A 110648-nucleotide genomic window follows, 5' to 3' on the forward strand; every position below is an offset into this window, starting at 1 on the left:
ATGGCAGTCCGGGTAGCGTGGCGGTCTGTTCCGTTGCCTACCAACACGGAGATCGCCGGTTCGAATCCCGTTACCTCCGGCTTGGTCGGGTGCCCCTACAGACATAATTAGCCGTGTCTGCGGGTGGGAAACCGGATGTGGGTATGTGCTACGCCCCCTGGCGAAACGCCTCACTGTCAGGTGAAAAGAAGCGGCTGGCGACTGACCCCCAACATGTATCAGAGGAGGCATGCGGTAGTCTGCAGCCCTCCCTGGATTGGCAGAGGGGGCGGAGCAGCGACCGGGACGGCTCGGAAGAGTGGGGTAATTGGTCGGACACAATTGGGGAGAAAAAAAAAAACCCAAAACAAAGAGAAAAAAAACACTTTTAATGAGATGTCTGTAACAGCAGGCTTAACCGTGTAATATTTACGACATTTCTGACAAATAACCAACTGTAATAAATAGAACAAGGTAGCGCGATTATAAAAACAGCAGCACACATTTCAGTAAACGAACAATTTAAATGAAAATAAATGAATGGGCTTAGGGAATAAAATGAAATGTAATAAATGGAACAAGATAGGTAGCGCAATTAGCGCAGTTACAATAACAGCAGCACAGCACACATCTTAATAAGCAATTTATTTCCAAACATTCAAATTAAAGAAAATAAAAAGCTACTCACTTGTAATTTGGCATGGCGAAGGCGTCTGCCGCTTCTTCTCCAGTCTGTTGTGTAATGTCGACTCCCATATGGCTCACCTCTTACTTTGATTTCCAATATGAAGGCACAAAGTTCCCCACTCCTGAACTCGGTGACAGGTGACAGCCATGTAGTACGCCTCCATACTCACCGGCCGAGGTCCAAATGTCCATTGTGAAACTTAAGGCAGTGGAGTTTTCAACAAGAGTTCAAATGTGGTCTCGCACATGGCTGTACTTCAGAGACAGGGTGTGTGAAATACTGGAGCATTTGGGTACTGTGTAGTCGGGCTCCATCTTCCATCCATCCATTGTCTTAACCGCTTATCCTGCTCTCAGGGTCGCTGGAGCCTATTCCAGCAGCCATTGGGCGGCAGGCGGGGAGACACCCTGGACAGGGCACGCACACACACACACACACACACACACACACACACACACACACACACACACACACACACACACACACACACACACACACATATTCATTGGGACAATTTAGTACCGCCAATTCACCTGACTTACGTCTTTGGACTGTGGGAGGAAACCGGAGCCCCCGGAGGAAACCCACGCAGACATGGGGAGAACATGCAAACTCCACACAGAGGACGACCCGGGATGACCCCCAAGGTTGAACTACCCCGGGGATCGAACCCAGGACCTTCTTTAATTTTCTGAAGTCTTCGACTACGTTAATGGGTCTCGTATCCATAGCGATGAACTCTACTATGGCATCTGTTATGTCTCTTCTCCCGTTCTTGGTTGTTGGAACTGTAAGGTCTGCTGTGTAGTTTTGGGTGTGGTTGAGGATGTTGACGGCTGCAGTGCCCGGGGATCCACCTGTTAACAAGTTATTATTGGGCTTTTTTAGGCCAATAAATGCCTTCAGTCAAGTCAAATTTATTTGTACAGCCCAATATCACAAATTACACATTTGCCTCAGGGGGCTTTACAGCTTTTTAGCCCTAGATGTTCCCGCATTACTCCTTTTGTTTTATTTTAACTATTTAGATCATTTGCAGCTATTTTCCGAGCAAAGTTAAGTGCATGTTTTTCATCATGTGTGACGTTACTGTTTAAACGGCGGATAAAAGCAGCTTGATAATGGCGACTGGAAAACAGACATGAGCTAAGCTAAGTTTGCTAGCTAGTATAGTCTCGGTTTTTTTGTTGTTGTTTACACCGTATAAGAATAGCCTACTACTTACAGCATTCAGGCGAGTTATCATGCTCGTTGTGCCACTGTGGTAGCCCAGTTGTTTCAAATTGCATATTTGGCACACTGCCTTGTCATCGCTCGATTTGGAGTGTCACCACACAGCTGAGGTCTTCAGCGTTTTGTCTTTCCTTTAATGGCAAAGGTGAACTGAAGAGTGACGTCACCGCTGTGAGTGAGAGGGGTGTCAGGCGCCGCAGCTGAGACGGTATATATTTCCGCATTTTAACAGTGCAATTAAAAAGTATAAATATGGTACGAGAATGACAGCCTGTCCAGGGTGTCTCCCCGCCTGCCACCCAATGACTGCTGGGATATGCTCCAGCATCCCCGCGACCCTGAGAGCAGGATAAGGCGGTTTGGATCATGGATGGATGGATGGATGGAAATATAGTACGAGAATGGGCTGACAAATGTATTTTGCAGTTCGCCTTTATTGATAGCCTACATTTAGGGGGGGGGGGACGAATATCCGAATCCCAAAGTACCTACCCAACAAACGAATACCTGAACAGTCGGATTTTGGGGGTCCAGCCTTAATGCAAAGAAATGCAGAGCTATGCAGACAGAGAGTGAACAGTGGTCAAGGTTTGGCTATGGTGAGTGGGCTTCCTTATGTGTGGTTCCAGCAGACTACATAGGTAAACCACGCTGGGCCTACTGAACCTGTACCTCTCCCAGAGATCCTCATCAGGGAAGCCCAGTGGATAACAACTGTGTCTGAAGACCCCTGGGGCTGGGGGTGTAGACGCTCTGTGTAGAATCTGAGCACCCTCATCCACAGGATTGTTAAGGAATAGACACGCAATAGTTGGTTGTAACTGGTCTCAGGATGCACTGCTTATGTAGCCTAGGGCCTAGGCCGATGTCAATTAACCTGTCGACCTTTCAAGACAGTGAATGTGGTAAGACGTGATTTTCTTGTTTATTTTTATTAATACATTCTTTGACACTAAAGTAAACATGTAAATTCAAGTCTGAACTTACATGACCCAGACACGGACATGACAAAAGTGATGTGAGTGCAAAGAGACACTTGATGGAGCTGTCTTCTGGGATTCTTTCTCCGCCTGTTAGAGATTCTTTGAAACACAGCTAAATCAAGCTTGACAGTTAGCCCGCTACGGAGCAGGCTAGTTCAGCGGTATAAGCTCACCTTGCTTAGTGATGGAATCAAGCTCTCACTTAAATTAGCAAGACATCAAAATAAGCCTGAATTTTCCTTTATCTGCCTTGATGGAATCCCCCCCCCCCCCTGTCCTTTCAACAACAACAGCAACATGAAAAAAAATGCAATGCTTCTCTTAGACTGTGCACACTTCCCATTATCCATGACTTCTCAGTTGCACTCACTGGGTAGTTTATCGCTGGTTACTCCAGGCTGGTCATTCCTACAAGCTGAACCAGGGAATAGCACAGCAATGCGGTCGACTGTTGATAATATTGGACATTTTGGGTACTAATTTTTAATATGCACTCCCAAATATGATGTTTAGATCAGTGGATTAAATTGGATTTGTTGAAACGTCTGATGCTAATCTTCAGCTGCACCGTAAAATGCTGCTGTAAAGCTGTGTGCAGCGGTGGGTCCACACCCAAAATCTCCACAATGACACCGATGAGTAAAATGATATAATTGATATGCACATTGAACTATGAAAGTAAGACCTATGCTGGAAAAACAAAAACAAAACAAACAAAACAAAAAACAGAATTTTCTTTTAAGCCTCCATGTGGAGGAGCTCAAGCAGGAGTCGTGACAACTTTCTCTTTCGGCTACACAACGTGCACCATTTATTCCTTCCCCATTACAACAAAAATCCGCGCAGTGGAAGTGTGTCACTGTAAACCCAAACCGAGGAAACAGCAGCTGTAAACTAACGTTCCTACTAGTTCAATAAGGGGAATTATGTAGCCCCATAACCACTACACACGTCCCCCCAGAATTCGCCTTAATACGGAAAGTCAGTGTGGCGAGGGGGGCGGATCTCTCTGCCCCAACGGCTCCGCTGAACAGGAGCTGGGGGCTGGTTAAACGCAGGCAAAGCAGCAGAGTCCTCACAGCTGGACCAGGGAAAGGGAGGGGCCCGGGAAGCAGGTGGCGGCTCGCCGGGGGAGGGGGGCAGAGCCGGGGGGCGCCCCCGCCGTGGGGGCAGGGCAAGACCAACAGGGCGGTCTAAGTCCAGGTGAGCAGGCTTGAGGCAGTCCACAGAAACCCGCTCCAGCCTGCTGCCAACCTCCACCACAAAGTGCTTATCTCCAGTGTCCCGTACCCGAAATGGGCCGTCGTAGGGTGGCTGCAGGGGACCGCGGTGCGCGTCGTGACGGATGAAAACATACTCCGCCGACCACAGCTCCGTGGGGACATAGGACTGACAGCCGCCATGCTGAGAAGTGGGGACCGGTGCAAAAGCCCTGGCTTCCTCCTGCAGCGCAGTCCGTTGGCATCTGGCGGACCAGGGAGCTGTGGCGGTGGGAAGGAAATCCCCCGGGACCTGAAGTGGCTGTCCGTAGACCAGTTCGGCGGATGAGGACTGGAGGTCCTCCTTGGGAGCCGTCCTGAGCCCAAGCATGACCCAAGGCAGTTTGTCGACCCAGCGGTCGTCCTTGAGGGTAGCCCGCAATGTGGCCTTCATCGAGCGATGGAACCTCTCGACCAATCCATTCGCCTGAGGGTGATATGCTGTGGTGCAATGGAGCCTCACCCCTAAACCCGCGGCGATCTCCTCCCAGAGCGCTGACGTGAATTGCGGCCCTCTGTCCGAGGAGAGGTCAGATGGGGTGCCAAAGCAGGCGACCCAGGTTCCGATGAACGCTTGGGCAACCTCAGGCACTGTCGTGGACGAAAGCGGGACGGCGTCTGGCCATCGCGTGGTCCTGTCGACCATGGTGAGCAGGTATGTGAAACCACGGGAGGGGGGTAGGGGGCCTACCAGGTCCACATTCACGTGGTCGAACCTCCTCTCAGGTACCGTGAAAGGTATCAGGGGCGCTTAAACGTGCCGGAGTACTTTGGAGCGTTGGCACTCCACACAGGTGTCAGCCCAGTCCCTCACATCCTTTTTGAGTCCATGCCAGACAAACTTTGCCGCCACCAACCTCTGTGAAGGCTTTCTGCCAGGACGAGACAGCCCATGGACTGCGTCGAAGACCCGTCGCCTCCAAGCAGTCGGAACGACTGGTCGGGGCTGACCCGTAGAGACGTCGCACAGGAGCGTGGCGCCGGCGTCGTCGAAAGCCACATCCTCCAACTGCAGCCCTGTGTCGGCGGTCCTGCATGCCTGCACTCCTGGGTCGGCGGCCTGGTCAGCCGCCATCTGGCTGTAGTCGAGTCCCAAATGGGCGGCACCAGCGATGGCCCGGGAGAGACAGTCAGCGACCGGGTTGGACTTCCCAGCGACCTGACTCACATTGGTGGTAAACTCTGAGATGTAGGCCAACTGTCGCTGCTGGCGGGCTGACCACGGCTCTGCCACCTTGGCCATCGCGAACACCAGCGGTTTGTGATCGACGAAAGCCGTGAACTGACGGCCCTCCAGTAGGAAACGGAAGTGCCTAACAGCGAGGAAAAGGCCAAGCAGCTCACGATCAAAGGTGCTGTATTTGCGCTCTCTCAGGTTCAACTGCCGGCTGAAGAAGGCAAGCGGCTGCCACGCACCGCTCACCCACTGCTCGTAAACCGCGCCGACAGTGTAGTCCGAAGCATCTGTCGTGATGGCAATGGGCGCTCCAGACACAGGGTGTGCCAGCATCACCGCGTCAGCCAGGGCGGCCTTCACATCCTTAAAAGCCGTGTCCCTCTCTGCAGACCAGTCCACGGTTTGTTTGGGGTCTGTGCCCTTCAGAGCCTCATATAGGGGGCGGAGGAGATCGACAGCCCGGGGGATAAACCGGTGGTAGAAAGACACCATGCCAATGAACTCCCGGAGGGACTGGGCCGTGTCTGGGCGTGGAAAGTCTGCGATGGCCTCCACCTTAGATGGAAGGGGGGCCGCCCCATCCTTGGTGACCCGGTGGCCCAGGAAGTCAATGGTGCTCAGACCAAACTGGCATTTGGCCGGGTTAACTATCAACCCGTGCAGGCTGAATCTCTCGAAAAGGGCTCCGAGGTGGGACAAGTGCTCGGACACGGAGGTGCTAGCGACCAGAATGTCATCCAGGTACACAAAGAGGAAAGGCAGGTCCCGCAACACTGAGTCCATGAGGCGTTGGAAGGACTGCGCGGTGTTCTTAAGCCCAAACGGCATGCGCAGGAACTCGAACAGTCCGAACGGAGCTGTCACAGCCGTTTTGGGGACATCAGCGGGATGGTATCCGTGGTATCCACGGACGAGGTCCACCTTGGAAAAGATCACTTTCCCAGCCAGGTGGGCGGAGAAATCTTGGATATGAGGGACCGGGTAGCGGTCCGGTGTTGTTGCATCATTGAGCCGACGGTAGTCACCACATGGACGCCACCCACCGCCAGGCTTAGGCACTATGTGGAGGGGTGAAGCCCACGGGCTGCTGGAGCGACGGATGATGCCGAGGCGCTCCATGTTCTCAAACTCCGCCTTGGCGACAGAGAGCTTGGTCGGGTCGAGGCGTCGAGCTCGGGCGTGCACTGGCGGGCCGGTGGTGACGATGTGGTGCTCAACCCCATGTTTGGTCATAGATGACGAGAATGAGTGAGGTCAGGGAACTCGGAGAGAAGATGGAGAAACACGTCCTCATTGGAGAGCATGCTGGACAGCCTGACGGAGCCTGTATCGCTGAGTGCACATGCGTGTGAAGCGAAGGTGACGGCGTCAATCAGGCGTCGATTCCTGGCGTCCACCAGCAGCCCATGAGCACAAAGAAAATCTGCACCGAGGAGGGGAAATGCCACGTCGGCGGTGACAAAATCCCAGCTGAACCGCTGTCCGTTAAAACACATGTCAGTGTGCCTCGTGTCGTACGTACGGATAGAGCTGCCGTTAGCAGCTTCCATGGGAGGGCCGTGAGCGCCCGACAGGGCGTCCACACTCCTCTACGCCCGTGTCGCATAGGAAACGCCGCCCCGAGATGGAGTCTCGCAGGAAAAGTAGCCTGTTGTCCTCCACGCCGACGCCCATGGCCACTAGTGAGCGCCGGCCTTGGCGTTTCCCGACGAGCTGAAATTGCACGGGAAGGTGCACTTTTTCGCCTTGGCCCCGAACTTTGCATGGTAAAAGCACAGGCCGGGCTCCTGTCGCCGACCGGGGGTTGCCGCAGCGACCACCATGGAGTCACCAGGTGGTGGCGTGTGGGGGTGGGCAGGGGTGAGCGCGGACGCGCAGTGCTGCTGTTGGCTGGCCAGGAAGAACTTGTCAGCTTCTTCAGCTAGCTTGCGGCAATCGGTAATGCTGGTGTTAGCCAAAGCGGTCCGCACCTGAGCAGGCAGTTGTCGCAGAAATAGTTGTACAAAGAGGAAATCCGGTGTGTGCGCCGGTCCCAGCAGATTCAGCATTTTGTCCATGAGCTCGGATGGCTTGCTGTCACCCAAGCCTTGCAGAGAAAAGAGACGGTGGGCCCTCTCGGCGTCGGAAAGTCCAAAAATCTTCAAGAGGTGATCTTTGAGCCCCTTGTATTTGTCTGCCGCCGGAGGATTTGTAAGGAGACTCACCACTCTAGTTGCAGTCGAACACCCGAGCGCCGATACCACGTAGTAGTATTTAGTAGCATCATCCGTTATTTTGCGGATTGCAAACTGCGCTTCCGCCTGGGCGTACCATGTCGTTGCTGATGACTCCCAGAACTCTGGCAATTTGAGAGAAACCGCGTTGATTTCGTCAACCATGTTCGTTCGAAAGATTGTCTCTGATAACTACCAAGAGACAAACGTCGGGGTCACCAGTGTGGAGGAGCTCAAGCAGGAGTCGTGACAACTTTCTCTTTCGGCTACACAACGTGCACCATTTATTCCTTCCACCATTACAACAAAAAACCCGCGCAGCGGAAGTGTGTCACTGTAAACCCGAACCGAGGAAACAGCAGCTGTAAACTAACGTTCCTACTAGCTCAATAAGGGGATTTATGTAGCCCCATAACCACTACATCCATCCCCTTTTTAGCCGCAGTAGAATGTGAAAAATGCAATAATCCAAGAAAAATATGCAACAAAATGCATTTATTTAAACCCCCCATGTGTTACAAAAGCTGAAGGCATGAGTATACGTCCATGAGTAAACGTTCAAACAATTCAAATTCAGACATTCAGAGATGTGGAAACCTTCACATCTAATCTCTTCACATCACTTGTTTGTTGCACTTCAACATGGCAATTCAGGAGAAATGCTGCAATATTAAAACTGTCATGGCTTAGTATCCGGATTTTGCAGTGTGTCAGCCCCCCCTCCCACCCGTAACTGCTACTGCTACTTTTTATTGTGGCAGGAATGAGGAAAAACACAGGAGACCAAGGCGAGTTTGATGTTTATTCCTCAACTCCAAAAACCAACTGCAGCAGGAACAACGCTGCCCCGGCGAGCCCGGGAACGTAAACCACGCCCCCAGCTCACAGTCCTGCTGGGTGAGAGGCATAGCCCCTAGTGTCCGCCACACAGCCCCCCCCCCCCGAACACCCAGAAGGGACTCCTGGAAAGAAACTTAGTGTCTCACTGGAGGCTTAAGCAGCCTGCCATAACGGCTGCGCCGTCCCTCAGCCGAAACAGTAGGTGAAACACAGTCCAAAGCCGGCTGAGAAGCAGAACGCTGAACCCGTGAAGACACTGCCGGGGTCCTGGAAGGAGGACGACCCCGACGGGGAACCTGGGCCGGAAACACAACTTCGCCTGCCACCCTGTGCGCCGGTTTAAGCCTATCAAGCGTGACACGCTCCCTACGCCCACCCATATCTAGTACAAAACCCTTAGGACCCGTCTCAATGGACCATCGTATGGGAGTTGGAGGGGTGAGCGGTGAGCATCATGCCGTACAAAAACAAAACGAGCCGACATGAGCTCCGCAGGCACGAACGACCACAGAAAACAGTGGTGAACGGGGCCTGGAACCCGAGTACTGTCGGAGAAAAAAGGATAAACGGCCGGACGGGGTCGAGGAGCGGAACTCCCAGGCAAAAATTCCCCAGGGACGCGGAGCGGCTGACCGAGCACCAGCTCAGCGGGTGACGCGTCGAGGTCCTCCTTAGGAGCCGAACGCAACCCGAGCATAACCCAAGGTAAACGATCCACCCAGTTACCATCCGAGAGCGCAGCGCGCAGCGCTGCCTTGAGCAACCGGTGAAAACGTTCACACAACCCGTTAGCCTGAGGGTGATACGCGGTAGTGCGGTGTACCTGCACACCCAAGGATCGCGCAAGTGCCGACCAGAGCTCTGACACGAACTGGGGGCCCCTGTCTGAGGTGATATCTGACGGAGTGCCGAAACGGGCGACCCAGGAGGAAAGAAAAGCGCGTGCAACATCCGAGGATGTTGTGGAGGATAGAGGGACAGCCTCTGGCCACCTGGTGGTCCGATCTACCATTGTGAGCAGGTGCGTAAAACCCTGTGAAGAAGGTAGAGGGCCCACCAGGTCCACATGCACGTGGTCGAAATGTCTGGCCGGGATCGGAAACGGCTCGAGGGGCGATTTAGTGTGCTGGTGGACCTTAGCGCGCTGGCACGCTACACATGCAGCTGCCCACCCCTTGACGTCCTTGCGGAGGCCAGGCCAAACGAACTTGGAACCGACCAACTTCACCGATGCCCGAATTCCAGGGTGCGAGAGGGAGTGAATCGAATCGAAAACTCGACGGCGCCAGGCCACTGGAACAACGGGGCGGGGACGGCCGTTGGACACATCGCAGAGGAGGGCAAGACTGCCTTCCTGCATCACAGCGTCCTCTAGCTTGAGACCGGTACGCGTTGACCTAAGGGCAAGGACGTCCGGGTCACTGGGCTGGTCGGCAGCCATAGCGGAGAAATCCACACCGAGGTGCACAGGACACACAAGCACACGCGACAGACAATCAGCAACAGGGTTGGATTTCCCGGCCACATGCTGAATGTCCGTTGTGAACTCGGAGATCGCCGCTAGGTGGCGCTGTTGACGAGCAGACCACGGCTCAGTCACCTTGGACATGGCAAAAGTCAGCGGCTTATGAGCCACATAAGCCGTGAATGGGCGACCCTCCAGCAGGAAGCGGAAATGCCGGGTTGCAAGGTGCAGTGCCAGCAACTCCCGGTCAAAAACGCTGTGCTTGCGCTCGCTATCTCGCAGTTTGCGGCTAAAAAATGCGAGTGGCTGCCACGCATTCGCCACACGCTGTTCAACCACAGCCCCCACGGCTATGTCAGACGCATCGGTTGTTAAAGCTATGGACGCCGTGGGTGTGGGATGGGCGAGGAGGGCAGCGTTAGCCAGGGCGCACTTAGCTCCGTCAAAGGCCTGGACCTGTTCGGGAGTCCAGTCGACAGGGTCGTTAGCCTTATTAAGCCGCAGGGCTTCGTAAAGTGGCTGAAGGAGGTGGGCAGCGCGAGGGAGGAAACGGTTATAGAAATTCACCATTCCCAATAATTCCTGCAATGCCTTAACAGAGACCGGGCGGGGAAATTCCGCCGCCGCTTGCACCTTAGAAGGCAACGGGACCGCGCCTTGCGGCGAAATGCGGTGACCCAAGAAGTCAATCACCGGCAGTCCAAACTGACACTTGGCCGGGTTGACTATCAGGCCGTGTTCGTCCAGACGACGGAAAACCTGTTTCAGGTGCGCCAGGTGCTCGTCAGCTGACGGACTGGCCACTAATATGTCGTCGAGATAAATGAACACGAAATCAAGGTCACGCAACACCGAGTCCATCAACCTCTGAAAGGTTTGCGCTGCCCCCTTCAAGCCAAAAGGCATGTGCATGAATTCGAAAAGCCCAAACGGGGTGATCACTGCGGTCTTGGGCACGTCCTCTGCGCGCACGGGAACCTGATGATAGCCGCGCACCAGGTCCACCTTAGAGAAAATAGTGGTACCTGCCAGGCGTATGGAGAAGTCCTGTATGTGTGGGATGGGATAGCGGTCATTGGCGGTGACGTTGTTCAGGCGGCGAAAATCGCCGCAAGGCCGCCACGACCCATCGGCCTTGGGCACCATGTGAAGCGGCGAGGCCCACGGGCTGTTGGAACGCCTCACTATACCCAGACGCTCCATGATGGCGAACTCCTCCTTAGCTGTAGCCAATTTTACCGCGTCGAGGCGCCGCGCGCGCGCAAAAACTGGCGATCCCAGAGTGGGAATGAAATGTTCTACCCCGTGTTTAGTAACCGCGATGGAAAAGGCAGGTGTAGTCACCGATGGAAAATCCGCCAGCAAACGCTGAAAAACATCCCCTAATGCTAAAAAGTTAGCGTGTGTTAACGGCCCGGCTCCCCTTGTCTCGCACGGAACAGTGGCGAAAGACACAGCATCAATTAAACGGCGGTTTAAAACATCAACCAGCAGACCATTAGCACACAGAAAATCCGCGCCGATAATAGGAACAGTAATGGCGGCGACTACAAAGTCCCACTCAAAATGGCGCCCGTGGAAGCAAACAGTCACCAACCTTGTGCCAAACGTCGCAATGGACGAACCGTTAGCTGCACTTAACTGTGGGCCGCCGCCTTCGGCCGACCTGTCTGTCTTAGCAGGAGGGAGTAGGCTCTTTTGCGAGCCTGAGTCCACCAGAAACCGTCTTCCTGACATCGTGTCCTTAATGAAGAGCAGCTCACTACGTCCACCAGCACCCACAGCTGCTACTGGGCGCTGCCCTGGAGGTTCCCGCCGTCTCAAACGTGCACGGAGGGACGCAGCGCCTCGCCTTGCCGCCGAACCGCTGGTGGAAGAAACAGAGGCCTCTCCCGCGCCGTCTCCGGGCAGTCACTCCAGCCACCACTGCCGGGTCCGCGTCCTCCGACGTCGGCTGCAGAGGCTCCGATGCCACACTCTGCACAGAGAACCGTCTGGTAGCCAGCAGCACCCGATCGGTCTCCTCAGCCAAACCTCGGCAGTCACCAGCGGCCAGACACGGGGAGTTAGCCAAAGCCGCGCGCACAGGAGACGGGAGCTGGCGCAGGAAAACGTGCGGGAAAAGGAACCCACCTTCGTCTGAGCCTAGCAGCGACAGCATATTGTCCATGAGATCCACAGCCGTCCCGTCGCCCAAACCGGATAGGGAAAGGATTATATCTGCCCTCTCTGCGGTAGTTAGGCTGTACCTCCGGAGCAGAAGATGTTTGAGGGCGACGTATTTATCGTGTTGCGGAGGGGCGCGCAACAGCTGCATGGCCCGGCGTGTGGACTGCTGGTCCAGCGCAGCGACGACCAGATAGTATCTGGAGTCTTCCGCGGAGATTCCACGCAGGTGGAACAGCGCCTCGACATGCTGGAACCACGAGGCCGGGTCGCTCTGCCAGAACTCTGGGAGCTTCACAGCCGCGGCGAGAACGGCCGGCTGTGAGAGTCGGGGCGGCGTGGCCGAAGTGGATTCACACACATCTTCTGCTCCAAACATGTTCGATTCGGGGTCACCAATGTGGCAGGAATGAGGAAAAACACAGGAGACCAAGGCGAGTTTGATGTTTATTCCTCAACTCCAAAAACCAACAGCAGCAGGAACAAGCCTGCACCGACGAGCCCGGGAACGTAAACCACGCCCCCAGCTCACAGTCCTGCTGGGTGAGAGGCATAGCCCCTAGTGTCCGCCACATTATTATCTTTACTAAGTTCTTCTCACTATGTTATTATAATTTCTATTATAATGCTAGTAACAGTAATTGTAGTACTACTACTGATAATAAAATATATATCTAAATCACTGCTAGGGCACTTTTACCCAGCATTTGCGACCTGATTTAATAAAACGAACCACAATGATCCTATATTATCAATTCAAACCTGGTATTGGCACCCTTAGATGAAAAAGCAACCACGTGTTTGAAACCACTGTAAATTAGCAATGTAAAAATGATAAAGTTATGGCGAGGCGAGGTTGCAATTTTGCAAAAGTGAAAGCCTCGCCACTGCATATATCGCACAGGTTGGGGGAAGCGAGCCCAGCGTTTGGCTGAGGCAGGCGGAAAGAGAGTCGCGCTGGTCTGGATGAGAGGAGATAAAAGCCTGGCTGTCTCCTAAGACTGCTAAAGGTTAAAAATGGCTTAATTTTACAGCTGTTGGGGGGGGGGCTAAACTTTCTCCTTTTTTTCATAAAAATCCTCAAAAAAAACAAAAAACAAATCCTGCTGAGTTATCCATAAAGATCACAGCAGAGAGCAGTCCCCGGTGCTGCGGTTGTTATTGTCCCTTCCGAGACGGAACGGTGTCATGATCCAAATGGGTTTCGTCACCGATGCATCATGTGCCCCCACGTGCGTGGCTGAGGCGATCGCTCAGACAGCAGTAATAGGATCTATTATAGCGTAATTACTTAGGCCAGTGTTAAAAGTCTAGCAGTTAAACCAACATTTCGCCACTTACATAGGTAACACATCAATTATTCTCACCATAACCTAATAAGATGATAAACGAGTCGTGTATCCCGACCGGAAGCAGCCATTTTGCATGGCGCTGTGTACGCGTAGACATGTTCACCGTCACTAACAACGCCATGAATTATACATTTCTCCCGGGACGGAGCGTATTATGGGATCTGAGAGGCAATATGAGCAAATCTCCTTTTTTATTCATGCCAGTCCTGTTTAATGAATCACTCGGAGATTGCTCTCACTGTTGCCATTAATCAGATCTCCTCCGCTGCTGATTGAAGAGCGCAATATGAAAAGGAATACCAATGAGTGGAGGATTGCGGATAGGTTGAGAAATGACAGAAGAACACAGCCGTACAGAGGAGTCTTAAAGCAACCCTCATCCCGTCTTCACTGCGTTTGAAGTCCATTATAATTTGATTGCGATCATCCGTGATACAGTAGACCGACAATCAAATCACGGCGCCACACAAGGGGACTGTGACAGTCTGATTTTACGCCAATACCTCAGACTGTTTATCACACTGACATCGATATTCTCACGGCTGCTTAATGCAGTTAAAGACCCATAGTCAAATCTGTTGCGTTCACTGGACAGAAGTTTAAAAATTTACCCCCCGCACTGGCTTGAACAAACGTCATGTCCAGTAATTTAGCTTCCGGGTAGCGTGGTGGTCTGTTCCATTGCCTACCAACACGGGGATCGTCGGTTCGAATCCCCGCGTTACCTCCGGCTTGGTCGGGCGTCCCTACAGACATAATTGGCCGTGGGAAGCCGGATGTGGGTATGTGTCTTGGTCGCTGCACTAGCGCCTCCTCTGGTCGGTTGGGGTACCTGTTCGGGGGGGGGGGTAGCGTGATCCTCCCACGCGCTACTTCCCCCTGGCGAAACTCCTCACTGTCAGGTGAAAAGAAGCGGCTGGTGACTCCACATGTATCGGAGGAGACATGTGGTAGTCTGCGGCCCTCCCCGGATCGGCAGAGGGGGTGGAGCAGCGACGGGGACAACTCGGAAGAGAGGAGTAATTGGCCGGATACAATTGGGGAGAAAAAAAAGGGGGGGTCTATTATGCAGTTTCTGCAAATGGAATAAGGTTTCAACAGGAGACATTTGATTTTGTGCAATTTATTTTTCTCTTTGTACTTCTCTGGTTTTGTTTGTGCTTTCTCGCTGAAGTTGTACACCAGGACAAGCTAAAGCCCCTAACATGGTACCATTTCTGTTGTTTCACTGTTTCTATGTTAAACCTACCAAGGTGAGCACAATTAGTATGCAATCAAGTGGGGAACCAGACATCCTGCTACTGGGCGCCAATGAGCAGTAGAAAAGAAATACATAGAGAATTACAGTCTCCGCTTTAACATTGCAGCCGCCAGTGGGTCTGCACTTCACAACAACGCCATGATATTAAGATGGTTATGTACTACGTTAGGATATGATTCAGTTTCATTACTAACTTGATGGACCAAGATGAATTGGACGGGGGATTATCTGCGGGGTATGCAGCCTTATTTTGCATTGGACTGATAGCCCTGTATCCAACTTTAATCCTTTATCCAAGGACACACACACGCGCACACGCACACGCACACACACACAAACACACACACACACGTAACCCATCCTTCAATGCCTGCCTACACACACCTCCCGGTCTGGACCGTACAGCATGGCCATCACACAGAGCATTCCATCTTACTGCCACTCACATCTGCTGCCCTTTCTCATTAGCACACCCTCCTAGTTTTCTCTCGCTAGTTTCCTTTCTCTCCTTTACCTCCCCTTCAGCCCAAGCCTACTTTCTCTCTCTCTCTCTCTCTCTCTCTCTCTCTCTCTCTCTCTCTCTCTCTCTCTCTCTCTCTCTCTCTCTCTCTCTCTCTCTCTCTCTCTCTCTCTCTCTCTCTCTCTCTCTCTCTCTCTCTCTCTCTCTCTCTCTCCTCCCACCCTCCCCCATCATTCACCCCCCTCCCTTTTCTTCCTACCCTGCGGAATATCTTTCCATGCCAAGACAAATGAACAGGATTCCTGGAGCGGTGGGTGGCGGCGCGGAGGTGGGGTGACATGCTCCTCTTTTACCTGTTTGACGTCTGGTCCTCCACGGTGCACCAGCCACCATGCTCACAATTTGAAAAAGCCAGACAAAGGTCTCAATACACTCCACGGTTGAAACCAGGAAGGGAATTTCACCAGTTTTACGTAAGGTGAGTACTAGACAGTGGATAGTGTTTCTTCACCTCTCTCTGAACCTGTGAAAATGGAGTTAGAAAATAGCCATTCCTACTGGAGCTCTTTCTGTTTGCGGGCAGTTTGGTGTAGTCTCTGCAGACCGTCTCCCCTCTGCCGCTTTCACAGGGGATAAATGACAAACCGTGTCAGGCTGCTGAAGCAAAGAGGATAATTAGGATTCACCAAACCCAGTTTGCCCTCAAAAGGAAATCACTTCCCTGATGCTAAGGGGCTACAGAGGCACAGATCATTTTACATATCAGTACCTAGCAACTGGCAGATGGAGTCAACTTACTGCTGGCTGCCAAGGCGGATAGGACACTGCAGGACTGCAAAATGAGCTGTGATGATTCCCCTGCTGAGGCCAACAAGAGAGGCACACCTCATTAAGATGCATAGCATCCTCAAATGCGGAGCCACACTTTTACAGCTCTAACTTGCCCCTTGTCAAAATGTTCACATTGCCAGTGAAAACACTCATTATTGGGTGCCAGTAGCAAAAAAAATGATCATGAAGGGATGGTTGATCATCGCAATGGCGAGTTTGGAAACGATTGTTATGAAGGCGATATGGACCCAATTACTGCACAATGATCAGCTAATCCCCGTGTTACTGTAACATGCTGAAACGCTTCAACATACATGATCGCTTACATAGGAACACTGCAAAACAACATGCCCCAAAAAATAAATAAATAAATAAACATTTTAAATGCATTGCTCTACCGAGTGCCAGTTCTTTAAAGAAGCCGACAACATGCTGCTGTTGATATCTGTGTAGCAGGAAAGAAACACTGGGAATCCTGCCCATTGTCTCTTCATAGCACTGCAACTTGGCGGTGTGTGTGTTGAGAGACGGACCATTAAAACTCCACCTGTTGTGAAATCAGAAACACGCATTCATCATAACCCTCTAACTGACATATACAATACACATTGCACTCAAACAATCTAGGGCAGCGGTGGCTAACCATGTGCCATGGAGAGCCGTGTGTATGCAGGTTTTCATTCCAGTCAGACTCCACACCAGGTGTTTGCACTGATACATTCTCCCTCCTTGGTTGAAGGGTTGCTAATCGGTGAAATCACCTGGTGTGGAGTCTGGCTGGAATGAAAACCTGCGTACACATGGCTCTCCATGCCACATGGTTAGCCACCCATGATCTAGGGGAACAGAGGCATTACTAACCTCTCTCCGGCCCTGGAGGAAACACCTGGAGTAACTAATGACCTCTTATTTGTTATGTGTGTGGGTCCGTGGCAAACAGGGTGTCAGTGCTGAGACTGCATCTCCTTACAGCACATTCCCCTGTACCATACCGTCCCCTCCCATCTCCTCTGTGGTTTAAAATCAAGCAATCCTCTCTCACCCCCGTCCTTCTGTGTCTCTGCCCAGTCTAACCTTCCAGTTTGCTAACTCACAACGTGACCTAGCCGTCTTTTTTTTTACCCCCCCCCCTTCTTCTCCCTAATTGCATCCGGCCAATTATCCCACTCTTTCGAGCAATCCCGGTCGCAGCTCCACCCCCTCTGCTGATCGGGGGGGGGGGCTGCAGACTACCACATGCCTCCTCTGATACATGTGGAGTCACCAGCCGCTTCTTTTCACCTGACAGTGAGGAATTTCACCAGGGGGACATAGTGCATGGGAGGATCACGCTATTCCCCCCTGAACAGGCCCCCCGACCGACCAGAGGAGGCGCTAGTGCAGCGACCGGGACACATACCCACATCTGGCTTCCCACCCGCAGACACGGTCAATTGTGTCTGTAGGGACGCCCGACCAAGCCGGAGGTAACATGGGGATTTGAACCGGTGGTCCCCGTGTTGGTAGGCAACGGAATAGACCACTATGCTACTCGGATGCCCAACCTAGCTGTCTCTTATCCTCCTCCTCCTCATTTGTGTCCCCTCACCACATTCCCAATCCTGTTCATAAGCTCACTCTGCGAATTGTTTCCACTGACGCCATCCTTGTTTAGTGTTTCAAAACAAGGGATACACTATAGAAGGACGGGGTGGAATGAGGAAGGTGTGTATGTGTGTGTGTGTGTGTGTGTGTGTGTGTGATTCTAGTAAGCTGAATATCTAAAACAAAGGAGGCAGTGAGAACAGTCACAAGAGCGAGGAGAATGAGGAGAGAGGCGACAGAAACGGGGGCCATGGGGAGAGCAGGAGAGGAGACGGGGAGAGAGGCAGAGGCTCGTGGGACGAACCACCAGGGCTGCACAGAGGAGCTTAATTTCCCAACACCATCTGTTACCAGTCCCCGGGTTGAAAGCTCCACTTATGTCAAAACCTCCCACAACCACACCAGCGGAGCTGACAGGGAACCAAGTGAGTTTTCCTGTCTGTCCCCACACTTATTATTCCCTCCCTCCGACCAAGCAAGTGCTTCTTCACACGGTCCACCCGCCCACTCCCATCCTCGACGGCGTGCAGGCCGAGATAAATGAACGGGCCTGCTATTTTCTGGGTCACAGACAATTTAAGTATGTGCTGAAAATCTATTCATAGCCGCGTGGCCTTCACACCGTCTGATACAGCGATACCTTCACTTAATCAAACAGAAAAGGTTGTTGATGCTGCATATTTTTATGCGTGTTTTATTTCCAAAAATTGCTGATCATGGTTCAGCTTGTTAACAGGCTTTTTTTGGATAACAATTCTTCTGATTTCTACTGCGCTGGAGTCACAGTTATCATGATTGGCCGTTTAGTGTTGAATCCTGGCTGGCAAGTATTGTTCAGACAAGCACGGAGGATGCTGATTATGTAAATCTACTAGTAAATGAGAGAGAATTGCTAATATGCATAAGTGGACCGACCCCCCACCCACCACCACCACCACCATATGTACCACCCCAGTCGTTCTTAGTGGGGCAGGTCGAAATTACTCTGGAGTGGCGGAGACTTGACTGGCCTATATTCAAGAGTTTGTCTCTGTGTCAAACCCCTGGACTCAAGACTAGAAACGCATTTTGTCTGAATAAAGATTCCCAGCGATTGAATGAAACAGGTCTGGTAAGTAGCTGCTCTGTACTCTTGCAACATGCATGGAAAAAAGAAAGAAGCAAAGGTCAGTGGCCCTCTCACTTCTGTGCTGGAGTGCCTATCAAAGAAGGCCTGCGTTATACTCGTAAGTCATAATTAACGGAACGTGCTCTGACCTAAAATATTCCTACGCCAATGCTCTTCTCCTTACCGATAGAAAAGTAGTACGTTTGTAATTTAGACAAAGAGCTGCTGAGTGCACGAGGGCGCACCCGTTATTGTGGCTGCCCTTCCTCTCCTCCACAAAGAAATGTGGTAGAATGAGGAAGAAGGTGGGGAGGAGGGGGGGGGTTTGATGTGCTACCCTGAGGACAGATCATTCTCCGGCATTTTAATCACTTCATTTACACTCTCTTTCTCTGGGTATTTCTATGCAAATTATCTGCAAAGGTCACAGTGGGGAAAGAAGGGAGATCTATTCTGCGCCAAATGGTTGTTTATACAACAAGGAAAAGGTGCCCTAATACTGACTCCTCCGTCTTCACGTTAGTATAATTTAGAGTCATGACTAGGTGCTGGTTTTGTTGGGGGAGGGGGGAGGGGATTATATTGGGGAAGAATACCAATTGTCAGAGGGGCTACTCTGGAACATGTGGTGCGGACATCCTATTAAATTCTATCCAGTGCTTATTTCAGTAACACAGGCTTAAGACAGGGAGTCCTCATGTGGCCCCTTGTAACATTACAGGGAAAGGGTCTTGTGATTTGGCTCAACGCTCCTCCACTACAGAAAAGAACTACAGCACTTAAATGGCGTCCTCGTGTGGCCACTTGTACTACTCAGGGTTCCCACCGTTTTTGTTTTCGTCCCCCCCAAGAAAATCGTTGATCGTTTTCATGACCTTTGCTTGGATATACACATGACAGCCGTGCTCATGTTAAGTCACATTGTTCAGTAAAAGTGGACGCCTCAAAAAACAACAGTCAATTAGAGCTAGCCAATATATTGATATATCAATATTGTGGCGTCAAACTGGGTCTCACCTGGGATTTTGGTCATTGATATAACTTAGTTATTTCCTAGTCTTAAAGATACATTCTGAACTTAATAGGACGTCTTAGTTGTGTGAATTGGTCATCATATCCATTATTTACCAATGATCATTTCTAAAAATAAATAAATAAAAATCATTGTTTAAATGTCTTAACCCCGCTTGGCTACAATGGAGTAGAATTAGGAGGCTTTCACATCAGGGACTCGGGGCTGGATCAGAGTACACAAATTCAATTCGTTGGATTAGTGCGAACACTGTAGGCCCTAGAGGGCCCTGTGATGGCCTGGCGGCCTGTCCAGCGCGTCTCCCCGGCTGCCGCCCACTGACTGCTGGGATAGGCTCCAGCATCCTCGCGACCCTGAGAGCAGGATTAGCGGTTTGGATAATGGATGGATGGAAGCACCAAGTCATCCACAAAAAAATCGATAGATGTATTCAGTAGAAAAAACACGACGTGAAATACAGCTTAACAATACACCAGAAATCGGCCAATTTCAATGGGTAAAAAAATACATTTTTCCACGACCTCAATATTTACAGGACATTTGATCGATTTCATTACTTTTATGTTTCTCATGACTGGAAAACTAATCCATAAATTTCCAGGAAGCGTATAGAAACCGTGTTATTGCAACAATATTTTACACAGGGCAATTTCTTCAGTTCATTTTGTACATGCATTTGTACGGGAGAAAAGTTCAAAAAAGGATTTGCGACAGTAGGTAATAAATACAATAGGATAATTGTCAAGGCAGATACTACAAAAGTGATCAAAATTCAATGGCCTATTTAACTGAAGACATGTTAACGCCTGGTTGGGAGGACGAGATAAGTGAACCTGCAAGACAGTACACATCAGTACATCGTTGAAACACATGCTAAAATCTGCAAAGGCTAATTTTTCAGAGGGCGGGAATCAGGTAAACGTCTATAACCAAATTTAACGAAGACACACTTGTTTAAACCTGCAGTTGCGGAAGTTGTCTCCCCCTTCTGGCAGTGAGAGTAATTACACAACCTGTCGACGAGCGCTTACTTAGTTTAAAAAAAAATCCACAACGTAATAGCTGCATGGCCTACTTCAAATATTTTACAAATGGTTATTCATGCGTTTCCTCAGCGTCGATATTTTTTTTTAACTTTAACCCTTCCTCTGAACGCCGTTTTCTCCCTCTCAGAAACTACTCCGTCGCTACTTCAGCTCTGGGAAAGCATCTATCGTTTTTACATACTTTAGAGCCAACTTCCGTGTGACGAAAGGGTTAGCATGCCTCTGATTGGCAAACGCTAACCTCAACCAATCAGAGGCAGAGCTTGATGGTTAATATTTACCTGGCGGTGACAGGCTTAATGAGCATCGTGTGAACTCGTTTGGCAGGGGCTTGAATGTAACGGCCGTTCATTTAAGTCCCACACTTAACTTTAACGTCTAAATTGACAAAAATTAGCAATGTAATGAACCAATTTGAGTAAAATATGGAAAGGAAAAACTCGGGACTTTAAAGCGAAGAAACCAAAGAAAAGACATTTTCCATTTTTTTTCCAAACTTTTTATTTGAGGACAATATACAAGAACATCTTGAGCACGAAGACCTTCCCTGGTTTTCCAGACTCACTACAGGGAGAAGAGAAGAGCTAAATTAGAACAGCACGTTAACACAATATTTCCCCAAACTAATGGCTATAGAAAGACAGGTAAATTACATTCTAAAGAGGGGAAAGCCACAAACGATGACATAAAATTTGGTTAATTGGACCAAACGAATTTAGGAACGTGCTTTTTAAGAACCTTCACAATTTCAGCAAAAAGTATTTCAGTGTAAAATACACTTGCTGACATACAGTTCGTTACGTCACGCTCATCACATTGTAAAACTAGTAAATGCCACATGCTTCACAACACCACTTCTATTTGTTACCCAAGCTTGTCAAAAGCATTGAGCAAACTCACAAGAATGAGCTGTGCCTAACCAGCACATTTTTAATTCAATCAAAGCCAAGTGCTTACGCCTAATCAAATATTAGACAGGGTGGGCCGAGACTACCAAAGATTACAGCAATCATAGTGGCAAAAGGGGTTTGGGGCCAAAAACGTTGTTAGGGTGGGAGGGGTGCTTGAATCTTGACAGGGAAAGGCCAAAGGAAAAAAAACAGATAAAAGGAGGTAAGACATGCAAAAGTCTTAGTCTAACAGCGTTTGATGTGCAACACAACAGCACACCATGCTTGTTCAGCTTGGATACCTGAAACTGACACCTCATTTCTGCAAATGAAATCCATGGGAAGCAAAATTAAAAAGGCAAAGGATGAAAGAAAAATCATGTTAACTTCCTTACTTTACACTTGGGTGGAATAAAAACCCAGAAGAGACCTCTGAATGGATTGTCATAGATCAACTGCATGACAATGTGTATTGTGACAGGGGGGTTGGGCAAATCAAACTGTGGCAGACACATCACACAATATGGGCATTTAAACAGCCAGCAGGACTGTCTGAAGCAGCCAGTCTATGGTCAGAGATCTATTCTAGGTAACTTAAAATTAGCAATTAGCATGGTGGTACCACAGGGTTCTAAAAACTGTTTTAACATCATTAGTGTTCTAGTCACCACATTAAGATTAATGCTACGAATAGCAACATCCGAGTATTAACTGGTGGGAAAAAATAATCCCATGGGATTGGGGTAGGGTCACTAGCTTGTACTGTCAAACTGGTTTAAGAGTAGGGAGTTAGCGTCATCCATCTATCAGGACTATCACCACTATTATCTCCACACAGCAGTTAGTCTACGTATGCATTATACATTTACCTTCTACAGTTCCAGAACAAAGATTGAAAAGATGATTGGAAAAGATAACAAAAACAATTAAAACAGAAGAGTCATGCAAGAGCAAGACTAATAGGGTAGGAAAATAAGCAAGCGATGAATATTACAACAGAAAGGGTAAACTTTATATGACCTATGAGTTTTTATTCACAAGTACTGAAAACTACTTGTTGAGGAAAAGAAATCCTTGGTGCACATGGCCTCTTATTCGTGGACTGTGAAGGACAGTTAAGTGTACAAAGCCAAGGATAGTGGTCAGTGGCTGATTTCTTGGCATGTCACGTTACCTTTTTGCCAGAAGCACCCACGCTGGCCTTCTTGGTGCCCCGTACTTTCTTCATTCTGTTCTTGCGTTCCTTGCGCTGTTTCCTTGAGGACTTCTTTTTCTCATACAGACCATGCTAAAGGGAGAGACATTTAAAGCATAACATCAGATAATTGAATGAGCACATAAGTAGATGCCGAAAACCCACTATGCACAACTTTTAATACAGTTTAAATTTGAGGGTTTTTTTTACAATTATGGTGATAGGCAGCCTGGAGCCTTATTTTGATTTCAGATAAAAAAGTCAGTAGTGTCAAAGTTGACATTGCCTGAAGTTAACATCCATCACAGCACAACATGTAGGTAAATCTTTCCCCTTGAGTAAATCTGAGGAGCACCTTGTTTGGTACTCATTGGATGAAAAAGTTCATCTAACTACAACCAAAGTTTATCTAACTACAACCAATCATTCTCCTCATGGGCTTATTAGACAGGCTTAGATGGACCGGTAGAACCAATTCAATAGCAGTGGGATTTAAGTACCATCAATTACACAATGTTTTAAAACGACTCGTTTGCATGAGACTATTCACATTTGCCAACGGTCACTGATAATCCCAAATCAATCTCAATTTAAAAATAATCAATTCTGGCAGTGAACAAATCACCATTATGGAAATACTGTTGTACATCTGCTGCCATATTAAGCATCGCTGTATCAAAACATATTCAACTAAGCAGAGATTTCTTAAAATCCAGAAGCAAGCCAATGTACAGCAATAAGCCAAACGGGGCCACTCCCATTCACTTAAATTGTTATCGAAGCCATGGACAGGCATTACTAACTACATTTTGAGACAAGATTTAAATATAATCATGCAAGTTTTTCTGAGATAATTCAGAATGATGATGGGCGTAGAACTGAGAAATTTGATTTTCAGTCCTTTAACATCTCTACTCAGAGTTCATTATCATTGTAATCATCGACCCAATTTAGTTCTTGTCTTCAGATCAGCTGGGCCTCAAGCGCATTTATTTTTAATGTGAAATGATTTACTGCCTTTCTGTCCTCGTCATTTTATTCTACTTGCACATTTGAGATTAAATATATTTCATTGCATAACATTAAAACATGCCATGTCATTTGCAGCAATACATTACATAACTTTTTCACAAGTCTCCTTGGCAGTTAAGGAAAGGTTTGAATTAAGATTTTGCCGCACTTTGCAGAATTGTTAGCAGCAACCTCCAAGAACCCAATTTTCATCCTTAAATCCAACACATTTAGGTGTCATTATTGGCTAAAGATGGCCTCTTAAGTTATAATCATCGACCCTTAAGTGTCAACATACATAAAGCCCATATTGAATTGAAGAAATTTGCAAAAGCAATTAAAGCAAAAATTAACTGATCAAATTTTAAGGCTGTTCAAATCAAATGAGAAAAACAACTCTATGCAATAGCCAAATATACACATTTCAGTTTTGTTCAACTTTTATGGCCATTCAACACAAGTGCATAGAACAATTTAACCAACAGTTACTGTAACATCAACAGCTAAAACCTTGGTTCAGCTATGGGAGAGGAACTGACACAACAGATAACTTCCATTTTAAAATGGGTCTCTGAGTTTTTAAGTGCTCAAAAATCAATGCAATTGATGTATAACCACAGGTGCCCGTAGGTTAAACAAAACGAGTAATCCTTCAGGATTTTAGTTGCAATAATTTCTATGTGAGCCAAAATGGAGGATCATGTCACAATGATTTAAAGATGAAACTGAAATCCTCTTGATAAGGGCAATTCTTTCTCAGTTATTCGAATGCAAGTTCAAAATTCAGCATTGGTTGCACATCATTTAAACAAACCTCTCAAGCTAACTATGCTTCTTTATGTGGGAAATTTAAAACATTATGCAAAAGAACAGGAAAAATCCATGTGCTCAATGCATTACTGTTTTGTTTCGTCCTTTGATTGTGCGTTCTGGCACCCTGGTAGCCGAATAGTTACGGCGCATGCCACATAACTGCAACGTCCCTGGATCAATTCCAACCAGTTACCTTTTGTTTCATGTTGTGCCCATCTCTCTCTCCCGTGTTTCCTGTCTGACACTTCACTATCCTCTATCCAGCAAAGGCAAAAATGCTATTGTTAACTCACCCTGGCCAGTCTGTGCTTGGGCTCATTCTTTTTGGCATAGTCTAAGGAATCATAGACCATGGCAAAGCCTGTTGTCTTGCCACCACCAAACTGGGTCCTGAAGCCAAAGACGAATACCACATCAGGAGTGGTCTTGTACATTTTGGCAAGCTTTTCCCTGATTTCAGTCTTTGGGACTGTGGCCTTGCCTGGATGCAGGACATCAACGACCTGTGAATAAAAACACATACACTGTGACCAGATACTACGAGTTACAATGTGACCTGCATAAAAAAAAACCCAAAAAAACATTGAACGTTTACCATTTGCTTCCTCTGAAGCAGCCGGTTCGTCATGAACTTGCGGGTCCTGACTGTAACTGTGTCATTCTGAGAAGGAAGTAAAAAGCGAGGATAAGTTAGAGGCTTCTTCACCAACTCATAAAAGGTTATCTGCATTTGCCACTGAGAGACTATGGAGCCCTAGCTAGCAGTAAAGAACATAGGAAAGATTTAAACCGTTACTCCCCTGTCAATACACTAGATCGTGGACATTTAAGTTACACCAGCATTTTCACAGCATTGATCAAAGTTAATCCAAACAGACGAATTTCAAAGCTGTACATAAATATTTCCAAGTGCAATTTCACCGTGGGCTTCCCTTGGCCACCACTGCCATTCATGCTAATGTTAGCAACGAAAGCTAGCGTAGTGTAGTAATCGTTAATAGCAGGCTGCACAACCCTCGGAAAATAAAAGCATGTACACTTTCATTTGGGGCAAAGCAGCCTGTTTGGATCGCGTTGCTACCATCAGCTAGAGAACAGCGAAATTAAACTGGACTACACAAACCCTGACTGTAAAAACTCCAAAAACAGTGATGGACGAGTCAGATCATAGCGCTTGGAGGGGCCCATCGAGTTATTTATTAAAGTTGGCCGGTGACAGTTTCTATCACGTCAATATTAGTATCTATCCAAAATTATGACTTATATGAACACTCGGGGTGTATAAAACGTATGACGGTGAAAGGATGGTCTTGATAAACAGTGGATTTTGTTGACAATTTCTACAAGAAAACTCACCATCTTGACGCTAGCCTCGCTCAGGGAAGTCGAAAAGGAGGAAGGACCAGCAGACGTCCAATGAAATGCCCGCACAAAATGAATTGGGTACTTTAGTCTTGCCTGATGTAAAACGATAGCGATGAATGGAAGGATAATCAAACAATAAAGAAAGAAAGAAAGAAAGAAAGAAAGAAAGAGCAAGGTGGATAAAGCGGTATAACGACGAAATAAGAGCAAATTTATAACCCCCCGCCATTATGGAATGTTGATCCCAATTATTCCTCCATCCAGCCATTATCTGTTCGATTAAATTGGTCGTATTCAGTTCCATGTAAAATTAAGATTCGTTGTTAAGCTTTCAATTCAATTATCGACCTTCGATTGGCAAGCACGTTTGGCTTGTATGCAGGTTGGTTAATTGCCTCAGTCGGTACAGCATATTAAAAAATATTAAATACAAAATCAAATTACCTGGATTACTGAGAATGCATAAAGACAAATTTAACCTAAGTACACGGCTTGGTCCATCTATGGCTCATTTTCTGTCACATTTAGGTTGTTATGCATCGTGCGTACAAATGTACGCGCTAGCGGGGTGCGCGCGCACAGACCACACACACACAGATTAAGCAAGCAAACTCAAGAGTTTGAGCTATACTGCTCAAAAAAATAAAGAACACCTAAAAACACAATATAGACCTCGATGAATGAAATATTTCAGCTGAAAATCTTTATTTATTAGACAGAGGAATGTGTTTAGAACAAAATAACCTAAGAATGATCAATGGAAATCAAAATCATTAGCCCATTAAGGTCTGGATTCAGAATCATACTCAAAATCAAAGTGGAAAATGAGAACATTGGCTGATCCAACTTCTGCGGAAATTCTTCAAGACGATTCAAAATGAGGCTCAGTCGTGTGTGAGGCCTCCACGTGCCTGTATGCACTCCCTACAACGTCTGGGCATGCTCCTGATGAGACGACGGATGGTCTCCTGAGGGATCTCCTCCCAGACCTGGATCAGGGCATCGGTCAACTCCTGGACAGTCTGTGGTGCGACATCGCGTTGGCGGATGGTACGAGACATGATGTCTCAGAGGTGCTCGATTGGATTCAGGTCTGGGGAACATGCAGGCCAGTCCGTAGCATCAATGCCCTCGACATACAGGAACTGCTGACACACTCTGGCCACATGAGGACGAGCATTGTCATGCATGAGCAGGAACCCAGGGCCCACTGCACCAGCATATGGTCTGACAATGGGTCTGAGGATCTCATCCCGGTACCTAATGGCAGTCATGGTACCTCTGGCTAGCACGTAGAGGTCTGTGCGGCCCTCCAAGGATATGCCTCCCCAGACCATCACTGACCCACTGCCAAACCGGTCATGCTGGAGGATGTTGCAGGCAGCAGAACGTTCTCCACAGCGTCTCCAGACTCTCTCACGTCTGTCACGTGTTCAGTGTGAACCTGCTCTCATCTGTGAAGAGCACAGGGGGCCAATGGCGAATCTGCCAACCAAGATGTTCTCTGGCAAAGGTCAATCGGGCTGCACGGTGTTGGGCTGTGAGCACAGGCCCCAACTGTGGACGTCGGGCTCTCATTCCATCCTCATGCATTCTGTTTCTCACTGTTTGAGCAGGAACCTGCACATTAGTGGCCTGTTGAAGGTCGTTTTGTAGGGCTCCGGCAGTGCTCCTCCTGTTCCTCCTTGCACAAAGGACCAGATAGCGGTCCTGCTGCGGGGTTGTTGTCCTCCTGCGGCCCCCTCCACGTCTCCTGGCCTGTCTCCTGGTACCTCCTCCATGCTCTGGACACTGTGCTGGGAGACACATCAAATCTTCTTGCCACAGCACGCATTGATGTGCCATCCTGGATGAGCTGCACTACCTGAGCAACTTCTGTAGGTTGCAGATACCGCCTCAGATACCGCCTCGTTTTAGTGGTGAGGGCACTAGCAAAATGAAAAACTAACCAAAGATCGGCCAGAAAAGATGAGGGCAGGCAAATGGTCTGTGGCCACCACCTGCAAATCCATTCCTTTTATAGGGGTTGTCTTGCAAATTGTCTAATTTCCACCTGGTGGAAATTAAACAATTTACCAACAGGTGAAATTGATTCACAAATCAGTGTTGCTTCCTAACTGGACAGGTTGATATCTCAAAAGTGTGATTGACTTGGAGCTACATTGCATTGCTTATGTGTTCCCTTTATTTTTTTGAGCAGTGTAGTTGCATTACCAATCCAGACCTGTCACAGTGGCTCCCAGACGATCCGGCTATCACACGAGAGGATGTCAGGAAAGGGTTTGCGTTCTCATTTAAACTGTGCAGCTTTTTCATGTATACAACTCTCCAACAGCTAAATACTACAAATTACATATTCTCATTAACCATTTCACCATATGCATCATCAGACTTACAGGAATGTTACAGTTGCTTGTTGAAAAACGCACAAAGGAAATTAAAACTATAACAGCATTATCTTATTAAGGAACTTTATTGATCTTGCTGCAACAGTGTCCACTGGCATTGGCGTTTCATTGAAAGCATAGTTAATTAAAAATCAGAATGGAAGGTTACAGTAAATGTGTTTTAAATCTCTCTGCAATATACAATGTTAAGCCCTCGATGTCATACCAAACTGACCTGAAACTAATCTGCAATATTAATTTTGATGTCATCATACAAATATTTATCCAACTCGAAATGTGCAATGCAAGATGTGTGCAAACAAATCCTAAACATGTTAAAACTTAAACATGTCTAGAGTTCATGGCAGAGCAAAAAAAAAAAAACAACAACAAAAAAACACCTCCTTTGACAAATGCAATTTCATTCATTCAATCATTTCAATAAAGCAGTAAAACTAATAGTATGATTTGTAAATGGGTGTCTTATTGTAATTTATTTGCAGAGATCACGCCTGCTATTTGGACTGCAGATTGGACTGTGATCGTAGCAAGAAAAACTAAAAAGAAAATAAATTGTGCAACTTATGGAGCATTGGGAAGTCTTTTAAATCTAAATCACATGCAGCCAGGGGCGGATCTACAGGGTGGCAAGGGGTGGCAGCTGCCACCTCTGGGACACAGTCTTGCCACCCCTGTTGCCACCCCATTTATAAATCAGATAATATGTTTTTAAAGTATATTTTATGTACATGCATGGTGAAGGTCAATGAGACCCGCACCAAACTCATCTCAAACAGAAGTCGCCGATTTAGAATCCCCCTCCCCCTCACAGGCGCGGATCTACAGGGTGGCAAGGGGTGGCAGCTGCCACCTCTGGGACACAGTCTTGCCACCCCTTTGCCACCCCAGGAAAAAATCTCCAGATCCACCACTGCATGCAGCTAATTATGCTATTTGAAATATCACCATTCAAAATAATGACATTATGGACAGCCAACCTGGCTGCTTGAAGGGAAAATGGATAGCAAAATACATGATTTGACAAAAGTTGTTATTTTTCCCAGCTGGTAAACACAGTGTTAACTGTACAATGTTGCACTTAAAAAAATAAACAAAATATCTGTTGAAAAGTATATCTGATGACAAAGACCCTAGTTTTAGTCACTGCATTTTAGCTCAAGTAATGTAAGGCATGGGCAGATATATTTAGCACAAGAGAATAAGGTAAAGTAACAGATTAAGGACACTGGGGGAAGACACGTATTGTAGATTAATGTTATATTATGTACCTAACCCAATGCAAACAACTTTTTCTGGTTCCTTGACAGCTGAAATAAATAAAAAGGCTTGAGTGGGCTTATATCCAAACCATACAGTCTGTGTATAAGACCAATGTGGCAGATGATTTCTGGCTAGTAACCATTTTAAGGAGTTGGCCCTCTTAAACTCTACAATCGCCTGGAAAATATATTCTTTTAAAGCAAGAAAATTCATTACAAATAAGATGTATATAAAACACTTGGATAATTTCAAGGTTTCAAAAGTCTCCAAATAGTTCTTTCAAAATTTAGAAATTCTCACGTTGTACTAAATGTTACATGGTGTGAATACTCAAAAGCACCCACCAGAGGTCTCCAAGAATAAATTCCTTGCCTTGCCTTGTTTTTAGGTTCTTGCCAAAACAACAAACCAGGTAATTCACAGAAGGAACCCTAGATTAAATCTACAGCAAACATTTTTTAAATTTACTTTGCAGGAGAGAAATTTGTAAATGGATCGGGACAGAAAGATTACAGTAGTGACAAAACTGACAAGCTTGACTGGTTATATCTTCAAATGTATTTCTAAACAAAATTTAGGAATCAAGCATTTGCCGTAAACGTATTTATCAAACCCCTCACATAATTACTGTATGATGAAATATTGTTCAATTAACAAACAGTTAAAAATGGCCTATAATTGTCAATTTTTTAATCTTTTACCCCACTGAAAACATGAGAGATATAGGCCTATGTTGGTGATGAAACATAGAATATCGGAATGACATGAACTCTTGAGCTATTCTGAAAGAAACTAAACACGGCATCCCTTTATGTAAAATCGTTTGGAACTAATTAGACTAAAGAAATATCAAAAGATTGTGGAGCTTTTCAAGTAGTTCAAAACCCAAACAAAAATAATTTAAATCATAGAGTGTTAAAGATGGTCTTCAAACACCAAAGACTAATATGAACATCAAACCTTTTGACTGATTCAAAGGCCTGCACTCAAAAGTACAGTTTTCTTAGGCTGAACACAACCTACAGAAGTGTCAGTTTTTCCATGTGCTCTGGTTGGAACCTGACTTACAGAATGATGATCAACGTAAGCTTTGAAATGGGCACTGTCGTGTGTGAATTTGAAAGTTTGCCTAAGTACATTTAGCTCAGGTCCTTTCCTGTGTTGTGTGCTGGTTCTGCATGGCTACTGGTAACCACGGAATCTATTCGAATCAACTTTCTGGCTAGTCCCCAAGGTTGTCCATAACATAGTTTATGATATACTGCATCCCCATGGTTTACACATATCACATCCAGCAGCGAGACAGAGAGCTTAAAGAAGATGGCTGCCATGAGGGCTCACAACATTGGTTTCTACAAGCCAAGCCACTGGAACCTGTATGCCAGATTATTTAACTTCTTCTGGTGTGGTTCCAGTCTGTTAGATGTCCATTTCAAACTGAGCATCATCACCTTGGAGCAGAAAAAGACATAAAAAAATATTGTTAAGACATGTTTGGAATAGGCTTGGTTGGTCCATAATCATACATGTACTATTTTAGAGAAGTTGAAATATTTTCACTTCACTTTATAATTTGTCACTGTACATGAATACAACGAAATTTGTTTTCTGCATTTACCACATCCTATGGTAGGAGCAGTGGGCAGCTGCAGCACCCGGGGACTAACTCCAGTTCTTTTTTTCCTATTTCCTTGGTCAGGGGCACAGGCAGGAGTATTAACCCTCACAAGCATGTCTTTGATGACGGGAGGAAACCGGAGCACCCAGAGGAAACCCACGCAGACACAGGGAGAACATGCAAACTCCACAGAGAAAGGACCAGGGACAGCCTGGGGTTCGAACCCAGGACCTTCTTGCTATGAGGCAACAGCACTAACCACTGGGCCACCGTGCCACCCATTTCATGGAGAGATGGCTCAAAGAAACTACAGGGGTGGTGGGTTTGTAAATATGGGTGACAAGGAATAACTGCTAATGCTAAATCTGCTTCAAAGCAACAAGCATTGCTACTTGAGTAGAACAGTGAGTGCACCATCTTTCCCTATAGGCATTCTTACCAACTCCTGGCTTGCTGTCATGGTTATTGATGTGGTTGTTGGCCACATTCTTCTTGTTCTCATTCAGGACATTTTGGCTGGTCACCCCTGGGATGACAGGGAGGTGGGCAGGGGGGGTCTGGGCAATGGGAGAATTACGCCTGTCCAAAAGGAACTTACGGTCATAGATGATCCGGGTTCCTGTGGCAGGAGAAATATGAATGTCATGTTACTTTACCATCTGAATAAACATCAGATGTTTAAACAGTGCAAAGTTCAAGTTTATTAGGTGTACAATGTAAGTTTACACATACTACCAATAAATGGAGACACACAAATGTTTAATTTGCAGCCAAGTATATGCTGCAAATTAAACCCCTAAAGAAAATCAACATCTACAGCGCTGATGTTTTTTGTTTTTCTTGCCCCTTTGTATCTGTTTAAGTCAGAGAGTACTGCTGGCATCGTGTGTGGCTGCCGTTTCTCCCTCTCTTCGCCCCCCCTTCCCATCCACCCCTGTATGTTTGTGTTATGTTTATTTGTTGTCTTGTTTCACCCTGTTTATTGTAAAGTGACTTTGAGTGTTAGAAAAGCGCTGTATATGATTATTATTATTATTAAGTAAGGGATAATGTGGTGGTAAGTATCTTCCTGTGTACAGTACAAAATGGAAAACTAATGTTGACACACTCACACCACATATAAAGAGAGAGAGGCAGAGAGAGAGAGAGAGAGAGAGAGAGAGAGAGAGAGAGAGAGAGAGAGAGAGAGAGAGAGAGAGAACAACCTAATGACTCAGTGGGTGGTTAAAAACAAGAAACAGTGGTTAAAATGCAATACAATCCACCACATAGTGAATCGAATGATATGTACTATGGGTGCATCCTACTATTACTGACTAGGGCTAGTTGACCCTCCAAAGAGTAACAAGAAATCATTGTATTCATCCTAATTATTTCTCTCTGAGTGCATTATTATATTAGTCATGTTGAAAGTAGCTCGGCAAAACTGGAAAAGCAGTTATTATAAGTAGCTGTTGGGCTGCTTAAATCTTCCAAACATAGATGGAGTGTAATGGGGCATTTACGACACCTTTTTGACAGTTGGTGTAGAGGGGGTAAAATAAATAAAGGATTGGAATTTGATTGGGTTTAATATAGCCAGTCCGAATCAATTAAGAATATGCCACCATTAGCTTGAATCCCCGTGACCCTGAGAGCAGGATAAGCAGTTCAGATAATGGATGGATGGATAGCTCGAATACGGTACCAATATCTCAGACTGGACTGGGACATCGCAAGATATTGCAAATATATTTTACAGACAATTCAATACATAGTGATTTTAAGAATATCACAATATTATAAATACTGCGATTTGTTATTGGAACTTTTAAAGGCTCCATCCCCTCTTATCAACACTATGTAAAAGCTACAGCAATCCAAGGAAATGTTACCCCATGTGTTACAAAAGTTTCAAACATTAGTATCTTTAATGGAGTAAATAGCCAAACACGTAGAAATCTTTACATTTAACCCCTCCGCAGAATCTGTTAATTGTCCCTCAACATTGCAATGCAATGCTGCAATCTCAAAATTGGCTGAACACTGGAAAAAAAAATAAAACACAAGAAAAACAGGCCAAGTGTTGTGAAGGCACACCCTGTACAATATACTGACAATACGGCAGAGCCTTTAACGAGACCTTTATCTTAACGATGAATTTAGTGCAGGCTTTATGACGCTCTAAGTAAACATGCTAAACTGTTCCAAGGAGCGATCGTTTGATCTGCAAGATTATAATTCAAATGGCCTGCAATCCATTGCCGTCAATCAATGCGCTGCACGCAAGCCAATCACGTCGTCGCCTGGGTAGGTGGAGGCGGGGCTATGTATTGTTTTTGTTTTGGATCGATCTCGCAGGACTGTCTGGCAGCCTAGGCCGTACTGACAGCGCTCTGAACAGGTGCTTCGTGATGGCGCAAACACGTCAAAACGCATGTTAGCCCCCCCTCGTTTCATTCAGAAATACGCCAAAGCAGACGCGATAAACACTTACCTCCCGGAGTGGTTGAAAATAAAGTGCCTCCGGGAGTAGTACAATAGTCATGAGGTAGCTGTGTTGTGTCGTTGATCAACACCGTCCTGGTCGGGATGGCCCTGCTTTCGCTAAACTGACGACTGGTCGACATTTCAGCGCCGATCCGAGGGAAAAAAATTAAGCGGTTGAAGTGAGACGAGGTGTCTTTATACCCGACGGACGGTGTATCCCTGGGCCTTCCCCACTCCCTTATTTCTTTTCCCGAAAGCTCTCTCCTTTCGTCCTCCCAGCCGTCAGCACCGTCCCCTCCCTCAGCAAGGCAGGAAGCACAGCTCGCCGAGGGAGGATATGACGTCCATGTGTGGCGGCGTCAAATCAATGTTACAAATTTGCCTCAGGGGGCTTTACAGTAACACAACATCCCGTCCTTAGACCCTCGCATCGGATAAGGAACAACACCCTAAATAAATAATAATTTAAAAAAAACTTTAACATGGAGAAAAAATAGGAAGAAACCTCGGGGAGAGCAACAGAGAGGGATTGCACGGACAACGTGCAATGGGCATTGTGTTTACACAATTCAGGAGGATCACCCGTTCATTCATAGGATTACACACGTGTCAAAGTGTTAATGAAGCGATTCTCTCATCGCCGTGTTATAATTTGCGGTTTTCATCAACCGCAATTCTGGGAAAAACAAACAAACACCAAAAACAAAACACAAGGTTCCCAAAATTATGACCGAAACTGGTGCAATAATATAATCTGGTTGAAAAATACAACAGCGAAATATATAAAAATCTATTTGTTTAAATTTATTTATTTTTTCAAACCTGTGATATTTATTTGGGGCAGGTTTGGCATACAATGCAGGGTTTGCACATTTGTATGACTATGTGTCCGAGACAGAGTTAATCTGCAAGTGGAGTTCAGGTTCTCCACCTGCAAACGCAATCATTGTTAATTATCAAGAACTGCTTACAGTAACTTCGTCCTCTTGGTTTAAATGTCAAGATTTATATAAGGTATGGATTTTGTGGAAAAACTCGTGTTAAAAGCACCGCTCTTTTGGCAAGCCGCTGAAAACATATCACGCGTACACTCCGGATGCGCTCGATTCGGGAATACGCAAGCGCAGTACGGCGCCGTCATCTGCCCCTCACAGAAACAGACCACACCAGAACGAACCTGCAACTAAACATGAGCTTCACAGTCGAAGAGAGGGGGAGTCCTAATACTCTCGGCTATCGCTTGTTTTTAAGTAAGTAGTTAATGAGACGTTAATGAAAAAGGATTGGCTTTGCGTGGTCGTCTAGGGAACGGGTGGGCCACCAGCATTCTCCCACGTGTCACTTTCGATTTAACACTTCCTATGAATAGGCGTTTAAACCCGTTTCTTAATTTAGAAAAGAGTACCTACACAATTTAAAATGAGTTGAGATAATGGGCAACCAGCTGGGTTTTTTCCCGCTGGTAACTTTCTTAACCAGGGTAGTTGTGCCGGTTGTGACCACGTTGCGTTACATGGCTTATTCATGTTGCTTTCCCCCTATATGGACCGTGAATGAGAGGTTCTGTTTTCAGTGAGCAGCAGGCAATTTGATTCTAAAGGAGCTGTGTGTATGAATCACGTTATTCACTGAATGTTGAGGGGACAACGCCCTCTTTGATGTATGAAGGCGCAACCTGGAGGATGACGCAGTAGGCACAACAAGAGATTCCGTGGCCGAGTCGTGTCACGTTTCCCTAGAACACACGAAAACACAGCGGAATCAACTTCTGTCCTCGGTCATGTTTCAGTATGTGAACTATTTGATCTTGATGTCTTACAGAAAACGGCGATGGAAAGTACATCTCTCCATTCCATGACATCCCAATGTGTGCGGATGAGGGCCAGGTAAAACACCTCGTCACCTTTATCCTCTGCTGACACCAGTTACCTTTTGACTCATTTGGTGGATGTTAAGTATCTTGCCGTTGATATTCATCTCAATGTAGATAAAATAACTGACCTCAGTAGAATATGTGGTTAGACTTGTTTTATACTCCCTCATTTGGCAAACAGCTATTCAAAGTGACGTACAAGAGGGTTAACAAATAGCAGATACATTTGAGTAATAACCAGCTGGCATAATAAAGCAATAGTAATCTTATCGTAGCCAAGGGTGCATGTTATATCAAGTACTTTGATGTAAGAGTGTCTTAGAGCATAAGGAGGGAGGGAATAGCGGAATCAAAGTACAAAGTAGATTTTATGTTTCCAGGTATCAGTATAACAGGCATATAACTGTCATAAGAGCATGACATGTCAAGTATAGGTAGAAAAGGGCAAAAGAGAATAGACCGTGATGTTAATAATGCTGTTTGAGTAAGTGCTCAATAGTTGTAGCTGAGACCAAAAGTAGTAGTAGATAATTCATAGTAGCTAATATTACTATTGGTGTCAGCTACTGCTGTAAGACTAGGATTACTACAGAATTACTACAGAGAATTAAATATTTTCTTTTTGAATATATTGATGGCTCCCATTGCAGACAGCAGGGTCATAGTTTGTTTGCCAAAGTAGCCTTTGCTCTTTATCTTTTCGGTGCAAAGTCAGTATTTCATGTGTCAGTACGGGATTATGTATTATCGTTCAGGTACAATTAATAGTATCTGGATCTTTTTCAAATACAAACCCAGCCATTGTCATAAATGGGTATAAAACTATTTTATGGCACAATTGCCTTGACATGACAGCTTATCAAATTTTGTTGTGTTGAAATCTGATTTGAATCAGTTTAATGTCAGTTTTGTCTGTATGGAGTAACAATCTTACAGTTTACTGCTAACATAAGAAATGAATCTCCCTTCTCCCCCAGAACATCTTCCACATGGTAGTTGAAGTACCACGATGGACAAATGCCAAGATGGAGGTATGACTTTAATACGCTCCCCCACCACCACCCATTATGGGCAGACCTGTCCAAATATTGGACTGTTTCAGAGGCTGCTCTTAAGGGCCTTACAGTTGGGAACTGACACAGCAGAAATGTAAAGAATGGTGGCAAATAGAGCTGGTTGATATTGACAAAATCAAATATCAAGGGCGTCCGGATGGCGTTGCGGTCTATTCCATTGCATACCAACATGGGGATCGCTGGTTTGAATCCCCATGTTACGTCCGGCTTGGTCTGGACTCGGGGCGTCCCTAATGACACAACTGGCCCTGTCTGCAGGTGGGAAAAGAGATGCGAGTATGTGTCCTGGTCGCTGCACTAGCACCTCCTCTGGTTGATCGGGGTGCCTGTTCGGGGTGGGAGGTGGGGACTATATAATAATTATCATTACATTTATATAGCGCTTTTCTAGACACCTGAAGCGCTTCACATTGAAGATGGTAACTCACTTCAACCACCACCGATGTGTAGCACTCACCTGGGTGATGCACGGCAGCTATTTTGCACCAGAACATCTACCACACATCAGCTTGAGGTGGAGAGGGAGGAATCATAGAGCTAATTACATGGGGGGGGATAATTAAGTGGCCAGATGGAGAGAGCCAGGTAGGAAATTTTGCCAGCACACCAGGGAACCCCCTGCTCTTTGTGATAAGTGCCATGGGATCTTTAATCACGACAGTGAGTCGGGACCTCGGTTTCACGTCTCATCTGAAGGATGGCATCCTCTACAACACAGTGTCCCCATCACTGCACTGGGGCATTGGGATTTTATATTTGTATTTGAATAGCGTGATCCTCCCACACGCTACGTCCCCCTGGCGAAACTCCTCACTGTCAGGTGAAAAGAAGTGGCTGGCGACTCCACATGTATTGGAGGAGGCATGTGGTAGTCTGCAGCCCTCCCTGGATTGGCAGAGGGGGTGGAGCAGAGACCAGGATGGCTCGGAAGAGTGGAGTAATTGGCCAAGTACAATTGGGGAGAAAAGGGGGGGGGTCTAATATCACAGTATCTTTGATGGAATATCTCTACCAGTAATGTGATGATACTATGCAGATAACTATTAGTGTTTTAATATGACATTTAAGAATATTTTGATAATAATCACTTGTAATATAAATATGAGGACCAAGTGGGCAGAGGCATTCATTGTTCATTTACCTTAGCTGAAACCGTTTTAAATTAGAAAATTGTATCACTTTACTGTAATGCTGCCTTTAAGACTGGGTAATGATAACATTTACATTCTGTCATAATTTTACAGTAACCCAAATCCCAGATGATACCAAGTGTCATATCACACTATTGATAATGTTGTAGCTTGCATGTTGCTCTCCGTGCCTCCTTCATGTGGCTTTCTTGTCACAACTTACTCTATCTTGCAAAGGTAACCTTGCCACGAGCAGCATTAGAATTATATGAACATTTGTAAAACTTGACACTGCAGTAATTACTGAGTCATGATGTTGCCTAATATTCAAAGCACCCCTTTGCAAATAAGCCTGCATGAGTGCCTTTTCATTATCTCAGTTGTCTAATTACTTTCAGATAGCTACAAAAGACCCATTGAACCCAATAAAGCAAGATGTGAAGAAGGGCAAATTGCGCTTTGTTGCCAATGTTTTCCCACATAAGGGTTACATATGGAACTATGGAGCCATACCTCAAGTAAGGTTCTTTCTTTACTTAATTTTTCTTTTAAGAAAATTACTCTCCACCAGAATAATATCTTGGCTATTCATTTTGATTTAATGAGCCTTTAACATGTGTAAGGCTAAGCGTTTACCTGACTCTTAGTTCCGCTATAGCATGGCCTTTTGTTTCTTGGTAGACATGGGAAGATCCAGGGCACAAAGATGGAGACACTGGATGCTGCGGTGACAATGACCCCATTGATGTTTGTGAAATTGGCAGTAAGGTACACAACTTGGGCTGTTTTTGCATACTTCTAACCTTTCTACAAATTAGTCTCCAAATTTGTTAAAAATATATGATACTGTGGAAATTGGGAGAAAACACAGATGAAAACTTCTCTCTTTGACTACATGAACGTGTGAGTCATTTATTTCTTTATATCACCCCCCGCCCTTCATTTATACGGCGCTGCGTAACCATGACTACCCACACAGCTCTTAAAGTGAGCAAATGAACTTAATACAATAACAGGCTGTGGTGAGTTATGTCCATAAGTCCATTAAGTGTCCACTACAAAACCAAGATAAAAACTTAGGACTGGTGCTTGCTCAACAGAGTTCCTTTCAGGCACAGATGTAAAATTATTTGAAATTGCATTGCTAGGTGTGTTCCCGTGGAGAGGTCATCAAAGTAAAAGTACTTGGGGTTTTGGCCATGATCGACGAGGGCGAGACCGATTGGAAAGTCATTGCAATCAACGTAGAGGACCCCGAAGCCAACGATTTGAACAGTAAGCACAGGCTTTATATACTTAAGACACAAAATTACTGCTAATATTTTCTGAGTCCCTGCTGATGATCTTGTTTTTTCGTGTTTTCTCATAACAGTTTTTGCATCAGAAATGGTTCAAACCTGTTCTGCTGGTCTTTTGTGTGTGTAGACATTAGTGATGTACAAAGGTTGAAACCTGGTTACTTGGATGCTACAGTCGACTGGTTCAGGAAATACAAAGTGCCAGATGGGAAGCCAGAGAACCAGTTTGCCTTCAATGGGGAGTTCAAAGACAAGGTGTCCACTTAACACTCCTTAACCTTAATAAGTTACAAGCAATTAGGTTGGCTTTGGCCTCTAATAAATTTATTTTTCTCTAATGTTGTCCTGCCTAGCTTGACAAAGTGGGTTGCTGTTAAACTAAGGCTACATTTACACTGCAGGTCCTGATGCCTGATTCAGATTTTTTTTTGTTAAATGCTGATTTTGTCAATGATGTTTACATTATGCAACCTCTAGTCCATTTATTCACATGGTCACCATGCATCTTACGTGATATGCTTGTGCCCACAACAACTCGTGATGTTGGCATAGCAATATAGGCTACGTAAAGATGCCCAACATGGAGCCAAGTGAGCTGATGTTTACGTTAATCTTGTTTTTAGTCCTGGGCCGCAAAGGTAGGGCTTGCATCTTAAAGTTTTGATGGAGAGATGGCAGAGAAGGGCTGTCAGAAAGAGTTCTTTAGTATGGTTGTTGTGCTGCTGTTAAGCCCACTGAGGCAAATTTGTAATTTGTGATAATGGGTTATACAAATAAAATTGATTTGATTTGATTTATTTGCTGCAGCAATTTCTGCCACCTCTGTTGAGAGAAGTATTTGGCTGTGCAGCAGCAGTAAGGAGAGGTGGCAGTGGCGCCAACAGATCTTTATCTGAAAATACACATGAAAATGGACCAGGTGTAAATCCCACCTTATACCCCGTCAAATATTACGTGCCCTTGTGCACACTTACATCAGACAGATTGGCAAACAAATACTAACTGTAATTCCTTGCATAATTTTTTTAAGGGTCAAACAAATAAAATTTGAATTAAGTTATGTTTCCATTAGGTGGTTTTAAGTGATTTTTTGTGTGTATATGATGCAATGTGATTGAAAAAGACAGTGAAAGTTTTCCAATACATTATTGACAACAGTGCATGGAGTTTGAACAATACATAATGAGACATAACCCAAATCTATAAATCAGTCACTAAACAGTTATGTACCGACATGATATCAGATATACCATCATATTTAAAGATGGGAACAGGCAGACATTTAAATATTATATTAAAGTGTAGTTACATGCTCATGAGTGGTGGAACTGTTCTTGACTCCTGATGAATCCCAATGGTTGGAAAACTGAGAAGGGAGATCTCTTATTTGTAAAGTCATCATTCCCACCACTTTTCCTGACATGGTACTTCTTTTCTCCAGCTAGTTAGTCAGGAAATCACACAAGGCACTGTGTACGATGTCGACAGGTCATTTCTGGGGGGAAAGGTCTGACCCGAGTGTTTAAATTCATATTGGATGTTGGCGATAGGAACTGTATTGGCATTTAATGCCACATATGAAGAAGTTCTGTATTCAAAAAACAAACCAAAAAACAGATACATGTGTTTTTGACATTTCAACATGTGCTTTTCACATTGAACAATTAAATGCACACTGTTAGATGTACAGAAAAAAAATCGAAATCGGGTCACATCACCTTGGTAGTGAAAATGCAGCCTAAGCTTTCTAAAGTTGACAAAATGAGCAAACACTCGTTTACTTGATCTAAGATGTGTAATTGTTTAACGGATTAATGAAGTATGATGTTAACACTTAGACTTCTCTGTAGTTTGCTTTAGGAGCTCATTTGAGCCTGATTTTGAAAAGGACCTCAAGAGATAGGCCTTCAAAGGTTGTTAGCTGTAACATGGTCTGTTTGGTTTAATGTAAAGCATTGCTGTTCCTTTGTTCTAGGACTTTGCCATTGAGACAATCAAGAGCACTCACAGCTTCTGGAAAGCCCTTATCTCCCAAAAGACCAATGCTGGGGAACTGAAGTGGTAAGCAGAACACAAGGCACTAATCATTTATCACAGAAACTTGAATCAGTTCATCTGGACACAACGTTTATTGAGAGAGAAACGTTTCATCACTCATCTAAGTGACCTCTTCAGTCTCAACTGACTGCAGGTATCCCCAACCTTATTAAATAATACTGTGGCATAACGACTGAAAAGGATCGGTTTCATATGCAAATTGCCATGAGCATTAACTAGAGTTACAATGGCCATGTGTACTATTCACAGAGAGGATTTGGGAATATTTGCAACCACAACATTGTAAAATGGTGAAGATGGTGACAGATGTCTCTCCCCCCCCCCCCCCCAGTTCAGGGATGGCAGTCCCTTCTTCACATAGATGGCCTCTGACTCCGCGTTCAAACAAGCGGTCCTCCCCATCAAGAATGTGCACATCCTCATCCTTGAAAGAGTGGCCACTGGCCTGTAGATGGGTGTAGACTGTGGAGTCCTGGCCTGACGTGTTAGCTGTCCTGTGTTGTGCCATCCTCTTGCCCAGTATCTGTTTGGTTTCCCCGATGTACAAGTCACGGCAATCCTCTCGGCACTTAACAGCGTACATTATATTGTTCTGTTTGTGCTGGGGGGCCCGATCCTTGGGGTGGACCAATTTCTGGCGCAGTGTGTTTTTGGGTTTGAAAACAACTGAGACGCGGTGTTTGGAAAATACACATCTGAACTGTTGACACTCCCGCCACATACGGAATAACCACTGGTTTACGCTTAGACAGCTGTTGTCAACACTAGGATCGCTGGTTCAAATCCGCTTGTTACCTTCGGCTTGGTTGGGCGTCCCTACAGACACAATTGGCCGTGTCTGCAGGCAGGAATCCGGATGTGGCTATGTGTCCTGCTCACTGCACTAGCGCCTCCTCTGGTCCCTGTTCGGAGGGGGGGGGGGGCTGGTGGGAATAGCGTGATCCTCCCACAGGCTACGTCCCCCTGGCAAAACTCCTCACTGTAAGGTGAAAAGAAGTGGTGGTGACTCCACATGTATTGGAGGAGGCATGTGGTAGTCTGCAGCCCTTTCCAGATCGGCAGAGAGGGTGGAGCAGAGACCGGGACAGCTTGGAAAAATGGGGTAATTGGACGGGTACAATTGGGGAGAAAAAAAAATCGAAAAAAAACCCCAAACAAAAACAAAACAAAGACAGCTGTTGCCCTTCTCCTTGCTTCAATTGGCTGGTGTACTGTTTGAGCGTCTTCCTGACTTTGACAAACGCCCAGTTTTCTGTCACTGTCTTACAATGCTGTAATTGCAACCATTTCCCAATCCTCTGTGAATAGTACACATGTCCATTGAAACTGTAGTTAAGGTTCACGTCAATTTGCATATGAATCGTTTTTGGTCGTTATGCCACTGTGTTGTTTATAGGGGTGGGGATACCTGCAGTCAATTGAGACTGAAGGGGTCACTTAGACAAGTGATGAAATGTTTCTCTCTCAATAAACGTTGTGTCCAGATGAACTGACTGAACTTTCTGTGATTTTCTTACCTGGGTTAATGAGCGTACGTAAAGACACTAATCATTTATTCTTATTTTTCCATGTTATACCTGCACCTTGATGAATTCAGAGAAATTTAAAGACATGGCTACACTGACAGTGTCTGTTTTTAAACTCCCACAGCAAAAACACTTGCATTTCAACAGGGGACAGTCCTTATTGCTGCTCAGCAGATGAGGCCAAAGCTGTTGTTAACGAGGTTCGTACAATTTTCATTCTTCTATTGTTGAACCAAGAAGTTTGAGGCTACTTTATGCATAATTCAAAATGTACCCATATCCTTATCTTCTCTTTAGACATGCCCTTGTGGAACACAAGAACCTGTCCCCTCATCAGGTACAAATTTTTCTAATTCCCAGATAAATGAATATAGAAGTACGTTAAGGAGGCCTGTTAACTTATTTTGTGGACATTTATTTTAGTACATGTTACAAATGATCTTTTTCTATTTACAGTCGACAAATGGTTCTACTATGAGAAGTAACCTAACCGCCAGCTAGATTGGACCAGAGAACATGCCTTGTCTGCAGAAGGCATACATGAAGATAGTACACACGGTACCAACTTAGACTGGGTTGGGGATGAGTATTTCCCTGATGACTGAAGATACTGGATAGATATTGTCAGTAGAGAATTGAGTTAATTTACTTATCTATTGGAAATGTTTTCTTTATTTAACAAATATCTCTTTGGAGATGTGCTGTCAAATGGTTAGCTCAGGTAGTTTTCAGAATACTTCTTGTATATTGTATGAGACTCTGAACTGCTTTAATAAAGCTTCTCTGTGCAAATTGAGATCTCGAATTATTTTTGAGCATTTCCGGTGAAACCTGCAAACGGTATATTTCTTTCATATAGTATCCAGGTTTTACGAAAAGAATACAAGAATTTGTATTCTGCGCTCTTGGGGTGCTTTGACCCAGATGGCATGGTGGGAAAACCCCGAGGCCTGTTCTGTCAGTATGCACTACCGCCCCCTAGTGTTCATTGGGCTGTAGTTCACTCACAAGGGACCATACCGGGTTTTTTATGTACCAGCCCATCATCAACTACAATTTGCGTAAATTTTGCATTATTCCCGACCACTTTCCGAAGCATACCACAATGTTTAATTTTCTGAACACGTACCTTGCCATGCCTCAGCTGATTTCCTGTCATTTCAGTTGGGAATGAAAATAAACCTGCTTGATGAACATGTCACCCACCACACACACACACACACACACACACACACTTTCCAGGGCTTTCAACTCAAGTTTTGAGTCACTTGTAAATTGATTTTACCCGACTGAAATTAACGGACTTAAAAAAACCCCACTATGGTTTGCTTCGGATAATGGTTGGAAGTATTGGGGGGAAAACAACAAAACAAAAAAGGGGATTTGTTGCAACTGGACTAAAAACGAAACCAGCAGTATGGCGCCATGTGGCGGCGGCGACGCCGCGGCTTGGCTCGCGGTATGTATTTCCTAATGTGCGGTCATTTGATATCTTCACATGCGCACCTCTGCCTTTCCATTAAAAACGTATCAAGTGAGCTATTCGTTAGTTAGCAATTCGTTCGTTATATGAACGGGTTTCCAGTGACAAAAGTTTATCCGTTTTTCACGTCTTGAAGGACTCATGTTGGGCATGTGATCCCCCCCACTACTCACAGCCCCTCTCTCTCACACTCACACACACGCACACACACACGGAGCGCGCGCGCGCGCGCAGTCCTACCTCATCCCAAACCCGCGGCTACACGCTCCGAAAAAAAACACAGTTACGCAGTTCCGGTGAACTGTCAAATTTATGCCTGTCAATCGACGGGAAAGGATAGGACCCAAAAAAGCAGAGGAACGGGAGTTGAGAGAAGGTAAAACATTTCTGATCACTGCTACTGGCTCACCGAGAGGGTTTTTTTTTTCTTCGCCGTCATTGCTGTGACGTTTTGTACCCGAATATATGCGGCTGCAGTTGGGATTATTGACCTTGTATGAATATGTGAACTGACGTCTGGTAGACATTAGTCTGGTGTTTACTACAATCAGCGTGTTTGTCGGAGGACCGCCGACATTTTTATGTATGTATTTATTTATTGCCATAGGAGAAGCGTCATTGTGGAAATACTTAGTGCACATTACAGAAGTGTGTCGTTCTATTCATCTGCTGCGCATATTGACACGTTATTTTCCATTAATGGGCTTTTGTTGGCGGAGAATCGGCTTAAAGGGCAATTTCTGGAAGTGCTAGTCATTGAGATCTGGACTATTCGTTGTGTATAATAAGCATGTGAAATACCGCTGAAAAGTGACAGGTGTGTGTCTGTGTGCGCGCGTGCGCGTGCGCTAGTGTTAGTGTGAGGGGTGGGTGAAGGAGATGACTGGGGAGATCGGGTGTCATGGCCACAACTTGCCGTAAAAATAGTCTTGAGTAAAAACATTGAAACTAGACAGCTCGTCTAAAGTCTGGTTCCAGCTGCCCCCTCCCCCCCATTCCCATTTGGACCACTTTCCACACTTGCTGGATTGTGTGATTACATAGTGCTTACACATACCAGCCAAGTAATCCAGGGCTGGGATAAATAATTGTGAACAATGAGCTTCCAGAGCCAGATTTTATTTTGTAATGCTAGCCTTTTTCAAAAAATTTCTTCATGGATTGGATGCTTAAGGTTTTTAGGGACTATGTTAATATTAGAACATTATAAGGTTGTTTGTGAATGTATAATATTGTCTGATGTGTGTGGAGGCTTGGTGGTCTCTCCTCTGAATCACGATAAGTGCATTTTCCAGCTCAAACTTGAAGTAAACAATGGATAATAGTCCATGTGCACTATTGCGTGCTCCTCTTCTGTTGTATCGATAAAGCTCATCAGTGTTACATCTCTTGCAGGCAACCAAGAGACATGTCTTTTATCTTCGACTGGCTCTACAGAGGATTCAGCAGCGTCCTACAACTATTAGGTAGATTATTACAGTGCATATGCATCAACAATGTGCAAGTCATAGTTTTGCTTGGTATTTTGTGTCAGCAGTCAAATCTTTGAAATATCCAACGAAGCAACAAGTATTTGCAGTTAACGGTATATCCTTTATTTTTACCCATAGGGTTGTATAAGAAGACAGGGAAGCTGGTGTTCCTTGGGTTAGACAATGCTGGAAAAACGACATTGTTGCACATGCTCAGAGATGACAGACTAGGACAGCACGTGCCCACACTACATCCAAGTACATCAAATGATTTTGTCTTCGGTTCAACAATCAGCTTCGCTTACAAGATTGTAGCTGTGCCTTTGCCTCATCCCTTTCCTAATAGCCAACAAATGTTCCCTCTTTCTTCTCAGCATCCGAGGAGTTGACTATTGCCGGAATGACATTTACAACATTTGATCTTGGTGGCCATACACAAGGTGGGGAGTTGTTAATGAGTGCTATTTCTGTCTCCAAGGACTATGAATACGACCGAGACTTTTAGTTCTGATGAGGTCATCGTATCTAGATAAATAACGATGTGGTCTGATTTTCTCAGCACGGCGAATCTGGAAGAACTACCTCCCAGCCATTAACGGTATCGTCTACATGGTGGATTGTGCTGATCTTGAGCGACTAGCAGAGGCTAAAATTGAACTTGATGTAAGTTATATTGCTGTCTTTTTTCCCCACAGTGTAACTATATAGCAAATAAGGCAATCATACCTCTTCGCTCTCAACTATCCTTGGTAGGACAGGTCAGGTTGTTCATTGTGGCATTCATGTCTCTAGGCCTTGTTAACAGATGAAACCATCTCCAACGTCCCGGTCCTTATCCTGGGAAATAAGATAGATCGTCCAGAGGCCATCAGTGAAGATGCACTCAGGGGAATGTTTGGTCTTTATGGCCACACAACTGGAAAGGTAAAGAATAGATATGATTCCTCATGACTAGAGATTTCAAGGATGCTCAGGTGTAGATCAATTACCCATTTACTTTACGGCAAAAATGTTCAACACACAGAAATAGGAAGAATTTGGGTGACGTAATGAATTAAAATCCATCATTTTTTAATCATGTCTCTTTTTCCAGGGCAACGTGTCACTTAAGGAGCTGAATCTGAGGCCAATGGAAGTTTTTATGTGCAGTGTGCTGAAGAGACAAGGTTATGGGGATGGTTTCCGTTGGTTGTCCCAATATATTGACTGAATTACATCTTATCCTGTGCCATTTTGTCTATGTTAACATCACTACCTGCTGGAAAGACATTTTCATAATTATATTTATTAAACTTTGGACGCTCGCCTTTTCGACTTTGATCACCCCAGTAAGACACATCATTCAAACAACATTATTGTTATAATATGTCCTGTTTTAGGTCTATTAAATCTTGAGTATTCAAAAAAATCTGTAAAACAGGTCAACATTAGGCTGGAGATTATGATCATCGGTGTGTGCAGTTGAAATGAGCGTTAGTAAATACTTATTTGCTATGATGGGATTATCTACCTTACTTGAAACTTGCTGGGAAATCTCCAGTTCGTAACGGAGCAACAAGCTTGCTCCATATAGGACATGTCAGTCACTGGCCTAGGTTTATTTTTAGTAGCTGGTGTTGGCTTTCAGCTAGGCCCATTTGACTAACTTTTTGTTACTGGAGTCACCCGTTCTCTATTGGGCCAAAGCAAAAAACATGCAGCTTTGCTAACAGGTCTGGAACCTGATTGACCATCAGTCTTGAAAAAGTGTACTTGACCTTCAGAAAGTTGTTCAATGTTTAAGTGCTGTATGATCAATACCTCACAACAACAAAAAATATTTCAAAGTACAGGAGGGCAGCCCTCCCGAGATATTAATGGATTTAAAAATTCTCGCTTTTTAAATCAATGAAAAGTTTACCACTACAAGCTGATCGCCAGACTGTTAGTGCAGTCCCTGCATTTTTGGCATTGATTTTGATTGTTTGATAATGCTAAAGAAACGTGTTTTAAAATTGCGGAATGTGCTAACACCATGCCAGGTGATGTAAACAAATCAGATTTGTCTACATTGAGAATCTACCTTTCATTGGTGTGTTGTGAAATGACTTGAGTACTTGGTGACTATTGTCTGCCCACCACGTTCAGAAATATGAGAGTACTCGAGTGAGACTGGAAAACAAGTCCAAGTTGTGCATGAAAACACAAGTGCAATATAATTTGTAAATGAGGTCTTATTTCATTTGTATGATAAAATAAAACGTCGATTGCCTTATTCACAGCTCGCAAATGATTGAGGTGGTGAGTGGAGTTTGAGTACAATAAATATTTTGACAATTCTGTAAATCAGACCTGGACCATTTTTTTCCCAAGTGCTATGCATCATATTACAAAATTAGGGCCTGTATTTGTTAACTTAGATGTTTCGTTTAATGCCGGATAAGAAACAAGTGCTTGACACACATTTAGGTACCTCAGTTAAGGAAACGGGCGTTCCATGGTCCCGCCTACTTAGCTATTCTATCACTCCATTGGCTTAGAATTATTCAGAACTTAAAGATGACCAATCATAGAATGACTGATGTTTCGTCCTTTCCTTTAGACCAATCAAACACAACCAGGAAGTTGAAGTCAACACGATGGTTGAAAATTTTGGAAATTCTGACAAAAATCGAATGCAAATGACAACAGTTGTCGCCTCGGCGACTTCCTGTCAAGCATACTCGTGACGCGTTTTTTGTTTTTTTTTTAGTTTATCTTCCCACAACAAATATGCAACTGTTTCAAGTTTTAAAACTCAGGTATTTTCACGTTGCATGACACCTTCATTGGTGTAGTAACTGTCCAAACTGCTAGCAAAATGGATGTAATCGAGAGGACGTGTTGTGTTGTGACGGTGTCAGATCCCCTTTCTGATCGCAGACCCGGGAGCTGCAGTGGCGTTATTCTCAATGAACCAGCCGGAATGGTGATTTGCAGCGGTCTCCTATTTTCCCGTTTTTTCGACGGTAAAGAAACTTTTTCTACGGACCACGGGTTCCTGTTGCCACACAGTTCGACTGAAAAAGTTAATATTCACGTACATCTCTCTGAACATCGAGATCTGGACATCAACCAGTGCGCATACGAAGCATCCACGGTTCACCGAGGCAGTGCAACCTACCATCACAAAGCCACAGCTGAGCTAATGCTGCTCGTCAACTGCTTGGAGTTCAGAAGGGCTTTCAAGTCAATCTTCAGGGAGGCTGACAAGTGGCATTTCCATGGTAGCGAAGAGGACGAGGAACTGGTCAGAGACTCCCACCTCCTTAGCTGGTTTGCTGTACTCAAGTCAAGTCTTGTGGACGGTGCTCCGGATTCAGGCACAGTTCCCTGGCTGAAAAGCTCCTCTCTCCAAAAAGGATGCTCGGTCATTGCATGTGGTTCCCCCTTTGGTTCTCTGTACCTAGATCTCTTCAGCAGCGCACTCAGTAAGGGCATCATCAGCAACCTAGCAGGAGAGGACAATGCTGTCATTTTCACAGATGCCCGCTGTTTGCCCGGCACCGAGGGAGGGGGTCTCTTTCTACAAAACGGCAATCGCGTGCACCTTGTTGGACTGATCGTGTCTCCGCTGTGCTGGAAAGCAAATGAGTGGATAGGACTCACCTTGGTTTGCTCGGTGCAACTGATCGTGAAGCATATAATGTGCAGTGTGAAGGTTCAACATCCACTGAAAGAGATTCACTTTCATAAGGGTGCATCAGACCTGTTGAACACAACGCTTACCTCGGAAAACGATAAATACCCCACTGTGTGTTTGATAGATAGTGGACAGTTCTGGGGCTCTGGGGTTGTAGTTAGCCCCCAGCTGGCTCTGACCTGCCGGCATGTTATCAGTGGAAAGTCATTTGTCACCCTGAGGTTCTCTCACAGGAATAGGTACTAATCCATCTATTGTCTTCATCTCATTATTTGTAAGCTGTTACAGATGTGCGTTTTCATGAACATTTTGAGCAAGACCAGTGTCATAACTTCATCCCATTGGTCTTTTGTGGGATTTAATGTTGACGACTCGTTAGGCTACAGTTCTTCATTACTTTCTTTACAGTCAGCAACTTTGGCTGACTTTGCTCACAGTGCATGTCAGACGGCAAGCTGGTCACATGTACTTACACTTAATGACTTGAGGACATGTCTTCTTATGAAAACAAGACTTGTAACAGAATGACTCAAGATCTAGTTTTCTGTATTCTATTCATTTTAGGTTCACTGACGTTGTGGGAGATGTGCTGTTTACCACTAAGGCATCTTCACCCTATGACCTGGCTTTAGTGAAGCTGAGACACCCTGCCCCTGAGGTAGTGGTCCCACGGTTGGCCGAGACCGTTCAGCCAGGTAGGGCAATCTTGTAAAGAGATTAAGTAATGATTAATGAAGGTATTTCAGGTGCCGCTTCCTCATATGTCAGTTAGAGAGTTGTTTCTTTGATGGTGGTATATTAAAGGGGCTATGTGTATTTTCCATCTGAGCACTGACCTCTATTTTTTAGTGATGTGAATACCACATAAAAATTCAACATAGACAAGACTAGGGCTGTGTCCAAAACCAAATACAAGGATATTTAATAGTTCATACTCAAGGAGTATGCACAGCATACTGAAATAGTAATCAAGCAAAATAAAAAATAAAAAAGTTCAGACAATGGTATCCAAATGGTACGTCTGAATGAGCATTTCATCCCACTTGCAAAAAATTCTCCTTGTGTCTGACTTGCTTCAGAGGTAAATATTGGTAGTTAGCCTGCTAGCTAGCTGTGGAATCAGATTTGTTTCATCAAAAAAATAAACAGAGAAAAAAATAAATGAATGCAGAGAACATCATCTACACATCTATCGGTCTTATAAACAAGTTGAGTAAACCAAAAATGTATTTTCTTTGACAAAATTACCTATCATTTTGATTCTGAAGAAATATAATTACACAAATATATTTCTAAATTGAAACTATATTGTCTTAAAAATTATCTTTGCATTGTATTTAAAGGTTTCACTCTGCATTTGTGAATAACAATTCACATGTGGATTAGCTCACATTAGTTTACATATTTTGGAGACAGATTGAGCAGTGAGCACAAGTCCTCCAATCTACAAATGCATATTTTTCAAAGGATATTCACTTTCAGCCAACAAAAACCCAATTTGTTCTGCATCGTCAACTGCCACTCGGTTCATTCAAGGGGAAGAGGAAATGCAAACACAGTTGACACAGTGTGTGAGGTGCTGTCATGTAAGTAGCTGTTTATTTGGAAAAACTCAATTATGTGACTACAGTAAGCAACGCATTTCTTTCTTTGTACATGTTAGCTACTTCCGTTATGCATCCTGACACACTGTCAGCACAATGTCAGTACTTGTGTACATTTTATGTCATAGTTGGTATGAGTAGTATTGGTAGGATATGGTTTTGGACATAAGCAGCAGATACCCAAGTCATATGTAACATGACAGCAAAATGTGACACATAGCAAAAAGTGTGCAGAAACCCTCTCTATGACACATGGCATCTTTAACATGATATTAGAATAGAAGAATTTAATATATGTGAATAAACTCTGACCAGACCTTTACCCGGTACAAAGCTAAACATGACCGTCTTAATGGTAATGCATCATTGCTAATTTTTTTTGTTGCATTTATTTTGGATTGAGATGAATAAATAACAGGTAATGGGGTATCCAGGTGGCATGGTGCTCTATTCCGTTGCCTACCAACACGGGGATCACCGGTTCGAATCCTTGTGTTACCTCCGGCTTGGTCGGGCATCCCTACAGACACGAGTGGTCGTGCCTGCGGGTGGATAGCCGGATGTACTAGGTGTGTCCTGGTCGCTGCACTAGCGCCTCTGGTCGGTCAGGGCACCTGTTCAGGGGAGAGGGGGAACCGGGAGGAATAGCGTGATCATCCCACACGCTACATCCCCCTGGTGAAACTCCTCACTGTCAAGTGAAAAGAAGCGGCTGGCGACTCCACATGTATCGGAGGAGATGTGGTAGTCTGCAGCCCTCCCCGGATCAGCAGAGGGGGTGGAGTAGTGACCGGGACGGCTCGGAAAATAGGGTAATTGGCCAAGTACAATTGGGGAGAAAAAAAAGACATTGAGGTTCAAAAGAGTTTTGATAATTCAGCTAAAGAAGGATATTGACAATACCTCAAAATCAACCATGAGGCACTCGCAGAAAGTGAAAGTTTTTGAATGGCCTTTACACTCAACATAGTTCACTTTTCTGAGCATCTGTAATTACACATTGCAAAAATAACAAAAGATCATCTGAAAGGGTGCTAAAACTTTTGCATATGCGCTATTCACTTTTGTCTTTTTCGGCCCATAATAAAGCTAAAAGAATGGTAATGATAGATAAAACTTTGTATAAAGGTAAGCTATTTCAATGAATAGATATAGATTCACTGATTCGTTGAAACTTGATTCATCCCAAAGAAAATTCCAGAGCCACAGCAGCAGTCTGAGACATAATATTCATACAGACAACACAGAACAGTTGGCACCAATAAGACAAGGACACTGGATAAAAAACACATAATGGAAAAAAGCTATCTAGCGTCCCTCAAATTGGCTGAGGTCAATACCACCCAGACTGAAGGATGAAATGTTATCAAGACTAATTACTAACGGTAGAAATAACCTCCTCTATCATTTTCTTGAAAATTTTAGTTGAACCAGCATATTGCTGAAGGTGCTTTGCTGCATCACATGTGTGGCATACAGATGGTGTGTGCAGCCTGTGTGAGACTGCCAGAAGCTAGCAGGTTTTTAGTGTCCTTCATTGTGTCAAAATCTGCAGAGAATCCAGGCTGACTCCCAAAGACAGAGCCAGCCTTTCCTGTTATCCTGTTGAGTCTGTTGGAATCCCCTGCACAGATGCCACTTCCCCAGCTTTGTAACAGATAGATCCAGCTACAATAGACTGGTAGAACACCTAAAGCAAGACCCTGATCCACACCCAATGACTCGAAACTCCTTAGGAAATAGAGACGGCTCTGGTCCTTCTAATACCTTTCTGCTGTGTAGATTAAACCGGAACTCTTCTCATGAAGAGGTCCAATCTCAGGTTCTGTTCTCTAGATAATTCACAGTGCCACACTCTTCGCAAGTGTTAAGAAGCTGTGTGTATGACTGTTTAAGTCAAAGCTGTTTTTGTTGTGTTTATTTGCATGTCTTAAGGTGAGGATGTAGTGGTGGTCGGTTATGGTGCGTTGGGTCGGAGCTGTGGACCCTCCATGACCTGTGGTATCCTCTCCAAAGTCATCAGCTGGAATTACCGACCTGTCATGCTGCAGACCACCTGCGCAGTACAGGCAGGGGCCAGCGGGGGCGCTGTGGTTCGGGCACGCTCGGGAGAGTTGTTGGGTAAGTTTTGTAGCCTGCAATCTGAGCAGCAAAACCATCTACCCCGTTTGATCAGTGGGGGGCACTTTTATGCCACAGAAAAAACATCAGTATTTCAGTGCAGCGTGCTACATGTGCATGGAAAAGACATTTGTATACATGAGATTGCTTTCTCTGCACTATTGTTGTCGGAACCTTCAGCACCCTTAAGGGTTGTCGCTGCATTCCAGGTATCGTATCCAGCAATACAAGGGACTTTGCCACCCAGGTGACCTACCCGCACCTCAACTTCAGTATTCCTGTGACTGTATTCCAGCCCTTGCTGCACCGTTTCAATCAGACGAGAGATGTTGAGGTGTTCAGGGCTTTGGACGCCACAGAGGAAGAAGTGTTAAGGGTGTGGAGGTTGCAAGGTGCTCAAAGCAAGCTTTAATTAATGTGAGATTTGAAACGCTGCGGTAGAAACATGGACACAGATGCCCGCTTCTTGACTCGCTTATGGATTAACCGTTGTCAAAGGAACCAGCACTTGGATAGAATCGGTTTTATTTGGTCTGATGTTAGTTTAGTCATTAGTTTTATAATAACTCATAAATCATTTAATTTTCATGGTAAAAAAAGGAGGAGGAATAAGTATAAATAGCTTGTCTGTCAAGGAGTCACTAATGAAATTTCATGGTGTCATGTGCCTTGATCATATTTTATTTTTAAACAATCCTTAATGTTAAATAATGTCTGAAATTGCACCTTGCAATTTCAACATGACCACTTCTTAAAAGCTGTGTTAAAGTGAACATAAGCTCCTTGAGTAGAAATGTCATATTATTATTTCATAGAAATACCAACATGATTGTATTTACAGCACTGCAATTTCTTGTGATTAAATGGACTTACGCTTGATAATAACACCTACTGAATGCCAGTCATTTGCTCTATGCTCTCTGACACACCTCACTAAAATACATTTAGTTGTGGAACCCAAGAAACACAAACTGCAGCACCAGAAGGATGGCTGACTGAATATCACAGAAAGTCGAATCAGTTCATCTGGACACCATGTTTATGGAGAGAGACACGCTTCATCACTCATCTAAGTGACCTCTTCAGCCTCAACTGACTGCACCACCCTTATAAATGTTACAGTGGCATAACGACCCAAAACAATGGTGGGTTTGATATGTAAATTGCCGGGACCATTAACTAGAGTTAGAATGGCCGTGTGTACTAGCCTGTATTGTTTGCCTAAGATACATAAACAGGGTGTGCCATTACGGCCTATTGTTTGTATGATTAACTCAGTCACCTATAACATCTTTTAAGTTTCTTGCATCTAGTCTTCACCCGTTGGCAGGCAGTAATGGACATCACATTCAGAGCACTGTGGATTTTGTGGATAAGGTGGGGGACATCATTATGGAGGAGGATGAAACAGTAGTCTCTCATGATGTTAAGTCTCTCTTCACGTGCGTTCCTGTTGATGAAGCAGTGGAGGTAGTCCATATCAATCAAGTTGCATTTTATATAGCGCTTTTCTAGCTGCAACAGCCACTCAAAGCACTTTACAATGACATAAATATATATAACTATATAATATATAATTATAGAAATATAATAAATAATCTAATAAATATGACTGCTGGGATAGGCTCCAGCATCCCTGCGACCACAAGAGCAGGACAAGCGGCCTGGACAATGGATGGATAAAATAAATATATCATTAGAATATAATATAACTAATATAACTATATAAGTTCATAAGCATTTTATGAGGACTTATAAGGCCCTTATCACCTACTGGCTTGTTCCTTATCTGATGCGAGGGTCTAAGGACAGGATGTTGTGTTGCTGTAAAGCCCCTTGAGGCAAATTTGTAATTTGTGATATTGGGCTATACACATAAAATTGACTTGACTTGACTTATTGCGTGCACTTAATGTTAATTGTTACCAGTTAAACATCAAAGTGTTATCGGCTTCTAAAAACATCGTTAATGAATGACAGTGTCAGGTGGATGAGTTAAGTTCACTTCCTCTAACCAATACTATATGAAATTACAAAATGACCCCACCCTTAGCAATAGGACCACCCTTAACACTGACCAGGTATATCTGCTCCTGAAACTGTCTTCAGTCCATGTGCTTCACATACAGGGGGCAGTACTATAGGCAGAAGCATGGGTGTGCTATGGGTTCCCCAGTCTCACCTGTAGTGGCCAACTTGTATATGGAGGAAGTGGAAAAGAGGGCTCTGATGTCCTATCCAGGGACACCACCTAGCCATTGGTTCAGATTTGTGGACGACACCTGGGTTAAAATTAAGTCTCAGGATGTACTACATTTCACCGACCACATTAACTCTGTGGACAACCACATCAAGTTCACCAGGGAGGATGTGAAAAATGACAGGTTAGCCTTTTTAGACTGTGAAATTGCAATTTGTTCTCCAGTGATCATCCACTGGAGAACAAACTAGGAGTCATCAGGACGCTGTACCACCGAGCTGACAACGTCGCCACTGACACAATGGCTGGGGAAGGGGAGAAATCCCACATTAAATAGGCCCTGGTTAAGTGTGGTTATCCTAACTGGGTGTTTGTCAAAGCCAGGAAGAAGCCCCAAAAGTGCACCAGCTGACCGAAGAGAGGAGAAGGACAACAGCTGCCTATCTTACAATGCTGTGATTGCAACTATTCCTCTTTCCTCTGTGAGTATTACACATGGCCACTGTAACTCTAGTTAATGTTTACGGTATTTTGCATCTGATCGTTGTTTGCAGTCGTTATGCCACTGTATTGTTTATATGGGTGGGGATACCTGCAGTCAGTTTAGACTGAAGAGATCACTTAGATGAGTGATGAAACATGTATTTTTTTTAACATTTATTTATTTATCCCCACCCCCCCTTTTCTCCCAGATTGTACTTGGCCAATTACCCCACTCTTTCGAGCCATCCCGGTCGCTGCTCCACCCCCTCTGCCGATCCGGGGAGGGATGCAGACTACCACATGCCTCCTCCGATACATGTGGAGTCGCCATCTGCTTCTTTTCACCTGACAGTGAGGTGTTTCACCAGGGGGACGTAGAGCGTGGGAGGATCACGCTATTCCCCCCAGTTCCCCGAACAGGCACCCCGACTGACCAGAGGAGGCGCTACAGCAGCGACTAGGGCACATATCCACATCCGGCCCCCCACCCGCAGACTTGTGTCTGTAGGGACACCCGACCAAGCCAGAGGTAACACGGGGATTCGAACCGGCGATTCCCGTGTTGGCACGGAATAGACCACTACGCTACCCGGACACCCGATGAAACATTTCTCCCACTAAACGTTGTGTCCAGATTAACTGATTTGCCTTTCTGTGAATACCTTACCTGGACTATTGAGCATGCATAAAGACAAAAAACAAACAAACAAAAAATGATTGAATAGCTATGTCAAAGTAAATGCCCCATGCTTAATCTTTACCCGTTACCCTCAAAAATAACTTCAACATGTAAATAATTGATAGAGGGTGTGAATCAAAAATACCATCAGCGATCAGATGTAGAGTCCCTAATGTGTTGTAAAAACCCTCCAACCCTCATTGAAATTAAAGTATTAGCAAAGTATTGGCAAAGACTTTACACTTACATAAGTATGGACAATGATTTATACCTTGCAACGTTATGTGGTGCACTTTCACCAACACAGAGGAATAGAGTCAGTATAAGCATGGATGTATTAGTAGAACTACTATAATACTTCCATGAGTATGCTGACAGGTTGCTGATGATGATGGGTCACCATGACTGGGTAGTTGGGAGGGATGCTGCCGTTTTCCGACATTTGTAATGCTAAACAGACCGTCTCACCAGAAACCCACTCACTAGTAACCTATTTAAGGCGTGACCTGATGGGATTTAGCTGGTACCGAGTTCCATTATTGTAGTCATGTGAAACGGAGAAATTACATTTCAGAGGATTTGTGGGTGTGTGTGTGTGTCTGCTTGAGAGAGTACATTGCTAAAAACCACTTTAAGTGCCCGAGACGCCTGGAATGTGCGACGATGATAACATAATGCTCTTCTATTCCTCAGTCCCCAGACTGAATAGTGTTCAGTGGAGAGGCTTGATCAATGCCCACGGGAGGCCGAGTCGAGAGATTTCAGCAGGCGTTGTGCCGTCAGAAGTGCCGACATGAAAACTCGAGTCCGCATCTAGTTTCTGCTGGCTTTCTCACAGCAGGCGCCGTGGAACGAGGCAGGCAAACATGTTCAAACTGAGGTGACGGCAATAAGGCCTGCTCGACGGCAGATAAGTAACAGAGCAGGGAGGGTTTTATTGCCTTTGAAATTGTACATTAAATGGACTTCCTTGGCTTCCATTAGACTAGCAAAACAGGACAAAGACGGGGCTTTGTTTGAACAGCTGCACATAAAAAAGGCCCATCCTTGTTATTCAGGATTGCACGTAAAATCTTATTTAACTTAGGTCTTAAAATCTTATTTAACTTAAGACGAATGGAAAAAAGTGATATCAGTTCATTAAAAATGAAGTGACGTTAGATAAATACACTTATTTGTAAAGGAGTGACAACATTATCATCGATGCCTTGGTCATTCATTTTTCATATTAAAACTGATTAGCCGTGTCTGCGGGCAGGAAGTAGGATGTTGGTATGTGTCCCGGTCGCTGCACTAGCGCCTCTTCTGGTGGGTCGGGGCACCTGTTCAGGGGGGAGGGGGAACTGGGGGGAATAGCGTTTTCCTCCCACGCGCTACGTCCCCCTGACAAAACTCCTCACTGTCTGGTGAAAAGAAGCGGCTTGTGACTCCACATGTGGTAGTCTGCAGCCCTCCCCGGATCAGCAGAGGGGGTGGAGCAGCGACCGGGACAGCTCAGAAGAGTGGGGTAATTGGCTAGATACAATTGGGGAGAAAATGGGGGGGGGGCTTGCAACTGTACTCCCACTAAAAGGATATGTCTCTGAACCAGTAACGTGCAATTGCAGTTCTCCGTAATTGTGAAAGTTATGTTAAATTGAACCTAAACTGCTATATATAGAACGTATTGAGTCTTAAAATCTTGTTTCACTTTTGACATCCATCCAGCCATCCATTCTCCAAACCACTTATCCTGCTGTCAGGGTCACGGGGATGCTGGAGCCTATCCCAGCCATCATTGGGCGGCAGGCAGGGGAGACACCCTGGACAGGCCGCCAGGCCATCGTGACATGCGGCAGAAAAAAACGGCACGGGGGTATGGTGAGATAAACCTTCCTTACCTATGTGACTTCATGTGGTCACGTGCCATCTTATCTCCCTTCAAGTGTTTTCTGGAATCAAGTGATAACCCCTTGACATAAGATACTGTCCAAATACTATGCCTGTATGTGAAGGGACATAATTAAAACATCCTCAATTTCAATAAAAGCCAACATAGTTTTCACCACACTGACATTTATAGAATAGAATAATGTTTTCCTTGGGGTTGGGGGGAGTTGCCAGCAATAAAAAGACCCACACAAAACAGATTAATTCTAAAATAATAACATTACGTCAAATATCACAAGATTAATAAAAAGGAAGCGCTCATCTGATACATTTCCAGTGTACATATTCAAGTTTGTACAAGTCCTAAGAGAAGTGAGCCGAGAGCTGTTGAGCGCTCTCATTTTGTCCCTTGACTCAATATTAAATTAAATGACTTTTTAATGCATTTTTTTTGTGCATGACAAAACCTCAGCCTACTTATTATTCGTGCACCATTATTTGAGGTTCAGTGATTTGCTCAGTGCAGCTGGGAGGTAAATCTGATCCTAGTAAATAGAAATGAAAGGAGTACAGTGGGACAGACTGAGATGTAAGATGGCCAGGCTTGGCCACATAGACCACTTTATTTTTTTATTTTTTTTATTAAACACAATAATTGATCCACGTTATGATACAATGGACACTTGTCAATTAAGCACTGTGTTCTGCTTGTCTTTCAAGGCATTAGTAAAGGGGACTAATAGGTGACAATCTGTTCTTCTGGTACACACAATATATACAAGTGATGTGTGAGAAGTCATGAATGAGACAGCACTACTGTCACAGATGAGCTGAAGCATATGATATGGAAAGTATAATGTCAATGGGTGCATATCCTGATATCCTGATTTGGTTTCCACTCATCAGGTCTCTCTTTCCTAAAACCAACATGAGCTATGTCAACACTGTTAAGATGTTGAAAAAAGGACAAGGGCCCAAATTAGACTACTGAAATGCACCCATTCTATCCCCAGTTCTTCCACGAGCACATGTCAGGCACCTGCACCTACTTTAAGTCTCTGGTATGCATTAGCTAAAACTGCTCAGATAGTTCAAAGGACAGACAACAGAAAAGAACAAAGATTCACAAGTATGAAGGACAAAATTCCTGACTCTTCAGACCCTTAATTTCTAAATAGTGTTAATATTTTCCCCTGCCCCCCCCATAATAAGCACACCTCCATAGCACTAAACACACCAAATTGATATGCATCTTACCTTTCCCTGACCCATGCAACCCTTTCCCTCACGTTTTCACAAGCCAGCATTATTCTGAGCATTGTTTGAACATGTCCATCTCTTTACAGGATCTGTATTTGTATTTGTACGTGTGTGTGTGTGTTTTGTGTTTTGGATAGAGTGGAGTGTTATTGAGATCCTCCTGTAGTTGCGTTAAACCAGGTGTCAACCCCTTTACCAGATATATCCCGCATCATCTACCTCTCCCACCTCTCCCTCTTCCTCTTCAGTTTCTTCTGGATTCTCCTCTGCCTCTTTCTCCTCCTCGTCCTCCCAACCAACCCCGCTGCCAAAATCACCTGAATATGCCGCTTCATCATCTGCAGAAAGAGGGAGAAAAATTAGGGAAAGGAAGGTAGTGTTACCCACTGCATATTATATGTGTGTGTGTTCATAATATATATATATATATATATATATATATATACAGTACATCCGGTAAGTATTCACACCCCTTCACTTTCCCCACATTTTGTTATGTTACAGCCTTATTCCAAAATGGATTAATTCCTTTTTTTTCTCATCAATCTACACACAATACCCCATAATGACAAAGTGAAAAAGGTTTTGTAGAATTTTTTGCAAATTTATAAAAAAAATAAAAAACTGAAATATTGCATGTACATAAGTATTCACACCCTTTGCTATGACACTCAAAATTGAGCTCAGGTTCATCCTGTTTCCACTGATCATCCTTGGAATTGTCTGTGGACCTCTGAGACAGGATTGTATTGAGGCACAGATGTGGGGAAGGGTACAAAAAAATTTCTACAGCTTTGAAGGTCCCGAAGAGCACAGTGGTCTCCATCATTCTTAAATGGAAGAAGTTTGGATCCACCAGGACTCTTCCTAGAGCTGGCCACCCAGCCAAACTGAGCAATCGGGGGAGAAGGGCCTCGGTCAGGGAGGTGACCAAGAACCCGATGGTCACTCTGACAGAGCTCCAGCGTTCCTCTGTGGAGATGGGAGAACCTTCCAGAAGGACAACCATCTCTGCAGCACTCCACCAATCAGGCCTTTATGGTGGAGTGGCCAGACGGAAGCCTCTGCTCAGTAAAAGGCACATGACAGTCCGCTTGGAGTTTGCCAGAAAGCACCTAAAGGACTCCCAGACCATGAGAAACAAGATTATCTGGTCTGATGAAACCAAGATTGAACTCTTTGGCCTGAATGCCAAACGTCCCGTCTGGAGGAGACCAGGCACCTCTCATCACCTTGCTAATACCATCCCTACAGTGAAGCATGGTGGTGGCAGCATCATGCTGTGGGGATGTTTTTCAGCGGCAGGAACTGGGAGACTAGTCAGGATCAAGGGAAAGATGAATGGAGCAAAGTACAGAGATCCTTGATGAAAACCTGCTCCAGAGCGCTCAGGACCTCAGACTGGGGCGAAGGTTTACCTTTCAACACGACAACGACCCTCAGCACACAGCCAAGACAACGAAGGAGTGGCTTTGGGACAAGTCTGTGAATGTCCTTGAGTGGCCCAGCCAGAGCCCAGACTTGAACCCCATTGAACATCTCTGGAAAGACCTGAAAATAGCTGTGCAGCGACGCTCCCCTTCTAACCTGACAGAGCTCGAGAGGATCTGCAGAGAAGAATGGGAGAAATACCCCAAATATAGGTATGCCAAGCTTGTAGCTTCATACCCAAGAAGACTTGAGGCTGTAATCGCTGCCAAGGGTGCCTCAACCAAGTACTGAGTAAAGGGTGTGATTACTTATGTACATGCAATATTTCAGTTTTTTATTTTTAATAAATTTGCAAAAATTTCTACAAAACCTTTTTCGCTTTATCATTATGGGGTATTGTATGTAGATTGATGAGAAAAAAAGGAATTTAATCCATTTTGGAATAAGGCTGTAACATAACAAAATGTGGGGAAAGTGAAGGGGTGTGAATACTTTCCGGATGCACTGTATATATACTATATATAAGGAAAGTGCTCAACAAATGAGCAAAATAATCCAGTGAGTCAAGTAAATTCTTTATGAGACAGTACAAGCCTGTTTCATGCCAGGCTTGTACTGTCTCATAAAGAATTTACTTGACTCACTGGATTATATATATGTATGTATGTATGTATGTATTTATGTATACACACACACACACACACACACACACATATATATACACACACACACACACACACACACACATATATATATATATATATGTTCAGCAGGTCTGCCTCTCAGTTTTGACGGGAGTCCTTTTTAATCTAATGAGGAATGGTGAAATCAATTTAAAAACATTGACTGTAACAGCAAAGAAAGGGCATGTGTTTGACTTTGACTGAATTTAATAGTTATTTCTGAACCTTGCCAGGGGAGCTATTCTTATCAGGTGCAGGTTCATTCCAACCGGCGCTCATTTATCTTGAAAGACTTTTCTCACACTGACAAGGGTTCCTTTAGAATGCAAATCTGTGGACACATGAATGTGGCACTGGTCCCTGCAGTGAGTTATGTTGCAGCAGCCCTTGGTCCTTTAATATAAAGGCAGCCTTGTGCAGATTGTGGAGATCTTGTGTGAGGCAGAGAGTGCATTTAAAAAAAAAGAAAAAAAGAAGCATGACAGAGATGGTTTTTCTCTCGATTTCTGAGGTTTTTGATCTGTTGATCTCTTAATTGCTTACTCATTAGAGACTCACCACAGTCAGGCTTTCCATGAATCCTGGATCCGTCAGTTTCTACTCCGTGCTGGTTGACACACCAGCACTCTCCCCTGTCACACTGCTGCTTCCTGTAGAAACCATCTTCATCACAGCTGGGGATGAATAGACCTGGCATTCACACAAGCCCACGCACAAAAACATGCATGCAAATATATTACACTCAGTCATGTACATCAAGGCCACCTTGGATTACATGCCTAATAATCTAACCCATTGCTTACAAACACCCATGGCACTGTGCCTCATCACACATAAGAATGTATGCATGCAGCATCTGCTGTAGCCAATTCCATATTCCATGAATACAAATGTAGTCATTGGGCAGGATAGGGGTGAACAGTGTCTAGTCAGCATATTGAACCGAGTGGCTGGCTTACAATAACTGGACAATGAAGGATACATGAGCTCGGAATCTTTTTCCATCTCTTTACCTTCATGTTAATAACCTTAAAAATGACATTTGATACCTGGTAATGTGGTTAGGCTAGTGTTACAACCTCAGTACTAAAAGAGGCTCTTATATAAAAAAAATGTATCACTGTAGTATTTATCATAGAGACAACACCGAACCTTGTTTTCTGCTCTGCAGGCAAAAGATACTAAGTTGTAGATCAGTTCTTCTAGTGAATGCATTGTCATACACTGATGAGCCAAAACATTAAAACCACTGACATGCAAGTGAATAGCATTGATTATCCCGGTGTAATGGCACCTGTCAAGGGGTGGGCTATATTAGATAGCAAGTGAACAGTCAGTTCTTGAAGTTGATGTGTTGGAAGCAGGAAAAATGGGCAAGTGTAAAGATCTGAGCCACTTTGACAAGGGCCAAATTGTGATGGCTACACAACTGGGTCAGAGTATTTCCAAAATGGCAGATCTTTTGGGGTGTTCCCGGTATGCAGTGGTCAGTACCTACCAAAAGTTGTCCAAGGAAGGACAACCGGTGAACCAGTGACAAGGTCATGGGCACCAAAGGCTCATTGATGCTCGTGTGGAGTGAAGGCTAGCCCGTCTGGTCCGATCCCACAGAAGAGCTACTGTAGCTCAGATTGCTGAAAAAGTTAAAGCTGGCTATGATGGGCAGGTGTCAGAACACAGTGCATCACAGCTTGCTGTGTATCAGACTGCATAGCCGCAGACCAGTCAGAGTGTCCATGATGACCCCGTCCACCGCCGAAAGCGCCTACAATGATCATGTGAGCATCAGAACTGGACCTTGGAGCAGTGGAAGAAGGTGGCCTGGTCTGATGAATTACATTTTCTTTAACATCATGTGGATGGCTGCGTGCATGTGGGTCATTTACCAGGGGAAGACATGGCACCAGGATGCACTATGGGCAGAAGGCAAGCCGGTGGAGGCAGTGTGATGCTCTGGGCAATGTTCTGCTGGGAAACCTTGGATCCTGGCGTTCATGTGGATGTTACTTTGACATGTACCACCTACCTAAACATTGTTGCAGATCAGGTACACCTCTTCATGGCAACACTATTTCCTGATGGCAGTGGCCTCTTTCAGTAGGATAATGCACCCTGCCACACTGCACACATTGTTCGGGAATGGTTTGAGGAACATGACAGAGTTCCAAGGTGTCGCATTGGCCTCCGAATTCCCCAGATCTAAATTTGATCGAGCATCTGTGGGATGTGCTGGAAAAACAAGTCTGATCCATGGAGGCCCTACCTTGCAACTTACAAGACTTAAAGGATCTACTACTGACGTCTTGGTTCCAGATACCAGAGGACACCTTCAGAGATCTTGTGGAGTCCATGCATTAGGGGGACCTACACAATATTAGACAGGTGGTTTTAATGTTTTGGCTGATCGTTGTATATCGTCAGGGATGGATGGATTTGTCATAAGATCCGATGTGCATGTTATTGGTAGCTGATGTTGTTGTATTTGAAATTGTTGTTGACATGGTTCGGGTCATGGTATGAACCCCATGCTAGTAAAATGCCCCTCACAGCATAACGGAGCCCCAAGAGCCCCCCCCCCCCCACTGTAGGGGTCAAGCATTCAGGTTTTTCCTTTAATTTGTCAATGATTAAAATATTGACTAGAAAATGAAACTGATGACCATCAATGTTCACATCTATACACCTGACAGCACAGTATTCTTAAGAGATAGTAAAGTCATTTTTTTCCTTTTTCTTGAAAGGTGATTGGTGAAAATGGATTCCTTTTGTAAGCTTTGATGTAATAGCCTGAGCTTCAACTGCTATGGAGCAGGTTAGGTGCACGGTTACCACAGTGAAGTGTTCCGCTTAAAGCGAACAACCAAAATCCCAGTGCTAAAATCAAACTTTACTTGCTAGCCCACTAATCTGGCTTTGGTAGACAGGCATCTGGCATGTAACTGTATCACAAATCAGATGGGGCATAACAGGGCTGTCCACCCAGTCTCCAAGAGACGAGCTTTGAAGGGGGTCTCTGAGCAGCAGGATGGCATCTTCTGCTCCGTGTCCTTGGAGAGTCCTGAGTCAGAGAGGCTGCCAAAATCTGCAGTACGCACATGTAGATACACACATATGCAAGCACACATGTGTGCACACATACACGCAACACACACCAATGGCTGCTATCCCGTGCTGTCTGTCAGTATCATGTAGTAATCCACAAGGCTGAACATGGGAGAATTTCCTCCTCCTGCTTGTCATCTGCATTAGGAAACCACTGTCTGACTACATACGATTGGGGAGGGATGTGCAGACCAACAAATACGTACCAAACTTCCTCTTTCCTCCCTCCTTTACCTGGATCCTCTCAAGCTCAGCCAGGCAGGGGGGCTCTGAGAAAGAAAGAAAACAAAGCTTAAAAATTCCAAATACAATTTAGCAAATACACACCAATTCATTCACAAGAGGGTATAGCAGCGCAGAAAAATTACAAATGAACACACGGCTCCAGGAGCCAGAAAAACCTGAATCCTCTGGAGAATGCATCTGATCGTGTTCCCCAACCCTTTGAAATTTTAAGACCATTTTACACATGTTCCCTTCATATTGTGTATTCACGCAGAGAACAGAGGCTTCTGGACAAGCTTGGACCCTAGACAGGGTTTCTGCTTGGCTGGCTGGCTGACAGACACAGTCTCCAAGAGCTGTGGGAGAATGGGGCTAATGACAAGCAGCCGTAATGTTTCTAGTGCCTGGTTGTGACCATTTTGCCTCAACAGGGGAACCAGAGGACGAGTGGGAAGACAAAATATGACCGATCAGCTTTTGACACGGAGCGAGCTACACATGAGGGTGGCTGAGTGAACTGGAAACATGCACAAATGGGAACAGGGACATGTGTGAGCATAAGAAATGAAATGACTGCATTTTTATGCATTCTTAACACTGTTGCATATGCAAATTCACACGCTCATGTGCATGCAAGCATAGATACACTGATACACACATACACATAATACACACTTGACACATACACCCGCCTTCCAAGCTAAAGTCATCGCTAGTCTACTCACTCTCTCTCCAGAAGCACAGACACCACTCAGCTGTGGACACCTTGCCATCTTTGAAGGAATCGCATGAGTTGAAGAAGGGCCGAATGCAGATCTCATATTTGTCTAGGTTGATGGCAGCCAGCTCTGCCTGGTCCAGATATAAGTCACTGTTGGTGTCCAGCTTGGAGAACATCCAGCCTATGGAGTCCTTACAACTGGCCACGAGGCTCCTGTCCAGCACTGTGGGCACAGAAACGCAAAAACATAATGAATATTGAAGCACACCTACTTCATACAGACTATGTGCTAATGCGGGACTTCTGAATGGACAGTGGACAATGTCAAAGGTGATCACAGGTAACAAATATCTGACAGATTTACAATATTCTTCACAATAGCAGTGGTGTTTTAACATCAGATATGGCTGGACTGTGTATGGTCAATGTTCAAAATTGTGGCCAGTTTGTTACAGGGATAGTCAGTGATAGTGTCTATAATGTGAATTCCTGGATATTAAATACACATCTGCAATTTTCTGTGGTGGTCCCGTAATATATGTTATTAAGTGTACTGAAGTAGCATATCACATGACATGGTTAAACTATGTTCGTGAACAATACCTTCCACTCATGTCTTGGGATGTTTGATTTGAAAGGACTTAATCTGATTGTAAGTATACCTATTCTAATTATCTGTTAATTCCCTATCCTCTTTCATCTGTTTCTATCTGAGGATGTCTAGTTTTTCTAATGCCCCTTTTCCATTACATGGTACCAGCTCAACTCGACTCGACTCGACTTGACTCGACTCGCAGAGTGTTGTTTTTCTATTACCATAACAGTACCCCCTCGGTGTAGCTGGTCTGCATTGATTTTTGTACCTGCTCCAGTTTTTTTGGAGCCTCGACAAAGGTGGTACCAGAAAAGTGGTAACAGTTACCAAAATGCCGGTACTTTCTAATAATGAAAACGAAAAAGTGCAGTCGGGTTGAGCCGGTACCATGTAGTGGAAAAGGGGCATAAGACTTGCTCTGTACTGACAGGCGAATTCACAAAGAATGGGTTGCTGCTGCTGACAGCACCATGAATTGCACGTCACTTGCAACTGCTATCTGCCCCATCTCAAGGTCTGATTCACAAAGGACATTACAGCACAAACACGCCCATAAGTTTTGCAGCTGAGTGCAATTTGCCCTTGCTTTGCATCTGATTGCAATCACTCACGTGGCAAAGTATATAATTGGTGGTGTTGCTCCAAGAACACAGTAGGCAAGTTCAATGTCATCCTTGATGTCATCAAGAATTGTTAGACCTGGCAATCTGTATCTGTGAATGATTTTGGTCTCGCTTAAATAAAAAAGTGATATTCTCCTGCAAAATATCTGCTCATGAGCACGCACGGCATGCCGATGCCTTTGCCTGGCTACAATCATTGCTGCCACAGTCACGAGAAAGTCTGGGTGTCAGTTACCACCAACTCTCTGAAGACGCTAATACGGCATGTGCTTGTTAGCGCTGGTTGTGAATTGGAGTTTTTTTGCAATGAGACTCATTTGTATGGAAAGGAGCCAACTTTGTGGCAAATGTATGTTACCTAATTTAAATACGTGCAAGTAGCACCGGAGCACCAAGATGCTATTTGCAGGTGCTTTGAGAATCACACAGTTTCTTTTTGTCTTATTTGTGCAGGTTTTGTGGCTGCTACAGCCATGCAATCCTTTTGTGAATACACCAGTGAGTGTTTTGTCAGTGTGATTGTTATTTGGGGTGCTTTAACTGTGCGCTGTCCCCGCATGCCTCTCGGCACTCGTCAGTCTAAACATGATCACTCAGTCAGTCAAGCAGCCAGTCAGTCAGGGACACTCACATTTGTAAGGCTGGCCTGCTTCAGCCAAAAATGCCCGGACCATAGGGCATAAAAAAAAAAAATCCTGAGTGTGTCTCGTACTGAACTTTAAAAACGTATCATTCCATTCAAAACAAGTGGAAAAAATAGTCCACTGAAAATTGACACTATCACCTATTTCCAAAGCAGATTCCTTTAAAGAAAACACACCTTCAAAGCTTAAAGGTCCCATGAAATGTCATTTCCGTGATTTGATGTACAGTATATATATGTGTGTGTGTGTGTGTGTGAGAGAGAGTGTGTGTGTGTGTGTGTGTGTGTATGTATATATATATATTTATATATGTATATGTGTGTATATATACAGTGCATCTGGAAAGTACTCGCACCCCTTCACTTTCCTCACATTTTGTTATGTTACAGCCTTATTCCAAAATGGATTAAATCCTTTTTTTTCCTCATCAATCTACACACAATACCCCATAATGACAAAGTGAAAAAGGTTTTGTAGAAATTTTTGCAAATTTATTAAAAATAAAAAACTGAAATATTGCATGTACATAAGTATTCACACCCTTTGGTATGACACTCAAAATTGAGCTCAGGTTCATCCTGTTTCCACTGATCATCCTTGAGATGTTTCTACATCTTGATTGGAGTCCATCCGTAGTAAAATCAATTGATTGGACATGATTTGGAAAGGCACACACCTGTCTATATAAGGTCCCACTGTTGACAGTGCATGTCAGAGCAGAAACCAAGCCATGAAGTCAAAGGAATTGTCTGTGGACCTCTGAGACAGGATTGTATCAAGGCACAGATCTGGGGAAGGGTACAAAACAATTTCTACAGCTTTGAAGGTCCCGAAGAGCACAGTGGTCTCCATCATTCGTAAATGGAAGAAGTTTGGATCCACCAGGACTCTTCCTAGAGCTGGCCACCCAGCCAAACTGAGCAATCGGGGGAGAAGGGCCTCGGTCAGGGAGGTGACCAAGAACCCGATGGTCACTCTGACAGAGCTCCAGCGTTCCTCTGTGGAGATGGGAGAACCTTCCAGAAGGACAACCATCTCTGCAGCACTCCACCAATCAGGCCTTTATGGTAGAGCGGCCAGACGGAAGCCTCTGCTCAGTAAAAGGCACATGACAGCCCGCTTGGAGTTTGCCAGAAAGCACCTAAAGGACTCCCAGACCATGAGAAACAAGATTATCTGGTCTGATGAAACCAAGATTGAACTCTTTGGCCTGAATGCCAAACATCACGTCTGGAGGAAACCAGGCACCTCTCATCACCTTGCTAATACCATCCCTACAGTGAAGCATGGTGGTGGCAGCATCATGCTGTGGGAATGTTTTTCAGCGGCAGGAACTGGGAGACTAGTCAGGATCAAGGGAAAGATGAATGGAGCAAAGTACAGAGAGATCCTTGATGAAAACCTGCTCCAGAGCGCTCAGGACCTCAGACTGGGGCGAAGGTTTACCTTTCAACATGACAACGACCCTAAGCACACAGCCAAGACAATGAAGGAGTGGCTTTGGGACAAGTCTGTGAATGTCCTTGAGTGGCCCAGCCAGAGCCCAGACTTGAACCCCATTGAACATCTCTGGAAAGACCTGAAAATAGCTGTGCAGCGACGCTCCCCATCTAACCTGACAGAGCTCGAGAGGATCTGCAGAGAAGAATGGGAGAAATACCCCAAATATGGGTGTGCCAAGCTTGTAGCTTCATACCCAAGAAGACTTGAGGCTGTAATCGCTGCCAAGGGTGCCTCAACCAAGTACTGAGTAAAGGGTGTGAATACTTATGTACATGCAATATTTCAGTTTTTTACTTTTAATAAATTTGAAAAAAATTCTACAAAACCTTTTTCGCTTTGTCATTATGGGGTATTGTATGTAGATTGATGAGGAAAAAAAAGGAATTTAATCCATTTTGGAATAAGGCTGTAACATAACAAAATGTGGGGAAAGTGAAGGGGTGTGAAAACTTTCCGGATGCACTGTGTATATATATATATATATATGTGTGTGTGTGTGTGTGTGTGTGTGTGTGTGTGTGTGTATATATATATATATATATATATATGTGTGTGTGTGTTTGTGTGTGTGTGTGTGGAATGGAGCAGTAATAATGGCCAGCATTTCAGGAAGAATGGGGAGTCAAAGAGGCCATCTATGTGAAGAGGGAACGAACCGGGCTAAAAGTACATGTGGCGCCATCTTACAATGCCGTGACTGCAAACATTCCCCAGTCCTCTGTGAATAGTACACATGGCCATTGAAACTCTAGTTAATGGTCACGGCAATTTGCATATGAAACTGATTGTTGGTTTCGGTTGTTATGCAACTGTATTGTTTATAAGGGTGGGGATACCTATTGGATAATTTCAATTTGGTAGTGGAACTACTACCCTGTTACTTGCTCTCAGCACTTATTGTATTCACTCATTTAAAAGAAAATCTTTCTTGCGCTTTTACTTTAACACTGGTTTTGCTCTTAGATGCTTGTTTAAAGGTGCACTTATGACCTCTGATGACTTGTAGTTCTCCTGATTTCCTACGTTAAATGCACTTATTGTAAGTCGCTTTGGATAAAAGCGTCGGCTAAATGATTGTAATGCAATGTAACACCTACAATCAGTTTAGACTGAAGAGGTCACTTAGATGAGTGATGAAATGTAGTATCTACCAATAAAGGTTGTGTCCAGAAGAACTGATTCAACTTTCTTTGATTTCAAGAAGAACGTGGATATTGAAATCCTATTGGATAGTTTCAGTTTGGTAGTGGAAGATCACTCATCCTCTCTCAGTCTTGCACCCCATTCACTGGACATTTTCTTGTAGTGACTGCCAGTAGGTGCAGGGTGATGACAAAAAAATTAGTTAAATTTTCACAATGAGAAAAACATTATTTTTATGAACACAGAAATAAAACAAACGTTTTTTGTTAATCTCTAGAATATAGTTTTAAATAAATTGGAAATAAGTTCATATAAAAGAGGTAACATGGGGGTGCCCCAGTGGCTCATCTGGTAGAGCATGTACCACATAAAGCTGAGTCCTTGCTACAGCAGCCTGGGTTTGAACCTGGCCTGGGCCCTTTGCTGCATGTCATCCCCTCTCTCTCCCCTGCGTTTCCTGTCTCTCTCTCTACTATAACTATCCAATAAAGACCCCCCCAAAAAAAATCTTTAAAGAGGTAACATGAATGAAGATGCATATGATAGGACCTTTAATGCTACACTAAATGACTTGCTCAGATTTTCGGCAGTGAATTGTCTGCAACTGAACTGATTGTGACTGACCTGATGCAGTGCTGGCCCGGGCTGTGGTGGTGACTGTCCCGGGCTTGCTGTTGTTGTTTTCCTTGGCGTTGCCCTGTAGCAGCTGGAACCAGTCCCTCAGACGGTCTCCCAGATCAGCCAGATCCTGCCCAGTGCAGCTCTCTGTGGAGGTTATGGGAATACATCAGAAGTGGTGCCTACGCTTTTCCCTGTGCTAGTGTTTGTGCATGATGTGTGTGTGTGTGTGTGTGTGTGTGTGTGTGTGTGTGTGTGTGTGTGTGTGTGTGTGTGTGTGTGTGTGTGTGTGTGTGTGTGTGTAGCGACAGTGCAGGCTTGTATTACTGTTTGCCATACATTTTTGTTCATCTGTATACTCAATTTTATGCATTATGAATACATTCGCATCCCACAGCGAATACAATTTACCAGTTACACACCTATTCATATTCAAGGCATAGCAGTACAGAAAATATATATCATATCAGAGGATTTATATGTCATAAATCCCTTCTACAAAAGCATCAATATATGATGTGTCAGGTATCGTTAGTCATCTGTATAGAAACACAACATACAGATTAGCTAGTGGTTAAGCCGTTCAGAATCAGAAATCAGAATCAGAAACACTTTGTCATTTCATTTCATGCACTTGTGAACATGAAATGAAACATGGTTTCCCCCAGCCCACAGCAGTGCAACACAAAGACAAAAACACATCCAAAAACTACAAGAACACATATATCAAAACTAACACATATATCTAAACAAAAAAAACAAAAAAAAACAAACAAAAAAATCAATGTCCAGGAGAACGAACGCCAGCCAGGATGACTGTCGGAACTGCCGGTCTGCATGGGCTGGCAGTTATCTTAGCCTGTCCCGCTTCCATGTCCTGTCAGACCACCCTCAGTGTTTCCTCTTCGGGTGCAGCTCCAGTCAGGGCCGTGGTCCCTGGGCCCACAGGATGCAGCAGACCAAGCTCTCCCAGCCGTTCTTTATATGAATGCAGAGGTCATTTTTAACCCACCGCATCTCTATACAGATGCCAAAGGGTACCTTGCACGCGTCATTTATTGGCGCTTTGGCCAAAGCGTCAATAAATGACACTGTGGGATGACAATGGGCTCGCATGATTCTGTGTCATTGTTATTTTGTGTATGTGTGTGTCAGTGATCTTACCATGTTTTGTCTCTTTAGGAACAGGGGCATCAGTTGGACAGGGACACAGGCCGGGACACTTCAGAGTGAGATCTTTTCCAGTAAGACATGCCTGCTGCTCCAGCTTGCACTGTAACACATATGCAAAAACATGCCCATATTATACAAAGGTATACAGACATGTTAGCAGTGATACTGACAACGGGGACCAAAAGAAGGTGAAGTAAAATAAGTTATTGCGGCACTAATCAAATATTCATAAAGGTGACCGACTGTATAGTTTGATTCAAGATCCTAGGCTTGCTCCTGAATGTGGCTTCCCACCTCTATCTGCACACAAGGTCAGTAAAGGAGATCCACAAGAAAACGCATAAATCAATAAGCCCATGGGATTCTGACACCAGCAGCCACCTACAGGTCCCCGTGAGGCCATACATCATGTCTCTTTGTCTCTGCTTTTCCCCTGAGAGGCGCCTTACTGTGCTCACCTCCAAATGAACAAAGCAACACAGTTCACGACATGCTCCACTGCAATAATAGTATAAACCATAGCATGTAGCGCATATGGAAAGTCAAAACTGTGCACATATGCCAGCATTCCATTCCATTGGATTAGATTAAAATCGGATTCGATCAATTCAGATCAGATTAGATCAGATCAGATTAGATCAGATCATATCAAATCAGATGAACCTTTAATGATCCCTGCAGGGAAACTGTGTTGTAGCAGCGCAATATTGATAAGCACAGACAGGTTGAGTACCAAGGGTGGCTATGCAACGATGGTCACTACTACAGCAATAAACTAAACAAACAAATTTACAGGTCAAAACACACATGCTTTAACATTAATAGTTGTTGTTTATGTGCACATTAATGTGGCTTATATGTGAGATACAGAAGTGGGTTAGGCTAGGTAGTTATGCACTTGCATCATACTACCTTTGATGCATAGTTGTGTCCATCCGATCCGCACACAGGTCCGGCGGAGGAGATGGGACAGGGCTGACAATTGCCCTCAGGAGACCTAAGAGCCGGCTGTTTGAGTCTGCAGGACAGAAAATACGATGAACAGCTCAGCCAAAGCCGAGTTCCCTTTCACACTTGGTCCTGATGACCTTGTGTGAAATGGAGTGAATTGAACTTTTTTTTTGTTGAAAATTTATGTGTGGACTCAGCTTGTTACTTGCCTATGGGGTACACCCACCCACCTGTGCTCCAGCTTCTTGCGGTTGACGCACACGGCTCTCTGATAGCCCTGGGCAATGCACACCTTATGTCGGCTGCATTTAACCTTCTGGCAGGGGTCCTTGGTGGTGTCTACATCTGCAGAGAAATAGATGAGAAAGTCGTCTATGATCTCTGTCTCTCTCGTTCCTCACAAATTCTTTCTTTTATCCCTCTCTCTTGTTCTTTCTCTCCTCTGCAGCTCACCCAACTGCTTCCTCCCTGTCTCTCTCACAAACCTCTCACCCACCTCCCTCCACCATGCCCCAGCACTTATCTCTTTACAACCTAATAACAGTCATAAGAATTCAGATGCAATCCTCCTTACACTGCAAAAAATGTCCATCTTAACAAGTCATTAAGTTGGGTAAGTGAATCTCAGAATTCTGTTTTCCATAGAACAAGTGAAAGACATGTAGGGTGTGATATTCTATGTTTCCAATGTACTGTTGTCTGTTTAAAGGGGCTATGTGTAATTTTTGGCTTTCCTGAGGCACAATATGACTAGTCAGCATCAGCAGGGTTCTGTGAATGCAGAGTTCTGCATTCAAAAAGAAATTTTAGCGTTCAAACCTGAAGTTTAAACCCTATTGGTTTTGTGCTGGTTTATTATTATTATTGGTGGTAAATGATGGTAAATGGTAGAGATATGAGCTTTTGCCCATTGATTGGAAGTTGTGTGCAAGTGCTGCACAAGAAATATAACCCCAGGTCTGATGGGGGCACAAAAATTAAAGGTCAATTTTGAAACGTAATAACGTCTAAGCTATAAGTCCGATTTACACGAAACTTGGTGCGGACATCCATTTATCCTCACACTACAAATTTGCCCCAAGAGCAATTAAAATCCACCTGACTGGATTTTTCACCATTTTAAATTTTTTGAAAAACACATTTCTGAAATCTCCTAACTGTCTGTCCAATTGCTACCACATTTTCAGTGGATCGTTATTGGACCAAGCTTATCAGAATTTGTATAAACCTCAAAATTGCATGGCTCAGCACATAAATGGACCAAAGTCAACAACTGTTGGGCCAGTCATTACAAAACTTGCAGGATATGTCCACATCAGTACCTGAAACATACCTTGAAAATTTCATTCAAATCAATCACTAGGGGGTGGTACAAATGAAAAAAAAAATGGGTGTGACATAACACAAATCAGACTACTACTACTACTACTACTACTACTTTCGGCTGCTCCTGTTAGGGGTTGCCACAGTGGACCATCCATTTCCATTTCTTCCTGTCTTCTGCATCTTCCTCTGTCACACCAGCCACCTGCATGTCCTCCCTCACCAGATCCATAAACCTCCTCTTTGGCCTTCCTCTTTTCCTCTTCCCTGGCAGCTCCATATTCAGCATCCTTCTCCCATTATACCCAGCATCTCTCCTCCGCACATGTTCAAGCCATCTCAATCTTGCCTCTCTTGTTTTGTCCCTATGAAAATCTTATCATCTTCAACTCTGCCACCTCCAGCTCTGCCTCCTGTCTTTTCATCAGTTCCACTGTCTCCAAACCATATAACATAGCTGGTCTCACAAACATCTTATAAACCTTCCCTTTAACTCTTGCTGGTACCCCTCTGTCGCAAATCACTCCCGACATGCTTCTCCACCCACTCCACCCTGCCTGCGCACTCTTCTTCACCTCTCTTCTGCACTCCCTGTTACTTTGGACAGTTGACCCCAAGTATTTAAACTCATACGCCTTCGTCACCTCCACTCCTTGCATCCTCACCATTCCACTGTCCTCCCTCTCATTCACGTATAGGTATTCCGTCTTGCTCCTATTGACTTTCATTCCTCTTCCCTCCAATGCATACCTCCACCTCTCCAGGCTCTCCTCAACCAGCACCCTACTCTCGCTACAGATCACAATGTCATCCTCAAACATCATAGTCCACGGAGACTCCTGCCTGATCTTGTCCGTCAACCTGTCCATCACCATCGCAAACAAGAAAGGGCTCAGAGCCAATGCTTGATGTAATCCCACCTCCACCTTGAACCCATCTGTCATTCCAACCGCACACCTTACCACTGTCACACTTCCCTCATACATATCCTGCACCACTCCTACATACTTCTCTGCAACTCCCGACTTCCTCATACAATACCACAAATCAGACTATAAATTGGAAATTGTTTATCCGGTCATAGCGCAACTCGCAGGATATGTTTCATAACACTGTTGAACCAAGTGTGTAAAACTATTTTGAAATCACTCAATAGGGGGCGCCACCAGTTCCAAACATGTGCATGGGCCTGCCGCAAATTTGGCCATAAATCAGTGACAGTTTGTCCAAACATCACCAAACTTGGTGGATATTTTTAATTAAGCTGTTGAATCTTTCAACTTCTAATGGTCTTTGTTGGCTTGAACCCCAGAATCACTGCTTGTGCTGTGTGATGCCATCCTCCCCAAAGACTTGGCTCGTACTCACAGACCTCAGCGGACTAGGCAGCAATCCCGGGAATCTGACTCTACCAAAGGTGTTAAAAACAGCAGATGTTGGCAACATGCTGGCTGTCCGCTATCTTTTAGTTTGACTTTGCGTGTCTTGTTTGCTTGAGAGGCATCCATGCTGTGTGTCAATTTTGAACTGCTGTTGTTATGCGGATCGATCGATGGAGGACAAAACTTAGGTAGCAATCACATATAGCACCTATTAAAAGAGCACTTGAAAAGAGAATCCAGAGAAATTCACTTGACTCAAGAGAATCCCTCAAAAAAATAAAATAAAAATAAAAATAAAAATGAAAAGAAATAGTATGCTTTGGAAACAAATGAAATTGCTTCATCCACTGGCTGATGTTTTCACTTAAGTTAGGAAAAAATATATTCTAAGACTTAGTACCAGATTTAAATTATTTGCATAGGTGGATAATTTTTGTAGTGTAGGCCAAAGTCTGCATCGTTAGCATCCTATCCATCAGCCTCTTTGCTAGCAGCTAGTGCTTGACTATGTGTCAGCACCACACACATACTCATATGTCACCACTGTCTGTACCTAGCGGGCTCACTAGGGCCCAGCCACATGTCATGCCCTAGTCGCCTCCATCCCTCAGCCCTTTTTCACTTAAACTATATATTACCACTGAAACAACACTGCTTATTCACCGCCTGCCACCGCAGGCTTTATCTATAGTATAGAGCGGCTAACCATGTAAAAATTAGGTCATTCTTCTTCTCCACTTGTTGTCGATGGTTTTATGATAACACAGCAATTTGGCTGGCAGACTTTGGATCTCCTCTCGTGTCAACTCCATCAGCTGGAGGAGAGTTAATGCCGGCTGAATCACAGGATTATCAGAGCAGACCATCAGATATCTGATTTGAGAGGCAAATCCAAAACAATATACCTCCCTGTCATGGCTGAGCTGGTTGTACAACGCACTGCGAGTGACTTCTCTGCTGGGGAGAGGCAGTGAGACACAGAGGCATCAGCACACGGATCTCTAACTTCTTCATCCGTTTAGACTGTCAAGAACATGAACCAAGCCTTTTCCTTTGGTCAGCCTACAGTGTCTCCGAGTTATTCACACATCCCAGAATCCTCTCTCTCTCGCTCTCTCTCTCAATTCAATTCAATTCAATATTTGCTTTATTGGCATGACATACGTTTTTGTACATATTGCCAAAGCATGTAAAACAACAGCAACAATTTTCAATTCTCTCTCTCTCCCTTATTCTTCTCCCCTCTTTCTGCTTCCCACTTTCTGTCCCTGGCAGGCTTAATGTTTCATCCCCCCATCTTAAATCACACCAGTGGCATCAGCAGAGTCAGAGCACAGTGGGCCAGGAGCCAGCTCTGCCTCCTCCGATGCTTTCTGATACAGAACAGGGTGGGTAGAGAGTGGAATTTCAAGAATATGGAGGAAAGGAGTGGATGACAGAAAAGGGGGTAAAAGACAATAAAATCGCTGGAGACGAATTTGTAAAACTAGCTGCAGGCGATTTTCCGTTTTAAAGCCAGTGGTAATAGCTGTGCTGGCAGTAGTAATTCCCTGTTGTGCAATGCCTCAACGGAAGACTTAATAAATTCTTAAGCCAAATAAATGAAAAGGAGAAATGCAAACAGACAGCAGATAATCCTTCTTCCTAATAGTAAAACATTTGTAAATAAATCTTTTTGGTAGCGAGGAGTGACAACACTGGCACAGTATATTGTGTTGTGAGTAAAGAAGCATAAGGCGGTTGTCTGAGCCTGATGTTAACTTAACAGGCTTCCACGGATTAAAGCAGTGCCTGCAATGATGACGTTACCATAGCAACAGGCTCTCGGCAGTCCAGGAATCATTTCTGGACCGTCTGCGATTTGCAGCTCAATCTGGTATTTCTGAGAACTCACTCATTCTCCCTCTCATAACGCTGTTGTTTCTACAACTCTCCCAATCCCTTTTTGTCACATCTACCCCTCTCTCACCCTCCCCACTTGTTTTATTTCTCCTCCCTTAATCTTTTTCCTTCTTTTCCTGTATAACCCAGCATTTTCCTCATCTTCTTTACCTTCACTTCCTCCACCAATCATAATTAACTCCCTTATGTAAACACACACACACACACACACCACATCCTTTCCAGCTTTCTGGGAGTGTCTCCAATGGTATTTTACTGAAACCCATAGCCGTTAACCTCTCTTAATTAGCCTTGCAGTGCTCCAGTTGAATCCATTTCAGATTTGCGTGTAGCTGATTCATGCAGACTGCGGATGCTGGCCAGAAAGCTCAGGCCACATCTTCATCATCCACATTCTGATCCACTTGGAAAAGAGTCACAGTTTCTAATATCATCAGAGCCGTCTCTTCGTCTGGGCAACACTGGAGGCGAGTGTGTTCATGCTGTGTTTGATTGTAAAAATCTAATGAAATAAGTGATTTACATTTATTTTTTCAGCATTAGGTCAGATATTCTCATCCAAAGTGATTTGCAATGAGTGCAGCAATAGAATAAGCTTATTTCACAAGTGACCAATAGTGAAGAAGTGCAAATATCAGGGCTATTGTCACCTTACAATATCACTGTTGTTGTTAAATGACCATGCAAAATGTATGGGGGTGGTAATTACCGTGTATAGAGGAAAGGTAATGTGATTCAGTGGAGAAACAGTTAAATGGGGTTTCCTGCCAATGATAAATGTTAAAAACGAGTACTGGTTTTGCTGTTCTCACTAAAACGGTGTATTCATTATACAGTTGGCAGGGAAGATAGCGCAAAATATGACATTAGTTAAATTGAGGCTCAGACTGGAATTGGGGAAATCACTAAATCAGTGTGATGCCTTCCTCCATCTCTTGCTGCACAAGCAGTAGAGGCAGAATGCAGAACACAGACTGGCGAATTAGGCCAGACTGTAGCAAGAAGGCGCAGTGAACTCCTATGCAATCATGAACACAAGCACCGAGGTTGAAAATTTGACACAAAATACCACTGACAGGCGGCAGAGTGAAAGCAGGAGGGGAGAGATGGGGGAGAATTATGCTGCATTCTGGTTGAGTTGTAGGAGCTTTAAAAAGGAGAGTTTTAAGAGAATAGGAGGGAATTGCCGATGCAAATGTCCAATCGGGAGATAACTAAACCCTAAACAGGGCTCTGGGCAGTCACTATCAAGGGCGGATCTGACATGAAGATGTTGTAAACTGCAAATATGCAGGGCCGGGGTTGTGTTTGCCTAGCACTACAGCCTTGCAAAGAGTTTGGGCCGGAGACACTATGACCTTGTCAGGAGTGATGGATAGGCGGGGGTTGTGTGTGTTGAGTTTGGAAGCAGGGAGAACAAGAAGTGTGTCATCAGGTCATTAAAGCACACCAGTGTACACTTAACCTCTCCATCTTTATGTATGTGCATGTTTTAGCGGGCATGGAGAGAGGCACTGGAATCCCTGATGTTAGACTGTGTGGAAGCCTGCCTAAGGAAACTTTTTCTTTTACCCTTGCAAATGGACTGGTAGAGACAACTGACTGTTGCATGGCTTGTTCTGAACCACAACCTCAGTGTTAACAGGATTGGAACCCAGTGACAGTCTTGCATAAGGCAAGATTCCCAGGGAACAAGAGTAGCTCAGTCTTGTTGAGACTGTGTTCGAAGTGATGGACAGGCATGCAAATGAAGATGTCAGCAAGGCATTATTGTATTTAATGACTATTTACAAGCATGTATGTGTGTCTATGTGTGTGCCCGTATGTCAGTTGCTCAATTCCCTCTAGAGGTATTAAACTCTAGACCTTGCTGACTGCTGCAGAGTCAGCATCTTTTCCTATCTCCTTAAAGTTGGCCATTGATCTGAGCCATTGATTCTTCAGAAAGTGTCCAATCACCTGGTTGAGATAAGCTTCTCAGTGAGCTGGGTAAGCTTGCTACTGCATAAATAATAAGATTAAGCTTTTCATGAGTGATGAACACAAACCCTTAAAATACATTTTGCATTTTTGTGTTTGACGCTGGTGTGATTTGTGTTCCGTTTGTACGCATGCATTTTTATTTGTTTGCCGAGGCTCATTCACACATGCTTGAGTTTTTAAATTACGACTGGTCTCGATCATTGCTTTTCCTATAAAGACAGATGATTAAATCACAGGACGGGTGGGAGTTGTTCGGCTGACAAATTATCCGTAGAAATTGACAGCAAATTACCCTGACCTGTTCTTCTCTTAACAGAGGGCTGGCTGAAGTGGAATCAACCACAGCGGTGTCTGAATGCAAATTTCCACTTCTATCTCCAGTCACTGTTGTCCGCCTGTGCCTGTGTGTTAGAATGCTGACAGCTGAAAAGCTTTGTCCTCCTTATGAAAGCACCGAGGGGGCATAGCAGTCTGTTCTGCCTGGCCAGGGAACGAGGCCTGCAGGCTATACCTAAGTGTCAGATCATTCCGACTCAGGAGTGAAGACATCACACTGATTCAGTGACTTCTCAGAGGGAGAATCCCCTCTTTTCTCTTCTTTGCTTCATTAGGCCAGCCATAAAGGAAGGCGGATCAGTGATGGGAGATGGCACCCTCATGTCGCAGAGGGATAGATAAAAGGGGGTTGATGGTGTTTGGATTGAGAAAGACGGCACTTAAGCACTATTCATCTGACAACCCGGGGCAAAAGCTTTGCCATCGCTGGAAACATGCATGTGTAGATTTTTTTTTGATTTTCCACCCTTTTTCTCCCCAATCGTATCCTGCCAATTGCCCCACTCTTCTGAGCCATCCCAGTTGCTGCTCCACCCCCTCTGCCAATCCAGGGAGGGCTGCAGACTACCACGTCTCCTCCGATACATGTGGAGTTGCCAGCCGCTTCTTTTCACCTGACAGTGAGGCGTTTCACCAGGAAGACGTAGCGCGTGGGAGGATCACACTATTCCCCCAGTTCCCCCCCTGAACAGGTGTCCTGACCGACCAGAGGAGGTGCAAGAGCAGCGACCAGGACACATACCCACATCCAGCTTCCCACCTGCAGACACGGCCAATTGTGTCCTTAGGGATGCCCGACCAAGCTGGAGGTAACACAGGGATTTGAACTGGTGATCCCCCTGTTGGTACCCGGACGCCCTCCATGTGCAGATTTTACCCAATTCTTGCCAACCTCGAGGCTGATTATCACATGTTAGACGACCATGTTGAAAAGAAAATGAAAAATGTCAAAGCAGTAACAATGCTATCAGATGAGATGCAAACATCAGGTGGAAGAATTCGGCATGAATTGTAAAAACAAAACAGACCTGGCGCCTCTGCTGGGTGTTTGAACAGCCACTAGGCTTCTGAATGATAAATAATTCATTATAAAAGGTGAACCTCATAGATGTGCATCCACCCCAAGACACAACCTGGTGGGGAATCTAAACTGAAGGAACATGTCTCCACCCTTTTCCGCTATTCACATCATTTTTGATGCCGACAGTCAGTGTTGCCTATGTGCTTCCTCTCACTGATCAAAGTATCACTTTGTGTAACCTAACACAACTACACAAGCCCCAAGGGAAGAAGCAATGATACTGCACTGTAATTTACAGGCAACGCTGCTGATGGCCCGATGTTGAGTGACAGTGAGATAAAGAAGAGTGGATAATGACTATTGTGGCTGCTCATCAGATAGCAGGCAATGCAAAAGAAAGAGAAAAAAAACCTAAAGGCAGAGATGTACAGTAAAGTGGTAGAGTCATGGTGAATGTCCATACCAGCCAGCTGTTGTAGTATAGCCCTTCTCCCCTTTTCTCTCTCTCTCTGTCGCTCTCATTGTCTCTCTCTCTCAAGAAAGACTTTCAATAATAAAAAAAAATTGTTCAGTAACTAGGCTGGCTGCTCTTCTGCTAAATTTTGCAGCAGGTCTTTGCAAGGATGAATATTTATAAGGTATAGGATGGGCTCGCATTATAGGAGAGGAACTATTTCTCTGTCTAAAAACAAACCTCTGAGCTGAGTACAGGAGAAAACAACAATACATCTTCTTCTTTCAGCTTATTCACTGTTTCTCAGGGGTCGCCACGGCGGATTTCATAGTTTCCATCGGTACCCTGTGAAGGCACAGCACCAACGGCGGTCATTGTTAACCCGGGCCTTGACCGATCCAGTAGTGAACCTCAACCTATCCGGTATGGTCTTATCAATCTGCATAAGGATTTGGCAAAATTTTACATTGGATGCCCTTCCTGACACAACCACTAACCCTATGGACAGGGGCACAGGTGAAGCGCTGGATGCCATCCCAGTATTCATGGACTTACGCCCATGCCTGTCGCAATAGAAAACAACAAAATACATGAAAAATATAAAAAACCGTTTTATCTCCCACATTCCATGTCTCAAGACATATGATTAGTTCCACAACATGTCTGTGAATGTTCTCATTCATCCAGGTCATGGTTATCCAAAGGAGTTGAATCGAGTGCAACTGGACTTGGTATATATCCGTGAAGACATTTCGCCTCTCATCCAAGAGGCTTCCTCAGTTCATGTTTAAGCATCGGGACACAAAGAGCCATGGACATCTATAGCTCTGACAATGACTCCAAGAGGATAATTTCTGAGTCTCATCACCAGCCAGTCAAACTAGCTTCGTCTAGTCAGAAAGGCACGAACTGAGGAAGCCTCTTGGATGAGAGGCGAAACGTCTTCACGGATATATACCAAGTTCAGTTGCACTTGATTCAACTCCTTTGGATGACATATGATTAGGTTTATTGCATGTATTAAACTGATTACTTAGTAGAGATTTAAAATGAGAATACAAAGCAAGCATCTTTGATGAAGGTCAGTTCATGACATAGAGCAACACAACTCATTCTGAATTTATCGAGTTCATAAATTTGTTCATGTAGCTAGTAGTTTAATGGGTGGCTGCTCTTTCTATGATATTTTCCACTGTGAATTTCTGTGTAGTAATGTGTGTATCTTCTCAGATACGAGTATTTTTAACTAGCTTCCTTTGGTTTCTCAGCCTTCTGTGCAGTTACAGCATCTATCAAGGTGCTAAGTGTTCTACATCCATCAACCTTTCTCAGCTTGCTTATTTCACCCAGTCCATAATTATCCTTATTACTAAATAGACATACACTTGACAGGAAAATTGTTGATGTCAGAAACTACATATACTAAATCATCCTATATTAGCTCCCATCCCTGTCTCTCCTGTTCACCTCCCGTGTTCCTTTCTCTATGGCCCTTCAGTGGAAGCCATAATTAGCCCTTCATGAAGCCTTCGAATATTGCACTAATGGACTTCGCCATTCGGGCAACTTCATTTAAGCTGCAAATCAAGTGACAGCCGTCAGGATTTAGTTTCGTTTCATGACTTCACCTGTCAGAGGCCCAGTTAAGGCTGGAGACACTGCAGGATACATGGGGGAGGCTGCAGACAGAGCCTGCCCATGAGGCCCCTGCTAAAATGCATTAGAAAGGAAATAGAGGGGAGGATGCATTGGTGATGGGTGTGTGTCCAGCCAAAGCTTAAAACCTCCTGGGGCAGGCAGATAGGATGCAGTCAAGCAGTTGCAACAGAGTGCTAACATCTATTAACCTTTTCACTGAGAGACCACTGTGAGTGTGGACAGAAGCTAGCACAAGAATACGAATATGGAGTATGCACAGCATTGCCTGATACAATGAACTGATAAAGGTCTGGTGGGCTGCACAGTGCAGCCACAGGCCATGACTCTACTCTTTTCTCTATATGATCCATGCTGCAAGCTAGCAAAACCCTGTCTTTCAAGCAATCACTTTTTCTCTGGCTTCATTGCGTTAGTGTGGAGCCCTGGGCAACAAAACCAAAGCAAAAAACTCTTAATCTGCCTGTCCAAAACTACATCAACTTTCCATCAAAATACAAATGAAATCAATGAAATTGCAGTCTGCACTTACTAAACGATCTAATGTTAGAGTTTATATATGCACTTGTCAAAGAGAAAGCATAATTTAGCCAAGCTGAGGTTTACTCACTCTCATTTGAGTCCTGATTTTCATCCCAAGTACGGACATAGTCATCCTGCAGAAACATGAGAGACAATTTACTGTCAATTTCTTTGAATCGGGTGCCGTTTGACACAGCTGTAATGCAGAAAACTAGGGTGTGCAGTGCATTTGACACGGATGAAAGCATTAGATATGAACACTTTGTCACCGTCACAGAAGAGAATTGAGTTATTGCACATATCATTGCACTATGATTATGATGTGGACTCGAGACTTACAGTGTGATTCATTAGGTAAATGAGTCTCACTGGAGACAGATGGCCATGTACTGTGACTGTACTTCTGTCTGGAAATGAGCCAAAGAATCTGCACTCAATGCCTATGTGAGACATATGGTGTTGGGATGAGCTGGCTTTCAAGTGCTCTGTCCCTTTTTTTCCACTTAATTAGAACATTAATCGTTCTAATTAAAATGGTCAAGTTAAAAGAGACACTGAGGCAAGATGACAATAAAAGACACAAAGATAAAGAAGGGCAAAAAGATGAGGGAAAGAGTCATTAATGACAAGTAGTCACACAAAAGGGAGTTAAGGGGATTTTATAAAGATGCAAAACTGACCTCTACCTCCTGGTGAAATGGCAGCAGCGGAGAGAAAAAGACTGGATGTTAGCAAAGTAGAAAAGACCAATTTCAGATGCAGCCTTTTAAGATACATTTCTTGATATGCGACACACTCAAAATTTGATAACTTTTTTTTTAAGTTTTCACTTTAGGACTATAAAAAGGAGACCTGATGTTAATTCCAGTGTAGCACAACAACATAAAAATAACGACAGCAAAACAGCATTGTATCAATCAATCAATCAACCAATCAATCAATCAATCATTACTGATTGAAATGTACATTGTCAGGTGACCACCCTTTGCTTCCAGATAGGACACAATCATTGAAATTTATATGGATATATAATTGTAACAGTTTAACGACCACGGCTGTGTGGACTTGCTAGCCCTTGGCTAACGGGAGGGACCCTTTAGTTGACTGGTTAGTGGTTCCCGGCTGCCCCCTGAATTCTTGCTACATTGATCCGTTAACCAAAGGCTAGCGAGTCTACATATCCGTCGTCATTACACTACCCCCCCCCCTTCTGGAAGTGCGTCCCCGCACTTCAGCATACCAGATCCCTCGTGCATCTGAGCGCATATGCATCCCATAGCTGCCACCATTGTAGCGAGAATTCAGGGGGCAGCCAGGAATTGAACCTGGGTTCTCCGCACGACGGGTGACTGCATTTATCTGTCAGCTAAAGGGTCCGACCCGTTAGCTAGTGAGTCTACACATCTGTGGTCGTTACACTGTTACATAATCATAGAAAAGATCAATTGCAAAACAATACAGGGATAACGCCTTCTTGTGCATTGCTGTGTCTGGAAGGAAAAAAAAAATGTATGAGTTACTCAAAGATTACAATCTGCCTCCTTACTGATGACACACAGTAAAACACACGGCACCACGAACATCTCCCACTCTGGGAGTCTGCCAAAAAGCTCACTTGAAAGGCAATAAAGCCTGACACAACCCATGAAATAAATACCCCTCATAAAGGCAGACAGGGACCACCTCACTGCCCCTCGCAGTTCTATTTAATAGAGGTAAATATTTGTATCAGTGGCAAGGGCTCCACTCAACCATTTTAACCTCCCACCACATGTCGTCGTCGCTCCGCTCTGCAAACTATGAGGCCTCTCGCTCGCTCTCTCTCTCTCTCTCACACCACATTTAGAACGTTGTTCTGGTTTACTGTTGGATGCCAAACAGAGAAAAGACTTAGCTCTGCATGCTGTGAAAGGAAAAGTAATCTACAGATGTTGTGTAAAAGTTTTGAATAAAAATAAGTTGAAATACTGTAGCAAATTAGGGGGGGCAGCTCGGGAACCGCCGCAGTCGGGACACGAACCCGGGTCCCCAGCACTACGGGCCACTACGTTAACCAGTCGACTAAATGGTCCGACCTGTTAGCCAAGGGCTAGCAAGTCTACTTGTCCGTGCACATTACACTACCCCCTCCTTCTCCTTCGGCGCTTCAGCATGTCAGCTCCCCCACGCTTCTGGGCGCACGCTCTTCCGACGGCCTCACGGTCTCACCAACCCACTTCTGACACCAATGTAGTGAATTCGGGAGTCGGAGCCCGGGAACCGCCACAGCCGGGACGCGAACCTGGGTCTCCCGCATCACGGGCGACTACGTTAACCAGTCGACTAAAGGGTCCGATCCGACTCGCTAGTAGCGAGTCTATTTATCCGTGCACGTTACAATAGTTTGGAGGGGAAAACTTTGCATCAGCAATAGAGTGAAGCCAGCTTGCAGAGTCTTCTACAAACTGCCTTTAAACAAGCCAACAGGTGACTTACAGTGGAGAATATTACATGGAGCTGTTGCAGTGAATTCTTTTATCTCTAATTAATCACACTGTTTCTAATGAATGTCCTTTCTGTGGGTTGGTGTTTTTTTATTGTTTTTTAGACTGCAGAAGACTTAGGGAGCTTTTTGGTGTTTTAGATTGTTTGTTTGCCTCCTCTAATGAAGTGGTCTAACTGTTTTTAGTTTTGGAAAAGGATACAAAAAAAATAAAAGCAACAAAATGGGCTTCCTTGCTGGCGAAGGCAAACTGACATTATATATCACCAGAAAGAACAAGATAGAAGGGAAACTGTGTGAAGAAATAGTCCCTGTGTTCGCCTCTCTCGTTAATTAATGAATAGCATGGTTGTGTTTTGTACATCAAGAGTGTTGTAATGGTGCCATTTGTTCAGTGATTGATGATGAATTAACGTTTAGCAATGTTTTCAGGTAATGGTATTTCTGTCTGTTTCTATGAGTCTTTGTTTCAAAGCTGCTGTGAAATTGACATTGTATTGTAGCGAATTCGGGGGGCAGCCCGGGAACCGTCGCCACAGCCGGGACGCGAACCCGTATCTCCCACTCCGCAAGCGACAACGTTAACCAGTCGACTAAAGAATCCGACCCGTTAGTCAAGGACCAACGTGTCTACTTATCCATGAACGTTACAGTATTAAAGTTGTTTTGAAAAAAAAAGTCAAAGTAAAAAAAGTCTCTCTCTCCTCCCAAATCTCAGCAAAATTAAAGTCCCGTACAGTAAACTGCACCGTGTGTCGAACACGGAGGGCCGGGAATTGATAAATTCGCTGTTCCAATTGGGCCGCGTGAATGATGGTCCGTAATACCGGCTAACCTTGTTGGGCTTGATGGAGCCGCGTATTAGCACGGCAAGATCTCAAGAGTTTACGACCTGGCCATTAATCTGACGCCTCTCATGTCTCCCTTATTGATGTTCCTGTTCCTGCATTATTTAGCAGCCTATCTTTATTTGTATTTCTGCCAAGACCGATGGGAAAAGCTTCCCGCTGCTGCGGCCTGCGACTGAAAATCGATGATTTTATGAAGGAAAGGTTACAGAAAATGCATTCGGGGAAAAACTCTTCCCCGTGTGTACAGAAAGTGAGTAAAAAAAAAGAAGAAAAAAAAGGAAAGTGTAATGACAAATTTGGCACCAAGCAGTGAAATAACATCACTTGAAGCCATGCCACACACTAAAGCGTGTATAATAAGGTCTCCCGCAGGTGCTGTGGTTTTACACTTTGAAGCGGTTGAGAGAGCAGGCGGGGAATTGACGTCACTCAGTTTAGCGACTGCGGTGAAGCCAGCCCCCCGCGTTGTTTTGTGGTACGTATATATACTAGGCATTACGGTAAGAGCATGTAAGAATTGATTTCAAAATAAAAGCGACTTCACGGTGAACGTGATTTCACATTCAGTCAGCTAGTCTGTCAATAATGAATGAATAAACAAATAAATATAAATACATAACTAAATAAAACAACATGAATAAATATTAGATAATTAAATTAATAATGATAATAAAAAATAACTACCGCCTGCAAGTCGTAGAAAAATCGAGGCTTTGAAAATCGAGTCTTTGTTGTTATTTCAATTGTGTGAATGATTAGTCAAACTTAATAATAAAGAATAAATTTAAAAAAAAAAACAATCTGACTTTTAAGCACCAAAATGACAGACAGTCATTGAGAAACTTCCTGTTTCCACATACTAATTTGTCGGGGGATTCTCATCACAGAGTCTCATCATATATATATAAAAATCTCACTCTCACCCTTTTTTCAGGTGGCGTGTGTCTTCCTCAAGCTTGGGTCCTCTACCAAAGGCCTGGGAGTTTGAGGGTTCTATGCAGTATGTTAGTTGTTCCTAGGACTGTACTCTTCTGCACAGAGACCTCAGATGTTGTTGCTGGAATCTGCTGGAGCCACTGTCCCAGTTTGGGGGGGGGGGTGGGTATTACAGCTCCAAGTGCTCCTATTACCACTGGGATTACTGTGGATTTCACCTTCCACATCTGATCTAGTTCTCCCCTCAGCCCTGGGTATTTCTCAAGCTTCTCATGCTATTTCTTCCTGATGTTACAATCGCTCGGGATTGCTACATCAATCACTACTGCTGCCGACCACCGCAATATCTGGTTGGGTACAGCACCTGCTTGTCAGTTTGGAACTTGAAGTCCCACAGGATCTTGGCCCTGCCATTCTCAACCACCTTTGGCAGTGTCTGCCATTTGGACTTGGGGACTTCCAGTCTGTATTCAGTACAGATAGATATTCCTGTACAGTGTACACTTTTCCAGCTAGCATTCCCCAATTCCCCAGCTGGATAGCTCAGTTGGTAAGAACAACAGCTTTCCTTGCTGGAGATTGGGGGTTCAAACCCCGGTTGGGACATGTATCCAGCAAGAGTCCATGGCATAGACTCCTAATGGTATATAAGACAGTGACCTGGCTTGTATACCATTAGGAGTATACCTATGAGTGAGAGTAACACGAATATTCATACTGGCTCGGACGTGTCGCGGGTGAACAAGGTCTGCATCAGGTGTTGGGAAACCAGGGCAACCTGATGAGAAATGGACTACTGGAACAAAACGTTCATGGACAAGGGCCGAGAAACTGGAATTGATGGAATGCTAGTGTAACAGCAGACCCCTGGAGAGGGGCTATTATATATATAACTTTGTTAAAAGAAACACTCAACGGTAGGGAAAGTGCTCTACAAATAAGGAGCAAAATGCTTATGGCATGAAACAGGCTTGTACTGTCTCATAAAGTATTTATTCGAATCACTAGATTTATTATATATATATAGAGAGAGAGAGAGCGAGGGGGGGCGTTTTTTTCTGGAAACCATCAATAGTGTAGATAAAAGAGCTCAACAAATGAGGAGCGCAATATTAAGATAGATGTAGGAAAAAAACTAACATATTTCAGAACAAGCTTGTTTCGTGGGTCACACACTCATCAGCTGCCAATATGATTAAACAACAAAGAAAAAAATATATGTTTATTTCAAACAAATGGTTGGCCTATTGACTCTGCAAAGGAAATAAACACAATGGACTACCTCTGAAAAGGGAATTGTTTCACTGACTGCTGGGTTTTGAATGAGCTATTGTTTGTGCTCAATGAAAATTGGCAGAGCCTCTAAATAGGCAGCGGTTTATTGTGCACGGGTATTTCTTATTGTCCAGATGAGCCACACGTAATTCTACCTGTCTCCAAACTAAAAATCACACCCCCTGTCACATATTTACTACTTAACTGGCATCCTTGTCATAGTACCTATTCAAGGAAAGCAGATCCCTGGACTTCTACCAATGAAGGTTCTCCACAAGTCCTTCTCTCTTCAGGATGAAACATCCCCAACCAAAGAACCACTGACTTCAGTCAGATGTGCACATGCAGACATAAAAATCAGCCCACTATCAGATTACACTATGTTCCAATAACCCTGAGACTGCAAATACCTACTTTGACTTGGCCTAGCTATTTTCTAGTCTACTAAGATTACGTTTCTTTTAAAAACAGGGACCAGCCAATGTTGGAGTAAAAGACTAAATATGTTATTTAAGGAAAGCTGTTCACAGTAACCTGTAAGATATATGGACATTACCATGTTCTAAAAAAAAAACAGTCAAAGCTGACATCTGAGGTGGGCAGTGTTAAATCTCTTCTTTTCATTGTCAGCATGTCATGAAAACATGTTAGCTTGCATGTTTGGTGGGCAGCTTAACATTGGAAGTGGCTTGTTGGCTTTGCGGTTAGCACTGTTGCCTCACAGCAACAGAGTACTGGGTTGTTGTGTGTGGAGTTTGCATCCTCTCTCCATGCCTAAATAGGTTTACTCCACAGTGAATTTGATGCTCTAAATTGCCCAGTGGTGTGAATGTGAGGGCAAATTTGTCTGCGTGTCCCACGGCTGACTGCTGCCTTGTTCAGGATATGCTCCCACCTTGCACCCAGTGCTTGCTGGGATAGGCTCTAGACCCCCCCCCCACCCACAACGCTGAACTAGATTAAGTGGGTACAGAGGACAGATGAATTAACTCTACATTGCTACAATCAAATCAAATCTTACTTTATTTGGACACATGGGTCCATATAAAAAAAAAAAAAAACAACACAAAAATATAGCTAAAACAGCAGTTCACAAGTCCACAATGATTCCAGTCTTTCCAGAAACAAGAGGAGTACCTTGTGTCACTTTGTGTAGGCTCAGTTAAGAGCATTATAATTACATTCTTGGAATCAATTAATCGACACATAAATTTGTACATAAAATCCTCAACACAGCATGAAAAGTGGGAACATTACTAGTCACAAAAAGATGACTTGCACTTGTCCACCTTGGAAGCTTGAGCAAGATTCTGAATGCATGATTGTATGCTACCTGCAGCTTTTTCATTTTTGCTATAATATAACCTCTTACTGGTATTACAGTGTTGGACACTCTCTACTCCTAAGCTTCTACTGAGGGACGCATGCTGAAAAGTGAAAATGTTCTTAAATTGAAACAATGCCTTAAAGCAGCTTTGGGTAGTCAGAAAATCATTTTGCCTAAAAACATGATACCCCCCCACACACACGTGCGCGCACGTGCGTGTTCACTATACATGACTGTTGGTCATTCCTAACGCCCAGAGGGGATCAATACTGCCTTTTGTTCATCAACAGTGGTCTCCTGACTTACTTACAAATCACTTGCAAATCACTTAATCACAATTTGAATAAAGTAGCAGAAAAGAATCTAGAAATGCTGGTCAGTTTCTTGATGCACCACTTGTTAAATTGTAGATATTGAGTTCTGATCACATCTGTCCCTGTGTTCATCCATCTATCTATCTATCAGTCTTTCTGTCTCTCCGTCATTCAGCAGAATACAACTTGTACTATCATAAAATCATTAGAGGTGAATGTAGTTTGAATTTGTTTCGCTGCGGGTTCAATTTAGCTGTTTCCCAAATCAAGACTGATTTACCCCTGAGTGAATAGGCATTCAGGGTCTTGCTCAAGAGCACTCAGACAGAACACTAGCCTCTCTAATCACTAGCCTACATACTCTACTGTCCCTACGTAATCCCTACAATATTACATATAGCTCCCAAAATACCATTCTCAGACATATTCCTCTTATCTTTGGACATACAAAAGGCAGCTCCGCTCGTTTTTATGCACGCAGGAGTTCAAGTAGAGGCTGCAGGTTGCAGAGCAAAGGCAGAACATCAAATGCTGCAGCATTAGCAGCAATCTGCTCTGCTTCTCTGGCAGGAGGGGGTCCAGAGCAGGCCTCATGCGAGACAACTTGGCCAACAAAGCTTAAGATGAAAGTGGGGTGGGTGTACCTCCTGGGTGAGTCTGACTCAGAGACATGGACAGAAGGAGGGTGGAAAGACAAACTATAGTGAAGAACGTGTGCGAGAGAGAGAGAGAGAGAGAGAGAGAGAGAGAGAGAGAGAGAGGGAGCTTTGACAATGCAAATGCAATGCGAGAGAAAAAAGAGAAATAACCAAGTGAAAGTCTTTTTCTAAACCGTGCTTTTCAATTACATGGGTTACTGAGCCGCGAGCTTTCAAATTCCACCTTTGAAGGAACAGGTTTTGCATGAAGAAAGAATTTAAATCGTATCTGCATCATATTGCACCTTTCCTGCTAGATCTGAACAGGAGCAACATGTTGCATGATCAGCGTGGGAGGAAACAGTAATTTAATGCATCTGTCACAAGGGGAGGAAGGACTGAGTGCAATATGCTAGGCAGTTTTTAATCAATTACATCTGCCATACTGTAACAGCAAAGGAGAGGGAAAAAAGGCTAACAGTCTCATTAAAAACTGAACTTCGAGGGCACTGCGGTGGCATTGCCTGTTCCATTTCCTTGGTTACATCACAAAAAATGGTCTAGTTTGAAATTTATAATTGAAATTGGTGAACAGTGTTTGTTCTTATGTTGTCTTGTTATTGCCTTCCTCTACTTTGCAACACACACGCACACGCGCACACACACACACACACACAACGATGTAGATACATGGCTATTAAAAATCCAGAAAGACTCAGTGCACTGCCATGTCCAGTCACTGTCTATTAATACACTCTCTACCATAGTGCCGTATGGGCTTTTCCAGAGTATAATGAAACAGTAACTCACATGAGATCTGTTACAGAAGAACGACAACCTTCACATTTCCCTGAAAACACCAAGTTCAGCGAGGGCCGCAGACTACCACATGCCTCCTCTGATGGAGTCGCCAGCTGCTTCTTTTCACCTGACAGTGAGGAGTTTCACCAGGGGGACGTAGCGTGTGGGAGGATCACGCTATTCCCCCAGTTCCCCCTCCCCCCTGAACAGGCGCCCCGACCGACCAGAGGAGGCTCTAGTGCAGCGACCAGGACACATACCCACATCCGGCTTCCCACTCGCAGACACGGCCAATTGTGTCTGTAGGGACGCCTGACCAAGCCGGAGGTAACACGGGGATTCGAACTGGCGATCCCCGTGTTGGTAGGCCATGGAATAGACCGCCACGCCACCCGGACACTCCTAGGATGCCTTTATGTAGCCAAATAGCTGTGTCATGGCAAAAGTAAAAAAATAAAAAATAAACAAGAGTTTAATCCTTGTGTTCTGGTCGGGTCGCAGTGATCCATTTTGATTAACTATTAACCGTCAAAATTGTTAGCATTATTAATGATTAAGGTGAAGATAAGATATATTGGGTATTTTTTAAATACGTTTTACATTTGTATCATCAAAGGCAGCTTGGGTCAACCCCCCAACACAACACGGGGGTTAAGAACTCAGTAACCATACAAATATAGTAACCGTTCCATTTTTTCCCCAACTTTCCAATTTTACAATGAAAGCTTATAAACAATAGTCACTGGGCCTACTCATCAATCACATTCATCCATTTTTTACCCCCAAGCTCCACTGAAGCCATTAAGCATTACGTTTGATAAGCGTTGTGTTGACCGTTGCCTTTTCAACCCCTTACAATCAATGAAAGCTGTTCCAGTAGCTGCAGAGCGGCACCGCATTGTCAGATGGCTTCATCCATGCAAAAAAATTGCAAAGTTTCAAATGTCAATGGCCAACATACACGTCAGCGCTCTTCCACTCCATTAAACTGAGACCTAAATTGAGATTGTTTTCAGATGTAGGCCTATGTTTTCATTCTCATCATGTAAGAGTTTTATATAGACTAAGACTATTCAATCAAAATAATTAATCAAACTAATAAAAGAATGCATTTAAAATAGGTATAATCTGCAAAAAAATCAAGCTATTAATGTTACCAAAACAACATATTGAAAATGTAGCTTAATCAATGAACTGAATATCCATTGATACTGAATACCCAGACATGCAAAACGGTAAATTGACTGCCTTTACATAGTGCTTTTCCAGTCTCCTGACCACTCAAAGTGCTTTACAATGTATGCCTCACACTGCCCCATTCACACACATTCATACACTGATGGTGGAGGCTGCCATGCAAGGCACCAACCTGCTCATCAAGAGCAGTTAGCAGTTCAATGCCTTACTCAAGGACACTTTGACACGCTCTCTGGAGGACCCGGCGATCAAACCAACAACCTTCACATTACTAGACGACCCACTCTACTCCCTGTGCTATGCCGCCCAGATGAAGAGGAGAAGCAGAGGAGGTGATGGTGTGGGTTAGACTTAAGGTGCCAGTGTTGTAGCAATACACCACGTCCCAGCTTCCCACAAGTCTACGCTGACAGTTTAGTGGGCTAACTTTGATGTGTCGCCTTTCTGCTCAGCTCACATTGTATTGGCATAACGCGCTGGACCCCCACCCCACACGTCACCAACATCACATGGGTCTCACCATCTTGGACAGAGCTGGTTTCAACATCCATTTTCTCCAGCCTTGCAAAGCCAGCCCACACATTTCGCTTCACTCGTGTTCTGGAAAGGCTAAATAGAAACTAATTCGTATTAGGGGCATCGCCAATGGGCATAAACCATACACTGGTCTGCTAGTAGTGAGCCCACTATTGCTAGCAAGTCAGCTGATGAAGCTAGTTATTATGACTGTATATGACTCTTGCAGTCTTTGTTGAGTAAATTTCCATATAAGAAGGTAGTTTACAGAGCAAGCTAACGGAGTCAAAGAAGGCAGCAAATGAGAAAAATGTAAACGTACAACTTGTTAAATTGCTTGTTGTTGTCATCATCTAAACCATCATCTAAATCTTGAAGGCGGAGTGGCTCAGGCGATAGAGTGGGTCATCTAGTAATCAGAAGGTTCCTGGTTTGATCCCCGGCTCCTCTAGAGAGTGTGTCAAAGTGTCATTGAGCAAGACACTGAACCTCTAACTGCTCCTGATGAGCAGGTTGATGCTTTGCATGGCAGCCTCCTCCATCAGTGTATGAATGTGTGTGAATGGGTGAATGTGAGGCATACATTGTAAAAAAGCGCTTTGAGTGGTTGGTAGACTAGAAAAGCACTATATAAATGCAGTCCATTTACTGTTTAAACTTCCCATAGTTGAGGATTAGTCCAGCTACTGGGCTGTAACTGATTCTTGATGGATGTCTTTCAGACTATATCTTGCATGGTGAAAACTGAGCTTGTGAGATTTAGGCTGGCTTTGCAAGGTTAAGTTTCCCTCTAAACATAAGAAAAAAAACACAACTTAAGATTTTCTCTCTCAAAACGGCCACGTAATGCATCTCATTTTCTGTTAAATTTATCCTGATTGCAATCAGTTCTATCATCCTAGGCCAATGTGTTTTATACTCAGAAATTTCAAGAAAATAGGTGTACTACCCCTTTAAGGGTTGCTGTCTTTTCACTTTATTTTGTAGATGTCTACAAAATAAAGTGAAAGCGGGGCGCAGAAACAGAAAAAATAGCAACAAGAGGCTGAGCTGTTGAGTAAAATCCCTCTTGACAGTTTTTTCTTAAACAGCGAGCCTATCATCACGACCATCAGCGCATGGTAAGCTAGCTAGATAGCAAGGTAGGCTACGCTCACACAAGAAAGTGACACAACGTGGGATTGTTCAATTACTTTCAGCAAAGCAAAGGTTCACAGTAAAGACCTCTATGTTCCCATAAGAGCTACTTATAAAAGTGGATATATTTAGATAGGCTGTGTCTCACTCTGGCTTGAGGCCAGAGGAATTAACATTTGTGCAGCATTTAAGAAGGGTCACTAAGTTTTTTTAAGTTTTAAAAGGAAAACTGGCGGGGATTTGTTTGACCTGTCGTTAAACATGTTAATGTAATGCCATACAGTCTCAGTGGAAGCCTTTGATCAAAAAGCAGCTCATAATCTCATAATTTAAGAGGCACGGTGCTTTTTCAGAAGAGTTAGTTATGCAACAATAAATACAACTGTCAAACCCTGAGCTTCAAATTAGGTTTTTTTGGGGGGGGGTTGCGATTAAACCCACTAGGAGCCAACTTGCCACTTATGCAGTATGGCACTTAGGAAAGCACTTCACATTGGAAAAATTACCTCAGGTAAACTACACCAGGGAAGGACATCAAGAATTTTACATTTTTGGTGATCAGTAGGCAAGGATATGTTGCAACAGTAAAGGAGGATTGTAGGCAGAGTCCCACAAAGACCTCATTAGATGCAGATTCCTGGATGTCAGTTGGTTTCTGTAATGAGCGAAAAAGAAAAATATTTGGCAGTCTGATAGCCGACACAGAAACAGGGACTGATTGGCTGAAAGTGAATATCTCTTGAAAAATGCATTTGTGGATTAGGCGACTTGAACTCACTGCTAAATTTGTCTCAAAAATCCACAAATAAAAGTGAGCCAATTAACACGTGATTTGTTATTCACAAATGCAGATTCTAAACTTAATATACAATGGAAGTATATATTTGTTCAATAGAGCAGGATAAGCGGTTTGGATAATGGATGGATGGAATATCATTTAAATTCACAAATATATTTGTGCAATTATTTACTCGAGATTCAAATTGATAGATAAATATAGCTGCTAACAGCGATGATGGGTTCAAGCAGCCCAGCAGGGCACACCATGGCAATTTGGTCTGATCATGTTAAAAGTGAAGCTGTAAGCACTGGTTGCAAGTTTTATGTCAACTGACCAAAGACTGGGTGGGGATATGAGTTCAAGTCCTGTTTGGGTCGTTTGCCTTTGATTTGGCTGTAAAATGGATGAACTGTTTCGAAAATCAAAAATACATCTGATGACTTTTGTGAGGTTTGGTCTGAAGATCACCTGTGCCAAGTTTGGTGAAGATTGGGAAAACTTCGTGGCCTGTGAAAATTTTTGAAATTATGATTAAAAAACATGTATACCTTATATATAAATGCAATCCATCCATATATTTACCTGATGATGAGCTCAGTGAGTCTTAACATATCCAGTGATGTAGGCCCTTGAGTGGGAGGATCTGTCAAAATCAAGCTTTAAATGTTATTTTGTAGCGGACTCTATGGTCATAATGCCCCATAATCGATTCTGGTCGCTTCAAGAAAGTGTTTCCGGGTTAACAGGGTGAGCTACGACGACTATTGGTTGTGGCAGCGCCATGTTGGATTTTGGAGAGAGGAATAAAGGACGCACGCGTTCATGTAGCGGTCAATGAGAGAAATTGTCCGTCTCTTCTTTCCTGCAATTTCAAATTTATTTTTATTTTGTTGTAATTTTATCATTTAAGTAGTTAATTAATCAATACTGATAAAGTATAGGCTACACGTGTGTTACATTACTCCGTAAGAACAAAAAAGTATATTCATAGCGGAATTTAACCCAGGTCACCCACGGGAAAGGGCTTGGCTCCTTGAGGCTGTACTGTCAAAGACACGTCATGTGGGGCTCGTCAGTGCACTTTCTATGGGCTTGTACCATCCGAACAGATGCTGGAATCTTAAAAAACTATACGTTGCACAGCTTGGATTGTCACATCGTGAGTCCCGCAAGAAGTTGGCGAACACTTTAATCACCTGTCCGAACAGGGTGAGACTTGAGGACGTTACATCCTCTATGTGTGTGTGTGTGTTAATCAAAATGGCTGCCTCTTTGTGTCAATGCATTTTCTATGTAACAGTCAAACGGTTTTGAAAGTCAAAAATCCATCTGATAACTTTTATGAGGTTTGGTCTGAAAATCGCCTGCAGCAAATTTGTTGAAAATTGGACAAAACGTCTTTTTTTAATCCAATATGTCGAGGATGAATAAAGTATTCTGATTCTGAATTACAATATGGTGAAAATTGACGTCATAGGGGGCACTGAACTCGGCTTGATCCAAGGATTTTCGAAAATCGGGCATACGGTTCAAAAGTTACATGTAAACGTATCTCCAACTTTGACCCGTTGGTGGCGCTAGAGCACTCGAGGGACTGACTTGCTGAAAAGAATCATGGGATTGTCCCCAGTAAGTGTGCCAGATTTCACAACTTTTACCATACGGTTCTAGGGGCTGCCATAGACAGTCTAGCTAGAAGAAGAAGAAAAAAACGACGAGGAAGAATAATAAGAAAAGGTAGAAACACTTTGGGTGCCTACGCAGCTTTGCCCCCAATTGATTGTCAAGCAAAAGACATCTGCGGTTTACTGTAGTTGTCTGTAAGACACGATGGACGTGCAAGCATTCTCTGCATTTATTTAATATCTAAACAAATCTGATTCCTTACATTCACACCCTCAGTTTCAGAAAGCCACTTCTGAGTAGACTACACCGTTTACATGTGTTAATAAATCTTGACACTGCAATCGGGTTATGCCTACTCTGATTTAGTCCTTTTGCCCTGACATTGTCCTTCTCCTGGTAATGATACACAGCGGACGCAGTAAATGCACTGCTGAGATTTTGGAGATGTGCACATCTGCCACACTGCAGCAAAGTCCTTGTAAGCCCCGGCTGCCCAAAAACCCCATTTCTGTGCAGCCGCGTGAAGACGTTAACATGCCAGCCTTGGGAAGTGATGCATGTTGAATTTTGTAAGGCAGCTCTTTTGTTGCCATGTGTAGTCTGGAATGTTTAAAGGGGTAATGTTATGGAAATAATAAAATAATGTTTAAAATACCATTATCTCCTCCACCCCCATTAACTAGTATGTAGTTACAGCACCAGTAACTGCAAGCGGCCGCACACGAACGGTGTGCTCTGAGATGCATTTATGCACATCTCTATGTAGATCTGGAGATTTAGAGATTTAAATGTAGTATCCCGTAAGACATTGATACCTTTCACTGCTTTTTAAATTGCTGTCCAGCAAACCTTATCTTTCTCCGTGCCACCTGTGCCCTTCAGCTATCTATTGCACCGCACCGGGAAACAGGTGTAGCCATGCAAGGAAGCTATGATGAAAGGCTCCCCCCCCCCCCCTCAGCTCAATCACAGGCCACCTATGCCTCTGGTAGCCAGCTGAGGCACTACATTGTACAACACAGTCCAACTAAGCCCTGAACAGACAGGCCTCCTTCCCCCAAAACCATCAGAGCTGATCAAGACGCATTCCCTCCACTCCCTGGATAGAGCTCTGGACCTTTGCTGCCTCAGCAAATAAAAAGAAATCTGTGGACATTTCAATGCACAGAGAAGAGCAAGACAGGAAAAGGGGCATGTCCAAATAAGACGCGACTAGATAAACTAATGGGTGTCTGTTGGATGATATCATTAGTCGTAACCTTATTCCATCACTACCAGTCTATTATAACATCAGAGAGCAGTGAGCTTATGTGCAGGACAGACAAGCTGCTGTTTGATAGCACAGCGAGACCAAGGGCTGGGGACAGTGATAATACTTCAGTCATTCCCTGAGTTGGAACAGTCTTTAATGGATTATTTGGCTACACTGTTATAAATGCCATTATCCCCAATTATGCTCCCATATGCGACGGTGAACTGATTGAGAGGAAAGGGCACAGAAGGGGTATAAATACAAACATGAAACCCTGCAATCTTATTGGAGTACAACCAATCCAAGAGGAACATTAGACTCAATTCAGGTTAGGAGGGTGGGTAGATATATGATCAAACCTGTATATCAAGTGCTCATTGGTGCTTTGTGCTATGGTGAAATAATACATTATACACTGATGAGCCAAAACATTATGACCATTCACAGGCGAACTGAATAACATTGATCATCTCCACACAAGTCTGTCAAGGTCTGGGCAGATTAGATGGCGAGCAAACAATCAGTTCTCATAGTCAATGTGTTGGATGCAGGAGAAATTGGTAGAAGTAAAGACCTGAGCGACTTTGAAAAGGGCAAAATTTTTATGGCCAGATTACTGGGTCAGAGCATCTCTGGAATGGCAAGGCTTGTGGGTTACTCCCGGTCAGCAGTGGTGAGTACCTACTGACAGTCGTCCAAGGAGGGACAAACCACAAACTGGCAATGGGGCGTTGGGTGCCTAAGGCTCATCGATGCATGAGGGTAACAAAGGCTATCCCATCTGGTCTGAACCGACAGAAGGTCTACTGTGGCACAAATCAAAGAAAATTCTAGCGATGGTTACTGGAGGAATATGTCATAACAAAGTACATCGTACCCTGCTGCGTATGGGGCTGTGTAGCCGCAGACCGGTCAGAGTGCCCATGATGACCCCTGTCCACCGTCAAAAGCATCTACAATGGACATGCAAGGGTGGGAACTGGACCTTGGAGCAGTGGAAGAAGTTCTTCTTTAAGATCACCTGGATGGCCGCGTATGTGTGCATCGTTTACCTGGGGAAGTGATGACACCAGGATGCATTGTGGGAAGATGACAAGCCAGGAGAGGGAGTGTGATGCTCTGGGAAATGTTCTGCTGGGAAACCCTGGGTCCGGCCACTCATAAGGACATCAATTTGACACATGCTACCTACCTAAACATTGTTGCTGACCAGGCACACCCCATCATTGAAATGGTATTCCCTGATGGAAGTGGCCTCTTTCAGCAGGATAATGCGCCCTGCCACACTGTACATATTGTTCAGGAATGGTTTGAGGAGCATGATGATGTGTTCATGGTGTTGCCCTGGCCTCCAGATTCTCCAGCTCTCAATCCGATTGAGCATCTGTGGGATGTGCTCCATGGAGGCCCCACCTCACAACTTACAGGAATTGAAGGATCTGCTGCTATTTTTTTTTGTGTGTGCCAGATACCACAGGATACCTTCAGGGCTCTTGTAGAATCCATGCCTCGGCGGGTTGGCGCTGTTTTAGTGGTACATGGAGGACCAATAGCATATTAGGCAGGTGGTCATAAAGGTTTGGCTCATCAGTGTATCATGCTGTAATGAGAGTGGCCTGAAACTGCTGCGAGTATCTGTACTCCCCCGCATATTAAATCTTCTGGTTTTGACTTGGGATGGGAGGTGCTGTTTGTGAGCTGGCACGGAAAGTTTTCTGTTCATTAAAAATGAAGCAAAGGAAGAACAGGTGCAGACAGGGACAGAGCCAGCCTGCCATGAGGACTGCGGCACCTGCGCTTTAAAAGTAGGAGGGGGTGAAGGGGGAAAAGTGGTGAAAATTAGATTTATGCATCAGGAACAAAAATCACTAAATAACTGCCGTACCCTTTTACCAATTTAGCTGCCTTTATGATGCCATGAATGATGTAGCTTTGACGAACTCACCAGCGTTGTGGTACCGATGACAGCTAGGAGCAAAAGTATTCAAGTATAGCGTCATTTCAAACATAAGACTAATTTTAAATTAGGTTTTCACTGATATTACCTCTTTTTTAACAGGAAGTTTTGCAAAAGATAAAGGATAACATCAAAGAATAAACATTGTATTTATTCACTATGTAAACACGATGTTGATTTGGCTTTGGTAGTCATAGCCAATGGGATACATTATGCATAACATGCTGCAGTCCCAAGTCACTTAATTTCCTATCCAAATGAAGAAAGACTGTGTCTTGATTGGTGAGGTGATCCCAGTCTCATCTCTGTGACCGAGTCTCTGAATTTCTAGGTCACACTTGACCTGTATCTGTAAGAACAGACAAGAATGAGACCACTGAGCCAATTTCATACAATGCCAGCTCTATACTATTGATTCAAAAGTGAACATCAGCTCTTAAGGGGCTATAAATGGGCTGTTTTCATTATCAGATATGTACAATTAAAAAAGAAAGAAAGAGAAAAATGTCAATTTTCTGTCTGATTATGTAATCTGTTGTCCCTCATTCTTATATATTCATACATTTGAGGGATCCAGTCATAATTTTTAACCTTGTAGTAACATCGTTAGGAATCATATTGGAAAAGGTACCATCCAAGTAACCTCTTCAAGATGACAAAAGAGGCAGAATCCTCCCCTTTCATCGTCTCTGTGTTTCTGTTTCTTTCATTCTCTCTCTCTCTCGTCTCTGTCTCTCTCGCCCTCCCCCCCCCACTCACACGCACACAAACCTATAACAAATGGAAAACACTTATCTGACAGACACTGAGCTAAGAAAACATACATATTTTCTTGATAATCAAGAAAATACAGCTGTAAATTAAAAGTGCATTTCAATGACAATATTCAGTTCAATAACAATTACTGTGTTTACCTAGCTTTCGCTGTTTTCTGAATTTGGTGCATTAATGGAATGAAATCCTGAGTGCACCTGTCAGATTAAAGGATTTGGCATATTCAATTCTATTATTTGTTGACTGTTACTGTTATATATAATCGCCTCGTCTTACTGTAAAATGGATTGAACTGAAGTGTGGAATCTATTTTCACGGTAAGTGGAGGGCTTTTATCCTGGTGCAAACGCATCTCTACCACATCCTGGATTTTATATTTGGTAAGTGAAGAGAAAAAAATAAATTATTCATATTCTCTGTTGCTTCTGTAGGAAGGCACAAAGGGAGGAAAGAAAGATCTTGCCTTTTATGTTACGCAGCGTTGATTATTGCTTTCCTGCGTTGCATTAATATTGAATATTTTGCTCTCAAAGGACTGTTCAAGTCAACATAGTTTGTTTTTTTTTTAAAATATGAATACTTAAGACCGTGTCATGAGCAATCCTTTATGCATTAACGAAATTAGTCCAGACACAGTGCTGCCTTGATTATTTCCTAATTTTGCCTCGAGTGCTCTTCTCAGTCCAAAAGAAAACAACGAAGTATGGCCGATGAGACGGGGGATCAGGCTACATGAAGAGGAACTGGCCTGGGACACAAATGTTATTTGGAGAGGGGACGGGATGCAAATAGGAAAGTGCAAATATCAAGACCTTTCAGCAAGAAGTCTGGAGTCTGTGATCTGCCAAAGCTAATCACTCACATCACCAACATCCATTTCAGCTGGCTGCAGCTCGTTTACATCACGTCAAAATGGCTATGCAACTGGGATGATCTGAAAAAGGGCCTCGCAAAGACTGTGGCGTCATTTTCCCTTTACAGCCGTGGGTCAGATAAGGAAGAGTTATCAAACTCCCTGTAAAAAAACCACATTCCCCCGTCCATAGGTTTTACTCTAACAGGGAGTCTGCTGTTGCTACGGCAGCAGGCTGAAATCAAAGCGGTTTCTGTTGGCGATGGGCCTCCGGGAGGCTCAATGATGCGCCTCTCTGATGTTTCCGCTGTCATCATCATAACCACAGAGACCGCCATTCCTGCCCTTTCCCATAGCCTCCCCATAAAACATACGCACACACATTAGTGTGAATCATTAAACAAAATCACACCTACGCAACAGCGCAGCTCCTATAAATATTCCCTCACTCTCGCTTTCTCTCTCAGTCTCGATAAACACACACACACACACACACACAAGTAGGACTACTTCTGGGAATAGTGACCATGAAAGAGATAGATTTCTTATGAAGATATGAGGGGGCCCTTCTTTCTTTCACGGTAACCTTGATTTAACATTAAATTAAAACAAAACTAAGCATCTGACATTTCGATAACGGCAAACCCTGCAGCAATGTAAAGAGGCCGACTTTCTTGGGGATAACACACACACACACACACACACATATATATATATATATATATATATATACACTACCGTTCAAAAGTTTGGGATCACCCAAACAATTTCGTGTTTTCCATGAAAAGTCACACTTATTCACCACCATATGTTGTGAAATGAATAGAAAATAGAGTCAAGACATTGACAAGGTTAGAAATAATGATTTTTATTTGAAATAAGATTTTTTTTACATCAAACTTTGCTTTCGTCAAAGAATCCTCCATTTGCAGCAATTACAGCATTGCAGACCTTTGGCATTCTAGCTGTTAATTTGTTGAGGTAATCTGGAGAAATTGCACCCCACGCTTCCAGAAGCAGCTCCCACAAGTTGGATTGGTTGGATGGGCACTTCTTTGAGCAGATTGAGTTTCTGGAGCATCACATTTGTGGGGTCAATTAAACGCTCAAAATGGCCAGAAAAAGAGAACTTTCATCTGAAACTCGACAGTCTATTCTTATTCTTAGAAATGAAGGCTATTCCATGCGAGAAATTGCTAAGAAATTGAAGATTTCCTACACCGGTGTGTACTACTCCCTTCAGAGGACAGCACAAACAGGCTCTAACAGGTACTATTTAATGAAGATGCCAGTTGGGGACCTGTGAGGCGTCTGTTTCTCAAACTAGAGACTCTAATGTACTTATCTTCTTGCTCAGTTGTGCAACGCGGCCTCCCACTTCTTTTTCTACTCTGGTGAGAGCCTGTTTGTGCTGTCCTCTGAAGGGAGTAGTACACACCGGTGTAGGAAATCTTCAATTTCTTAGCAATTTCTCGCATGGAATAGCCTTCATTTCTAAGAACAAGAATAGACTGTCGAGTTTCAGATGAAAGTTCTCTTTTTCTGGCCATTTTGAGCATTTAATTGACCCCACAAATGTGATGCTCCAGAAACTCAATCTGCTCAAAGAAGTGCCCATCCAACCAATCCAACTTGTGGGAGCTGCTTCTGGAAGCGTGGGGTGCAATTTCTCCAGATTACCTCAACAAATTAACAGCTAGAATGCCAAAGGTCTGCAATGCTGTAATTGCTGCAAATGGAGGATTCTTTGACGAAAGCAAAGTTTGATGTAAAAAAAATCTTATTTCAAATACAAATCATTATTTCTAACCTTGTCAATGTCTTGACTCTATTTTCTATTCATTTCACAACATATGGTGGTGAATAAGTGTGACTTTTCATGGAAAACACAAAATTGTTTGGGTGATCCCAAACTTTTGAACGGTAGTGTATATATATATATATATATATATATAGTGTGTGATAGCAGGGGGTGGAGGAATGTTGTTATGCTCCACGTACTCCAACATTACGTACGTGCGTGGGTGCGTACATGTGTCCCAAGTGTGTGTGTGTGTGTGTGTGTGTGTTTACGAGTGAGAGTGGTGTTTTCAGATGATAAGACACGAGACAATCTGCAATTTCGTTTCTGTCCAGACCTGCAAGACAGTTTGTGAGCAGCAGGTCAATACGTTATTTCAGAGTGAGGCTCCAACCAGCATCCTCAATCAAAGCTAGTGCTCTTGTAAAGACAGTGCAGCGCCCTATCCGTCATAATCCTGCTATAATTCTTACTTAATCTTTTCATGCCTACAGTTTTATTACTTTCCTGAATGCAGTTCCAGAGAACACGCTCTTCTAATAACCAACGAAGCAGATATATAGTTAATCCCTGCCCAGGAGGACGAAGCTGGGATGACGGCTGATCATTTTCATATGCATTTGCCTTTTCTTCAGGGACATCCATACGTTTCACAGAGGCCTCAAATACTAATCAACGACGACAGCGCAGCCTTTATGGGATGTGCACTACAGTGCGTCTTTTTCCTCCTCTTGAGGTGATATGGCAGCGCTTTCACATGGACGTTACAGCTGAAGCCATTTGCTCTAATTTTAAATCCAATACCGGCCTGCTCCTTAGAGACTACTAAAATCAATTAAAGCTCAATTAGTGGGTCTAACATGGAATATAATCCAACTGCACTGTTGTCTGAATCCCTGCCGTGATCGTTGATAATCATTTCACTCTAACGGAGATTTCCATCCATGCAATCATGGCAAGAGCAACATATCACCTTGCCTACACTATGGGCTTTAATCCGTCCTTGCAATCCAACTGAATCTGACACAGTGTGGATAAGTAAAACAATCACCACATCTCTGTTCCCATTTCATTACTTTAACAAAACCTATTTAGGTAGAATTGCATATGCCTGTCTGGAGACAGACGCCGAGGTAGCCAACATTAACAACTTTAAACGCGGTATGTGGGAATGCTGCTGCTGCTGGGGGGGGGGGGGTGAATGTAAACCACTGGATGCTTTCAGCAGTCGAGAGGTCCTTGCATCGATAAGAGGAAAGGTGTCGTATCTGAATTGGTTTCGCAGCTATTGTGAAATGAGCACCTGGATTATGATGGAAGGCCTGCGGTATCGGTACACCTCGCAGCCAGGCATCACCCCGGTCACCTGTCTCCGGGGACAGCTGCGAACTAAACCACACAGTCTGTCGCAATCAATGCAAATTAAGTAGCTATTTTGGGTTTTTTTTTCACTTACTCTTATCGAGAATCTGCAACGAAGAAATTGGCAAAAGAAGCGTGTACACTGTGCTCTGTGAAAATAATAACACAGTTATAGCTACCCCGTCTGTTAGCTGCAGTAATAGTTCGAGTGTGTTTATGTCAGGTAAAGTGTGTTTGATTATTGCAGGAATGTGCCTGAGGCGCGCGCGCGTGCAGTGGGGGCTGGGGGGTCCACCTGCACGGCGCGAACTGTTTCCCCATAAACAAACAGCTTTACCGCATTACGGCGGGTCTCTCCATCAACACGGACCGACTTACGTCTCTGAAGCGGTTCCAGTGCTTGATCTTCCGGCTGTACTGTGAAATGGTGGCCAGCCACTGCTCGTCTTCCATGAAATTCCCCGTCCTCTCCGCCTCTTTTCCGCTCTTCGCGTCGGTCTGGAGGGTGGACCCCGTCAGCATCAGCAGCGGGACGAGGAGGCGCCCTAGATCCATCATCCCCACCATGATAGCGGATAAAAAACACGTAGCCCTACGTCCTCTTCGGATCAGGAAAGAGGAGGAGGAGGAGGATGCTGAGATTGAGGTGAAGCTGTGACCTGATTAGCCTATAGGACGCAGGATGTACTGCTGCCGTCAGGGATGGACGCCGAGCGGTAGAGAGGTGGGGGGGGGGGAGCGAGAGAGAGAGAGGGGGGGGCGTGGTAAAGTAACAACTTACAATAACAATTGGTTGTCTGAAGCTGTACCGTGCGTTGCTGAAAAACCGAGCCAGATCCAGGACTAGAATTGTACCGTTCGACACCGTGAAACGGACAGGTGAGGGGGTTTTGCCACCAAATTGTTTAGATTAGAGCTGTTTAGAGAGCTGGCTGACAAGATGCTGCTTGAATCGCCATTTGTTTTCTATAACTCTTTCTTCTTCTTCATAGTGGTCAATTATTTTTTTCTAAACAAATTATTTGATGCATTGACGGGAACCACAGCACTGCCTTGCACCGTGTTCTCCTTGTCTTTATCTCCTCTGCCTGCCCTGTCTCCTCCTGCTTCTCCGCCAGCCCCTGGAGTGATGCGGTAAATGACAGCTTGTAAGTAAATGAAATGCTGGATTAACTGACGCCATCACTATTCCATCCTCAAAAGACAGTTTTTAAGGCCGTCTTTGTAAAAGCAGACACGGCGCAGGGTGTAATCTAATCTCTAATCGAGTTTACCAGCACTGAAAACGCACACGCATGCTTGCACGCATGCACGCACGCACACATGCACGCGCACACACAACCTAATGAAGGGACCTATATTTTTTTTATAAGATCAGTTTCTGACAAATATAGAACATACAGAACACCAAAAGTGCTGCATATGTTTGACACATTAAAGTCCTGTGACTTTTGCATAATCACTGAAAGATCTTCACCATAAGCGACACGACCCCACACTCAACCCAGTCAGAAGAAAGGCACACACTGCAACAGCACGGGGAAACACATGCCCTGACAGATCTGGAAATGAATGTGATGAAAAATCATCAGCAAATCTCTCACACGGTAACAGGAAGTACTCGGCATCCTGACTTAGAGACTGACGTAAACATTGGCATGGTGTTTTGCAACCGTTGCAGTCAGTCTGCTTCAAGTTCATATTGCATCCTCACCAATGACATTGATCAAAGTAAAAAAAAACAAGCAGTCAAATGAAGTTGGCAGTGCTGACGTAGCTCACATCAGGGGAAAGATTAACATACCACTTTTAAAAGGCAGACACGAGGAAAAAAGACAGCAAAACCCCTGCACAGAAAAATGAGGCACAGCACCTGGCATCAAGGGCTAACAGATCTAACGTGACAGCCGGAGAGTGGGGAGAGAAAGGCGAATGGGGCAGGCCGAACATGTCCAGGGCATTCCTGGGAGCCAGAGAGAGAAGGCCGAGTAATCTGAGAAATAAAATCGCACAGCCGTAGGGGGTTTCAGGTAATCCATTAGTAAAAGATGGCAACAAATATTGTCTCTGTGCCAGTGGTGGTCATGTAATCCTGGTTTCCCTGGGTCCCGTTCTCTTACAACCAAGAGGGAAAGAAATTGATTGCGGCGAGTGAATGCAGGCTGCTGGGGGGGGGGGGGCATATAAAGAACAGATGACGCTCATTTCCAAAACACGACCTCCCGTCAAGAGCAGAGGCCTCCAACGCCTTGTGATATTAATTCATGTTTGGTAGTCATGGGCGAGCTAATGGACTCCATGCAAACGACGCTCTGCAGGCATGGACTGCAAAGTGGCCTCTGTAGTTAGAAATAGAGCTGTTACACATTACCACGCCATGTACTTCTTTACTTCTCTACTCTGTACGCGACTAGGGACATAGGGTAGCGTGGCGGACTATTCCGTTGCCTACCAACATGGGGATCGCCGGATTGAATCCCCGTGTTGCCTCGTTTTGGTTGGGCGTCCCTAAAGACACAAGTGGCCGTGTCTGCGGGTGGGAAACCGGATGTGGGTATGTGTCCTGGTCGTTGCACTAGCGCCTCCTCTGGTCGGTCGGGGTGCCTGTTCAAGGGGGAGGGGGAACTGGGGGAAACAGTGTGATCCTCCCACGTGCTACGTCCCCCTGGTGAAACTCTTGACTGTCAGGTGAAAAGAAGCGGCTGGCGACTCCACATGTATCGGAGGAGGCATGTGGTAGTCTGCAGCCCTCCTCGGATCGGCAGAGGGGGTGGAGCAGAGATCGGGATGGCTCAGAAGAGTGGGGTAATTAGCCAAGTACAACTGGGGAGAAAAAGGGGGGGATCTTTAAAAAATAAATAAATAAGATAAAGGACATTAACCTTAAAATGTTTTTGTGTGCATTAACCATAATGGAAAATAATGTAGGTAGATTCATGTAGGCCACTGTACTATACCAAAATAGTTGTGTTTTGACTTGATTTGGATATATGAAATGGACATAATCCTTTACTTCACGATGATAAATCCTGGAAAGAGAATTCCTTTACATCCAGCAGGATTTATGACTACTAAAGCAGCCCCAACATCAGCATTCTGCATTAATTTAGATTGAAATCCAAAAGAAAAGGAAGGGAAAACATCTACGCTCATGCTAAATAATGCATTGTGCACTAAAGCGAGAGACGGCATCAACGGGCAGCTCAAGGAGAAGTCAAGGTAAGGACACCTATAAATAATGATCACGATCTTTTTCTCATCCCTAATGTCGGGCAGCGCAGTTCAACACATGCCTATGTAGTACGTAATGACCTTCCTATTCTTTGCCCATCATTTGGCTTAGCAATTTCTCCCCCTACTGACATTTAATCAATATAAATAATGACGCAGAGTCTCACACGCTTTGAAATACAATTTGAATTACATGGAGCAAAGCTTCTTAGGGGTATTTTATGTTAGGTCAAAGGGGAATGCAAGTGAGAAATACTTGTTTGAGAGAAACTATATAGATTTTAGGGGCCCAGTGGCCTGAATCAAAAATTTTGTTCCAGCCCTTGCAGGCTACTGTAGACCAGACAGGTGAAATGTGTGCAGATGCAAGGTGTATAAAAGAATAGATACATGCAACCATGAGCTGGATTTTAACTGAAAGGTATATAGCACCACATTAAACAAATACACAAAAGGCCTCATGAAAGACACAACAGGATCTTGACATAATAAGAGATAATGTGTTTGCAAATGTCCAACCAGCTGAAGTGTCCTTGAGCAAGAGACTCGTTCCCTGCAAGCTCCAGAGTTTCTGACCTGCAGCTGAATTTATGTCCTGACTTCCCTGTGCAGTAGAGCAAACAAAAAGAGAGCTTCTCTTTGCACCCCGAGACTTACGAAGTCAGTTAGATGATTGATGAAACGTTTCTCCCAATAAATGCGTCCAGATGAACTGATTCAACTTGCTGAGATTTCCTTACCTGGATTACTGAACATGCACCCAGACATTTGCATTTGCTCCTCTCTGCAGGGAAGATAAAATTCATCAAGTACAATAAGCCCAATTTGACATCAATATATGAATTTGTAGTGTGAAGTGTCAAGGTCTTGATATAACAGTGTGCCTGACATGATATACAGATCTGTTTCTGCCTCCTTTGGCAATAACCTTAAACAGAACACTGTCCCTGATCCAAACTGAGGGGACAGAGACACAGAGGCGAAGGCAGAAGCTGTTCTGCATCCTGCACTTAAAGCCTTTTGGATAAACACCACAGTCAAATTACCGAGGGCGTGGACTGAATCATTAAAATAATGGGATGATCTGCATCTTGTTCAAAAGATACGCATCACTTTCCCCAAGAAGCAGGAAGCCATTTTTGGTTTGTTTTATTGTGTTCATTTAGACTGTGCTTAAAAAAACATTTTGCAGTGTTATCACAAAAGTGTTCTTTTCATCCAGACTCAAAACATATCCACTTGACCTCCATTTATCAACTCTTGTGTTAAAGAGCCTGGGCCTAGCCAGCCTATAACAGGTCTCTTAGGCTTGATGGAACTGGAGAAACAGGGCTCATCGCAATTATTTTGTATTTTTGCTTTATTCACGACATGTCACGTTTAAGCCCGGCCAAAGTAAGAGACTGCATTGCCCTTCCGCCTCCAGGGGGAAAATGTAGACTTAACATGCCACTGTACTGTGTAACTGCACCTGATAAACGCAAATTTTTTTTTAAAAAAAAGATGGAAAGAAAGAAAGAAAGAAAGAAAGAACGAAAGAACGAAAGAAAGAAAGAAGGAAAAGGTAGACATTAGTGGAATAGCCAAATAAAATTGGCCTTTAAACTCAAATTTTTTTGTTTAAAATTTCACTGATTTGAATATTATGCACTACCGCCATCATCTGGACATATGGTGTATTACATCTTCACTGACGCTTAACAGAACGACTTCATTAAAGACGTCTTTATGCACGCTCAATATTCTATACATCGATGTGAAGAGGGAACGACCATCCCTGGAGGGAGGGGTGGGCTAAGACTGTATCTGTCGCCATCTTACAATGCTGTGAGTGCACCCACTCCCCAGTCCTCTGTGGCTAGTGCACATGGCCATTTTAACGCTAGTTAGGGCAATTTGCACATGAAACTGATCGTTGTTTTCAGTCGTTATGCCACTGTATTGTTTATAAGGGTGGGGATGCCTGCAGTCAATTTCGAGTGAAGAGGTCACTTTGATGAGTGATGAAACGTTTCTGTCAATAAACGTTGTGTCCAGATGGACTGT

General features: G+C 44.2%; 6 protein-coding genes across 7 annotated transcripts; 3 read left to right on the forward strand and 3 right to left on the reverse strand.

The window, feature by feature from the left end:
* Positions 1 to 21154: 21154 nt before the first annotated feature.
* Positions 21155 to 25999, reverse strand: rps24 (ribosomal protein S24). The gene is made up of 5 exons (XM_056291896.1): positions 25944 to 25999; positions 25183 to 25248; positions 24881 to 25090; positions 22743 to 22856; positions 21155 to 21242 (listed from the first exon to the last, which is right to left on the reverse strand). Exons 1-5 carry the CDS (start codon positions 25944 to 25946, stop codon positions 21240 to 21242), a joined length of 396 nt encoding a protein of 131 aa, XP_056147871.1. The 5' UTR covers positions 25947 to 25999; the 3' UTR covers positions 21155 to 21239.
* Positions 26000 to 28406: 2407 nt separating this feature from the next.
* On the reverse strand, positions 28407 to 34000 carry eif4ebp2 (eukaryotic translation initiation factor 4E binding protein 2). Its single transcript, XM_056291583.1, has 3 exons — positions 33715 to 34000; positions 31678 to 31857; positions 28407 to 31071 (listed from the first exon to the last, which is right to left on the reverse strand). Exons 1-3 carry the CDS (start codon positions 33845 to 33847, stop codon positions 31040 to 31042), a joined length of 345 nt encoding a protein of 114 aa, XP_056147558.1. The 5' UTR covers positions 33848 to 34000; the 3' UTR covers positions 28407 to 31039.
* An 829-nt stretch (positions 34001 to 34829) lies between these two features.
* ppa1b (inorganic pyrophosphatase 1b) lies at positions 34830 to 43458 on the forward strand. The gene is made up of 11 exons (XM_056291775.1): positions 34830 to 34957; positions 35529 to 35593; positions 36558 to 36611; positions 38185 to 38304; positions 38468 to 38554; positions 38935 to 39061; positions 39212 to 39339; positions 41060 to 41145; positions 42793 to 42868; positions 42966 to 43005; positions 43125 to 43458. The coding sequence occupies exons 1-11, from the start codon at positions 34897 to 34899 to the stop codon at positions 43151 to 43153; spliced, it is 873 nt and encodes a 290-aa protein (XP_056147750.1). The 5' UTR covers positions 34830 to 34896; the 3' UTR covers positions 43154 to 43458.
* A 938-nt stretch (positions 43459 to 44396) lies between these two features.
* sar1ab (secretion associated, Ras related GTPase 1Ab) lies at positions 44397 to 47948 on the forward strand. Of its 2 annotated transcripts, none has more exons than XM_056291834.1 (7): positions 44397 to 44527; positions 45547 to 45617; positions 45762 to 45881; positions 45998 to 46063; positions 46183 to 46286; positions 46416 to 46547; positions 46717 to 47948. In XM_056291834.1, exons 2-7 carry the CDS (start codon positions 45560 to 45562, stop codon positions 46831 to 46833), a joined length of 597 nt encoding a protein of 198 aa, XP_056147809.1. In that variant the 5' UTR covers positions 44397 to 44527; positions 45547 to 45559; the 3' UTR covers positions 46834 to 47948. The 2 variants fall into 2 exon arrangements, with proteins under 2 accessions (XP_056147809.1, XP_056147808.1); XM_056291833.1 differs by lacking the exon at positions 44397 to 44527 and adding an exon at positions 44608 to 44734.
* Positions 47949 to 48293: 345 nt separating this feature from the next.
* Positions 48294 to 53872, forward strand: tysnd1 (trypsin like peroxisomal matrix peptidase 1). Its single transcript, XM_056291832.1, has 4 exons — positions 48294 to 49523; positions 49849 to 49979; positions 52824 to 53009; positions 53219 to 53872. Exons 1-4 carry the CDS (start codon positions 48463 to 48465, stop codon positions 53419 to 53421), a joined length of 1581 nt encoding a protein of 526 aa, XP_056147807.1. The 5' UTR covers positions 48294 to 48462; the 3' UTR covers positions 53422 to 53872.
* Positions 53873 to 59463: 5591 nt separating this feature from the next.
* On the reverse strand, positions 59464 to 106090 carry spock2 (SPARC (osteonectin), cwcv and kazal like domains proteoglycan 2). Its single transcript, XM_056292173.1, has 11 exons — positions 105750 to 106090; positions 84172 to 84180; positions 83580 to 83625; positions 73143 to 73257; positions 72874 to 72979; positions 71953 to 72061; positions 70795 to 70935; positions 65667 to 65885; positions 64923 to 64985; positions 62173 to 62304; positions 59464 to 59838 (listed from the first exon to the last, which is right to left on the reverse strand). The coding sequence occupies exons 1-11, from the start codon at positions 105936 to 105938 to the stop codon at positions 59693 to 59695; spliced, it is 1275 nt and encodes a 424-aa protein (XP_056148148.1). The 5' UTR covers positions 105939 to 106090; the 3' UTR covers positions 59464 to 59692.
* Between the last annotated feature and the right edge of the window lie 4558 nt (positions 106091 to 110648).

The sequence above is a fragment of the Lampris incognitus genome, chromosome 13 (genome assembly GCF_029633865.1).
Source record: "Lampris incognitus isolate fLamInc1 chromosome 13, fLamInc1.hap2, whole genome shotgun sequence".
NCBI lineage: Eukaryota > Metazoa > Chordata > Actinopteri > Lampriformes > Lampridae > Lampris > Lampris incognitus.

Coding starts and splice junctions, on each gene's coding strand:
- rps24 (XM_056291896.1), bottom strand. Junction 25,091..25,182: donor TGCTTCAGAGGAAGCAAATG/GTAAACGTTCAA, acceptor TTTTATTCACAG/GTCGTTGATGTCCTGCATCC. Junction 22,857..24,880: donor CCAAGCACAGACTGGCCAGG/GTGAGTTAACAA, acceptor CTCTCCCTTTAG/CATGGTCTGTATGAGAAAAA.
- eif4ebp2 (XM_056291583.1), bottom strand. CDS start 33,847: ATGTCGACCAGTCGTCAGTTTAGCGAAAGCAGGGCCATCCCGACCAGG. Junction 31,858..33,714: donor ATTTTCAACCACTCCGGGAG/GTAAGTGTTTAT, acceptor CTCCTGCCACAG/GAACCCGGATCATCTATGAC. Junction 31,072..31,677: donor TGACAGCAAGCCAGGAGTTG/GTAAGAATGCCT, acceptor TTCTGCTCCAAG/GTGATGATGCTCAGTTTGAA.
- ppa1b (XM_056291775.1), top strand. CDS start 34,897: ATGAGCTTCACAGTCGAAGAGAGGGGGAGTCCTAATACTCTCGGCTAT. Junction 35,594..36,557: donor TGTGTGCGGATGAGGGCCAG/GTAAAACACCTC, acceptor CTTCTCCCCCAG/AACATCTTCCACATGGTAGT. Junction 41,146..42,792: donor AATGCTGGGGAACTGAAGTG/GTAAGCAGAACA, acceptor AAACTCCCACAG/CAAAAACACTTGCATTTCAA.
- sar1ab (XM_056291833.1), top strand. Junction 46,064..46,182: donor TCTTGGTGGCCATACACAAG/GTGGGGAGTTGT, acceptor TGATTTTCTCAG/CACGGCGAATCTGGAAGAAC. Junction 46,287..46,415: donor AGGCTAAAATTGAACTTGAT/GTAAGTTATATT, acceptor TCATGTCTCTAG/GCCTTGTTAACAGATGAAAC.
- tysnd1 (XM_056291832.1), top strand. CDS start 48,463: ATGGATGTAATCGAGAGGACGTGTTGTGTTGTGACGGTGTCAGATCCC. Junction 49,524..49,848: donor AGGTTCTCTCACAGGAATAG/GTACTAATCCAT, acceptor TATTCATTTTAG/GTTCACTGACGTTGTGGGAG. Junction 49,980..52,823: donor GGCCGAGACCGTTCAGCCAG/GTAGGGCAATCT, acceptor GCATGTCTTAAG/GTGAGGATGTAGTGGTGGTC.
- spock2 (XM_056292173.1), bottom strand. CDS start 105,938: ATGGTGGGGATGATGGATCTAGGGCGCCTCCTCGTCCCGCTGCTGATG. Junction 73,258..83,579: donor AAATCAGGACTCAAATGAGA/GTGAGTAAACCT, acceptor ATTTCTCTGCAG/ATGTAGACACCACCAAGGAC. Junction 65,886..70,794: donor CCGGGCCAGCACTGCATCAG/GTCAGTCACAAT, acceptor CTGTGCCCACAG/TGCTGGACAGGAGCCTCGTG.